The 139,944-nt window shown below is 41.7% G+C and overlaps 2 protein-coding genes across 2 annotated transcripts; both read right to left on the bottom strand.

Annotated features, from left to right (window-relative positions):
• Positions 1–2,409: 2,409 nt before the first annotated feature.
• On the bottom strand, positions 2,410–3,108 carry LOC101680195 (gametocyte-specific factor 1-like). Its single transcript, XM_045079628.1, has one exon. The coding sequence runs from the start codon at positions 3,035–3,037 to the stop codon at positions 2,534–2,536; it is 504 nt and encodes a 167-aa protein (XP_044935563.1). The 5' UTR covers positions 3,038–3,108; the 3' UTR covers positions 2,410–2,533.
• Positions 3,109–22,526: 19,418 nt separating this feature from the next.
• Positions 22,527–99,087, bottom strand: SLC1A3 (solute carrier family 1 member 3). Its single transcript, XM_004738004.3, has 10 exons — positions 98,945–99,087; positions 97,076–97,347; positions 77,718–77,855; positions 40,820–41,024; positions 38,033–38,075; positions 34,446–34,738; positions 31,177–31,410; positions 30,403–30,597; positions 27,011–27,145; positions 22,527–24,740 (listed from the first exon to the last, which is right to left on the bottom strand). Exons 2-10 carry the CDS (start codon positions 97,254–97,256, stop codon positions 24,536–24,538), a joined length of 1,629 nt encoding a protein of 542 aa, XP_004738061.1. The 5' UTR covers positions 97,257–97,347; positions 98,945–99,087; the 3' UTR covers positions 22,527–24,535.
• Between the last annotated feature and the right edge of the window lie 40,857 nt (positions 99,088–139,944).

The raw sequence follows: 139,944 nt of genomic DNA, 5'->3' as shown, positions 1-139,944 counted from the left end.
CTTAGAGGGTATTATGGTAAGTGAAATAGGTCACAGAAAGACAACTACCATATGATTTTACTCATAGGTGAAACTTAAGAAACAAAACAACCAACCAAATGGGAGAAAAGAAACAAACAAAAACCAGACTCTATATAGAAACAAACATGGTTACCAGAGGGGAGGTGGTGGGAGGTGGGGGGCTGGGTGAAAGAGGTGAAGGGGATGAAGATTACACTTATCATGATGGGCACTGAGCAATGTCCAGAAGTGTTGAATCCCTATATGGTACACCTGAAACTAGTCTAATACTCTGTTAACCATACTGGAATTGTAACTAAATAAGTAAATCAATAAATACGTACATACAGAAAGTATATAGAAAAACTTTTAAATTTAGGAGATTTTAGATTTACAGAAAAATTACAAATACAGTACAGACTGTTTCCATCTATCTCCATCCAGTTTCCCTTATTTTTAGCATCTTATATTATTAGTATGGTACATTTTTCACAATTTATCCCAATGAACAAATACTGATACACTGTTTACATACTTTATTTGAATTTGCTTAGTTTTTACCTAATGTCATTTTTCTGTTCCAAGATCCCATCCAATATCTTACAATACATTTAGTTGTCCTGTCCCCTTGGGTTCCTCTTGGCTGTGGTAGTTTCTCAGACTTTCTGTGTTGCTGATGACCTTGACAGTTTTATAAGTACTAGTCAGGACTGGCTCCTAGTCAGTATAATATCTCCTAATTGGGATTTATCTGATGTTTTTCTCATGATTAGAGTGGGGCATGTTTTCCTTTTGCAGTTACGAACCAGCTAATAAAAAAGGAAATAAATTATTAGTATAATAAAAATACTTCTGGAGGTTATTGTGAGGATTAAAAGAGTATATATGTGTGTGTATATAAATATACGAATATTATTCAGGACATTATTTAAAACTTACTATGTATTGCATGGGTATTATCTACTACTAGTACTGCGATTATGAGGTTAAAAGGTTAAAAGCATGCATGTATATAAATAAAGTGCTTAGAAAAAGATGTTATGTAGGACAATATGCTAAAGCCAGAAAGATCTATGTTACAGTCTCAACCCCATCCCTTGCTTGTTGTGTGATCTGGGGCAAATAACCTCTTTGAGCCTCAGTTTTAAATCTGTAAATGGGGATAGTAACACATGCTTAATAGGGTGGTTGTAAATATTTAAAAGAAAAATGTGTAAAAATTAAAATGCAGCTACAATAAATTTTGTGTTCTTCTTAAGTTTAATATTGGAAGATACCCTAAATACAAAGGATTGTGACTAATTTTTTTTCTTGTTTTTTTTTTTTTTAAAAAGATTTGTTTATTTGAGAAAGAAAGTAAGTTGGGGGAAGGGCAGAGGGAGAGCAAGAGGAGTGTGAGAGAGAGACCTCAAGCAGACTCCTTACTGAGCACAGAGCCCTATGCGGGGCTCCATACTCTATACCAGAACCCTGAGGTCATGACCTGGACTGAAATCAAGAGTCAAAGGCTTAACAGACTGAGCCACCCAGGCATCCCCAGCCAACCTGTGACTAATTTGCTTGTAACATAGGTAATGTAAAAATAAAGCAGCCAAATTATTGCCTTTTTTTTTTTTCTTGGAGATACAGTGAGAGACTGAGCACGAGAGCAGAGGGGAAGGGCAGAGGGAGAGAGAAAATCTTAAGGAGGCTCCAAGGTCAGTGCAGAGCCCCACAAGGGGCTCCATCTCACGACCCTGAGATCATGACCTGAGGAGAAATCAAGTCAGGTGCTTAACTGACCGAGCCACCCAGGCGTCCCAACCAAGATATTGCTTTAAGTCAGTTTTATTTATAAACATCTCAGCCTTTCTAATTGTGATTTATCCATCAAATTCTTGTCTGCTGGAGGTGAAATTCTATGCAACACAAAGTTACATAAGACATGGTGCTTGCTGACGATATCACTGGGACAGGAATGAAATGGCCCACGAGCACGGAAGAGAAAGGGGTATTTCTTTTTTGTTTGTTTGTTTTTGTTTTTTTTAAAGAATTTATTTATTTGACACAGAGAGAGAAATCACAAGTAGGCAGAGAGGCAGGCAGAGAAAGAGGGGAAAGCAGGCTCTCTGCTGAGCAGAGAGCCCGATGCGGGACTTGATCCCAGGACCCTGAGATCACGACCTGAGCCGAAGGCAGAGGCTTAACCCACTGAGCCACCCAGGCACCCCGAGAAAGAAGTATTTCTGGTAGTTGGGGCAGCTTTGTCAGAAATACAGGGGGCTAGAATCTTTATCTTTTCTTGATTACCAACATTTGGATGTATGCCGCAGAAAATTTGAAAAAGTATAGACAAGTAGAAGGAAAATATTCAAGCTTAATTCTCTTTTGGCATAGTTTGTTCCAGTGTTTTTAACCCTGAATTTTTTTTTTTTGAAAGTCACAGACAGTTTATCTTTCTATAATTAGATTAGGAGGAAAAACCATGAAGAACCCATTGGTGGCAGGAAGAAGCAAGAGTCTTCTAGGGTCTGGCATTTGATGAGATATTCATTTACTGTGCATTTCCATTGTTTTTCCATGGCAGAACATATGGCAGAGACTTAGGAACACGCATGCCTGAAGCCAGGTTACTCTTATGTTCCACAACTATGTTGCTTGCAGGGCTGTTGTTGCCACAGTAGTTGGCTGTGCCCCAGACAAATGGGGTGCTGGTCTGTTCCCACAGATCTTTATCCCAATCTTCATCGCAAAGAGGGCACTGCCATGTGCTCTCAGCCAGAGTCTCTTGTCCAAGGTTCCTGGTTTGGTTGACAACATCCTGCTCAATACAACTTTTATCATCACAGCTTGAGATATGATGACTGATTTCGGCCTGAGGAACCTGGTGACGAGCATTGAAGGGACAAGTAGCCAATTTGTTTGCGACATCAGGATGATTCTTTCTGCACTTGATAAGATGATAAGGAAACCTGCAGGCCCTGATCTGGTGGTTTTTATCATAGGGGCATTGTAATAGCTTTTCAGGGTCCAGGGAATCGATGTAAGTTTCTTCCATGTTGGAAATGAAGAAGCTGAATCCAAGCACTCGGTCGAGACACGTTCTCTCCACAGCCGCTTTCTCCCCGCATCTGCCAACCTTGAATTTTTTTAAAGAATGGCTGAGATTGTATTATATATACAATTTAGTATCCAGTTTTTTCTACCTACTGTATCATAAAAATACTTTTGTGACATTCAAACTGCTTCTTAATGCATCATTTAAAATGTTGCATAATATTTCTGTGTGCAAATAGGAAACAGGTTTGACTGTTGTGAAAGAGACACAAAATAAGAATGGTTTAAATAAGATGGGAATTCCTGTCTCTGTGCCCAGAAGCTCAGGTTCCTTTATTGGAGTGTTTTGCCATCCCCAGAGGTGGCCCCCATCTGTAGGATCCAAGATGTCTCACCACCACCTTTATGTGAAAATGAGAAAGAAAGGAAAGAATATAGGCAAGATGTAGCCCTAAGCTTTAATGATGCAATCCAGAAAGTATGCCTCTCACTTGTGCTCACATCCCATTGGCCAGACCAGTCATGTGGCTCTCACATGACTCCTTCCTTCAAAGAAGGAAGGGAAATGTGTTTATTCCAGGTGACCGTCTGTCCAGTTAAAACCAGTGTTTCCATTTCTTTCATTTCTCCTTCCTTAGAAAGAGAAGGCAGGTATTGAGGGCCAGCAGGCAGTTTCTGCCACTCTTTGTATGGCTGCATACTGCTTTTAAAATCCACATGCTGTTGTTAGGGACTTTTGATATTTCCATTTTCATTTGCTTTAATAAGTCTTTAACATTTTTTGTGCTTACCGAGTGTCAAGTGTTTTACATATTAATTCATTTAAGCCTCATAATAATCTTATAGACAAACATTATTTTCCTATTTTTTTTAATTTAAAAAAATTTTATTTTTTTATTAACATATAATGTATTATTAGCCACAGGGGTACAGGTCTGTGAATTACCAGGTTTATATACTTCACAGCACTCACCATAGCACATACCCTCCTTTTCCTATTTTATTTTATTTAAAAAATTTTATTCTTTTCCTATTTTAAAGTGTGGAACATGAAGTTAAGGAATTTGCTCAAGGTTATTTTATTGGTAAAGTGGAGTGGCCAGCATTTGAACTTAAAGTCCGTATTCTAGAATCACCACTATAGGCTTCTCATCTTTTTCTTTTTTTCTTTAAAAGATTTTATTTATTTATTTGTCAGAGAGAGCGAGCGAGAGCAAGCACAGGCAGACAGAGTGGCAGGCAGAGTCAGAGGGAGAAGCAGGCTCCCTGCGGAGCAAGGAGCCCGATGTGGGACTCGATCCCAGGACGCGGGGCTCATGACCTGAGCCGAAGGCAGCTGCTTAACCAACTGAGCCACCCAGGCGTCCCGGCTTCTCATCTTTGAACCTCTACTGATGATTTTCTCTAGAAGATTTCTTGAAGTAGAATTACTGAGTCAATGGTTATGGACATTTTTAAGTCTTTTTAAAAAAAAAAATTATTTATTTATTTGACAGAGAGAGATCACAAGTAGACAGAGAGGCAGGCAGAGAGAGAGGAGGAAGCAGGCCCCTGCTGAGCAGAGATCCTGATACCGGACTCGATCCCCGGACCCTGAGACCACAACCTGAGCCGAAGGCAGCGGCTTAACCCACTGAGCCACCCAGGCGCCCCGATTTTTAAGGCTTTTGATATATTTTCCCCAATTACTTTATAAAAAATTTGTACCAACTGGGCATAACCTCCTAGGAAAAGAAGAGCTGTCTCCCCTCACTGGTCCCAAACAAATCTTCCCAACGGGGCACATAAGCCATTGTACCAGTACCTCCCTGGAACTGGTCCTTTTGATCAACTCTTCTCACTTGATTTCCCCCTCGCTTTTGCCTTTGAACACAGTAGTTGTGCTCATATATGGGCCAAGGTTATTTTACAGACAATTGTACCCTCCATGGTGTCCGACCAAGTGTAAAGGATCTCATTGCACCTTTGTTGAGTGAACATAAGGGACACATGCTCTTGTGGAATGTAAGCCCTGTGCTGGGCCATGATAGGTGTTTGAAATACTTCTTAATTGAGTGTACAGGCTCTTCTCATGTTGAAATGAATCTTTTCTTGCTCTTGCTACTTCCATGAATGATCTTATCACAAGCCTTTTCATAGCCGAATTTCACAACACTACAACAGTATGGTTTTCTGTCCTTCTTCCCATCCTCTCCCCATCTTCCTTCCATCTAGCTCCATCCCAATATCCCCTCACAAATGCCCTTTCAAAGGAGAGTTTTTGGAATCTCTATGTCAGTAACAAGAGAAGGTAGCACCGTATGATTAATCCACCACTGTATTCCCCTAGTTCAGAAAAGATCCCCAGTAAATATTTATTGGATGAATGACTATGTCTAATGGCTCCTTCTTAATGATAATATTATGAAACTTTTGATCCAGAAGGAGTTCAGCAACCCAAAACATAGTACAAGGATAAAGTAGGAATTGCTTCAAGAAAAAAACACAGGTAATAATGATAAACATCTTTTGAAACATAGTGATGGGTGATACAAAATGGCGTCTGGTGATGTTAGGAATCTACACACCTTCTACTAGCCTGGCTCCATACCAGGCTTGTATTTGTCAGCGATTCCATTTTGACATTTCTCTCCAATTCCTGTTATCTCCTTTTGAGGGTCCTCTCTATGCTGTAGCCTCCTTTTTCTTTCACTCTTCAGTCACTTAAATACTCTCATCTTTAATTTCCATTGATAACACTCTGAGTGCCCCCATAGCTCTTTCATGATATGTTCCTTTTGGCACCATAACTTGTGTTAAAGTGGTTTCGTAATGCATATTTGTTTCTTTGGTCTGACTTTTAATTTCCTGAGGATAGGAACTACATCTCATTATTAATCTTTGTTTCTCTCATGTTTGGTGCTCATGGAGCAGGCACTCAGCGATAATTTCTTGACTTGAATTCCCCTCTGGTTGCTTATAGGAGTCCATGACAATCCTTCCTCTCCAACTTTTTTCATTTCACACCACCTCTCCCACTCCCCCCCTTCACTATCAACCTATGGTGTCCCGAGCTCAGAGATAACTTAATGAATAAGACTTTCTGCCCTGATGGCCATGTCCTGTATCTGTGCTGTCCAACATGGTAGCCACTAGCCACATGGGACTACTGAATACTCAAAATGTGGCTAATTTAACAGAAGAATTGAATTTTTGATTTCATTTAATTTTAAGTAAAATCAGCTAATTAATTTAAATAGTTGACTTAAATAACTTATTTAAATCAATTTAAATTAAATTAAGTAACCACTACCATACTGGATAGCCCAGTTTTCTAAACATAGAACAAACTCCTCAATCTGAAGTCTGAGAACAGACTTTTGCAAGAATTCTGAAGAAGTGCATTCTCGAGTCCAGAAATGAGGGCTGATGGAAAGCTGTACAATTCATTTCCAGACAGGTCATTGCTCACAGTTGTTCTTAGGTTGTCTTGAGCAAGTCATCATGGAACCAATCCATGGGCTACACGTGCAGACACCACCTGTTGTATATGGAGGGGGCAGCTTCATTGAAATAGCATTCATGTCTATAGGAGAAAATGGGGGAGACATCTAAGTGGCCTGTTATTGAATTGCCCTAAAATCTCTTCAAAGGCATTGAGACACTAAATGGAAAAAAAATTCTTTTTTCCTCCTCTTCATTTCTGTCAAATTTAATTTTTTTGTTTTCTTTTCCTGGAACTCAAGTGGCTGTCAAGCATGTATTGCTGGGAGCCAAATTTGCCATTTTATCTCCGTCAGTTGAAGAACTTTGATTTTTCTTTCTAGGGGTAATGCATTTCCACTTAGAGGACAGCTAAGTGAAAATGCACTCCTGAAACAAGATTTGTTCTGCCGGCTTCTTTCAATTTGTCAAAAGGACAAAAAACTCACCAGCCTCACTCTGTAATAATGCCCTGAAATTACGTAGCATCATCTTCCACCTACTTTTCTTATCTCCATTATCTCAGATGTGTGGCAGGGAAGAAGAAAACTACCACTTTTCAAATTTAATGTTCTGCATATCCATGTTTTGCCAAAGCTAATGGTTTTAAACAAGGTATCTTATCACTGATTAAAATGATCGGTGCCTAAGAATGTAAAAGAAACAAGAGTAGAGTTTCACAAGTCTTTTTCGTAACAGAATCCCATACTTAACTCTTTCATGTGCTAACACCAATTTCTTAGACGCAAGTCCTGAGTTAAAGACATGATTATCCCTCAAAATATAAAGATGAAAGGCATATTCATTAATGAAATTTTTTGAGGTTCCTCTGTGTTCTATCCAGTTAAAGAGGCATTTTTCCCCCAAATCCTCAATTACAGAGAAGACAACTGAGACCACGAATCAGTTAAGGATTTTTGCTTTTTCAGTCCAATTGGGTATGAGCAATGTTGAATATTCAACCTAACTTCTAAGTTTCCTAAATCCCAGCACCATCTTCAAAGCATGGAAGGCATTCCCCTTGAGGCTAGCAATTTGCTCCCAACACAGACCTGATGGCTAGTGCTTATATATTTGATGTTAACAAGGGTAATGTAAAAGCAGAAAGAGATTTTTATTGTCATTACAAGGTGGATCAAGTAGAAAAAGAAGGATAGGTTGACCTCATTCTTGTCCTGTGACCAACATTTTCTTTTCTCTGGGTTCTTCTTCCTTGCCTCACCCTTTATCCCTACCATGGGCAGACTCATGACAGTGCTATTGCTGGGTAGCTCTGGTGCACTTCCCCCAAGAGGGTCTCCTGGAGGTCCTACCATGTTCCAGGCCCTTTTCAGAGCTGATCTCCAATCCTCATGTCAAATCTGAGAGCAGGTGGTGTTTCCATTTCACACAAAAGGAAACTGAAGCTTAGTGAGGTGCAATAAGTTGTCTATGATCCAGTGGATAAAAGGTGACAAAGGCCAGCTCAGAAGTCCTGTCCTTTGATCCTAAAACATTATGCCATCCTGCTTGACTATAGAGAATAAAGGTTTGTTTCATAGATATGGAGCCTGGGCTTTATGGAGCTTCCAAGTAACATTCTGTTAGAGAAGAAGAGCCTTAAGCTGGAAAACCTCTCATGGGAGGAAACCTGGTCTTGGCGTCTACGGCAGGCTGAGTCATGGTCACCCAAGGAAGTCCACATCCAATCCCAGGACCCTATGAACGTGTCACCTGATGTGGTAAAAGGAACTTTGTTAATGATCTTGAGATGATGAAATCATGCCGGATTGTCTGGGTAGACCCAGTATAATCACAGGTGTCCTTCCAAGAGGAAGGCAAGATTAGAGTGAGCAGCAGGTGATATGTCAATGGAAGTAAGAGATTGGAGAGATGCCAGGAAGGAGCACCAGCCAGGGAATGCAGATGGCATCTAGAAACTGAAAAAGGCAAAAACATAAATTGCAGAAGGAATGCAGTCCAGTTAACACCTTGATTTTAGACTTCTCATCTCTAGAACTGTAAGAGAATAAATTTGAATTGTTTTAAGCCATTAAGTTTATAGTAAATTTTTGCAGCAGCAAAAAGAAAGTAATACAGTTTATTAACAAAGAGAAAACAACTACCCAAGGACTGGGTTGTCCGATGGCTGTCCCCATGCATTGGGGCCAATGATTCCTCCCAACCCGTCCTTTTTTTCTACATAACACCCTGGTGAGGGGGGGCCTCTTATATCAAAAGTATCATGAAGTTCTCAATTTTTAAAAAAGTCATTGAATTGTTTTTGTGTTGTACATGTTTATATAAACATATATATATATAAAATTTGCATACAAATATAGACACACCGAATCAACTGCACTGCTGAAAGACCCAGAAGGCAGTACAAAATTAATGGTCTGGTTTCTGTGATTTCATGAAGGAAAATAGGATCTTCTACAAGATCATGTATCTTACAAGACGGAACACAGTGCCAGGCTGGGAGGAGATTATGATGACAGGTAACTGACAAGCAAGGGTGTTAGAGATGGGATATCAAAATTCCAAAAACATTGGGAATGCCTGATTCAGGGAAATTATATTCCATCTAGAGTAAAACCACCTTTCAGCTACACTGGTTCTTGACCAAGGAAAGGTTCTTCTCAAGGGACATTTAGAAATGTGGGAGGGCATTTTTGATTGCCACAGCAATGGGGATGGGAGGGGGGTGGATGGGGAGGGGTGGTGGAGAAGGTCGAGGGTGGGGGGGAAACCAATAGTTAGTGTCAGGAATCCAGGATGCCCGAAGTCCATAGGTCTCAGGGCAGTCTCTGTGGAATTGTCTCACCGAGAATGACTGTAACCCATCGAGGGAGATGCACTGAAAGAGCAAGAGGATAGTTCTCAGACAGGGGCTAACATGGGCCATTTGGAATCCGTCAAGGGGAAGATGATGCCAATGAATTGAGGACTTGTTTAGTCTCAGTTCTGCTGTCACTCTGCCTTCAGACACTGGACTGGACACACCCTGACAGTCACCTGGGCTTTCTGTATTTCTCTCTCCTGTGGCTGTGCTACTCTGCAGTCATGAAGGCTGGACCAGACTCCCGTTACCCACTTGGCCATGATCACTAACCCCATCATGACCACCTGGTGAGGGAGTATCTTCCGCAGGCGGAGACTGCTCTGCCTGGGAGCTCACAAGCAGTTTGGGAGGCTGGAAAACATGAAGCCCTAAAGGAGAAGTGTGGTTGAGACCGAAGCCTCTAGAATCACATCATCTTATTGGAATAACCAACTTCACCTTTGGTTAGTTTTGCGACCTCACGCGAGTTATTTGACCTAGTTTTCTCATCTGTAGAATGAGGGGTAATGATAATAATTATCTTACAGAGTTTTAATAAGGATTTGATGAGACCATCTATATGAAGAGCTCAGCGCGTAGTAAGCGCTCACTAATGAGCTATTATTGTAAGGGTGGCGAAGAGCCAAATTTGACTGAAAGGTTAAGAGTATGTTGCTGGACCCACACTGTTGAATTAAAAATTTTAATTCCAGGGGGTGCCTGGGTGGCTGCTGGCTAAGTGTCTGACTTTTGGTTTCTGCTCAGATCATGACCTCAGGGTCTTGAGATAGGGCCCTGTTGGACTCAGCAGGGAGTCTGCTTAGGGCTTCTTTCTTCCTCTCCCTCTGCTCCTCCCCCCTTTCAAACAAGCAAGCGAGCAAACAAACAAACAAACAAACTTGTTAGTCCCACAGCTTCTGACCTTGGGAAACCTACTTAAATTCACCACACTTCATTTTCCTCATCAGTAAAATGGGGGGATAAAGTTTCCCTTTCAGAGGGCTGACAGGACTCGATTTAACCACCTAAATCTTAGAACAATGCCTGGCACAAGGCAAGCTCTCCATAAAGCTTTGCTATTCTTTTAATGGAGTACAGAGGAAGCAGCAAGCAATGATAGAAAGGAAATAGGAATCTAGATTTTATAGGACAATTGGTGAGTGCCTTATATAAAATGATGAAAGGGGCAAGGGAACCCATTTTTTTTGAATGTTTAATAAGTACTGGGACTTACCACCAAAAGAGTTGTTTTGAGCATTGAATAAAATAAGACACCCCCATGTCCACTGTGGGGGGTTGTGTTCTTATCCCAGTTTTGCAGATGAGGTTGAGACTTTTACCCAGGATCTTGTGATGGGCGAGAGACCGTTGCTTATGTTTGGCTCTAAGTTCCTGTTGTTTCCTCCTGCCTGCTGTGTCCAGCTACAAGAAGGGAAGTGATGCAGGGGTGTGTGTGGGGGGGCGGTGGGGGAGATGTGGAATATGAGGAATTAATTCTGCTACAGTTATTAATTCTGCTACAGGATTGTTACCTGGTTCCCAGGTTAACACTTTTCAGTTCAAGGTACTGCGGTGCTGGCCCCTGGATGACCACCAGATGTCAGTGCTAACAACGACTTTCGTCCCTTCGTTGTGTGTCCGGAGCTAAGTGCCAGATTGGACTTCATTTATCATTTGGGCAAGAAGCACCATCAAATATGACTCTCCAGGAGAAATTTAACCTGATTGTGGAATCCATCCTCAAATACATCCACATGTTGAGAAACTTTAGAGGGCTAGGTCAGAGGAACGTGTTTTAACAGAGCCCAGAACTGAATTTGGAAACTGGGTAATGGTAGAGCGCTTGGATCTTTAACATAGAAGTCCACATCGTCACTTCCTAAGGAAACATTTCCATATGGAAAATAAAAGTTCCTGAAGGGTGGTCAGTTGTAGAAACCAAAAGGCACTTAAAGCCTTGAGTTCATGAAGTAAAAAGGTATTGATTGGTTATTGATCAGCAAAGTCTTAGAAATGTACCTTTAAACTTTTAAATCATGAACTGTAATTTATGCAGGATGCAAGCCTGTATCTGCACATGAGTCAAATAAAACCTTCCTGAAACAACTCTCTTCTATCCTTCCATTATAAAAAAATGCTTGGAACACTGGAAAAATTAAAAATAAATAAATAAATAAATAAATAAGCTAGCTGGTATCCACCAAACTGATGGCCCACAGTTTGAAAAACAGTGACCTAGGAGATTATCCCCCAGTATGTTTCAGATGAAGCCCCGGGTTTGTAATGCTTGACCAGAGTTAATTTCTAGGGTTAGAGTACTCTAAGGGAGAAAGTCACTGCTTTGGATATGGACCTGGACTCCAGCTGCAACTTTGCTTTAAGTTACATATTTGCTGGGGCACCTGGGTGGCTCAGTCGGTTAAGCCGACTTGATTTTAGCTCAGGTCATGATCTCAGGGTTGTGAGCTGAAGTCCCGTGATGGGCTCTGCACTGGGCGTGGAGCCTGCTTAAGATTCTTTCTCTCCCTCTCCTTCTGCCCTTCCCCTCCACCTTTCTCTTTAAAAAAAAAAGTTGTTTATTTTCTGAAAGCTCACCTTTCTCCTATATATAATGGTTGTAATAATTCTGTCTCACAGGACTGTTTGTGAGGTGCCTGGTACATAAGAGATTTTCAAGATGTGCCTTCCCCTTCTATACTTGAAGGGTTTTATATTCCACGTGGGTAGAGAACTTTATGGTTAAACGAAATGAGGGCATTCTGCTGCGGAACGGGGATTCAAGCTAAGAACAGTGATTTACGGATAGAGTAACCCTGAGCTCAGGCATCATTGCATTCAGAGTCAGAGTGAGGGAAACCTCTTGGAGGTTCCAGGAGAGGAAGACGTGTCCACTTTACAGGGATACGTTCCTTGGAATTCCTCTGTCTGAGCCTCTCCTCGTACCGATTACATGGATATTATGACTCGTTTAATGATTTTCCTCGCTAGGAACTGTGCTTGACTGGTAAACAGTAGTTGCCCCAAATATTCCTGAATTACTGCACAATTACGGTGCTAAGGGTCAGACATCCCATCGGGAGAACTCTAGCCATGATCCCCTGGACATACTGAGGGAGGAGCTGGCAAGACGGGATTTTTTTTTTTTTTAAGATTTTATTTATTTATTTGACAGAGAGAAATCACAAGTAGATGGAGAGGCAGGCAGAGAGAGAGGGAAGCAGGCTCCCTGCTGAGCAGAGAGCCCAATGCGGGACCTGAGCCGAAGGCAGCGGCTTAACCCACTGAGCCACCCAGGCGCCCAAGACGGGATTTTTGATATTCAAAGGAACAGATACTCATCACTGGGGTATTGTGATTTTTTTTTTTAATGGAGTTGCTTAAATAGATTTTTTTTTTTAAGTCTGTGAGAGCCTCATAGCTATGTTACCTGAGGAAGGGACCCAGAACCCCTGGCTTAAGAATCCATACTACCACTGGCATTGTTTTCTCGTGATGTATTTCTAGCTCTCCTTCCCCATGAGGTCATAAATTCCTTGACTCTGTTTTATGATAATGCCTATTGTTTGGCGAGTAGCTGTTGTATGTCTGCATGATCCCCTAGCTTGCAGCCTGCACGGCAAGGTAGATGCTGGTATTTCTCCATTTTACAGATGACAGGAATGACGTCCAGAGAGGGGGCCAAACTTTCCCAAGGTCACACAGTGAGGAAATAACAGAGCCAGGATTCGAACTCTGTACGAGGGAGGTGTGGTCCATCTCCACGGCGCTCATGGCACCTCCCTTCTTCACCACCTGGATATGCTTGTACTCAATACATACGTATGTGCGGTCGGTTAGTCGACAGACCCAGGACTTTGTGGTCTGATTCTCTGCAGACAAGCGGGAGCCTGAATTGCCAAGTCCAGGTTGGAAGAGAACATTCCAGGATCCCGAGCCTGGCCTGTGGGGGGCATTGCTTCCACGCATAGAGAAAGACCGCGATTGCATGCAATCAAGGGGGAGCAGAAGATTAAAGAGAAGGAAAGCAGGGATGTGGACAAATCATCTGAGCCTCAGGAACAGAGACCGAGACTCCTGCGGATTCCTGCCTGGATGGGAATGAGCAGAGAACAATGCTTCTGGCTCCAATAATGGACTTCTGTGACAACCCAATCCTGTTCGGCCCAACTGGATTCCAGCTAGAGAGTGTTTTCTCAGACGAGATATTTTGGAGCTAGAAACAACTTCGGAGGTTATTTGCTGCCATCCTGTGGCAGGATCCTTCTCTCTCTCTCTCTCTCTCTCTCTCTCTCTCCAAATAAAGCCAGCCTACACACACTGTGTGAAACAAATGTAGTAGTAACATCAGTATAACAGTAGCCAAAGGTGATGGTGAAGCTCCTTTACCATCGCTAAAGCACGGATGCCAACTAATCAGAAGGGACACAGCAGTGAAGAGCGGTCGGTTCAGTGGTTGGTCTGTCCTGCTGTGCTGATTTTCAGCCCCAGAAATTGCTACAGTGTATCGAGCACATGTATGTGCTGGGCGTCAGCTAAGTATTATTACCTAATTAAATCTCCATAAAACACCCCGATGTGGCGGGTACTTCACCAGAGGAGGAGACCTTAGGTTTAGAGAAGTGAAATTACTATCCCAAGGATACACAGTACATAAGTAGAGGAGCGTGGTTTGAACTGGCGGTTGCTGGAAGCGCTCCCGGGTGGCTCACTGTCTCCTAAGTGCGTAGCTGTGACAAGGCGACAAGGTTGGAGCAAGGCCATGTCTGCTTGGAATCTTGAGAGTTTGAGACAGGTGCGTAGGGGAGTCTTTTCTGTTCTGCTAGGAGTGACTCCTTGATGTCATCCAGCAAAGGCCTCTGAGGGGTTGTATGGTCTTCCCAGTCTCGGATTTCCCTGAGGCAGGAGACACCTAATAAATGGTGACCTTGTTCCTATGTCAGGGTTTTCCTTGATTTGGGGGGGTGGGGGGTGAGAGGAGTTAATTTGAAAAACATTTCCCTCATTTTTACTTCAAGTCTTCTTTCCACTTCAAGAGGGCTCTTGCCTGGGGGAAATGTCTGACTCCACAGGGGCTAGAAGCCATGAGGTGGGCTCCTGGATGGTGTCCGAGTTCTAGAACTTCTCAGCGTTTTTTCCAAGCACCGTACCTTAGTCTTTCCCCCGTGGGGCTTCATGGGGCCTCTAAAATGCAGTGAAGAGGTCCAGGATGACCCTGAAGTGTGACCTGGGGCAAGTCACAACCTCACGAGAGAGACAAATGGTGGAAAGAGAGGGGAAAATGGGAAAAAACCCTAGGCCAGGCATAAAGGCCTAAAGTAGTTGTAACTTCATGAATGAATAAATCTGAGAGAGAGAAATAAAGATTTCTTAAGTACAAGTTAAAAAAAAAATTAGTCTTTCAGGAGACACAGGAAAAATCCATCAAATGATAAAGAACCCCAGTGAGGATTTCCCTGCCCCTTAATTTTTGTAATAATAATAATAATAATAACTACTATCGAATATTTTGATGGGAAAAATTGATGTGATTTTTCTCACTTGATTTTCTAAATAGATTTCTATATAGATGAGGACTCAGCCAAGGGTCCTCATCTGTCTCAAGCAATTAGGGAAATTACTACAGGAAGAAATAGATAGTATTTGGGTTGTGATTTTCAAAATAGAGTCTTATTTCAAAGCAATAGAGTTGACAACAGGCACTGTGAAGAGAGCTTTTCTAAGTTCCCTCATCTCGTTCCTTAGCTTATTGAGATCCAGACCAGTGAAAAAGACCATAGGGTTTTCCTTTGTGAGGCTCATGCAGGAAGAGAAAAACCCTTCTTCCCTCCATAGGGGGCCTGGAAAAGAAGGGAGACCCAAGAGCAGGTGTTCTATAAGCTGAGGAGCACATGGTGGGAGAAAGCTCTGACCCCTCTCCTTCCCTGCTTTGGGCGGCTCTGCCCCCAAAGAGGGTAGAGTTTGCATGGCTGAGAACCCTCCCGTTTTCTGTGTGGTGTGGATATCAGGTTGGGAGCCAGCAGGTCTGACAGGGACCCTGCCTTCATGGGAATGAGTTCTGGAGTTGGGTGCAGAGTGTGGAGAGGAGGGAAGGGAATGGGAAATCCAGAGGACTGTCCTGAAAGAAGCCAAGCATTTAACTAGAAGGCAGCCCAGTTACCTAAAGGAGACTATTTAGATGGGCAAGCGCCAGGATTGTTAATCCCGAAGGGCAAAGAGATACATTCCAAATAAAATAAAGGATCTCTGGCCTCTCAAACCCCCAGTGGCATCCCATCACACCTAGAATAAAACCCACAGTCCTCACAGGGGGTGAGGGGGCTCTCCGTCAAGCCCTCTCTCACCCTCCCTTTTGTCCTGTCCTCCTGGCCTCCAGGTCGTTCCTTCCACACAGTTTGCTCTACACACTGAGGTCATCGGAGGACCCTGGGCTTGATCTTCCACTCCATTCAGGTCTTTCCTAAAAGAAAGCCTCCTCGGGAAGCCTGCCCTGAGCACCCCATTTAAATAGTGCTCTGAGAGCTCTCTGGGCTCTTTCCAGCTTTTTTGTTCTTTATAACAGTGATTGCAACTTCACCCATTGTCTTAGTTGGCCTGGGCTGCCAGAACAAGATGCCACGGACGGAGTGACTTAAACGACAGACATCTTTTTTTATCACGGTTCTGGAGGTCGGACGTGCGATCTCAGGGTGCCCACGTGCTCGGGTCCTGGTGAGGGCTCTCTTCCTGGCTTGCAGATGGTAGCCTTACCCTGGGGCTCCATGGGGCCTTTCCTCGGTGTGTGTGCACGGAGAGAGGACCACTGATCCTGTTGAATTAAGGACCTACTCTCATCACCTCATTTAACCTTAATTACCTCCTAAAAGCCCCCTCTTCAAATACAGTCACATTGGAAGTTAGGGTTTCCACATATGACTTTTGGAGAGTACATGGTCTAATCCGTTACAGTGCGTGTTTATTGGAATTTATTTGTACATCCTTGGGTCTGTATTACCCCTCACTATGTTGGCTCCCTATAAATGTTAAATAAAGGAGAGAACTTCATTTTCTCTGGATAATCTAGTGTAGTGCAAACAAATTTATGACCCCATTATAATAATATCCCAAACCATTTATTGAGCATGTGTATATGTCAGTGACTTTATTTATTTATTAAAGATTTTATTTATTTATTTGAGAGAGAGAGAGAGAGCGCGCAAGCAGGGGGAGGGGCAGGTAGGGGGAGAGAGAGAAGCAGGCTCCCTGCTGAGCAGGGAGCCCCAGGCATGGCTCAATCCCAGGACTCTTGGATCATGACCTGAGCCTAAGATAGTCCCTTAACGGGCTGAGCCACACAGGCTCCCCAATATCAGTGACTTAACCTTTGTTTCTTACCTAATCTTCAATAATCCTTGAAAATAGGAATGATTATTGAACAAAACGAAGCATGGAGAGGTTAAATGAGTTGGCCAAGGTCACATAGCTCATAAGCAAAGCCAGGATTAAGACAGTCTGTCAATGCCAAAGTCCATTTCTTTTTTGGACTCTAGACGAGTGGTTCTCAACCTCTGGTGTACATCAGAGCCACCCCGATGGCTTGTTAAGACAGGCGGCAGGACTCCAGCCTCCGAGTTTCTGATTAGATAGATCTAGGGTGGGAATCTGAGAATTTGCATTTCTAGTAAGCTCTAGTCACTTCTGGTCTGGGGACCACACTTGGAGGATGACTCTGGAGACACAGAATGCTTCAAGTTTTTGCTTCAGACTTCTGAACTATTTACTCTCTCTATGGCCTTTGCTTGAATCAGTCAGGGATGAGTTTCAGGTCCATGCCGTTTCCACACAGTCTGGTCAGGAGCAGCCACGAGGAGCTCAGGGAAAGACCTTTGCCACAGGGTGGCAGCAGCATCCCAGGTACCATGTTTGTCCCGGCCCGGCCGGGGACGGCTCATTCGCAAGCCATCCCCTGGGTTCCCACAGAGTGAGGGCCTGACCGCCTCTCCATTTCCCCTTGGCAGGGAGGCGGTGGATGGAAGGAGGCCTGGCAGAAGGGGAGGTCACTGGCACACAGAGGGGCACTTTTGTTCTCTGGGAGACTCAGGAGGAAGCTGGGTGGTCTCCTCAGAGTGTTGAATTGTGCCCTTCACAAAACCACCATGCAGTGTGGTGCTGCTGGGAGAGCGGGGCCGGACAAAAGCCCATGGAGGAGGCTGGCAGGCCTGCGGGTCCGCCCCGGCGCAGAGGCCCAGACCCTTCTGTGAGGAGGCCTGTGGGTTCCTCCCGGTGCCAGTTTCCAGGGGTGACGGGCCTCCCCACAGCTCCCCTCCCGGACGATGTAGGTCTAGGGCCTCCTGGCCTCTTGGCCTCCCCGGGGGAGTTCCATCCTGCTCCCAGTGGGCCCAGATGGAGCTGGGAAACACTCTCCCCTTCTCCTGCGCCACCCCCCTCCCCCAACCCTCTTCCTCCTTCACTGAGCCAGTTTTGTCCTAACATCTTAAGAATCTAAGTGCCCGAAACCACGCTGGCGGTGTTCTATTATTATCTGTTTAATTCTCATTACATCGTCATGAAGAAGGTATCATTATATTCATTGACAACGAGGAAGCTGAAGTTTAATCTATAATTTGTCAAGCTTAACTGACCACAGAACCCCATTATGACACTTATATTATGCCAATATACAGAAACTTGAGAGCGACATTACTTTGAAGATTGTGGGTTTCATCTAACTCCCCACATGTACAGCCAAGGGCACCAGTCAAGATCAAGGTCCCACAGTTGGTTGAAAGCAAGTGAGAGACTAAAAATTCCTTTCTCTTGTCTAACTCTGCTCTTCTCTCCCCCTGCCCGGTGAACCTGTTCTAAAACCACCATTACCACCAAGTTAATAGATGATGTTCCCGGGTTAACGGAGATGACCCAGGCTCCCTGGTGAAAATGCTGGAGGGTTCCGCTGTAGCAAGTGTGGATTCAGCCCAGCACTGTGTACAAGTCTGCAGGGAACCGCCGCTCTGAAGCGGAAGGCCTTCAGGTTTTAGGGCGCATGAAGCTATTTTTAGTCTAGTTGTGTTAGTTTGCTGACTCGCATGTGGACTTTCTCGAGTTTGTTTTCCACTTCTTTGGCTAATAGCTCACCATCAACTTAAATGACACAATGCTTCCCAGAGGTCCCACAGTGCCAAGGCAGTGGAATTTGGTGACCCTTTTCAGACTGGCGTTGTTGACAGAGCCTGTGAGTGCTAAGTTCTCCCCAGGGCAGACCCATCATCAGTTCCTTTCATGGCTAAGCTGATCCCTGGATGGTCTTTATTTTCTCCTGCCATGTCTGCAGCTCCTGGCTGGCTGCTTTCAGGCCTTTTACGATCCCCTGAACCTACAGAGTTGAAAAAGAAATTCACAAATTGTCATCTGACCCCATCTTCCTGGAGACTCAGTGCTATCTTTAACATGTGCCTATGCGATGACTGGGAAAGAGTTTATGGTTTTTAGGGGCATGTTTTGTCCTTCTGCGGTATCCATGGGGCCCTGCTTTTCATAAGCCTCAGCCTGTGGTTTAAAGAAGGGGCTTTCGTGGGAATGGTGCCTGTCCTTGGAAGCTGGAGTGCCCTGAAGAAGCTTTGAAAAATGCCTCATTCCCAAATTTACAATGACTAGAAAGTGATGGTCTTTGAATAGCTGAGTGTAAAAAAAATATGGGCACTTTCCTAAACACTTTCCTAAAAGGAGCACCCCAAATGAAAAAAATGTGTCCACCATTGGCAAAAAATTTTCAGCCCTGTAATGGATTACAGAAAATATTCTATGTTGGGGCAGGGCGTGGTGGTCAAGAGGAAGGAGTAAGAAAAAGGAAAAAAAAAAAAAAGGAATGAGGAGAAAAAAAAAACAGATGTGAATCTTAAAATATTTTAAGCATAGATATCTGAAATGGTATTTAATATATTTTAATATATTTAAGATGGTTCTGTGAAGTCTTTTTTTTTTTTTTTTTTTAAGAAAGATTGTGGAGTGGGAGATGCAGGGACAGAGGAAGAGAATCCCAGGCAGATTCCGTGCTGATCGAGGAGCCCAATAAGGGGCTCCATCTATGACCCTGAGTTCATGACCTGAGCTGAAATCAAGCGTAGGACATTCAATTGACTGAGCCACCCAGGCGTCCCAAGACTGGTCTGTGAATTCTTAAAGGTGATTGATCAGGTTTTTGAAAGGGAGCCACAAGATTCACAAACTCATAATAAGTGATAATGTCCTCAGAGCAAATAAACAATGGGAAATGAATGTCCCATTTTAAATTTAAAATACCTTTAAAGCAGTATTTTTGTTTGTAGAGAGAACTTCAAAGTTAGGACGATAGGTTTTACTAAAATCACACAAACTTTCTCTACAGCATCACTTCATGGAGGCAAACATCAATTGTCTTGAATTCTTCATTTCGCTTATATGTAGGGTTGTTAGATTAACAAAAATACTGGTTGCCCCAGGCAATATTTCAGGATGAACTTACACTAAAACATCATTATTTAATACTGACACTGAAACACTGTTACTTATCCGAAATTCAAATCTAACTGGATGTCTTGAATTTTATCTGACCACCCTACTTGTATGTGCAGATTCGGTAAAATGTGACTTTCCAGGCTGAAGGTTGAGTTAAGAGTTTTGCGGTTGTGTTGAGGGAAATCCGGTGGGAAAATGTTACCATCCCGCTTCCGAGGCTCTTGTATGTGCCTGGGAAAAATAAGTGTTGAAGAGGCGAATTTAGAACAGGGTAGCAAAAAAAGCGCAGGGAGGGGAGCGCGGCAGGTCACAAGGAGACAAAGGGAGAGCGAGTAACACCCAGCAAGGAAGGGGTTCCTGGGAGAGACTACTGGAGAAGCAGGATGACTAGAGAGAAAAGGGAAATGGGTGCACTGAAAAAATTTTAACAGCTTGATGGCTTTGTCCTATTTATCCTCCTTCTGCTCTGCAGACCTTGGAATTCCTTCTGTCTTATCAAGCGAATTCTTTTCAAGAGGACGTTTAGGCCTTGCCCCCAACCCCCGCCGCCCCTCAAGGAGCTCCGGGCTCCCCCTGCTGGCTGTCCTGGGTATCGCCCCAACCAGCCCCAGCTTCCTTACTCCCAGAGATTCCGCATCTCCCACTTTCCCTCTTAGAAGCTGCCCCTCCGCTTCCTTCGCTCTGGCTGCCTTGCTCTTTTTCCATCGGCTTATTCATTCGGAGCCTGCTTTCGGCGTGACACCTCCCAACTGTTCTGTCCCCCGGGAACAGGCCACACAGAGCAGGTCATTGTTGCCCCAGTTCGGGGACCACCCGGGTGGGAGCAGAGGCTGCGCGCCGCCGCGGAGGCCGGATGATTGACAGCAGCCTCGGTCAAGTGCCCAGCGGCAGCCCGGAAAGAGGGCCCCCTGCCCCCGCCCCGGCCCCTCCCCCGCAGGATGCTCTTCCCTGGGCTCGCATGCAGAGGGAACGGAGCCCTTCCTCTAAGCTCCCTTCAGACCCGCGCAATTAACAGCACTAAAAATCTCTGTTTTCCACATGGTGTGTCTGAATAAAGACGACGAGAAAGGGTTTTATTTGGAGAGTGAAACCATTTCACTTGGGAAAGGGAATCCTGCTGGGGGTGAGACAGTGGTGCTGAAGGGATAAATACGAGAAAGGGAACAACACACAGACTCCCAACTTCTCCAAGTGTAGGATTTAAAAATTTCGTTAGAAATGTATTTACTCATCAGAAACATTTTTAAAACGTTAGCCTGAAAAATGTTCAGTTGTTCCTTCCCCATCATCTTCTGCACCCCACCTACACGCACCTCAAAACAGGTCCTACATTCACACCTTGACAGAGCTGCTCTCTCCCTGAACTCTAAGGGCATCTCCACAGACCTCCCACAGGCAGATGACCGGCTTCCCAGGCTTGCACTGTGGAGGGGTTAGGCGTGGGGGGCAAAATCCAGCTTTGGCCACAGAAGTGAGAAAAAGGCTGTTGCCTGCTGGAAGAAGCACTTTCCGGCAGCGGGCTGATCTTTTGTGGCACTTTCCTGAATGCTTTTATGTCCAGAATGTCCTACAGGTTACAGATATGAGTCCCCTCAAGGTGGCCAGAGCTGGTTCGGTTCCCCCAGGCTGTGAGCAGTCTCCTTCCACTTCTGCAATCAACTATTTGAAGCTCACAGATGCCTTGAAAAAAGTTAGGATGTGCTGGTCAAACCGTGATTTGTAAATTTTTTGGTCGAATGATCCTTCAGACTACCCTGACATTTGTGTTAACTTGCCTCTTTCTGGTTGTTTTCCCTTTGCGTGTTTCTCTGGACAATATTTTTGGAGTCTGAAAAGTAAATGAGTCTAAAGATCATTTTGGTGAGCATTAACTTCATTATGATATGAAATCTTTCTATCCAAGACTATTGCATATCTCTCCATTCACTGAGGTTTCTCACAGTCTTGGCAATAAATTTTTATATTATTTTCAGTTAAAAATAAAATCATTCAGAGAAATAGATGGAAATCAAAATGTCTACCCCGGAAAAAAGCAAATACACAAAACCTTCCCTACAATTTCAAGGGCTACGCAAACTCAACTAAGTCTTCGCATGGATGACCCAAGGGTTTACAGACCCTACTTAAGAGCCTCTCCTCTGTTACCTACAGGAAGAGAGGGTCACAACTTCAGACACAACTTCAATGTGGGCATTCCATATTATCGTCTGCCAATTCTTTATTAAAAAGCTTGAGGGGAAAAAGTGGTAGTCCAAAAGTTGTTCTTTATGAACAGAAGGGTTTCACTAGGACAGGGACTGCTTCTAAAACATCCCTTGAGATCTCACTCCGCTCTTTTCACAAATGGCAGCATTAATCACATAGATACATCTACCTAATTTGAAGGCCAGACAGGAAATTACTTTTTTGGAAGAGCCAATGGTGGCATTACACTTTTCCAATCCCCACATGGAAATGATTTAATTTATCTGAGAAATTTATGTGGACAAGTAAGTGCAGGCCTATACAGCAAAGTGCTTCCTTTACCAACTCTCCTTTCTGGCTCTGGTTCTAGGAGTTGGGCAGGGAGGGCCCTTGTCCTCTCTTATTTTCTTACGACGGGCTCCCTCAGCTGGTCCTTCCATGATGTTACCTAGTATCATCTAGAAAAACTGCATGGTAGCCTTTCCCAGCACTGCCCTGAGCTCACTACAATACGTCTGTGGAAGGAACATGGATTTTTCTTCAGGCAGAAGAATAACAACAACATACAAAATTATAATGTAAAACTAATTTTTTTCTTTATTGAAAATACATCTACAAAGTAATGCTTCTCAGTCCCCACTGGGAACACCCAGATGCGGAGCCTGTGACGGGCTGGCGAGAGGAACATCCTAGAGGGCTTGCTTTCCGTAAGAAATGGTTAGTATGAAAAAAGATCACACTGTGTAACAGAATTAATTTGACATGATTAATGTTTTCCTCTACCGGTGTCACGAGATGACAACCACGGATATTAACTTTTGTAGTGTAGTTCCCAAAAAGAGCCTCGGCATTAAACGTTTTTCTCGACCACCGCCTAATGTTAACTTTTGTACACAGAGAACGCTCACGAGCTATACAAAAAAATCTCTCTAATTGTATGTCGGAGGGTGTCTAGGTTTTCAGTCTGTTAGCATGATTAAGTCCACTCTCTACCATTTTCGGTCAGAAACTCAAACACAGCTGGTATTGTCTGATAGCTCCCACTCCATGTCTTTGAACTCCTTAGGGGCTAAAAAATCAATCTCCTCTAAACCTGGGAGCTGCCTCACCTGCAGCTGATGCCCGTTCTGTTTTTTTCTTAGAACGCATCGGCAGTGTCTTCATGCTGATTCATCTTCTACCATTTCTCTCAGGGACACAAACAAAATAAAACCAAACCTCACTCCAGCTGAAGGTTTTGAATGATTTGATAAGTGGAATTGCAGCACAAAGACATATCTTGTTTCTCTCATTCTAAGAACTTTTGATTACAGTCAAAAACCTTTTCAAATCAGAGACCACCCAGCCAGCTCACAGACCCTCTATTAGAGAGAGAGCTCATTCATTTGACTTCTTTAAAAAATATATGAGAAGTGACCTTCTCTCTTGATAGGCAGACTTCCTTTGGGGATGATTTTGAACTGAAGAGAAAAAGTATTTCAGGTTAAAAAAAAAATGAACCTTTCTGTTTTAAATTATTCCTTAAAGATGATCTAATATCTCGGTGCTTTAAAATCCTCCCTTTAATGTCAACCATGCTCCATTCTTTCCTACCTGGCTCTTTAGTGTTCTGTAGTAAGACCATGGGCAGCCTTGCTAGTTGCTAGTCTTACATTTTACTTTCTAAAAGTCTACAGTCATTTGAGGAGTGGTAGGAGACGTCCTTCCCAGAGCAGTCCCTTCCGTTTGGGAAGAGTAGGAAAGAAGGGACTACTTCCCCTGTTGGGAAGAACTGTGCAGGGTTTCACGGATTAGTCCACTCTTGGAATGGCCTCCAGCCTGGTGCCTTGCATAGCTGACCTTTTGGACACAGGACCTGGTAAACCGTACAGCCAACCCTCCCCTACTTAGAAAGGTTCGTTTCCAGTAAGTGTCCTTCCTGAAAGTCCCATGTTCCATGGAATGATACTTGCTATAGGATGTTCCAAGGGGGAATAGAGAGTAGGCTCTTCCATGACGTCACAGGATGTTTGGGCTAAAAGAGACCATTAAGGCATCCAGGGAACTCACTCATTTTACAGATGAGAACACTGAGGCCTGGAGAAGAGATGTAACTTGTCCATGGCCACATGGAAATTTCACTTTATGTGACTCCTTACAGCTGTGCTAGCTGTGTATTCATACTGCCCTGATAGTAATAAAATCAGGACACAAATCAGAAGAGAAAGGGGGAAAAAAACCCCCTTTCTATTCTCCTATTGATAACTGATTGTAGTTTATCAAGTTGTTTTGATACTAAAACTGAATTGTATTCTGAATGGTTTTTAACGTTTGAAAGTTGATTTAAAAGCATGTTTTAGTCCACTATTTGTTTTACTCTTTAGCTTATAAAAAAATCACATTTACAGTTTTGTGTGCCACATAAACTTGTAAGACCTGATCTGACTCGCAAGATCCTCCCTTGTTTTCCAATCCTATCAGAGTATGCAGGAAAAGGGAGGTAAGGGGCTTCCTGGAGAGAATGAGTTGTAACAGATGGAAACATTTTACAATGGTTTGCAAACACCTGCTGCTCAAGAAAACATTTTTTTGTGTGTTAGTCTACATCTTGGTTTCACTGTCAGTGGGTTTCTCAGTCTCGCTTTCCTGGGCAATCAGCTGATATGGTTTCTTCATTTCATTCTCCTCGATCACGGAATTACCCATTTCCATGTCTCGGTTCTTCAGTTCGTGTCGCGACAAGTGCTCCACAATGCCGGCTCCAAGGGAGTCTCCCAGCACGTTGGTGGTGGTGCGGAGGCGGTCCCTGGGGTAGAAAAAACAGGGCTCCTGTGAACATCACATGATTTCAGCTCATATTTTGAACTGGCTGCTAAATCTTTAGAGGCATCTTTTAAAATTCTGCTTGGTGTAATCCACCAACCGCGACCTTACATAACAGACACAGAATGTTTAAACAGTAGTTACTGAGTTAAAAGGGCACATAGTTAAACACACAGTAGTTACTGAGTTAAAATGACCAATGTTCATTTTACTTTTTTTAAAATTTATTTTTTCAGTGTTCCAAGATTGATTGTTTATGCACCACACCCAGTGTTCCATGCAATACATGCCCCCTCCATAATCCCCACCACCATGTCCTCCCAACCACCTACCCCCTTCCCCTCCAAAACCCTCAATTTGTTTCTCAGAGTCCACAGTCTCTCATGCTTTGTCTCCCCCTCCACTTTACCCCAATTCATTTTTCCTTTCCTTCTCCTGATGTCCTCCATGTTATTCCTTACGCTCCACCAGTAAGTGAAACCATAGGATAATTGACTCTCTCTGCTTGACTTATTTCACTCAGCATAATCTCCTCCAGTCCCGTCCATGTTGATACAAAAGTTGGGTATTCATCCTTTCTGATGGAGGCGTAATACTCCATTGTATATATGGACCACATCTTCCTTATCCATTCGCTGACCAATGTTCAGTTACTATGTATAAATGTAATGTTAGAGTACCAACAGTACTCTAGGGCAAGAACCCTCCCTTACTCCTTCTATTTAAAATTTCTCTTTGCCTCTCTTTCCTACAATTTGCCTTCCTTTTTACCAGTCATTCTCAGAGTGTGATCCAGAGATCCCCAGGGCCCCGGAGGTCAAAACTATTTTCATAATAATGCCAAGATGGTTTTGGCCCTTTTCATTCTGATGAATACCTAGGTGGGGTTTTGCAAAGACCACAACACAGCACAAGAGATACCCCAACAAATTCAATGCAGAAGTAGTCTGCCAACTGTCTTGTATTAAGCCAGACACTAAGAAGATTTCCAAAAATGTAAAATGGTATCACTCTTTTCCCTCAATTTCTGGTTTGTAATGCTATTTTTTTCTCCCTCAAAAATGTTATTCATGTCACGATGTAATGAATTGGTTATTGTAAACTTTAAATGAATTTAACATTTAAAACATTTCTGTTTTCCTAATATGATAAATATTGATAGCTATAACCCACATAGATAAAAGCTTTTTGGGTCCTCGGTAATTTTTAAGTGTAAAGGGGTCCTGAGGATAAAAGCTTTGAGAACCACAGCTTTATCCTCTAACAGTCCTCATGGCAGTTAAGTGCCAACCGTGGGCTCAACCGTGGGCTGAAAGCCAGGCCTCGCGACATGTAATCCTCAGGCATCATGGGGAGGTGGATGGCATTATCCTCTCCATGTTACAGAAGAGGAAACTAGGACGGCTGAGAACCAGCCCAGTGTCGCACAGGGGTGGGACGCAAACACAGATCCAAGTGACTGTGGCACTCATGCTCTCAACTGATTACCCTCCTCCTGCTTATCGTGCCTTGAACACACCCATTAGCTCTTCATAATCCTTCCAGGGAAGGCAACTTACAGTTGACCCCAGCACCTACTGTATCCTTCCAGGCGTTCATTTTGGGCAGACTGTGATAAAATTTTTTTTTGCAAGTGAAAGGGAATTTACGAGAGAAAAGATGTCAGCTAGAAGGGCACGGGGAACATGGAAGAGGGATAGGCCCCCTGAGATTAGGGTCTGAGGGGATGGAGGGTACCTTCCTTGGGACCTTCCACAGAGCCAAAGGTCTATTCTACTTAATGACTCTAGTGCTTTTCCCACTGCATGACCGCCCCCTGCCTGCTGGGTTCCCACGGGAACATCTGCACTGCATCACGCCATTGCAATGGGAAGCACAAGGAGGAGGGACCGAGCCTGCGTGTGAGGCCTGTCCTTGGGCTCTGGCCACCTCCGGGATGTGTTGTGCAATTCAGAAAATGCCTTTGCAGACAGCCAGTTTCCCAATCGCTGACTGGCTTTATGGAGTGAGAACTGTAGTTGCCACATGGGGTCCGGGGTGGGAGGCTGATAAGGGTGTGAGTGCGCTTGGCGGCTGGGACTGGTCTCTAGATAAGGGCAGGGCCCGGGGGGGGGGGGACAAGTTACTCACAGGCCTTGCTGCCCCTCTTGGTGGAGCCCTCTTGGCAGGTGGGCCAAGCTGCCTGGTACCCCAGAATAACGGAGGGGGGGGGCCCTGTGACAGCCAGCCAGAAGGCAGGCCGAGCATACTCACAGGAACCAGTCCACGGCGATGATGAGCGTGATGTCATCGGTGGGCAGACCCACAGACGTCAGCACGATGACCATGGTGACCAGACCTGCCTGAGGAATCCCAGCTGCCCCGATGCTGGCAGCTGTGGCTGTGATGCTGTTAAAAGAAGTTCCCAAACATAAGACATTTGTACGTGTCCCCCCGAACAGAGAGAATGCCCCGCAAACCACGCGCGGTGGCGGTGGCAGCGTCCGAGCTGCTGGGTTAGCAGAAAATATACTTTAGAAAAATTTAAAGGAGATGGTAAAAAAAGATCCACTGAGCTAACAATAATATTAACTAATATTTATCAAGGGCTTATTAGTGCTATCTGATATGCTAAGCATGGCTTACCTCATCTGATCCTCCCCACAACACTTAGGAAGTTGGTCTTAGTATTATACCCATTTTTAAAGGAAGACATTGGTGCTGAGAGACTTTTTCACATATAAAATATGAAAATATTTTATAAGGTCTAAAATACTGTATAGTTACAATCACGATTTGTTTTCTATAATTCCTCTATGCAACTAGAGGACTGTAAAGATACTGAACATGTATGACTAATGTGGTCAGAAAACAAATCCAATTTATTGGGGTGCCTGGGTAGCTCAGTTGTTAAGTGGCTATCTATGGTTCAGGTCATGGTCTCAGGGTCTTGGCATCAAGCCCCGCATTGGACTCCTTGCTCGTGGGGAAGCCTGCATTTCCCTCTCCCACACCCCCTGCTTGTGTTCCCTCTCTCACTGTCTCTTTCTCTCTCTGTCAAATAGATAAATAAAAAAATCATAAAAAATCAAATTTATTAATTCCAAAGCAAAATGATTTATGAATAAAGTTCTGTGCCACTATAAATATTTTTTATGGAGGTAGTATAGACCTGATTTGTAAGGCATACAACCTTGTCTAGAACTCCATTAAATAACTATTTGAGATGGCTGATGTGAGAATGTTTTATAAAGAGTAAAATATTACTTAGATATAAGGTGGAATTAATAAAAGTGAGTCTGTAGAAGAGACTGTTCTGGTTCTCTTATATCTTATATGGTTCCTCTTCTATGGTACTAGAATGTTTGGCTGGTCTATGACTGCCCAGAATAAAGACTACATTTCCCAGCCTCCCTTGGAGCTCAGACTAAGTTTTAAGCCACTGAGATATGGATGAAAGTGATCAAGTTCTTGTGGGCTGTGCCCTCCTCTGTTGCCCACTGGCTAAGATTTGAAGGTGGTGATGAGCCATCTGGACCTTTTGGATAAGGGTAATACCGCAGGGATGATGGAATCAAAGCCTTACACTGCGTCCCTTACACTGTGTAAGACACCTACTAGTCTTGAGGGTTTTGCGGAGTACAGCTCCTCCACAAGAGAAAGTCACTCTTATTGTTACTATAATATTTTACTCTGTCACATGCAACTGAGCCTTTTTAGGAACTCAGGGCTTTTCAACCAGTATGCCAAGGTATGCCCAAGAACGGGTTATGGGGAGCTGAGATATTGCTCTCCCAGCCCCAGTGTAGCTAGACTGTGCTCAGGGGTCCCAGAACCCTCGGGCCAGTCACATCTGGCTGTGACCAGTCTCTTTCTTTCTTTCTTTCTTCTTTCTTTTTTTTTTTTTTTTAATATCCTAACATATCCTACAGCTATTATTTTTCAATAGCTCAAATATATATACAGAGTCTAACATAATTAACTTCTATATGGACATATTATGTACACAAACAAGTTGGGGGCATTGGCAGATTAAAACTAGACTAAAGTGACATGAATACCAAACGCAAGCCATAAATCTGAATTTTACCTTGGTCTAGGGAATAAGTTATAAAAGACATTTTTGGGGCAACTAGGAAAATCTGGATATAGGTTGGATATTCTGGAAGTATTTTAAAGAATCTTACTATTGTGGTTTTGTAAAAAATGATTCTTATTCTCAGGAGATGCATGTTGGACTATGTATATGTAAAATGTAATGAAAGCAGAGAAAGAAAGAAGCAAAATGGTAAAATGCTAACAATTGTTGGATCTAGGTAGATGTTTGTTGTAATATTAATTCAACTTTCCTGTTTGTAAGATAATTTTTATAATACACAAACACACAGACATACATATATGAGATATGAAAAAAAATCTGACTTACTTTGATATCCAAAATAAATTGCTAATAATTAAACACACACACACACACACACAGAAGAAAAGAGTCTGATCTGGCTTGTGAGGCTTAAAGTCTCCCTTACACTTATTTACTGGTCTGTTGTGTATAACTGACTTTCAGTAAGCAAAAAATGGGATTATAATCACATATACACATGTATATTCATGGGCTATCCTCAGAAGACTATAAAAGAAATTAGCAAGCAACAGTGGCTGCCTCATGAGAAGGAAACTAAAAAATTAGGGGAGGGTATAGAAAGTAAAATTACCTTTCACTAGATACCTCAAATATAGTAGTTAAAAAAATAGTCTATAGAAACAAAATTCTCAACCTGTTGTCAATGGGGTCTCTCATCTATTTTATACTGTCTAAAAATTAACCCAAGAGAAAATGTTAAACCAGTTTTTCAGTGTAATTTTTCAGTACTGGCAATAAAAGCTAACATATTTTAATGCCTTTTAAAACTGAAGTATTGGGACGCCTGGGTGGCTCAGTTGGTTAAGCGGCTGCCTTCGGCTCAGGTCATGATCCCAGCGTCCTGGGATCGAGTCCCACATCGGGTTCCCTGCTTGGCGGGGAGCCTGCTTCTCCCTCTGCCTCTGCCTGCCACTCTGTCTGCCTGTGCTTGCTCTCGCTTCTCTCTCTATGACAAATAAATAAATAAAATCTTTAAAAAATAAAAAATAAAAAATAAAACTGAAGTATAATCTTACATTTTTTAGAAGGAATTACCCTTACTATGTATTCTGTAGATTTTAAAGGAAAGTGCTAGCTGTTTTATTGATACATTGATATTGAAATTGATATTGATATATTGATAAATAAATTAATCCAGCGACATGCAGTATGTATGGCATGTTTCCATTAATTACTAAAAAGTGTTTGTGTCTAGGTGTAAGAAAAGGTCTTTATACCCCAAACATTAACAGAAGTGACTTGTAGAAAGATGGGGGTGGTGATGGTGGCAGGGAAGTTACATTTTTTTAACTTCTACATTTCTATATTATTAGAATTTCATTATTAATAAATGTGTACATCTGTATTTTTTTTAAAAAAATGAATAAAATATCTAAATATAAAAAATAAATCTATTGCCACAAACCCCCAAGCTTTTGTTTAGGTTTGATCCCCTTTCCAACCAGGTTCTTCATCCAATCCTTGATCACCGTCTCAGCATTTAAAGTCATTCTTAAGAAAATGTTGTATAGAACCTTCCTCATACCTGATTGTAATGATCTGTCCAAAGTTCAGCTCAAAGTTGTTAACTTGAGCAATGAAAATGGCAGCCAAAGCCTCATAGAGTGCAGTCCCATCCATGTTAATGGTGGCCCCCACTGGGAGCACGAATCTGGTGACACGTTTGTCCACGCCATTGTTCTCTTCTAAGCACTTAAAGGTGATGGGTAGGGTAGCAGAACTGAGCATGGGGAAAAAATAAAAAAAAGGGTGTGTCAGCTGACCGTCCAGATCTGTTAGATCATGACTATGTGTTTGATATTTTGGACCTAGTTCCTTCCTCTCCTAAGTCCTAATTTAAAGGGAACTTAAGTCAGCACTTGTATAAATAGGGGAACAGGGCCAGGAGAGCATGGGTTGCCTCCCTGGGTTATTTGGCAGCTCTCTCGCTCCTGGGTTCATCTGGGAAGACGTGTGATTACTCCCCTCTCCCCACCCCTGTGCTGAGTGACTCTGCCATCTTTTCCTCGGGCACAGGCCAACTGGAAGAGAGAGATGACAGTGGGCAGGAAAGGAAGAGCTGATTTCCATCTGTCTCCCCAAAGGGTATACCGACCATCATTCCCTGCATCCCAACTAGGTGTGATTAGCACCTGCATGAAAATGCCAAATCGAATGTCTGGAAGTTTAAAACCCAGAACCACCGCTCAGCTCTCCCCGCCCCCACCAGCCCCTCAGGACCACTACCAAGATTCTGGATCAAAGTTAAGTCTGAGACAATTTTTCTGACGGAAGTGAGCCATACAATGGACATCCATACCTGGAGGAGGTTCCGAGAGCTGTGATGAGGGCTTGCAGCAACCCTCCGATAAAAACCCAAGGGTTTTTCCGCGTTACCAAGAAGTAGAGGAGGGGCAAGACGATGACGGCGTGAATGAGCAGGCCGACGATGACGGTCACCGTGTACATGGCAAGCTGCCCCCCAATCACTCCCATGTCTTCCATCTCAACAATTTTCCCTGCAATCAGGAAGAGGATGCCCAGAGGGGCGTACCTATGTAGAAGCAACACACGCACGGTTGGAAGTCTGATTTCCAACGAGCTATTCCACAGAAACTACCAAGTGGCAAGAAAATATGACAGAGTTGATGGCCCAAACTTTTGTGCCCAGGATACTATTAGAACTTGCAGAAACTGTGAAGTTCTTTTTTTTTTTTTTCTTTTAAAAATGTAAATGGTGGGGCGCCTGGGTGGCTCAGTGGGTTAAAGTCTCTGCCTTCCGCTCAGGTCATAATCCCAGGGTCCTGGGATCAAATCCCACATCAGGCTCTCTGCTCGGCAGGGAGCCTGCTTCCTCCACTCTCTCTGCCTGCCTCTCTGCCTACTTGTGATCTCTGTCTGTCAAATAAGTAAATAAAATCATATATATATATACACACACACACACACAAATGGTACATAAAAAGGCTTTCCTCTCACTCAGAATTTCTCTAGGTCACATTTTTTTTCCTCCTGAGGCTGTGAAAAAGGGCCAGTACAGAGGTTTTTAAACTCACCTCTTTTTCTAGATCACTCCCCTTTCACTCCACCTGGATCACTTCTGTGGTCCTCAGATGCCACCCAACTGCCCCTGCCTTTTGTTCTCTTTCTAAGTACTCTGAAGAGCCAGAATCCACTGAACCAATATCCAGACTTTTGGGAGCATTTCCCACAGCAGAGCCTGATTTCCAAGTTAAAGCAAGATGCGCACAGTGCCATTTCAGTGTTTTAGATTTGCAGTCATCTCTCTTCATCAAAGTCTGTTATTATTTTCCTCCCACATTATACACCACTTACAATATTACTTAGTATTGGTCTTCAAATTAATTTTTTTAAAGATTTTTTTAAAAAAATTATTTATTTGTCAGAGAGAGAGAGCACAAGCAGGCAGAGTGCCAGGCAAAGGCAGAGGGAGAAGCAGGCTTCCCACTGAGCAAGGAGCCCGACGCGGGACCCCATCCCAGGACTCTGGGATCATGACCTGAGCCAAAGGCAGCCGCTTAACCGACCGAGTCACCCAGGTGTCCCTTCAAATCAACTCTTAAATAAATTTATTCTAAGAATAAATTTTATGGTGCCTGGGTGGCTCAGTCGGTTAAGCATCTGCCTTTGGCTCAGGTCACCATCCCTGAGTCCTGGGATCAGATGGAGCCCGCATCTCAGCAGGGAGTCTGCCTCTCCCCCTGCTCCTTCTCTGTCACTCTCCCTTACTCACTTAAGAAATTAAAAAAAAAAAAAAGAATACATCTTACGTTTTAGTGCAAACGGAAGACTAGTACCATTTGCCACAGATCAAAGGCAATTGTATAATAAATTCAAAGCTACTAAAATTAATAATGCGCATGTACGCACTACCATGATCAGGTTATAGGTGTTCTAATTAAGTAATTATCACCCATAGGCTGCCACTGGCTTTTGAGATCTTCCCCCGACACATTTCAAGAAAGAACAAGTGAGACACAAAATAACTTGTACGTCTAACAACCTTTGCTGCATAAATGTCCCTCTGCCCCTCTTTCGCTCCTTTGTCTGATGTGCGTGGTAAGACGCAACCAAACTCACGGTTACCAAACACAGAGGGGCCAATCACTCCTAAGGAGAAGAGAACTGTGGAGGTCTTATTTCAAGTTGAAAATACAATGCTTCTTTTTAAAACTCCTTTCAAAACCCAGGCCAGGAAATTATAAGAGTACCTGTTTTCAGAAAAGTAATAACTCAATGTTGAATGTGCGGGCGAATGTACAGCTTGAAAAGCTACATGTGAGGTTCATTCAGCAGCCTTGAATGGGTTTCTTTCATAAAAGAGGTGAAAGGTGGAGGCATTTTAATAATATGAAGATAAATGTCCACTTTCAGCTCTGCCAGGATTTCAAAGGAGGGGCTCCACGATTTCAACCAAGGGCTCCTGTGGAGATCACATTCTGATCAGCCTTCGTGCCCAAGTTCATATCCACCTCGTACAAGCTCCTGAGAAATGGATTTCTCTGGGCTTTCATGGCCATAAAGACAAAGGGTATTTTTAATCATGTTGGTGAGTGTTTTTCTTAGAAATGGATGCCTTCCTCCTTCCAGTGCCAAGAAGGAGTCTGGATTAGAAGTAAAGGACAAAGGCAAAGCAACCCCCACATGAGGCCTAAACCAAAGTGCTCTCTCCCAGCTGGCGAGAATTTACTTTCCAAGGTCAATGTTCCTCCGCGGATTTAGTCGTTTCCTTTGTGTTCTACTCTCAACTTTTTCTGAAGAAGTTTTGTTATGAACAGTGGACTGGCATTCTATAACCCTCCCCATGAGTCCCTTGGGCAGGCAGCTGGACTGCCATGACTTTACATTTCTTTCTTAGGGATAAAAACGGAGGAGAGGAGATCTCACTTTTTCTGATGGTCAAGGGTGTTCTATGTTTGCTTTGCCCTCTACTGTGAATGCTCTTCTCTTGGCACTTTGTGTGGCTACTTTTTCCTAGTTATTCAGATCTCAGCGAAAAAAGTCACCTCCTCAGAGGCTAAAATCCAGGATAAATTTTGTGATTCCTCCCCAGACACTTTTTTTCACATCGCATAAAATAAAATCTGGCGTTTTATTTATTTATTTTTTCACAGCATTTGTTACTAAAGCATTTGGTTGATTTGTTTATTTTTCTATATCCCTTAAAAGAATAGAAGTTCTGGGACATCCTTGTCTGTTTTCTTCATTTCTATGGCCAGAGTGTGTGGCATTGTATGCTTGGTATATAGTAGACACTCAATAAATATATATTGAAATATATAACTGAATACCAAATAGATAAAAAATGAAGGAATGAGGAATGGGATCCCACCAGCCAGAAAAGCAGTAGACACCTTTCAAAAACAAGGAAGCAAACTTATTAAGAGGAGTTTGCAGATGGGCTCCAAGGCCACTATAGGCCCCCAAAATTGTTGATTTTCATGTGCTTACCCAAGTGAGATTGTTGCCATCGGCCATCCCGCCTGGTGGCAACTTCCTTGGTACGGAACCCATGCTGATGGCAATAAACATCTGTATATGACATATACAGTAAGTGGAAATACGTACCACATTATCACCGCTACCAATCTCATGATGGCTTCATTAAGAGAATCAAAGAACTCTTTCAGGGCTTGACCCTGCTCTTTCATGTTGCCAATCACAAATCCAAAGCACATGGAGAAGACAACTAGTCCCAGAGCATTGACCCCATTCACAGACCCTGGGACTGGGACCAACTCCTCTCTGATCCTTGTAAGAGTCTCCATGGCCTCTGACACATTGTTTATCACAGCGCCGACGAGCGTTTCATTGGACTGAGCAGGCACTTTAAAGCTTCTCTTCTCATAGCTGGTTTTAAACTTAAAAAAGAAAAGGCACAACAGGGATTAGAGGTGGTTTTTGTTTTCTTCTTTTTACTTGTCTGTTGTCCCAATTTTCTCTAATGATATACATTAACCTCGCATTCAAAAAATACTGTTATAGAAGGTATCTAGCTAGCATTTGTCTAATCTGTGACAAACCTCTACTACTTCTCCAGCACAGATACACACACACTCAAACACAAGACAAATCATAGCAGGAAAGATGTATCTGGCTGAAGAGTCTGAAATATACATGTGCTTTTGCTTTCTTCTGAAACCCTAGTAAAATCGCTAAAAATGGGCTTTTAAAAAGCGGTAAATCTAAATATTCATATAGTCCCTTTATTATCTGTCATGCTATGGGATCATAGACAAATCAACCAGACATCATTTTGGTCTTTTTGACATCTGTGAAACAGAAATAACCACAGTGGTTCTACCTAACGGTGTTGTTGTGATCAAATTAAGCAGAATATATGAGAATGCATTGTAAATTTTAAAGCCAGCTAATGTTGGCTAATGGTGCTCAGTAACAAAGCCCTTTGGGGAATAGACTTAGTGAGGTAGATTTCAGCTAATATTAAAAATCTAAAAATCCCCTATGCACCCCTATGTTTATAGCAGCATTATCTATAAGAGCCAAATTATGGAAGCAACCCAAGTGTCCATCAATAGATGAATGGTTAAAGAAGATGTGAGATACACACACACAGACACAGACACACACACACACACACACACACACATATATGAAGATATACATATACAAATTAACAAAGAAGATAAATATATACATAATGGAATAGTATTCAGCCATAAAAAGAATGAAATCTTGCCATTTGCAATGACATGGAAGGATCTAGAGAGTATAACGCTAAGCAAAATGAGTTGGTCAGAGGCAGACAGATACCCTGTGATTTCACTCATATGTGGAATTTAAGAAACAAAACAAAGAAAAAAAAAGAGAGACAGAGAGACAAACCAAGAAACAAATTCTTAGCTACAGATAACAAATAGATGGTTATCAGAGGAGGGGGTTGGGGGGATAGGAGATGGGGACAATAGGTGATGGGAATTAGAGTACACTTATCATGATGAGCGCTGAATAATGTATAGAACTGTCAAATCAATATATGACACACCCAAAACTAATATAATACTGTATGTTAACTATACTAGAATAAAAGAAGCCTTAGTGAAATTAAAAAAAATTTAAAAATCCCCAAACAATGATCTTCAAGGCATTTCTGATAATATCAATTCTTAAGAATAGATACTTGATTAATAGTTGAGGATGACAACCTAGTTCTCAAGTTTATAAAGGAATTTCTCTTCTTATTCAAATTAGCCTTTTCTCAACAGCTTCTACATAGATGTCCCAGACAGAAGACTCAGTATTTGACTACGACCACATAAAAAAATTAAGCCCACCCATCTATGATTTTAATGAGAGTAGAATGCCTGGTCTTTATGTTGATGGTAGTAAAGAATCAGAGAGTAATTATGAATGGGTGTTGCCTGGATCTACAGTCTAGGGGAAGAACGCTTAGTTGTACATGAAGTGTTGGGCCATTTTGCTACCAAGAGTGAAGGGGAGACTTTTGTGTCCAGTGAGAAACCACTACTCTCAAACAAGGGCATAACCAGCCGTTAATACTATGGACACATCTCTGACCAATCATTGATACTGCTGGTAATCCTAAGTGACAAGGAAATTGGCCCATTTAAGTCTCCTCTTCCAATCAATGTTCAAATCTCTACTTCGCTGGGATGTTTCTGCATTTTATGGATTGTCTAGGGTAGATTTCCAATCCTGATTAGCCTTTCATATGGCTCCGACTCTTTCCCCTTAGACACAGTTTGTAGCCTACAGAAATTGCAACCTCATTTGCATTTTGGTCTAAGACAAATAGATCTGGGAAGATACATTTGCTTCCCTTTGAAAATCCTGGAAATGCGATCCAAAACCAAATATAATAAATCTGCTCAAGTCAGCACTTTTCCCAGTGCTGCTAGAAATCAGCATTTTTGATGTTGCCCAGTGCCAGCTGACTAACTAGAATAGTCAGCCCCATGGTGCTGGGGTGGGCTGGTTAGATTGAAAGGGGGTTATTATTTATGATTATTGCAGGTTTTGAATAAAGTTTGATTTTGACTTCTTAGACTTTCTTTTAAAAGAAAGGATTGTTTGAATTTTGCAGTGTGTGCATGCATTACCTATTAAAAATAGTCAGTAAGAATTTTTAAAAAAAGGGAGGAGAACCAAAGAATGACTTGAATGTGTACAAGTTAGTCCTCCATTGGGCTGGAGTTTTATTTTGTTTGCTTTAGAGATCCTAAGCAGAAGGGTTAGGGAATTACAACTAGGGTGAAGTGACACCATCTGGAGAAATGTTCAGGAACTATTATTCAACCCAGAATGTCTAATTGTATTCCTTTTAGTATTTTGGGTAACAAATTTTTTTATTCAGGTGAAGTTAGAATAAACTTCACCCCCAAACAGTAAAATGTATTTGTATCCATAACACAGAGAGCCAAGCATTTTGTGTATCCGGGCTAAAAGGAGCTGGACTTCACAGAATGTAGGAGCAGAAAGAGGATAGAATTTGGAGTCAATGCGATGGATCTGAATTCTGGATCTACCATTTATAACTTGTGAGATCTTGTGACTATTAAATAATCCTTCTGCATTATCATAGATGAGTTGTCTCATCACTGAAAATGAAGACAATGATAGCCATCCCATTCATGTGAGGACCAAATACAACACAGCAGGCATTTAAGAAATGATGATGCCATTTCTGATATGATTCCTCCTTCAGAATCCATAAGGCCCTTAGTAGACTTTCAAAAGCCAACCCACTGATTTTTTTAATTAAACCAGAAACTTGAATAATCTCCCTAATCTTTAAAGCTGAGTTGTAAATATGTCTTATACTGTTTGTTTGCTTGGTGGGCTTTTGTGTGTGGAATGTTGGGGGGTGGTGGGCAGAGAGAAGAAGGGAGTGTCCTGATTGGCCTTCTTAATAATTAACAGAGACTCAATGAGGTACTTGTATGCAAGACTTAGAGTATCTGGCAACTACTAAGCCTTTAAAACAAAGTAAGACCTCCCCATCCCCTGCAAATTCCTCAGAAAACTCTAGTGCTTTCCAGCTGGTTGGCAAAAAAGTGTTTCTTATTGTAGAGAAGTGGAAAAAGTAAAATAAAATAAACAAGAGGATCCCGCTCTGTGTGGTATGCCAAGAGGAATTTCAAAAGTGAATTAGTGGCTATAGAGTGTTTGTTTACCTGTTTAAAGCAGGCTTCCACCAGATTTGGAGGGAACATATTCCTGCAGAGAAAATAATGGTTATTTGAAAAATTTCTCAAATAATAAGTTTGCTTCTTAAATATTTTTTCATTGTGTCTAAGTTAAAGACTGTATTAAACCAAGCAGCAAATGGATAAGAAGAAAGGTTTTAGTGGATTTTATGACTTGATGTGGGACATATGGTCATCCCTGTGTGGGGCCCACGTAGTTCATATTTTTCAGGGAAGTCTCAAATTCAACTCATCTGTCCTTTCGTCAGACAATGGGATTTTTAAAATTTGGTCATTATATCATCAAATATTTCTCCTGGGAAGAACCAAAGTGAGCATGGAAACACCTTTGGTTACAAACACTCTGGTTAACTGAGTTCTTATTTAATAATACCCATTTTGATACTATGCCATGTGTTCATGGACCAACTGTTCTGAATCAAATGTCATGGTCAGACTGGAATTTTATCTTCCACAAAGTCCACCCAAAGGCCAGCTGGAGGATGGGCTCTTGATTCTGAATTGCTGGAGCTTTTGAGGCTCTTTGGTGACCAATGGGGAGATGGCTCACAAAATTTAAACTTGTGGTCCATGTGGTAAGGTTTGGCACTTTCTCAGAGCAGGTCTGGGTTCATGGTGGAGTTCAAGGGGCCACCATCTAGCTGGGGAGTCCCTAACCAGCTGGATGAACTTGGCCAAGGCACTACACCCATGTAGTTCTCTGCTGATTCATCTGTTGAAGAGGATATTGGAATAAACTATCATTAGGGCCCCAAGGTTTAAGACTGTGGGACAAGGAGGTAGAGGAGGTATTTGGCGTGGGGATAGGGGCATCTGCAACCTTGGAGGCCGGAGAAGTCAGAGCGGGAAAAGTCGGTATCTAAACAGAAACCATTTCTTCCTGTAGTTTCCAGAGGAGGGGGAGTGGGGTAGGCTGGTACTTTTATTTAAAGAATTTTAATTGGAGAACTTGGGACTCTTAAAAGAGGAAGACCGTTCTGCATTACCCCTAGGTGATATTCGCACTCGAAAATTGTTCAAGTCCCTTTCTGCCTCTTTTTCTGCCCGCATTTGGCCATGAGAGCCGTTCATTATTTCCCGTGTATGTAAGGAGTACAATGCTGGGTGTGTGGGGGAGAGTCTGGGCCCGGTGAAGCCTTTACTGGGCCAAAAAAATGTAGACTGGAAAAGAGGAATATGGCAATGAACATAGTGCTGGGTTTCTTGTGGAAATCTGCAAGTGTTTATTGATTGTGTACTCCACTCGAAAGCTTCATTTGCACCAGTTACTTGTGACATTTTTTAACAGGTATTCCATGGAAAAAATGAAAAATGCTTATTTTTAAAGTCAATGAAATTCTGTTTAGCATGGAAATATAAACTGGAATCTTTAACGATCTGGTACTCCTAGTAGTAGAAGATGTATTGTGTGATAGAGAAGATATGATTTACATTGAAACATTTTCAGTAATTAAAATTGATAGAGTTTGTTAAAAAAAAAAAGAAAGAGAGAGACTATGGGAGAAGGAGACATGGCCCAGGAAGTTGCAGAGCCTGACATTCCAGCAGTTGTAGGTTATCAAAGTCATGTTTTAAGGTCATCAACTCTTGTCCCTTTCTTCTTACCGCCTAGACCATCCTGTTTCCATCTCCTTCCTATCTATGCTCAGTGGGTCTATCTATATAAATCTTGATAGAAATGTGAGTTCAGGAGATTTCAGGAAAAATGCTGGAGCCAAGTGACTGGTGGGGATGGGCTACTCATACACCTACCGCTGGGGCAAGGAGAGGCAGAAACACACAGTACTCTGATGAATCAACCAGACTTGTAACGACAAGCTCCCAATTCTTCAAACAAGGAGTAGAAATCCTATAGAAAGAGAATATAATACAATACTCCTAACCTAACCTACCCAATGGTAAATGTCATGGAAAAAATGGTGAAAAGCCTTAAAGCTTCCTATTGCTGGTGGTGCCTCACCATGCCTTGTAGGTTCCCTTAACCCTGCCTGTACTTTTCCAAAGCCCTTTCACTGATCCTTTTGAATATGCAATATGCTTCCTGCCAGGATCTGACCGACACAAAGGCTGGTGTGTAGAGACAGCAATGAGGAAGGTGCCAGGATCAAACTCGGGTTTATTTCATAGTTCTGTGTGAGATGACGCTACCATCAAATCTGTTTCAAGTACTAGATAAGACTCATGGCAATCAGTGTGTAGTTTGTACACAAAACAATGCTAAAGAAGCCATCTTTTACTCTTTCGTTGCTGGTCTGCCAAATCCTTTCTTTGGCAATAGTGTAAAAGGAAGATGTTAGAACAGGTATAACCAGATGATCCTGAAAGGCCTTTCTGGACAGAAATTGTTGTGCCTAATGGATGATTATACCGGTGACAAGTTCTACATTAGAAGAGTCCAATCAACAGGCTACAGTTGAATAAAAACTAGCCTTAAACAGCAAGACAATAAGGTAAGACTTACTCATATTCCAAGGTAAGCTGCACAGCTGAGAAGAGAAGTGAGTGATCAGATCCTGAATCCTAAAAGCAAGGGACTCAAAATCTTTATCCCCTCTTTGCTCTTCTCATCTCTTTCCCATTAGATCAGAAAACAAAAGCTGTAACTTCTGTTAGAAAGAAATGGAGATGTGACCTTCACTTCAAGCCAGCAAGGCTGGTGCAGTTAGACACCTGACCTGCAGTTTGACTCGCTCCCCCAAAAGAGGGGTTGGGCAGTCAGAATATACCCCAAGGGGTGGGCTTGCAAGGACGTACCTGATCAAGTCCAGGAAGGCGTCTGCAGCTGTCACTTGAACAATTTTGCCTTCTCTGTGCATGTTTTCCTTTGTGCCCTTCCCAGGATGGATGATGATGACAATGACTATGCCAATTACCACGGCAATGATGGTTGTAGTCATGTAATAGACTACCGCTCGCATTCCCATCTTCCCTGATGCCTTACTATCTAGGGCCGCCATTCCTGGTGAAGGCAAACAGAAGGAGATTTTCAGGAAGTAAGTCCAAAGAATTTTCCAGAGGAAGGTAGGGGACAGTCATTCCTTCAACACCCCCCCTTACCCTCATTCCAACCCGGCAATGGGATTTTATACAAGTTATGAGAACTTGGCATCAAATTCCATCAGGGCATCATAAAAGGTGAAAGAAAAAAGCCAAAGAATGGCCCGTCATCAGCTGTGGCAGCAAACACCTGATCACCCATTTCCTGCCTCAAGAGTTGATTTCATGTGGCTCTCTAATGATTTAAAGGGGCAATCAAATTCTTTCCTAGGTTATTACTGGTTGGGGAAGCTATGAGTGTAAATAGTGAGTAGTGTGTATGAAGAGCTACTCAAAAAAAATTTCTGGCAGGATAACCTGAGCCTATCTCAAGTCACTGTGGTGACTCACACCAGTAAACTAGCATTAACAATTTTGAAAAGACTTATTATTTTATATACGCACTTGGGAGTCTTTTTTCCATGTTTTTATGCAAAATAGAAGCCGTTATTCTGATCACCTAACAACTTATCATCAATTTGCATTCAAATTAGACATTGGGTTATAAAGCCAAAGTTCTCAAATAGTTTCTCTGGGATTTCATTTCATCTCATCTCATCAAAGTTAAAAAAAAAAAATTCTCTGTTTGGTGGGGTTCTTCTCCTGTTTCTACCTTCTCCCCTGGGCATGGAGTACCTTATCTCATGTTAAACATCTTCGCCCCCTTGTTTTCAGGACATCTTCAAAGTCTACCTCAGGCGAGGTGTTATCCTAGGTAAAAAAGGAGGTGTGACTTTCAAGATTTCCCTTCCTGCTCTAGCAAACGGAACATATCTTAATGTCTCTTGGGATAGTAAAAAACTGGACATGACACAAACCCCTCAAAAGATCAGATGATAATAATATGGGCTGTTCTGTTTCATTAGCTATTTCTTCACTTTTCTTCTTTCTTTCCCCTCCTAATCTCATAAAACACTAAAATCCAATTATAGTATAATCCAATCATAACATGGTTTTCTTTACTAATTAAAATTTTATTTTCTTTACTACTTAAGAATTGCCTTTTTATAAATGTATTAAAAGGTTATACTGTACTCCAATGACCAGTATCAGATTCTACCAGTGATTTAATTTTTAGGTAGTAACTTTGTTCATACCAACATATTTAGAGTAAGGTAAAGTATTGAAAAAAAGAGTATCCATGATTGGGCTGGGTTTGCCCCCAAAATGTGATATAATGGTAAGTCCCATGAGAACTGACACCAGGGCTTTCAATTTATAATTTCATTTGTATTTGAATAACATCATTCATAATTTTCAAAATAAGCACTTACTTAGTACCTGATATGTTATTTTTAACAACAACCCATAATGCAGATTAAAAAACACTTAAATGACTAAGGTCTTAGTCAATACCAAGTAAAATGGAGTGGGAACTTGAACTTTGTTCTTATGACACTAATTATCATATACTTTCTGCCACTCAGGAGACCAACTGGAGCTCTCACAAACAAGGCGGCCAACTTTGGCTTTAATGCATGAACTTAGCTTCTCCTACCCTTGCCCTGGGTTTCAAGAAACCCAGGGCTAACTATCCAATACTGGGATGGTGCCATTTATTTGCCAACCTTAAAAATGGGCTGATCTGTTTTCAGTCAAATGTCCCATGCTCAATGTTTCATCCTCAAGTCTGAATCATATCTCAAATATCTTGGCTTTCTGTGCTTGCACTAATTTCTCTCAGAAGGGGCTCACTCTCTTTCCCATTATTGCCTGAGCTTGTCACCACTGAAGCCTGAAATTCTTCAGCAGCAAGTGGTGTGGGCACAATAGGCCGGATATCTCTGCTAGGGGGTACCAGGCAGCAGTATTTTCTTCCTCCAAGATGCTTTCTTTCCCTCTTGCCTTCTATTCTGTGGTGCTGTTCCGTTCTCACGCCAACTCTTCTCTGACGTTCCTACCCACTACTCCCGACCTATAGCTATTCAGAGAGAACGCTAAGTGGTCAAGGCAGAGTACTGGAAACCAAAGTGGCAAACAAAAGAGGAGGCTTAAATCTCCATCCTTCCCACCATGGGGCTAGGGATGGGGGGAGCTCTCCCAGGGTCCACAGCTACAAGGCTATAAACTTGAAGAAAAAAAGAATTCTTATTTATAGGATTTTTAAAATTTAACAAATGAAAACCAGTACGAAAGTATTTTCTCCATACTTTTAAAATTCTGAAATAGCTGAAGACAACCACCAAGGCATGTTTTTAGCAGTGAGTCTAGAAGGAGAACTGATCGCCAAAGGAGAGGCTCACCAAACTCTATATGTTGACCCTTTTCCTTTGCAAGAGAATAAAGCAACAGCTGCTATTATTTCAGCCAAGGAAGGAGGAGTGTGTGGGGGTAGAGCAGAGGATCTTCATGAACCAGTTCCCCATGTAGGTCCTTTTCTGAGAGGGGGCCCGGAGTCCCCCACAGGTTGCTTGTCTACCTCCGCTCCTGGTTCTCCATCCCCCCCCCAACTCTGAAACTCTGACCACTCCCCTTTTCTCTGACACAGGCTCTTAAAACTAAAGGGACCACCATGAACAAGGTCACACACTATTGTGAGGGCAAGGGCAGGATGGATGAAGACAATCTGCCAGACACAGGGCCTGAAAGAGAATGGTCCTGATACTGGTAATACCAGGAAAAGATTAGGATGAGCTCTAGAAGACAAAATGTCACGTGAGCAGTGTCTCTCTTCCTCTCCCTTACTCAAACTCAGTGATCATCTCTGTTCCTTAATCTCATGAAATTTGAGACAAAGCTCTATACCAGAAACTACACACAAACATCAGAGTGTCTGGGGGCAAGGGTAAAATACTGAATCACTTTGTGGAAAAGGGAACTTAGGGCAGGAAGTGCCCTAAATGTTTGGGAAGGGAAAATTTTAATTGAGCCTTGTTACTTCAAAATACATGGAAGAAAAGGACACCGGGGCAAGGGAGGCAGGAGGTCACTTGGGTGTGTAGGTACTAATGGGAGTGTGTTACAATAACTATGTGTTTGTCTAAACATACATTTGAGAAACACATTCCAGAACAAGTAGTAAAGATAATAATCTCGGCTGGTCTCTTTTTCATCATTTGAAATGGGTTTAGCTAAACCAGATTCATTCAAGACATCTTGACATCTTTATTATGAAAACAATCTGCCATCAGAATTAAGACTCTCTTGAAACCCAAGGAATACTATATTGCACAGTTGCCACAAGTACCATGACTGGTTTTCCAATTATAACGATGTGCTTGTTGTGCTTACATATTTTACATATTTGGAGTTAACTTTTGTGCCAGTTCCCTAATTCACTCACAAAATCCCACCCCCAACCAATGTCATATATTCATCTAATTTCATCACAACTGTAGGCTGTAGGTGTCACTGATATCATTTCAAAGGTGAACATACAGAAGATCACAGAAGTTAAGTAATTTGTCCAGTGTTGCACAGCTAGCAAATGGCAGTGGCAGAGTTTGAACCTGCCCTCTCAAGGAATCACTCTTTCCCCTATACCTCGCTTTTAATGGACAAGCTGGAGGAGAATTCCATTGGCGGTAGCTAACTGGAAAAACTCTAGCACATTATTCAACATTCCCTACCTTCAGAGGCAGTGTATTACGCTGGTCACCAGAAGGACTAGCTAGAGAACTCATCGATTAGTACAAATTTCTCATCATTTCTAGAAAAACAGCCAAGAGCATGTTCTAATGGAGCATGGAGGATCATTGATACTTGCTGGCTGTGAGTACATGAATCATATTCTCCTTTCTAAAAACCAACCCTTCAAGAAGAACCAGTCATCAAAAAAGCAATCCATCCGTCATTTCTGCAAACCCATGAGTTAAGCATCTAAGAGGGATTAAATAGACATTTTTTGAATGTAAAAGATTTAAGACTTAGCTTCAGAAAGCTGGGTATTTTAGGCAGCAGTCACTTTGAAGAGAGAGGAAGGAAGACAAGAGAGTTTCTTAATGCAAATAGGTAAATACACATTTACTTCTTTATTTATAGAAACAGTCTTTTGGTCATCAGTTTGGCATTAAGAAATATGGACCACATTCATGTTTATTGCAGGGGTGGAGTAGGGAGGGAGGGTCTCGTCAATATATATGTGGAACTCTGTAAGTCTGTATTGTCAACTAGATTTCTTTTGGTATAATATTTGATATAAGAATTTGGTAAATCGTTGGATAGATGAAATATGCATCAGCCAATATAAAAGGATAACATATAAATAATGTCAAGTTCTCAAGTTTCTACTATTTGCATGGATTTTACTCTCCCCTCTGCTAAAAATCTATGTCTTATCCATTCATGTGGCTTACTCTACTTCCCCCAACAATTCCTGTCTCTGATTTTGAAAATCGAAATTTAAGGAAGAAGCCTTCTGGGATAAATTGTCTTTCTACTCATTCTTGTGGCGTTTCATTGTTCTTCCAGGGACTAGATCAGGCCCAGAAAGAAGAGAAAAGGGGGGGATGGTAACTCCTGACTCAAGAATACTGTCTGTTTCAGGTTTTGTTTTATTTTAGAGGCCCTCCTTCTCCTCAACAGGCTACTCAGATACTCATGTAATGAAAGCCACCTGTTCTCCATCCTAGAATTTCAAGATGGCCCAACTGACAACAAGGAAGTCAAGGATGGGCTCCACCATGCGCCATATTCATTTGACTACAAGGTGATTTTTTTTTTTTTTTTAAGGAAAGTTAACTTCTAAAAATACAACATACTTCCTATTTACAGATTGAGAAATGAGCTCTTGTATCCTAAAACAACTGCCCACTGCCGGAGCTCGGGCACACGGGACCCCTCAGAGAGGAGAGTGAGCAAGAGGGTCCAAAAGCTCAGAGGAGAGGGAAAGAGGGGAGAGGCAGAGGGAAAGAGCATAAAATATCATTTTAAATCTGTCTTAACTATATTATGCTCTTCTTCACTAAAACAGTTTCTTCTGGCCCCTTTATAGACTCCATTGTAAAAAGTCAAATTCCAAGATTTTCTGGGTTCTGGACCAGAAGAATCTTTAAGAGGTCAGAAATGATAGCTATGGATTGTATCACAGTTCTGAGGCACAATTAATACGCAGGATATAGCCTCAGAACTTAATCTAATCCTCAAACTAAGGCCAACCTCAGGCATTTTTTCTTGCTTTCAGTCATTTTTTTTTTTTTTAAAGTTAGAGTTCATTAATGAAGAGCTTAGGCTCTGAGATAAGAATACCTGGATTCTGCTTCTGGCTCTGGGACCTTCTGACCTCTGTCAGCTCTGTCAGCCTCTGTCTCCTCATCTGCAGTATGGGAACACTGACTGCTCTCTCACTGGCTTTTCACGGGCATTAAAGGGACTACTTTCAGTGAGAAAGCACTTAGCATAGTGCTTGGCACATAGTAAGGATTCAACAAATGTTAGCTGTTATTATTAACTAAGCAGAAAAATAACAAACAAGGTATTTACTAAGTAGTATTTGCCTTCTCTAAGCCTCCTTTCGTCTACACAAGAAGCTAATAATATTTATACTGCAAGCTTAGGGGAAACTTACATAAAGCCTCTAGACAAAGCAGATTCTTTTTTTTTTTTTTTTAAGATTTTATTTATTTATTTGACACACAGACAGAGAAATCACAAGCAGTCAGAGAGGCAGGCAGAGAGAGAGGGGGAAGCAGGCTCTCTGATGAGCAGAGAGCCCGATGCGGGGCTTGATCCCAGGACGCCGGGATCATGACCTGAGCTAAAGGCAGAGGCCTTAACCCACTGAGCCACCCAGGCGCCCCGACAAAGCAGATTCTTGATAAATGCTAGTTATGATCATTCTGTCTCTCTCTATGAGAATTTTAGTGCCCAAAGAGCCGAACCATTAGTTTTACTCACGGATGCAGCCTCAGTGGTTAGAACTGCGCTGGCGCAGGAAGGTCCCCCATCAACGTGTGTTGAATAGTCATTCTTATCACCGTTGTTGTTATGCCGGGGAGAGGACACACACACACACTTTTTTTTTTCTTTTTTCTTTTTTTAACATTTAGGTTAGGTTACTGTGAATTACAAGTACTCAAGTTGCTTTTATTCTTTCAAATACTCTGAAACTCGGATTCGTCAGTTTTAGTTGTTCTTCCCCCAGTTTATCCAAAATAGGTTCATTCTATCTTGGAGAATGAGAGACAGCTCTGGTGGGTCAGAGTGACTGGGCATCACCTGGAGCTTCATTTCCAGAGCTGGGGGTTGGGGGAGGGGAGACGAGTACACACTGGGGAGGGGGGAGGGGGAGGAGGTGTCACTCACAGCAAGGTTTCCCCCGGGATGGTCAGGAAGGCAGAAGGCTGGCACACCTTTACCCCTCACCACCAGGAGCACCCTCCGTCTTTCCCTTCCTTCTCTCTCTCCCACTTCTGTATTATTTTCCCTCGTTTTCTACCTCGAAGAGGAGCCCATAGAAGTAACTGCTGAAGTCCTCTCTGTCCCTACGTTAACAGAACACTGAGTGAAGAAGTGAAAAAATAAACACACAGAAGGCAATGGAAGAGACGGATGGGGTCTAACACGTGCTTACGATGCAAGTCATGAAATCTGTTCAGTGAGTTACGACTAGTATTGTTTTCCATTAATGGAAGAGTGCAGAATAGAAAATACCAAAGGGTATCTATCGCCTATGGTAAAGGTAAGTATTAGTTCGTGAAACTTTTTTCAGTTGTGTGTATGTATTGTGTGTGGCTGGGTCACAGTGTAAAATACATTTGTGTCCCCTGCCTTTTTTTTTTTTTCCCTTTTTTTGGAGGGGACACCCAGCTATGAATACATTTATATTTTATTTGTAGGTTCTGGTAAAAAAAGAAAGTAGTTTGCAAACACCAGTAGATACCCACATTCAGTTAACAGTAGAGGCTTTAAAAAGAAACCATGAGCTGTGGTCTCTTCTTCCTGTGATTCTTGCTTCCTACAACTTGGGCTGCCCACAGCACCCAAGAATTTATTTCACCTGGCTAGTGGAGACCAAGGAAATAAGCGTGCTGATGTCTAATATCTGGTCAGTTGAGCTGAACAGAAATTCTGTAGACATTGTAACAAGGGGGAAAGTTTGAGAATAGATTAACCTTATGCAGTTTTGAGCAAAGAGGCATTTACTTTAATCGGTAATTCTTAGTGAAGAAGAGTTAAACCATCTCCATAAGCAGCTGAGAACAATTTTGTGGAATTCACGGTCAATTAAATCACAAGTACCTTCACAGGGGTTTTCCCCCTGGCCAAAATTTCCCAACCATATAGCTGTGTATAATGTCACAAAACTTGATATTTCATTCGCCTATAATATTACCTAGTTTTATGAGGTTATACTGCATGAGAATGACAAGGAAGCTTCTCTGCAAATTTATTGCTTGTGATAGCATATAATTTGTCGGGCAAATTGATTTTTTAATTTGACCCTTAAAACTGTCAACAAAAGTCTTTCTTTGAGTTCCCACTGTTCACTAGTAAAATGAAGTGTGGAAAGGCAAAAGGGAAACACTCTGTTTTGAAAGATTGTTAAATAGAAGAAAATCCCAGGGGAGATGACAATATTATTAGTGGCATAAAAATTCACATAAATCACCCTTTATCCTCAGCAGACAATCCTTTTTCTCTCGCTATTATTGTCCTCTGAAAAATGAACTTTCATACCAGGAAGCAGTGATGGGAAACTGAGGTCCAACTTTAACTGCTGCTACCTTCAATATCAAAGAGCACCAGTGGCTTCCTTGACATTTGGCAAGGAGAATGATTCTCCTGGGTTACCAGCTTGATGAGGTCCTCTGAGTGGTCAAGTTTGCTTTTCTCTACACTAGTCTTAACCATCGAACAGACTCTCATTACTGCCTAGTAGAGCCCTGCCAGGGAACCCACCATGGGGACTCCCTCTCTCTCTCAGCAAGGTCTCAAGAAAACCTCGGAAGAGCCAGCTCTGAGATCCACTTCTCACAGGCACACAGCTGCCGGCACAAGACCCACTGAGAGGTGATTTAGATACCCATTCACCCTTCACATTAGCCCATCCTTCGCTCACGGTATTGGAATGTGCTGCACAATATGCTTTTCTGAAGAGCAACCAGGGAGTAATTCATCTTCTTTATGTGTGCTAAGCAGAGCAAGAGGGAGAGGCGAGCTGGACCCATGATGAGCTGGGGAGTAGTGATTAGTAACAGCTGACAGCCTCAGACCAAGACCCTTTCTTTGGTTACCTCATTGTAACAGTCGAGCACAAAGGAATGACTGTCCTCTGGCCAAGATTTAGAAACCCAGGACTGCAGAAAATAGCGGCTAAAAGAAAAAGCATGGGTTGGGCCATAGAGACAAGGGGCTGATCAGACCAACTCTTGATTAACCTGTGAAGCCTGGCTTTGAGAAGAGACCTCCGTCATGTGCAAAGATGTGGCAACAACCGGCCATCAACCGGCCATCAACCAGCCCCCACCAGGACCACTGATGTGACTGGGGAAAGTAGGTGACTTCACTTACAGCAGAAAGAGTGTGTGGAGAGCAGCAAATTGCTTTCGTTTAATGAGAGGAAGTTCTTTGAGGGCCAGAGCTCCAGCCCCCACCCCCTTTCCCCAAAGAATCATGATTTACAACCAACCACTGTTTGAATGGTTTGCGGTTTCCAAAGCAGCCCTCTTCACTTTGGGTTGAATTACTTGCTGTGGAAAAGGCCTGTACGTTCTGGGTCCCACACGACTTTCTTAGGAAGATGATGGTCAAGACAGCACGTTTCCTGGCTGGCAGAATGCTGAGCAGGACTGAATTCCACAACAGGGCCAGACTTGTCCAAAGTTAATCAAAAGGCATCTCAAGCTGACTGCAGAACATGTCAGACTCAAGGGGTTCCCTTTCTTCCCAAGGAAGGCCTGTCCCTCACAGGAGAAAAGGAACTGAAAGCCTCAGAGAAACTGAAAGCAACACATGGACATTAAAAGCCAATTCGACCTGGCCCTGATTCCCAGAAGAGCGGCTGAGACAGGAGTGTGTCTGCATGCCCTAAAATGAGGCTGGGAAGCAGCAGAGATTCCTGGGGCCAAAGGAGCCATGCCCACCGTTCCAACCCAACATCCACCCCATTCTTTGCCATCAAAAGATTCTGGAACCATAAGCCAATATGAGAACCTGGAAAGGGACTGAGGTTAAGTCTGTGGCTTGAAACTGAAATTAACATATTTTCAAAAGATATATTTCATTAAAAAAAAAAAAAAAAGAAAGAAAGAAATGATTGAGAAAAAATGCATTCCCTTCGGCTATTCTCTAAATTAAATCCAGGACATAGGATCTCAGATACAATACACAAGAAGAATTTTTTAAAAAATTTGACTCCACGTTCTGGCCAGTTAAGAGAGCGTGCCAATGAAGTCTCTGGGGACAGAGCTGGGGTTGAGAGAATGACAGAAGGAGGGAGACGAGGGAAAGACAAGGGAGGCAGACTACCCAGCACAGAAGCATGGAACGGAGAAAAAGTTCAGTGGGTGCTTTTATCTCAGTCAGCATATTTCTTGGGCTGTGGCCAACACACCCCTTTTCAGTTCTGATTAATTTTCTCAGCATTTAAAACTTCATCAGTTGTTCTTATCTAATCTATAAAGGAATAGTCGCACCCAGGGAGTGGGAGATTATGGTCCCAGCTACCTGACCCAAACAATAAAGCAGTATCACTCCGCCGAGTGAAAAAGACTGTGGCAAATTCTAGACTTGGTTGGCTTTCCTTACCCCTGCCTGAAGTGTAGTAAGAGAACATTCTCTCCTTGAAACAGGAAAAGCTGCATTTTTGCCCCCTGCGCCAAGGGCGACAATGGAACCAAGTTATTCCCAACACAGTCCATCAGGAGTGATGCAAGATGGTTCCAGTTTTCCCCTCCCCCCGCCCAGCCTAGGGAGCTGCCTCTGCCTATTCTACCTCAGTTTTGTTAACACCTATATATGGAGTTTCTATGCACTTCTCGGTTTCATATTTTGATGCTTTTTTCAAAGCGTATTTAGAAATTCCTGTAAATTCTCCAAAGAAAACAATGGGAAGCCCCTTCTATCCAACTCCACTTCTCCTGAATAGACTTCAGAGATCCAGGAAGGTGGCAGAGACAGGAAGTGGAAATGGTGTTCGGCTGAATGGAGACTGATGTTGCTTGGATTGAATTGTGAAAAAAAATTCTTAATAAAAATTCTTTCACTTGAAAAATGGGGATAGGGTGGATAACAATGCAATCACCGGGACATGGAAAAAACACTACTGGAGGCGTCTTGAGTAAAATCTGGTAACATTAGATGGCAAAAACACAAGACAAAAAATCCCCCAAAGATAAAAGAGAGAGAAAAAGAGAGAGAGGGGAGTGAACTGTGGACATTGTTGTTAAAAAGATATGAGATAAAAGATTTATAAATGAGGAAATGAAAGTGGGGTGCAAAATTGAATTTAAATGCATGATCTTAAAAAAAAAAAAAAAAGATTTGTTTGATAGAGAGAGAGCACAAGCAGGGGGACCGAGAAAGGGAGAAGCAGGCTCCTCACTGAGCCGGGAGCACAACGCAGGGCTTGATTCCAGGACTTCGGATCATGACCTGAGCCAAAGGTAGATGTTCAACCGACTGAGTCACCCGGGCACCCCTCAAATGAATGATTTCAAATGAATGGTTCGAACAGCCACCACAGCCCCTTTGCAAATCACGGGAAGAGGGAGTAAGGTAGCAAAGGTATATTAAGGGTAACTAGCTTCTTTTAAAAGTGGCTATAGTCCAGCTTCTACAATTAAAACGGTTTCACTGATTCATGCATTCACTCAGCTTTTATGAAGGAACTTCTCAACGGTCTCGCCAAAGACATGATTGATGGGGCCGCCCTCATGTATTTAGTATAATAAGTAAGATTTCAAAATATGCTTTTTTGAAACAGCCCTGAACAAATACAATGCATGAAATTATCCAGCAGAGTGATTTGAAATGGAATTGGAGAAAAACAGGGAAATCTGTGGGTCCGTACTGGAAGGAAATAGTTGTAATACTCTAGGGTTTGCTTGGTTTGAGTCCTGGCTCTCTCACTTACTAGCTTGTGACAAGTCAAGATACGTCGCTGCTCAGTGTCTCAGTAAATGGAGGATAATAACAGTTTACTTCGTGGGGTTGTTCTGAGGATTAAATGTGAGGCCTTAGTATAATATTTGGTACAGATAAGTTAGCCCCTCTATGATGATATGTTTGTTTTTGTTTTATAAAAATACTTTTAACTCTGAAGGGGTCCTTGGAACACATTTATAAAATGTGAGAACTCAGTTCCTAAATTCAGACTCCACCCTGCTAGGCACAGGCCAAGGGCTTTATCTCATTAAATCCTCCCAGACAACCTGCGAGGTTGGGATAACAATGGTCAATCCCCATTGACAGATTAGGAAACAGGGAGGTTAAATCACTTGCTCAGGATCACACGGAGCATTGATGATGAGTGGCTGCCGTCAAAGCACTGGGCAGCCTGTGCTAGAATTAGTCTGACATCTTACTGAACTGGGGGGAGGGGTTCTAACATTCAGGCTTTACTCAGAAGTTGATATACTACTGGAGATCTTAAACCAAAGAAAGAAAGAAAGAACACTCAACCATGGATAATTACACACTTCAAAAGCCTTGGGTAATTCCTAGAGCTCCCATGTCTCTTGGTGAAGCTGCAGCATTTCTCTCCACCCCCACCCCCCTTCCTTTAGAGTATCTGTTATTAAACTTTTTCTGAGGCTAACCACAGTGGCGCCCACCATCTCCTTGGCCAGCTCTTCATTGTTGGGTAGCTTTGAATTTTAAAACAGAAAGAAGCTCAGAAAGAAGCAAAATCTGGTTCCTTATAACCTTTTTCTCCCGAGATAAAATTTTCCTTCTGGAAGAACACAAAGTGAGTCTGGTTCACATTGACCAGAGGGACCTTGGACTTCTTTTCTCCAGACTGAAGACTCAACATTTCTCCAATGGATCCTCATGTATCATGACTTCCAGATGTTCACCAACCTGTAATCCCTCCCACTGCCCACCAGTCAGTGCCCTCATGCTCCGCTACAAACCTTGTTTGCCCAGCTTTCTTGCCTGCTAAGACTTATCCCATTCTTCTAGGCAACGTAGTATACCCAGGATTCCCTAGCCGAGCCTTGAGTTTTCCTGTCTCTACATCTTGGCTTTTAAGGCTTCCTCTGCCCTCATCCTTCTTTCCTGTGGAAATCCTACCCTTGGTCCAGCCCCTGAATTCCCACAGCCCTTTTTTTTGTGCTTCCTGACTTCTTACTCTGCTTTGTTTTATAGTCATGTGTGTACCTGTCTCGCTTTCCTTTACTTTTGCAACTCCTTGAGGCTATAGATTGGCAACGTCTCTTCATATCTTATTTTCCACATCAGTTAGCATGTTGCCTGCCCCAAACAGGAGCCCAATAAATGTGTCTTGGATTGGTTTTGACACCCTCTTAGCAGCTACTTTGTTTTGTCAAAGTCACTCTTGAATGTGCTCAGAATGAACAAATCACTCCCAATGTAGTGTGACCAGTGCAGAGTACGGTGAACTATTAATAATTATAACTGACTAGATTCATTCTTTTTTAGCCACCACATCCCACTGCTGGTTCATATTAAGCTTTCAGTCACATGAACTGGTGCCAAGCTCAGTCTTTCCCCATCCTGTAATTGCACAAATGCCTTCTGAATCTAAAAGCAGAAATATACATTTATTCCCCGCTCAACTTCATTTGGTTGGTTTCCATCCAGCACTGCAGCCAATTGAAGTGATTTTGAATCGCAATCTTAGGCAGAAGCTATTCTTTTGGGGCTTATGTCATCTGAAAACCCAGTGTAGGTGCCTCGCAGGTCTTCAAATTTTTGATAAAAATATGAACAGGACAGAGCTTTTAAAAAAGTGTAACACAAGAGCCTCACTAGGTGTTTTTCCGGCTTGATATGGGGCCTTAAACACTCTAGGTATAATCATTCAGCTAATTTAAAATCAACCCTGCTATTTTATTAGGTCTTATTTTATTGTCAAACCTATCACAGAAGACTCAAAACTTTTGAGAATGACCAAAACCAATAGTAACAGGAATGTGACAGCTAAATGTTATTATAGGAAGGGAGTATTTTCACAATATAAAGATTCCTTGTAGTACCTGAGACAAGCTGTTTTGTGGGAATACAGTAAGCCTCGCTTTGTAACTTTAGCAAACAACTCTCTTTTCCTAAAAGAATCAGTGGTATCAATCTAGAAAGGTATAAACCGATAAGTATCTTTTTCTACTAAGTGGGAATGTAGTATCATTTGAGTAAAGATAGAAACACATCAAGAATTAATATAAATGTAGGTCATTCATATGAGAAAGAAATAACAACAATTATCTTAAGCTTCAGGAAAGTTTATTGGATAGTCACTGGAAAGAAATTCTGAATATGCTCTACTGGTCATCAAAAAGTTCCTTACTGGATGTATGCCTTTAATTCCTCTTTGTTTTTACTCCTTCCATGATAACACATCAACTTGTGATTTTCCAGGTTATAGTCCTTCAGTTATAAATATACACGAAGACCCATATAGATGATTATATGCCCAGTGGCTATCAGAGTACGGATTGAACAGATACTGGTTGAATGAATGATGACTGACATAGCCTGCAAATTCAGCAGGTCAGACTAAGCAAATGTTGTCAGCCCACAGATCAATGAGTTATTTACATAACATCTACTCCAACACAAGCTCATCGCTGCAACCAGTGATGGGATGCAGATGGCCAAACAGTGGTTCCTACTCCCACGGAGATCTCTTGTGGAGCAGACAAGTCATAGCTTCACCAAATAAATGTTCAATCACACATGATGGAAGAAGTTAAGTGCACAGGAATGGGAAAATTGTGGAAAATATTTGGTTCACATGGAGAGAAGACATTACCACAAGCAGTAACATTAAGGCAACAACAGACGCACTTCAGCATTATAAATTGACCCAGTATGATCTAGAAGCCACACTACATTCGGGGCTGCGTGGCACTACAGGGAGGGAGCCTGGATAACAAACGGATGTGAGTTTGAACACATCCATGAGTTTCAGCTCCTTGCCAGCAAGGTAACCTTGGGGACGTTTCCTTATGTGTATAATGGAGATGGTAATACCACGATTTTGCAGAAGGGATAACAAGTATGTGTGTTCAATGGCTGGCATGTCTTTTATACTCAATAACTGCTAGCCATTATTATGGTGGGCAAAATTAAAAAAAAAGTCACTGACCAATCAAAGAATAAACAAATCTGCAATCCAGATGATCATTTTATCACTTCAAGATGAGAGTAAACATGATTTGAATGACAATGCCAATGGCCTCATAGATTTGCTGCTTCAGATGTAAACCACAAATTATTTAGCTAATTACTGACTAGTTACCACGTGCCAGGCTCTGTCCTAGGCTAAGTAAACCATGTAGCATTGCCTCTAATTTGCACACATCTTAGTGCTCTGGAAACTTGATTGTAGAGAACACAACCTCACAGGGAGTCTGCGAACCACCTTGGAAACCAAGTCTATTATCAAAAAGCCAAAATTAAATCGCCGAAACCGGGGCCAAGTCATGGCTGAGAACCTCCAGGTTTGGAGAGTGAGGCCAAGAAACCAAGATTTGTCCATGTGATGTACAAAATGACACCACGGACTAGTGGTGAGGCTAAAGCGGAACGAAAGCTTCACCAGATCTCCTCTTAATGCAACACAGCTTAAAAGCTTCGCTATAGCACCCCGACATGAAACTAAGTTTCTAACAAGTCACATTTTCCCAATCTTGGAAGGTTGGGAACTTCTTGCCAAGTGGGTTTTTCATTCTAACGTAGAAAATGCACTGACTTCAGTTGCTTACTCAGGTTCATGCACAAGCAGTCTCCTCGTTCAGAAACGCGCAAAAGCCTCAGTGGGCATGATGTAGGAAGCAGCAAGCCCGCGGAAGGGAGGTGAGGTTACATGCGACGGGAGCGCTAAGTGGCTACCACTCGGTGACAAAGGCGAGGCGGGGTCGATGAGGATGCCTCGGATGGCCCGGGCCAACCCCGAGGAAACGATCCTTTCTGGACAGCCGCTACATGCACAAGCAAGGAAGGGCCTTGACCTTGACCCTCACCGGCAAGGAAGCCGGAGGGGCCTCCGGAGCCGACGTTCATGGCGCGGAAGCGGAATCCGAGCGGCGGTATTCGCCAACGTCGGCCGCGCGCCTTCCGTCCCCGCCTTCCGTCCCCGCGAAGCACGCTCACAGCCACCGCCTCGGCTGAGCTCTGCTCGCGGTCCCCCGAGGGGCACGGACAGCCAGTACTTCGATTACCATCGCCACTACTATTTCCGCTCCTTAAATGAGCCCCGAAGGCCAGAGCAGAGCCCCCCGCAGCAGCTCGTCCGTCCCAGCACCGCGCGTAGAAACTAGTCCGGTCGCCCCGAAGCTTGTGCCTCTAAGAACCAAACGGGGATCCGCACAAATAGAGCCCGACGGAGCCTCCTCTTCTTCAGAGGCTCTGCACTCCTCAGTGGGCTCCTCTTCAAGAGGTAAACATTACAACCTCGCGGAGGGGATCCAGGCTCTCGTGGCCGCGTGGGACGGCTCGGTGGCTTCCTTCCTCGGCACCTACCGCGGCCCACGGAGGGAACCGTGGATCATTCGGTCCTGAACGAATGATCAGCCTCAACCGCGCAAGAGCCGCTGTGCACGACGCAGACCCCAGACGCCATCAGGACCCGCGAGGGAATGAAGCGTGAGAACAGACGGCAGATGCCGTCAGGACTACTTTGTGTTTGCGCGCTACGAGGCTTGACCTTGACTGCGGGAATGAAGGACACGGGACAGGGGCAGTCTGTGCCTGTTCCCACCCACCCCGCCCAAGGTATATGGGAGCCCGCCGCACAGGTGCATGCTTCCTGGATACTCCAATGAGTAGAAACGTAAAGTATTTCAAGAAGGGAGATAAACTCTGCAAAGACGTGAGGCACACAGGATAAACCGCCCCCGGGGGAATCAGTCCCCAAGATACAGACACGTGTCCTCTTCCACCCCTGGGGTTTTGAAGCCTGAGGACATTTCTGCGGGCTCCTCCGACCCACTGTGGTTTTCCTGTATGCACAGTTTTCTGCATGCTCCCTAGCGGTCCCTGCAGGGGCATCCGAACCCCCTCAGAAGTGGAGGCTGACCTTGAAGCAGGCTGGTAAGAAAATAACATTTTCCTTTCCTTTGGCTTGTCTGAGATAAATTTATTGAACGCTTATTGTATGCCCGGCCCGGAACTACAAATGGAAATACAACCTCGTGCTTGTTCTCAGGGCTCACAGGGCAGGCGGGGGTTGGGGGGGCGAGGGTCTGGGTGGGGGGAGAAGGTGGAGCCTTCGACAGGGGAGGAGGGTGCTGAAAGAAGGGATGGGTGTGTGGCAGAAGAAGAGAGGGGCCCTGGGGAAGGGGATTTGAGGAGTGGTAAGAACCCATCAGCCAGACTTCTGGCAACACTTAACTTTGCTGTCAGGGAGAACTTGAAAAGCACATTTAGAGAGATGGAGCAACTTAGTGCCAAATCAGATCTGCCCGTGCACGTTTCCCAGATTGGACTCTGAGAGCCAAGGATTGAGTGGTGATGCTGTCAGAACCAATAAACGGGTTAGGAGAACTGGTGAGGGGTAAACGTGAAGTCAGAGGTTAGGTATTTATGTGAACACTGGAACACATCGAAGGCCTCCAGGCTGTTGAAATTCTAATTATGAGACATGAAATAACCCGAATTTTGGACAACTAGTACCCCTTGCAATGCTGCCAAACACCTAGCATCTGTTCAAATCTATTAGGAACCATTTCCTCAGGGAGGGAACGTGAAAGAATTGTAAGCAGCTGCCAAGACGTGTTGCCTGCTGAGGTTGCCACGTTCATGCCTTAAATTTATGTGTGACCTTATTCATTAATACCACTGACCACGGACATGGCGCAAAACGGACAACGCATTTGCTCCAAAGCACATGTGAGGTCAATGCTTCCAAGAGGTCATAAAACAATTTAAGAAGCACCTCTTAGAAAATGCACTAAAAAGCAAACTAGCACACCAGTCTGACTCATCATTTGGCTTAGGAAGCTGACCCTATGCTCTGCGGCGGACCCGTTGCAATTTTCAGGACCCTCACCCTGTCCATTTTGAAGCCTGCAATTTACAGTAGCTGCGTCAGTTTCTCTAATTCAACTTTTAGCAGGTTTAAATATTTTGTTGGCAGGTTCCTAAGAATTGTTTTTGGTGACATTTTCTTCTATCGTGCATTTCCTCATGGAGCCACTATGGGAGGTGAATAATCAAGCCATGTGACACAGCAGTGTTAGTAACACTCAGCTATATTGGGTTACTTTCCTTTTACTGATCATTTTAGGCACAGTTCTGCTCCCTGGGTAACTCTGGGAATTCTCCAGAGGCGTGCAGCAGCCGTGAATCTAGCTCTTTGTGTTTGTAACTGTACACCTGTTATTGAGGCCGAGGACGAAAAGAAAACACCAAACACACATTGTTCTATTTTTAAGCCGTTGTACTCAGTTCCAGGGGCGGGAAAGGTGCCCTTTCTCCCCCTGAAAGTTACCAAGAGCCAGTATTCTGTTGTAGTGAAACTTAATTTCCCAACTTTGAAGACAGATGATCTTAAGTACCGAGGGAGAGAATGTGTGTGTGTGTGTGTGTGTATGTGTGTGTGTAAGCATGTGGGTGCATACCAGTAGGAGCTGGTGGTGCCAAAATACATCTTTCCTCACCTCCGGAAATGCCTATCAGGGAAGCGAACGAGCTGGCAACCAGAAAGCTCTCATGTTATGCTCACTGTTTTAACCTGGACACACGCTCATGTCCTGGGGCAGAAATGCTTGCATTTCATGCCTTTAGCAGGATTCCGCTAAATGAGAACTGAAAGACTGAATCAGTGAATCTTTCCAGGAATAGCGTGGCGAAGCACTGTGCCTGTTTCAAAAGCAAACAAGCAAGAAAAAAGCCAACCGCATAAATTGGCAGTAGGGCACAATATTTCTCTGTCAAGAGCCCAAATGTTGGCTCTTCTGTTCCGACACTGCTCAAGAAAGCCGTGTAGTAAGTTTCTGGAACAACGATGTCACCTTGGAATTCTGACCTTTCGTCCCTCCTGTGTGCACATCTCCAAAAAAATGTTATGTAGTGTATAACCCTGTTTTACATGAAAACAGAGGCTTCCCTGAGACCTTCCAAAATAACTGAAAACACTCTGGGATCTCACAAAATGATTGTTGCTGTCACGTGGGGTTGGAGTACCAAACAAAATGATGCCTTGCTTTCATCAAACTGACAGTTGGGCGGAGGAAGTGGGGAATGACAATGCGGCCACCTGGTTGACACTGCAAGAGTAGGAAAGGGTTCCTGGAGGAAGTGACATTCCAGGAAGGACCTGAGGGTAAGGGGTGGGGGAAATGTGAAGAGGCTGGAGAAGACTCAAGGCAGGTGCAGGCCTTGCAAAATGGGATGGAGATGGTAAGCAGGAGTCATACAAGACATGCCCACAAGTCTGACCTTTATCCCCAAAGCAATGCAAGGTGTAAGCGCAGAGTTGAGTTTTAGTTAGACTCTATAGTCTTCATGTGAAAAAGGAGACAGGGGAAGTAAGCAGGGAAATTGTTAGAAATTAGGATCAAGACTGTTTGACCAGGTTGGGGCCGGAGGTATTGGTCAGAAGTCAGAGTTAAGGAAGTAGAATCAACAGGATGGGGTTGGGAAGGAGCCAGAGGAGGAGACTCAGCTTCTGGCTTAGCTTCTGGTGTCTACATTTCATTTTGATAAAACAGCAACACCCCTTTTTAATAGTTTCGCTACTCTTTCTAAATTGAAAATTGCTTAAGTCCCCCTCCATGTTTATATTCTTTCGCCAGGGATACATTTATTCTATAGGAGCTCACTATCTTCATAATAATGAACCAGCTCTTCAAAATCTTAGTAACTTGGGATGCTTGGGTGGCTCAGTCAGTTGAACATCTGACTCTTGATTTCCGCTTAGGTCATGACTTTGGGGTTGTGGGATCAAGCCCTGAGTTGGGCTCCATGTGGGGCACGGAACCTGCTTGGGAGTCTCTCTCTCCCTCTCCCTTTGCCCCCCACCCCCATGCTCACTCTCTCTTTCTCTCTCACAAAAAAACAAAAACCAAAAAAAACCACTAGTAACTTGGAAGGGACCAGTGGGCCCTTTTATAGCCAGAAGGAGAGCTTAGAATTATGAAGTCTTTCCTGGGCCTTTAAGCTTATTTTGCATACAGTTCTAGTTATGCTTATATCTGGTGACTCATTCTGTAGCTCTTGTCCATTTTGAGAGGAATGAAGAATCGCATCCCCAAAGGCTAGTCCTGGCTAACTTGATACTCTCCAGCCAATTGAGTTTTATCAGCTCCTAAAAGCTGTAGTTACTAAGGCCCTTCAAGGCCTTTTTCTCCTACAGACTTTGAGTGCTGCTATCTGTGAATCTCTGGACCTGAAACCATGGTCAGAGGGAAGGCGAAAGATGTCACACAACACTAGAGAGATATCGGCAAAATTCACATCGTGGAAAGCTAATTTTACATGATAAGCAATCTAGTCTCTTCAACAAACAAACTGCCAAAGAAAAGGTTGGGGGGTGGAGAGAGAGAGAGAGAGAGAGAGAGAGAGAGAGGACCTATAGATTAAGAGATTAAAAAATACAAAACAAATCCAACCTAAGATGTAGCTTGGTTCAAATGAACAAACTACAAAAAGAGAGGGAGAAAAGAAGTGGGGATATTTGAAAACCAACTGGATGATATTATTAAGAGATTACTGTTAATTTTTAAACAAACAATAATGGGCATTATGGCCATGTTTAGGGAAAAGAATTCTGTTTTTAGACATAAATGGCTTCAACAGAAACCAGACTTGTTCTCACAAGTCCTGATCCTGTATCAAGGAGAGAAGGCTTTCACTCTCAACCCAGAGCTCGAGGTCAAGGTAGAAAGAGCGAACAAGTTCACCTCACATTTAATCATATTTCCCCACCTGCCTCTACCCTAAGCGTTGCGTTGCCCCAGAAAAAACAGAAAGGTACACTGATACTCCCAGACTCAAATTCATGTTTGCCCAGCAGTGTATTCCTGAAAAGAAACTGAAAGCGAAATCAATGATTCTAAATATTTGAGTTAAATTTTAAATGCACTAAAGCAATCCATGGTGAAGCATTTTCCAATTCATTAGTTCCAGAAAATGCCCAGTTATTCTTAATTGGGAAGGCACATCTTTCTCAAGGGTTGGGATGGGGGAGATATGAGTATCAGGGTATCAGAAAAATCTTTATGGTCCTTTTAAACTACACAAGTTTACATGGCTCCTTCCACTCTCCACATACCAAAAAAGGCCAAAAACCAAAAAACACCCCCCTCCCCAAAACCAAACACAGAGACGATATTAGCTACTATTAGTTACTAAAAAGAGTGTTTTTTAATCCCTCAAGCATGTTGGGACTGGAAAAGTTTTGAGAACTTTTGATCTGGGACATTCCTTTAGGCTATCTTCTCAAGGTGAACTATACCTTTAACTATACTGCTGATCTTTCAACAGTCAGAAAATGTTTTAGAACAGATCTGTTGGAATGAAGTTCCTGAAAGAGATAGGAGTATATCTTTCTTTTTAACAAATAACAAGCTACATTAAGGCCAGAGCCTTGCTCTTTATGCCACTTTTCAATCTTGATCTTATGAACTAACAGAAGAGATAGGATTGTTTTTTTTTTCCTTTGTGTATCCCTCAAATAGGAATTTAAGCCAGTTGTCCATTTTTCCATGATAGAGATAAAATACAGAGTATCCTTTACCCACGAGTGAATCAGATAAACTCATTCAGTCAGGATTGACTTGGTGACTTTTATAATTAAACATACATAAAGACTATAATAACTGAACTGTACAATTAGGGCTGTTCATTATACATGGCATAAAAGTGTATACTTATGGTGTTTCTTTTGAATGGTTTTTTTGTTTTCATATTTTTTTCTTCTACTGAAATCTTAGTAACCTTTGAACCACAGGTCATTTATGCAGTTGGAGTCATGAGAGATCAAATCCTGCACTTCTGACATTGAGTCTTTCGAAGATGTACGGGGTTGAAAGGAGCAAGAGAGAGAATCACCATCTGTAAAGACCAGTAACATTCTGGGCCTGCTCATGCTTCAAGAAGTTCTCTTCAAGCCCCTCTCTGGACGAGGCTGCCATTCTCGAATGTGGATTTCAACTATCTGTACGTGTAGGAGGCTGGTATCCGTAGCTCCGTGTCACAAGAAGGACAAAGGGTTTAGCCTACAAAAATACCGTGATTGTGAACAAAGCCCATAGAAACCATGAATACCTTACAAGGGTAACCAAAGGTTGTAAAAGCCAATCTCTCAGACTGCCCTGGGTGGGGGGGAGAGGAGGGAGAGACAGTATGAAATATGGTTCAGAGTACATTTGGAGAGTGTTCGAAGATCTGATTAATTATGGGGACACAAATGGTAGATTCTGTAGGCTCAAATTAATTTAAGAACTGTGTTCTAAATTATATTAGAAAACATCTTATTGACACAAACCTCAAATCCCTTGAAAAGTTTCTAAGTTAAATTTTTGAAACTTACGTTTGTTGCTCAGAGTGTCATAGTCTTACATGTAGATAAAAAAATTAAACATGCAGATCTCTTAAATTTTCATCTCCACATGGAGACAGTGCAAAAATTTTTAAGAGCTTAATAATGGGAAGGTATTTAGAAGAATAAAGTACTATTTCTCGCACATCTGTGTTTAGTCCTTGAAATAAAAAGGATAAATACAAACCAAATGGTAAGTCAGAAGTTGAATAATGCCTAATTAAAAGAAAATTCTAGGGGTGCCTGGGTGGCTCAGTGGGTTAAAGCCTCTGCCTTTGGCTCAGGTCACGATCCCAGGGTCCTGGGATGGAGCAGCCCTGCATCAGGCTCTCTGCGTGGCAGGGAACCTGCTTCCCTTCCTCTCTCTCTGCCTGCCTCTCTGCCTGCTTGTGATTTCTGTCTGTCAAATGGATAAATAAAATCTTAAAAAAAAAAAAAAGAAAATTCTAAGTGATCACACAGAAATGCAGAATAGTTTACATTAATCCTAATTCTATAATGCTATAGAAAATAATAGTGATTCAGATAACAGTACTCTAAACACTCTCTACAAACCCATAGTTCTCAGAGCCCAGTTTAGCCTCCTCCATGTAGGGGTTGGGATAAATTAAAAACAAGAAAGAAAAAAAGCCATGAAATTACTGATAAATTGTGATAAAAAAGAAATTCCTCTCTTTTAAAACATAGTAGTGGCTGTCACTGCTGCCTTTTCTCAAAAACTGATCTCATTTGTAAAAATAAAATGAAATGGATGATTGGAGTCTGGATATTTGTTAAGAAAATAGCCTCTTAGTCAAAATTTGACCACCATCTGCCTCTTCTGGTGCTGACAAAAATCTCCTTCCGTGAAAGAATCTTTGATTTAATCTTAACTTTTATATGTACTCTTTTGTGCTAAGTAGACCAATGAGTAGATTGGCAGGAATAATGTACCAAGGTAAAATTGATTAATTTTGCTCTAATATATTTGATCTCTGTTCCTCTCTCTCACTCTTTTCTGTGCGAAGTTGGGAGTTGTGAATGCCAAAGAAAATGTTTACTTAACAAAGATACATTTGAATTTGAGTGTATTGTGATTGAATGTCGAAAATGAAAACATTTATTTGGAAGGATCGAGTATGCTTTGCTCCAGAAAAATTCACGGCAGCCAATTTTGCCTTTTGTACATTAAAAATAATTACATTATTTCATTCAAGTCCTCTTAATAAGTTGTATTATGACTGGCATGTGGCTGAAAATAGAAATTGGTTAACAGTGAGTGTTTGTTGAGTACTCACAGGACTCCTAAAATATTTTAAGAGGAAAATGATCAAATTAGATTCTTACTTGAAACGACCAAGGAAGAGCTACCCATTTCCAACAGGGTAACTGAAGACAACGAATGCAAATTAAAGCTTAGCCATGCAGAATCGTGAAGCTTTCTTTGCATCTCCTTTGTGAGTCTGATGTAGGCACAGTCTAATCTATGACAACTATTACAAATATGTATTCTATAACGTGGTGTCATGTGGGATGTATATTTCATTAGAATAGATGCACTTTGGGCTTTGGACAGAGATGATTTCAATGAGAAACATCCCATGGGATCAATTCTATCCCTAACACTTATATCCCAATAGCACAATAAACGTGGGGTCTCTGCTTCCCCCATAGACACTATTTGTACTGCACAGAGGAAGGAATTATTTGTACCTGCAAAGTTTCAAGGAGTCTTTCTTTTCTTCCTCAAAAATTCCTTTTAGAGCATTCTTTGTGAATAATATAATTTTTGATTTCTCGTAATAAGAAATAAGGAAATACGAAGTTTTCAAAGACTTAGGAACCATGCAGTGGTATTTTCTCCTTAAACAGATATGATGCCACCAATTGTTTTCCTTCTAACATCCAACTCCCCTGTCCCAGTAGGGAGGTTAAATGGTCTTTGTCAATGCGGGCAAACTGCTACACAGCCTGACTTGGGGACACCTCCTGAGAAGCCTGGGTGCCCAGCTTAATCAGAGAGGAGACACGCGGTCTGCCTTCAGGCAGCTTGCGTTTGGACAGGACACTCTGGCCCTGAGCCACCAACAGCAAATCACTGGGCTGGAGAATAAAGTCGACACATACCAGAGTGTGGTTCTGTCCGACCACGGGGCAGACATTACTGAACAATGTCTAACATTTGTTTGTTTGTTTATTTATTGAGGATTTTAATCTTATGCCCCTTTTGTGGATTTCAACACAGGAAGGATAATCTGAAACAGCAAAATAAACAGAGGAAACCAACTGCTAGTGAAAAAAAAAAAATCCAGTCCTTGTTATCAAGGATAGTTCATGTAATACTCTGTGTTCTTTATAATTCCTGAGTTCCTTGGTCAGAACAAAATCCATCCTGTGTCTGGCAGCATCCCTAAGGCTGTCTTCCTTGATAGTAACTTCGAAAGACCTAACCAGCTTTAGTTTTCCCTTAATAATAAAGATTTTTTTTTAAAGACATGTTCAGTGGTTTCAATTCAGCTTATACCGAAGAGTCTTTGGAGGTTTTCTTTAATGAACACAAAGGAATGACTTATAATTAGTCTGTATGTTACATCTACATATACTGCTGGTGGGGATATAAAATAGCGCAACTACTTTGGGAAATAGTCTGGTAGCTCTTCAAAAGATTAAGCCAAGTTACCATATGATTCAGCAATTCTGCTTCAAGGCATATACCCAAAAGAAATAAAAACACATGCCCATAAATGTTCATGCAAAATTATTCATTATAGCAAAAAAAAAAAAAAGTGAACAACCCAAATGTCCACCAACTGATAAGTGGACACATACCAGTGGTACGTCCACATAATGAAATATCATGTGGCCATAAAACAAAATGAAATACTAAGACGTGTGACAGCATGGATGAACCCTGAAAACATGCCAAGTGAGAGAAGCCCATCACAAAGGACCATATCCTATAAAATTCCAGGCATATGAAATGTCTTGAATAGACAGATCTATAGAGAAAGAAAATATATTGGTGTTTCCTGGGGCTGGGGAAATGGGGTAATTAGGGAGTGTGTGCATTGCGGTGATGGATGCCCAACTCTGAATGTACTAAAAGCCATTGAATTATGCACGTAATTTGGGTAGATTGCATGCATGTGAATTATATCTCAATTAAGTGCCTTTTTAAAGGGTGTCTCAGTTGGTAGAGCCTGCAACTCTTGATCTTGGAGTCATGAGTTCAAGCCCCACGTTGGGTATAAAATTTACTTAAAAACAAAAACAAAAACAAACCAGTAAATCCAAACAAACCATATTTATGGGGCACCTGGCTGGCTCAGTCAGTAAAGCACACAACTGTTCATCTTGGGACTATGAGTTTGAGCCTGGGAGTACAAACTACTTAAAAGTAAAATCTTAAAAAAAAAAAAAAAGTGCTATCTTGAACTAGGGAAACCTAAATCTATCAATACCAGTGAATAATTTTATAGGCTTCATAGAAATAAAAGAACCTCCCCCTCTATGGTAAAACGGCTCCTATCATTTTATCTATCTATCCATCCGTTCATCCATCCATGAATTGCTACACCCAATGTGGGGCTCAAGCTCATGACCCCAAGATCAAGAGTCTTACACTCCTCCAACTGAGCCAGCCAGGTGCCCTGGCTTCTATAATTCTCAGCAATAAGGGGAGATTAGCAGAGGATGGCAAAGTGCTGCAGAAAGAGTTTCTAGCAGTTTAAAGTCTGATACATGCTGTTATGTAACACTCTTTCACATAAGGGAAACATGCTTATGTGATGTATGCAGCACTTTTCAAGCACTTGACCTCACTTGGTAGTTGTTAAGTTACTGTTCAGATGTTTATTTAATAGGAAATTATACAAAGACTTTCAAGCTATGTTCCCATTGAACATCTGTGCTCTGTTAAGCTAAACCCAAATGTTTTCTACTAAAAGCAAGTGACACTGAGTGCTCAATTCAGAGGGAAAAGCAATGAATAAAGTCAATGGATTGAATTCTCTCAATTTAAAAATTTTCCACCGCAAACTTTTCTTTTCCTTCCTTTCTTCCTCTCTCCCTCCCTCCCTTCCTTCCTTCCTTTCTTTCTTTTTTTTTTTTTTTAAAAAAGAGAGTCATCCAGGGTTGGGTAGGGTCAGAGGGAGAGGGAGAGAGAATCTTAGGCAGGCTCCATGCCCAGCATGGAGTCCCAGGGGTTCTATCTCATGACCCTGAAATCATGACCCAAGACAAAATCAAGAGTTGGACGCATAACTAAGGAACCCAGGTGCCCCCACCATAAATTTTTCTTAAGGCTTTCTTGACTTCTGCTGATCTGAATGGTAGCAGATAAAAGGGTTTGAAAACTATGTAATACTATACCTAAATGGTATTAGAGAACTTAAAATTGCCAATCATGCTTAGGTTAACAGCTTATACATGGAAATATGTTTATAGCTTTGCCCTTATACTGCATGAGAGCCATATTGTCTTATAGCAAATGTGCTCCTATATCATACAGAATTTAATATATAAACATTTTTTAATGGACCCATAAAAGTGTTATGAATTTTCATTTTGTTATTTCTAAATATGATTAAAAACTACTACACTGCCTGGCTCTAAAACTGTGTTTGGGATCCTTGTCAAAAAGGGATGCTTGCAGACATGTCATTAAGCCTACGTCCCAAGATAAGACTCCCAAACTCAATTCTAAAATTAAAGAAGACATGACAAGATTCCAGTAGAGAAGCACTAATGTTTCCATTTTTTCTTAAATACTTAGTGTATAGGTTAGGTGTCCTGACATTAAGGATTTTTTTTTTCTTCTATGTATCCCTATATTATAATTTGGGAAACATTTGTGACCTACTTTTTGGTAGACAGCCTTAAAATAATGAAACTTCACCTCTTAGCACAAACACCCTTGAGAACATTGCATTTCTATTATAGCTTAACTAGAAATAATCTAGTACAGAAACAAATTCTAGAAAAGTTGTACATTAAAAGAGTTATCAACAGATGAGGCACTGACAGACTTTGAGTTAGAAGGACCTTGGGAAACCAGAACAAACATACAAAGCTCTGTGTGCACATTCACACACTCATATTATGCTGTAATGAAAACTGTGCCCCCAAATTTCATAACGCAAACATCTACGAGATCATCCCCTACTAAAGACATTCATGCTCTGTTTGCAGAAGAGTTTTGGTAGTTAATGTAGAGCACTGGTAGAAAGATTGTACCCAAATGGAAAGAAAGTAAAATGCTTGCTTGGCAAAATCTTCTTCACTGACAGCTCTTAGGGTATGCATGTATGTGTGGGGCAGGTGGCATAGGTCATTAAAGAAACATAAAATATGTTAAAATCATCTTAAAATATTATACCCATCTTATGTGTCCTCTGCTTTTAGAAGTGTAATGAAATACCTGGGATTTGCTTCAAAATAATCCAGTAGTGGGACCGAGTGTAGGTCAGGGAGGCGGCCCAGGGATACTACAGATGAAACAAGACTATGTGTGTATACGTACAGATATTTTTGCTGGAAAGTACTGATAAGTTCTGGTAATGTGGATGTTGTTTAGCAGGCTGGATCTAGGAGACTTATAGTCATCTTGATCTTATGGAATACTTTCTAAAACATTAGCCAACAGCTCCTTCCGACTTGTTGCTTGTCTCCAGAATCAAAGAACTCAGACACCGGCCACCTTTCCTCCAACACCCTGTGAAAGGAAACCCCCTTAGTAATTCAGGGGAATTTTCTTTCCTCTGAAGAAAACTCGGGTAGAAACCCAAGCAATTGTTGAAAATAAATAAATACACAGATGGCAAAACATCTTTCCCCACAGGAGGAAGTTTAGGAAGCGGACATTTGAAAACAGTGTTACACTGGTATTGTAGAAATTGATGGGTTCCTAAAGCAAGTGATCATGGGTCATGCACTGGCTTGCAGCCTGGGGATCTGACATAATGAGGCAAACATCGTCTTCATGAGGACACTAAAAAGAAGTTTAAAACCTAAAAACCTAGATTCTACCCAGATTCAAAACTGGCTTGATTATTCCAGCAGATCAATCCTCCAGCAGAAAGTAATACCACCCCAAAACTTTCTTTCTGCTTATCATGAGATGCTCTCTAAACACAGAACAGAGGGATGATGGGGGTACTTAGCATACCCGCAGTCATATAATCCATGACACTGTCACAGAAAGCCTTGTCTGGCTATAGAAACTCTCTCTCTCTATCTCTGTGTGTGTATATGCACGTATATGTCTTTCTGTTGGTATACACTCTGGCATCTTTTTTCTTGGCTTTCTGGGACACAGGCAAGTCTTCTGTTTGTTTGTTTGTTTTAAAATTTTATTTCTTTATTGGCGGGGGGGAGCAGAGGAAGAGGGATAAGCAGACTCCATGCCCAGTGCAGAGCCCCACACAGGGCTTGATTTCCCAACCCCGAAATCATGACCTGAGCCAAAATCAAGAGTCTGACGCTTAACCAGCAGAGTCACTCAGGCATCCCCAGACAAGTGTTTTTTTTAACAGACACAGGTTCCCAAACATTTTTAGGATAACTGGTTCTCCTAGGAGAAGTCCATTCAAATCAAAATCAATAGACTGGGTGTCTCTGTGTGTTTGGGAGTACTTTCATGTTTTGCTCTATGTATTTCTATATTGTTTTGCTCATGCAAATGATAAACATTCATTTTACATAAATGATTTTTAACTAAAATCATGTGGGGAAAATAATGCTGTCTTTGGGAGCATGCATTAGTAGGGGCAAGGGAAAAGCCAGAGAATGCTTTCTGGAAGAGGGAGTATCTGAACTCATAAGGACCTGACCTAAGTGATCATAGCCCCAAAGAATGATTCTAGAAAAACTGTGAAGTGGTGGTTCTTAACCCTGGTGCATCATAAAATCACCTGGAGAGCTATAGCGACACATCAACTCCCATGCCCTATTTCAGATCAATTAACTAAAGAATATGGGGGTTGGGGGTTGGGGGAGGGGAGGCGATGTCTGGGCCCCATATGGTGTAATTATCCTGAATGGGACAGTACAGACTCTCAGAACATGGCCTCCAGAAGTGAGTGGTGCATAAGGTTGTAGAAGCTCACTGTAGAAGCAGCCCCAGCCCCCAAGCCCCACTCAGGGGCCTTCCAGTCCTTGAGCATAATCTCCAGTAAGAATTCATCAGGTAACTTATTCTCCCGGAAGCCATGATGGCACCAACAGAACAAAACCATCTATTCCCAGCACCCTCCACAGACCTATAGTTCCACAGTGCTTTGAAGGAAATTATCAAATTGGTAATATGAGGGGGGAAACATTTAATTTTCTTAAAAAGTGATTTAATTTTACAGGAAGCTTTTAAAATTTCTTTTTAATTTTTTTGAGGAAGCTTTCAAGAAATTTCCTACAAAGCAGAACTGATGGAAAGCACAGGCTAATTTGAAGCTTCTGCAATTTACAGATAAGAGTTCCCGACTCATGCCCAAGCCTTCTGGAAAGTTGCATCTGACAGAGAGTCTTGAGCCTGTGGCCTCTGGTCTTTCAACTCAAGAACTGTTCCATTTTAACCATAAACATGTTTCCAGAAACATTCAGTTCTGAGGGGTTAGGAGTGGGCTGAACTCCTTTGGGCCAGTGGTTTATTGCTGCTGCTACACCAGCTTGCCCAAACCCAGCCAGTGTGAGCAGAGGGTTGGGTCCAGGAAGGTGTCCTACCCCATCATGTGACATCTGGAGCCCTGGGTTCAGTTTTGGGAATGGGGGGTACAAGGGGTGGCAATTAGGGTCGTGAAGGGCCCGGAAGACCAGGGACACTTAGCTTATGTTTAGGTGTCCTTTGGATCATTGGAAAAACTGTCATTCTCCACTGCTCCATATGGCACAAATAGGAACACTGGGAGGAACTTATAGGAGACAGACTTCTCGACAGTTCCGACCGTCTGAGAGTGTTGAATGTTCAGGGGGCAGCTGACAGCCACCTTCCAGGGGTGTGTGTGTAGAGAGTTCCCGCTGTGAGTGCCAGGCTGCACCCCATCACCTCTGTGTGACTTCCAGCTAGGAGAGCCTCAAGTCTCCTGGCTCCCCATCCTGAAAGCGACAGTTTCTATGATTGAAACCCTGTCAGGAGGCTCTTCTCTCAGAATTCACATCCAAAAGGCCACATTTCCAAGGCGGGGGAGGGGAGGTGATTTTTGCTGGGAAACTCTCAGGGCCCATCCCTGGCTCTTACTGCATTGAATGGGGAGAGTCAGGTGTGAGGAAAATGAGGAGGAACACCACAGCACATGCTCCGTCTCCTGCTGACAGAGCTGTTTCCTGCTAGGGAGCAGGAATTTCCTGAACGCTGGAGAATCCGGAAGAGGATGGTCACATTGCTCCTTGTGTCCTTTGTTTCCCACTGGGCTCACCCTACCTGGGTCACCACTACCCTGTCATAGCGCAGTCCCAGGCCTATCTCCCAACCAGACTTGGAACTCCTTGAGGTGGGGCCTTGTCTTCCTCACTGTGGTATCCTCAGGTCCTAGAAAAGTAGCTGGTATGTGAAACGTCTCTACAAATGTTTACCGAATGAAGTTGTCTGTAATAGAAAGGTAGACTTTTTCTGCGATAGCTAGACTTACATGATTCTGTCTACATCTCGACAAAACCCCAAATCCACTAAAAATTTTTAAAATGAAATTTAAAAAATAATTATCCAAATTTCTTTCAACATGATGCAAAAAAATAAAAAAAAAAAAAAGCCAGGTGATCTCTACCCCGCAGACAGTCTTCCCATTTTATCCCAGCCCCTCCTTCTCTAGATGGACATTCCTTGCCTCCCTTCCCATGTTTTTGAGCAGCTCTAGAGAGAAAATAAGGCAGGGCTTGTTTCCAGGCCACCACCAAGTTCGGATGCACGTTGAGACAGAGACTCAGTTTGTCTCGAGTTTTGGTTTGCGGGGAAGGCTCTGCTCACAGTGTGTGGAACCCGGGGTCCTATGGATTCCGGGGTGACACACACTGGGCCTGAGTTTCTCAGGAAAGACTGTGGAGTTGTATAACCAATGAAAATATTTAGAATTCTGTAGCTGGGATAAGTCAATCACATCCCACGCTGGAGGGCAGAAACCAATCCCCTCCAGTGGCGAGGAAGGAATTCTCTCTGGCTCCCATGTTATTACTTGATTAACTTCACGGTTTCTTAAATTTACCTTTAATGGGAAAGTGATTGCGGCGAGGAGACATGTACAGTCTGGAGGCTTTGTGCCATGCTTCTGAATGGAAACTGTGTCCTCTTGCTCTAGAACTTGCATTTACACAAAGCGGACCACCAGGACGGCTCTTTCTGATGTTACTGTGACGGCCAAAAGCTCCCGCTAACTGAGCACATGCTATGTGCCAGTCATAAATCCTCACACCATAGGATGTACCCATGACAAAGGTGCTGTTATCCCTCCATTTTACAGAGAATGAAAGGGAGGCCCAAAGCATCTCCTCCCCACCTAAGACAGACACTTTTGTTCCTTCTATAAAATGTATGCGTGGGGAGAAGTGGAGAAATCTACAGTCTCTTTTCTCATAAGTAAACACCTGGAGTATTTCAAATAGGCCTTAGCTATACCCCAGGGCCATGACAATCAATAGTTTAAAATATTACATTTTTCTTACGTGATTTTGGCTTTCATTTTTGAAGCCCTTCACAAACCCTTCACATGTCCAAGTAATCGGTTAGGAATTGTCTAGCTCATTTTTTGCCCCCTCATGTTCAAAGAAATGATAAACCTTTAGATTATTCTTATTGTAACTGCTATTCTTCCGAAGCCAGAGGGATATACTTTGAGGTACAACACTTACTATTCTTTTATTTTAAAGGCAAAAGGGCCCTTGTCGGTGATGGCAGCTTGTTGGCCTTAACGATCATTAAGTTTGTTCTATGTTTCACCAACTACATTGGTCAATAGGTTGGGGAGGACGCTGCCTAAGGAATAAGTGACACGCCACAGAGCCTGTCACACGGAGGAGGAAGTACAGGCAGGCAGGTAATATTCTGTTTTTTCTGGACTTAAAAATACTTGTTTGATTTTGGATATAAATAGAGTTATTAGTTTTCCAAGGACAAAAGGGCTCCAAAGTTCTTTTGCCCTTGGGAATGTTTAGGCAGAAGCTGGACAATGACTTGGAGGAGATACTACAAGGCTGGTTGGATCGCATAGTGTTTCCAAAGTGGAGTAAATACAGTGGTATTCATTTATTCTGGTGGGACAGAAACCCCTCTTTAATGAACAGTAAATCCATAGTAAGAAAGTCATTCTTTTCAATTCTCTTTCAGTTCCTGTGTTATAGGAGTGACTAGTCTTATTGTGGTACTAAATGCATTTCACACCTCATCAACACCATCCCCTCTCCCCACCAGGCACCTTTTTAAACAATGAGAGCACAGGTGTCAGGTTCTCAAAACCTTTGGCAGGCAATAGTAGCAATCCAGAATTTTATTACATTGTAATTTATAATCTCCCTCACAAGACAAGTAACAGGAAATTTCTGTAATGATTTAAAGCACTGGAAGAAAAGTATGTTGATTTCAAGAACATTATAAGGAAATGAGAATAGGGGCATTAGCCATATAACTTTGGGATGGAGATGCCATGACTCAGAGTGTCAGATCTGGGATCATGTTCCTAAAATCAAATGTCTTTCTTGTTGCTCTGGTTGCCCTCCCTTGTACCCCACTCCCAGAATTGAACCCAGTACTCCAGATGTCACATGATGGGGTAGGGACACCACCTGGACCCAATACTCTGCTCACACTGGCTGGGTCTGGGCCAACTGTTGTATCAACTGCAACAAACCAGTAGCTCAGAGGAGTTCAGCCTGTGGTCACCTAACAGATGTCCCCTAACAGAGGGCCAGCCTTACTCCCTCATGGCTGGAATTCAGATTTGCTTAAAATATCGTGTGATTTCTGGGCAGCTCTCCCCATCAAACCAACACACTTCCTCTTGGGGATTGTATCTTTGTGTTCATGTCTCTCTTGTGCCTAGCTTAGTGTCTGACATTGTAAGAGCTCAGAAAATAGCTGTTAATGAATGAATGAATGAATGTTGAAAGATAACCTCTGTCCATCTTATAACCTCAAGTCCAGAGCGCCCTGCCATGGGCCACAGACACTGGTCGCACTCTACTGCTGTTGGCCTTCCCCCACCCGTCCTCTTTTACTTTCATTATACCCAACTCCACAGAGATCATTGGCCAGGTGATGCTGCCCACTTCCCGAAGGCCAGAGACACAGGCTGAGGTAAGAAATTGAGGAGGAATGCACATTTAGATGAGGCAAGAAGACAGTACTAGGTTTTCTAAAAAGATGAAGGAGGAGGTGGTAGTTATGTCTACACGGCACAACCTGAAATGGAGTTTAATTATTATCTAGTAAATTCAATCAGGATAAGCCAGCCAAACCAACTCATATTTCTGGCATGAAATACCTAGTTTGGCTGCCTGTGCTGACCAAATCAATAGAAATCGGCGCCAAACCTCTATTTTATTGAGTGGTGTGTTGGCACCGACTTACTCTTCTTGTTTAAAAACACAGGTACTTGAGTACAAATCCAGCCATCGGCTTGCTCCCAGCTTCTCTGGCAGCTCTGGAATGTTAACACACACTGGGGATATTTGGAAAGACTGGAATTTCAAATTTGGAAGGAGGAGAACATGGCTTATTGGAGCTTTAAAGCTCCAATTCACAAATGTGGATGTTTCAAGTACGAAAATCTAACTGAGATTTCTGAGTTTAAATAGGACTTTAATATGATTAAATATGCAGAATCTTTCAAAACAAAATACCTAATCCAATCAATGCAATAAGGGCTTTGTGCATTTCAACTTCTGTCTGCAGAAACTCTGGGACTTTTGACCTGAAAGCATTGAGTCTGTCAAATATTTTCCTCCTGGGCAATATTTCTAGGGGAGCATGAGCCCTGAGTTCTGATTCTGCTGTTCCTGCCAAGTGTGGGAAAGATCGGCACAGCTCTGACACAACATGGTTATACCCAGAAGATAGGGAGGAGACATTTCCTAATCACTATTTGCTTAGGTGGCAATAAAAACCTAATTCAGAACCCCTTAAGTGTTTAGTAACATGTCGAGTGGAGCTTTGCATGGAACCGTCAACAGTTGAAGAGGGCCATAAGGGAAACCCAGTGATCTATGGGTGCATCCAGTTAGCAGGCACCCGTTACAATGAATGGCACTGACATTCAAGCCCGAGTGCCTATACTGGTAGCCCAAGAGTTGGTTTGGGCCAACTCTTTGTTAATGAGCTTTGTTTGGCTTGCAATGTTTTGTTCTGTTAATTGTATCAAGGTTAGAAAATCTGGAGGTTCTTAACAATTTTTAGGCTTCTGGACTCTCTTGAAAAGTCAGCAGATTTGGGCCGCGTTGACACGTGGCAAAAATGTTGTCTCTTGTCTATACTATTCTGTGGCTGGACCACTTTCCACTTATCATCATGCTTGTGCCTGTTACTTCTCCTGTCAAAGCAAACTATTTCTCTGTATCAATGCCTCTATCACAGTAAGAACACAAAAAGTAGCCTTAAAGGGCAGCTTCATAGTTAATCATCCCCTGCTTGGCCATGGGAAGCATTTGAGTTTGCTTTTCCATTCTAAAATAACAGTTCTGACTTGGTTCCCTCCCTAGGCAACACATTCTCCGACACTTTCTCCACATTCTCTAGCATCTCCTAGCATACATGGGGGTCCTCCAGGGGTGCAGGCAATTTTCAGAAGTTCTCCCCCCTCGTTCCCATTGGGTCATATCCTTCAACCTCTTTTTGGTTTGGAATCACTGTATTTAAAACCCTGAAGGGAAGTCTTATTGATTCAATTGTTCATTGCAATTGATCACAAGTATTCAAAATACAATGCAGCTTGGAAATTACTGCTTTGAGGTTAACATGTTAAAAAGATCTTTGGCAAACTAAATTATGTCCCTTGCCTTAACACAGTCCCAGAAAAGGGCTGAGAATCTTTTCATGGTCCCAAGTGGCAGCTTCCCCAACTTGCAATTAGGTCACATTTTAAAAGTTCATTTAATATTGGTTGCTTGCAGTTTATAATTTCTTTCAGTATTATAAATGTTGTTAGTTTTTCCATGGTTTACCCAGAAATTTCTTTTTCACCATGCAAAGGGATTGCATCATAGTGGGGTTTTTTCCTGACAAATTATTCAATGAAAGCTTATATTCCTTCAATAAAGTTGGTATACTAAGTATTAGGAAACATCAGGAAAATCCACTTTGAGGTAACTGTCAAGTAAGATTGCTACTAAGGGGAAGTAGTATTTTCTCTAATTGTACCAAATGAGGGCTTTCCTCTTAGAGTGACACAGTGGGTTTTTAGCACAATTACCAGAAAGCAGAAACCTCTGAACCCTGCCCCACCCTCGAAGAGACAGTAAAAAAGAATTCAGAACCCCTCAAGTTTGTGTCCAGGAAGATCACAGTGACTCAAGTCAGATGCCAGCCAGGAGGGATGGGGAAGAGGGACAGCCTGATCCACTAAATAAAATGGTGCATGTGAGTACATTCTGTCCTCTCAGTGCTGTTGCAAGAACTTGCTTCCCAGAAAAATGTCACTATGTGGATAATGAAATGAGAATGTGAGCTCACATTAACATCAATCTAGCCTCTGTGATAAAAGCTGGGGCTGCTATGGTTATCCCTGGTCAGCAATGGGCCAGGGCACTTTGGTAACAGCACCCCCCATCATCTTGCCTCCATGATTGTTTTATGGGCACTTCCTCCATGGGAGACTCGTGGACAGGCAATCACTTGTTTAAAGACCTGAACAAGTGGAAGCCAGTAGAGATCCACAAGGCATTGGGGGAAAGGTTGACATAGCTCCTGTCCAAGGAAGGCCAGCCCTCCCAGGCATGTAGTAGTCAGAATCTTGCTCCATGACTTTTTAGTTGTGCTGTGAAGTTCTTACTACACAGAGATCTTAAAAAGAGATTATAAATATCCTTGAGAACTCCCTGGGAGGGGAAGGGAAAAGATGCTCAGAGCCAGCTCATATAGAGGGGGAGTAACATGGCCAAGGAGGGACAGTGAGCCAAGGGTAGAAAATAGACCAGGGTCAGTAGTACCTGAGTTTTGGGCTTTAGCTACAAACCCAGAAACCATCCTGCTGGGACAGTGTCTATAGACATTCTTTCTTCATGTCAGAGATGTGCTGTGGGGAAAGAGAAGAGTGGGCAGGAAGGAATGTATAGTAACTTTTTTTTGCAACTTCTTGGCTCCGTTGGCATTCACTAGTCACAAGACACAAATGACTCTTGAAGCATTTCCCATGCAGGAGTCAATTGCTAACTTCCTGCCACAGAAAATAGCTCCTACCCCACAGATCTTCCACTCGTTGAAAATCCAAGTGTCAATGGACAAAATATCTAGATGGAGAAATCTCCCTCCCCCTCCCTGTTCTCCCACCAGCGTAAAAGGTAACGGGGGTGGGGGACAACCAGAGAAGGAAATGATATCATGCGGGTTCACCAGGAAAAGATAAAAGTGTTGGTGGCAGCAGAGTTGGTGAGTGTGGTGTGGGCATTACCTCTTGATGAGGCTTCCAAGAAGGCTCCCGCTCAAGTCCTGGTGGCTCTGAGAACAAGCATTCTTGCATCAATAGCTAATAGGCTGTCCAACCAGATGTTATCTGGGTGGGATAAGAGGGTGAGAAAACAGACCTGTTGTACGCTGTTGTCAACTAGATCGCTGTGGTCAGAGAAGGCTGGCTGTGTCGTGTTTAGCAGGGTGCCTCTTTTGTAGCGAGGCAGACCAGATTATGTGGTTGTTTAAATCTGTTTCCTCTTGTGATTGGTAAAATACGAGAGTTATAATCATTCATGCATTACTAAGGCCTCTTTTCCATCATTCTGAAGGGACTTTTTTTTTTTTTTCTAGAACAGAGCATGCATCCAGCAGAAACCTAAAGCATTTGCTTTTCTAAGCGATCTTTTGCAATAAGCACACTTAAAAAAGAACCACACTGCACATGGTACCTGTGACAAGACTGGAGATGATAAGCGGTAACACCAGCATCTGTAACATTCGCATCAGAAGTTCCCCAGGAAAAGAGAAGTACTTGACTTCCCGGTAGCTCATTTTGTAGGGTCGGAGGGTAAATCCAAGGATGGTACCTGAAGTAGGGGGAAAACGGAGAAAAATTGAGTTTTTTTTAAAAACTGAAGTTTAGTCATATTCCTAGGGAGATGAGGAACAATCTGGGGAAAAGACGGACGATTTGGCTGGTGGTCACTCCTGTCTGACGGGAGTATATGTATTTAAGCAACAAATATTTGTGCTGCTTTAAGAGCAAGGGGTATGCCTGTCTCTTGGGTTGTAGTCTAGAAGGGTCTGGCTGAAACCAGGGCTGTCAGCAGGACTTGGAGAAAAAATGTTACTGGCTTCAGCAAATGAAAAATTTCTTTGTCTAACTTGAATGCAGCAGAATCCACTTTGACATGGCTCAGGACAGAGTTACAAAGATAGGGCATAACTAGGAGACAAATCATGTATCCACGAACTAAGCAATATAGAAAAAAACCCCTCATAATGAATTTCCTTTGTAACAACAGATGTTAGGACTGCTAGTATAATCACTTATAAAGGGTGGTGTAATTTAATTTCTTTTCCAAGTAAAGAAATTCCTCTTGTTCACATTGTTAATCCATTTTCATCATCTCCCTGTCTGCACACCATGCTTTCTGTCTACATGGTCTTGGTATTACCTTGGCAACTGTATTGTACAGACTCGTTAGTTGCTGGCAAAAGAAGACTCCAAAATGAGCAGAGGCATTTTTTTTCCAAAAAATTTCCCTGAAAACTTTAGGGGGAGTAAGAGAAGGAGAATGCAACTTTCCCCTTAATTTTCCTTCTGCTCCTGGAACTTTAAAATATATTTAAAAAATAACTTTATCTGTAAATTAAATGATGCGCCATAACTTTTGAACTGTTCGGAAATCAACAAATACATTGAGGAAATTTACTCTCTTCCCCACCTTTCCCTATTGCCAAAGAAAATGTATTTATTCCAATACTGTAAATATTTTAAAAAACTCCTGTCCTGTCATTACTAAAACATGTGAGTTATAGAGAAATACTGATTTATCTAGAAGTTAGAGTCTGGGGAAGGGGGAGAGAATACTGAGCAGACATGTTTTTCCCAGGGAAGCAAGCAGTTCTTTAAAGGAAACTGAATCACCCTAACTTCTTATGAAATGGGCTTCTTCTTTAAGGAAATGCACAAAGTTCATTTCAGTTGTCACAGCAATTCCAGTTTCATTTCTTGGGCGTCAGCAACCATGAAGTATCTATCCATTCTTTGATTATGTGCTGTGATGATATTCCAAGTAAGAGTCTGAATCTATGTGATTAGGAAATCTGGCTGATCCGGTTTTCAGGGCATTTAGGAAAAATATTTATCGTGTTTTCCTAATGCAACAATAATATGTTCAAGAGAGAAAAGGTGATCTGGGAAACACAGAAAAGAGAGGCAAAAGCCTGCCCCTATTGGTTCTACCACTTAAACAGCAAATAGTTAATGCTCACTGAGCTCTTGCCATACGCCAAGTATTGTCAATGCGCTACTTGTGTTGGTATAATTAACCATCACAAAACTCCCCAGGGGTGGGAACTATCTTACCACCATTGCACTGATGGAGAAACTGAATCACTGTGAACTTCGAACTTGCCAGATTCCAATAGCTATTCGATACCAAAGTCAAAAAGTGACTCAAGTGACAGAGCTTGGATTTAAACCCAGGCATTTGGACTCAAAGCTCACATTCTTGACCACCTCACAGACTTCCAACCTCTCCAGTAGAGCCAAACAACCACTGTTAGTGCTTCTGTGAGTTTTTTCCTAGAATGTTCTCAGACAGAGCTAAATGTATGGAAATCACACAGAATATACTTTTCCATATACAGTCGCCATAAGCATTGCTTTTAGCCTCCTGGTATCAGATCCAATGATTGTACCAAATTTATTCAATACTTCCTTTGCTGTTGAATAGTTAGGTTGGTTAGCATTTTTTCATTTTTATGAAGAACACCATGATGAATGTATGAAGGCTGTTTTATAACTAGGAACATTTCTTTAGTGCAGTTTAGAGAAAGGAAACCAGCATATTAAAGACTATGATGACCTTGATCAATGTTATCAAATTGTTTTCCCAGTGGGTTGGCTCCTCAGTTTAATGCTTTGTTAGTAAATGAAAAGGCTTTAGTATTATCTACCTCTAGGAGCTTAGAGATTTATCATAAAAAACTGTTAGACAAAATTTGCAAATTTGATGAGTAAATAGTACGCATCTTTTATTTCTTCTCAATTTACTTAACATCTAATGAGGTCAACAATTTCTCATAATTGTATATTCTCCAAGCATTTACTAAATCTTAATAGTTGAAGACTTTACGTGTGTGTGTGTGTGTGTGTGTGCACGTGCCTGTGTATTTGGTTATAAATTCTTTGCATAATAAAGATAATTACTCTTTGTTTATATGTAAGATATTTGCTCTACTTTTCTAATTTGCTGGCCATATATTACTCTAAAATATCTAGGTGTTTTGCATTTTTATTAAATAGGATTTGCACACCTTTTATATTAGGTGATTTCTTCAAGAGTTATAAACTTTAATTTCCTCCTCCTCCCAATTTAGATGAATCTTTTAATTCATTTTTCCTTCTTTGATTGTTTGCTAGCTTTGTTTTAAAATACTGAAACTTTAGTCTTCCTTGAACTTGGTTTGGGGTAAGACATTTAATTCTAATCTTCAGTGTGCATTATTCCACACAGTACTATCAACAGCACATAGGTATTACAAAAGGTGCTGGTAGTATCTAGTTCTTTCCCGCCTGTTCAAACAAAGACCAAGTCACACTGAAATAGCTGCTTCATCTTATAATAAGTAGTTAAACAAATATTTACGAACCTTATTTTATTTCCAATTAAATGTAATTTCATTGGAATTGACTGTTTTCTGATCTTTATTTAGATGCACTTACACACTTGTCATTCAATGATGATGATGTAAAATGTGCACAATAAATACAAAAAACTCATTTTGGTCATCTGGAATTTGACCATATCAAGATACTAGGAATTTTAGATATTTTCCAAATAACAATTTAAGACCAGGCCTGGATTTACAAGTTCATTTCTAAGTTGGCTATTTGTTATTAGAAATGTACTTACTCAAATACAACACTGTTTCCAAGGATGCGTAGGATCCTGACTAGTCCAGAAGTTGTTTATTAATTAAATTATTTAAGTTATCATTTAGAAAACGAAAATGGTAGAATAGCTGCTCACCGAATGATACAGGTTTTAGGAGCAAGGGACAAGCCAATGTTGATGAAGGAAGGGGATTAAATTTCTAAATACTAGGTGCATTAGATCCCATTTCCCAAAGTCAAACCTTGTATTCTGCTCTCTACACCCATATCCAGACTCCCTCCCTGGGAGCTCTGTGTACGATCTCTCCTCTCCCCCCCATTCAATCCCACATTCATCCAGTGCCGCCAATTTTCATCTAGGTGCTAGGAGGGAAAGCAGGCCCACTCAGTGAATGGGTCCTGGGCAGTGGTGAATGATGTCTCTCAACTCCAGTCCACCAGGCAGATGTCTAACCGAGCAGCAGGAAAACAGCCAGGGTGGGGGGCAAAGTCTCAAGAGGCGATGATATTTTTCTTCTGTTTTTCCAGTCAACAATCTTCTTGTTTGGAAGTGTAGTCCTGGCATCACCTACTCTAGAATGTCTCAGTTTCTTTACATTCTCCAGTATGGAACCCCTGTTTTCTTAAAGCTCTTCTTTATAGTAGGGACAGCAGATAGGAGTCCCCATTTCTTTCTTCATAAGGGATAGTTTTAGGTCAAAAGCTTTGAAGAGAAGAGTTATTTAGAGTGACAACACATTGCAAATACTCCTTGAATCAGTTTTGCCCCTGACTAAGCTTTGCTCTGTTTACTATCTCTGGGTTTACTGAGTGAGCCATTTCTACTCCTAAGAAAGAGGAGATTATATTGGGAAGGGGAATATTTATTGAGCCCTTAATGGGCTCCATGGTGGCCTGATTCTCATTTGACTTTATGAGGTAGCTATTATCATGTCTATTCTTAAAAAATGAATATACCGATTGATGCTCAGAAGCCCGTTAACCTGCTCAAGGCTAACAGAATTAGTAAGGGCTTGACTTGGGAATTTTAAAGAAAAGCCAGAGCACTTTCTACTATACTCTAATGCCTCTTGAACACAGACATATCCTTGGAGCCTGGGCCTGAGGACAATCTGCTCCTGGGCCAGCATTTCCAACCCCTGAACTCTGTAAGCCCTTTAGTAATGATTTTAGATCTGCTAGAGATGTCCCAGAGACACCCAGCACATGCTGAAACCCATCACAGGTCCTTTTACTTGTTGAGGATCTCACAATTCGGCTATCATAGCACTAAGTCACTGTTGAAAATGGTTCCACTGAATCCCTTTTGATGGAATGATTGAACTCAATTTGCATAAAGTTTATTAATTAAAATAGCTTGCCACTTCAGCCCACTTCGCACATCGTAATCCTTGGAAACCATCAGTAACAAAGCCAGAAAGGACATTAAGTGAAAACATGCTTCAGGTTCCCATGTTTAAGGACAATCGCTAGCTGTCATCAACTACACGCAGGATACCCAGCCCTCACAAAAACACTACCTCACAGAATCACTGAGGCTAGGACGAGTATTACCCACGCCTCACAGACAAAGAACTGGAGTCACTGAGAGGGTCAACTGCCAACCTCACCACTGGAACAGGGTGGGGCCTCGGTCCAGCTGCCTCCCCCTTGCCAGGTGAATGGCTGAGGTGGGCTTCACGCCCAGGCTGTCCAGCTCCAGAGCCCGGACTCTCACCCGCTATGCTGTACTCCTCACCTCTCAACAGCCATGGTACTAACTTAAAGTGCCTAAGTTTAGGACACACTATCGTGCCTCCCTTTTTGTTCCATTTCGAATTAGTTTAATAACAGGGCCTGAGGTGAGCAAAGGTTTTGTTGGTGTTACTTAATGAAGTCAACATCCAGCTTTTTTCACTTCATTTGTTGAGTGAATAAACAAAAGACATTTTTGTTTTCTGGCTTTTGCTCTACCAGACATGAGAGGTGAAGCCCTGGTGGTAAGGTCAGCCGGCCGTCAGCGTCCTATCAAGAGGAGCAACCGCTTTGAAGGCGAAGACTGGTTTTGCGGGGGGGGGGGGGGGGGGTAAGCAGTTCAGGTTCCTGATGACACAGCCCAGCGACGAAACAAGTCTTCCAGAAACATCCTCACATCCTGGTGCTCAGACTTCTCAAAGCCCTCTACTCTCTGCCCTTCCCACGAACTAGAGGTCCCAGGGTGGGGGTGGCCTTCCTCACTGTGGTGAAGCTGCTCTCACGGCCTCTGCAGAGCAGAGGCCTCTGCACGTCCTTGAAGTGCATTGATTGAGGTTCCCAGAGCTAATAAAAACCTTGATGGCCCGAACTTTAATGCAAAAGAACAGATCCTTTAGTATTGATTACTCTGCAAAAGTGACGAGAAAAATCAGAATAGCCTCCCCACGGGCTTAGTTAGAGCTGAAGTCAACTTTGCAGTTTGCATCTTGTGGCATTATGTAACACACAGATGTCACGATTCCACGCGGACTGCTCATTCTCAGTCAACAGTCTTCTCTCATTCCTGTTTTGGTATTTTATCATATTTTTGGAATCTAGGAAATATCATAACTGCAACATTGAGGGTGATCAAAATGAACCGTGCTGGTTGACTGCGATAAACAAAGATGCATTTTTGTTTAAAGATGTTCTCCTAATACAAAAAAAAAACCTCAAGAAGGGAGTCCTTCAGGGGTTCGATGTTTTCCCTAGAGAGTCTGCACAATAAACACTTCTTTGGAAGATTAAATATCACTTCGCTTTTCTAAACTAAGACACCAAGTATACACTAGAGCCTCAGAAAGAACATACCACTGCAGGCTTCCTTTTGAAAGCCAGACACACAACAGCAAGTCAAAAGCTAAAGACGTCTTTAAAGAATTTGGCCCATATTTAATCTGATAAAATGAATGAAAATATGAAGAAGCCAGAAAATATGTAAGAGCAGAAAAAATGAGACATAATTTGAAATAAAATTTGGACCAATTCAACTTTTAACTTTTGATAAATGTTGGAGTTCAAAATAGTGAAATTTTACTCAAGTTCCCCTACTGTATTTCCAAACTGTCACGAACAGATTGGCAAGAAATCGAAACAATTCCTTCTAGAATTACTGCTCACCATACAAAATTCTCCAGAAGAAGACTAGTTGCCCCCAAAAAACTCAGATCCAAAGGGAATCTAAAAGTAACAGTGGCACTGATCTTGAGAGGAAGACTTCGCATTTTGGGGCCGCCCTATGAAAACTACGAAATGTCCACCTGGGGTGAGCCAACTCGCGCTTCTAACATTGATCTGCAAACCAGTCAGCGGGCATTCAGGCTCCTACCCAGAATAAGCTCGGCCTGCTGATCTTTAGCCACAAAGGGTACCATGCTGTCTACTCATATGCAAGATGGCTCAAGAAAAACAATGATTTCAACATTTCTGTTGATAGTGCACACTGGTTTCATGCGACAAAATATTACTATTTCCCAGGTAGGATCTTTTCATTATGTAGCAACAATAACAACAACAACAAAAGCACAGGACTGAATCCTCCACCTTGCCAGGTTCTATTGGTTAGAAGCAAGTCACAGGTCCCACCCACGCGCAACAGGTGGGCTGCCCTGGGCGGTTGGGGGCTGTCCAACAGGTAGAGGTCTTTCAGTCTCTTTGTCAAGCTGCTTCTGGTGTGGTGTAGACACATGTATAGAGAAGATGCTCTGTGGTTGTCTGGCGAATGAATGATCTTGGGATTGTAGTCCTAACACTGCCTTTAACTCTTCATGTGATCTTTCCGAGGCTTCATTTCTGCACCCCCCCGCCCCAATTTATAAAGGAAGATGCTCCAAGATTCAAACATCATACTCCTTCTTGTCCCGGCCTATTACATAGCCTTCCAACTCGTCTCCCTGCTTCCACTGCCGTCCTAGAGCAAATACCCCCACCCCCACCCCCATACAAAACCCAAGTATTTCAAAACCCAAGTCAGAGCATTGTTTCTCTCTGTCCGCTCATGGCTCCCTACATCACATGGGGTAAAAGCCCAAAGCCATGTGATGGCTGCACCCAGCCTGCTTCCCCAGCTTTACCATATTCAGAACTCTCTCCCTCCCCGCCCTGTTTCAACCTTTGCCTCCTCATGGTTGCTCCCCATCAGACACGATCCTGCTTTATGAGCCTGGTACTGGCTCTGCTAGCTGCTGGGGACACTCTTTGAAGAAGTTCCCAGGTTTACTTCAGACGTCGTTCCAGTGTCCTCTTACTGCCACTCACCCTGAACTTTCTTCTCGCTCTGGTGACTTTGTTTGAGGAGGTCTTATCACCTTCCAAAACAGAATATAATTTTCTAATTTTGTGTGCTTGCTTTCTCTTGTCTCAGCCTCCTCAAAGGTAAGTTCCAAGAGATCCAGGTTTTTCTTTCCTGAGGTATTTGTTTTTGTTCACCGACATATTTTAAGCCCCTGAAAAAGTGTCTGACACATAGTAGGTGCTCAGTATACTGCTGATGAGCAGACAGCGTGGCTCCGTTCTCTTTCAGATGCCGGAGCCTACAGTGCTGGCCCCATCCAACACCAGCCCCCCCACCCCGCTCCTGCCTCGCAGCTGCGCGCATTTACCTTTACGGAATGGAGGAGTTTGGAGGAATCCTGTAGCTCCTGCTTCACAGTAAATCCTGTTCCCCACCGTGTTCTGTGAGCCCAGTAGCCCACCCGCAGGAACCCCCCTTTCTCCAATCCGTGATTTCTTTCTCATGATTTGTGAAACTGGGTCTCAATCCAGTTTTTATGAGAACCACGATTTCTCTATTGCATAGGTTTTTAGATTGACAAAGGAGGACTGAAAGCTCCTGATTCCTGCTTCTCCCACAAGTCTTGTTTTTGTTTTTGTTTTTGTTTTAAATATGAAGGAGAGCAGCTGTGAGGCTATAGAAAGATCATGGACTGAGATTTCAGAGATGAGGCTCTGGGTCTGACGCCGCCAGCAAATGATGCTGGTAGGTACCTGCCTTTAAGGACTGAATCGTCATATCAAACCTGCAGGATTTAATACCACCCTCTCACAGAGGAGGAGGCTGAACTCTTGAAAGAGGAAGCCGCTTGGTCTAGACGACAGGGCCAGTGCCTGATGTTGGCAGAATGGGGTTGCAAACCGAGGTCTGTCCATTTCCACAGCCCACCTCTTCAAATCACGTCATCTCCTTGGAGCTCTTTTGTGGTTTTTTGGGGGTCCACAAAATGGGAAGCATAGATCAGAATAGGCAGTATCTAAAATCCTCTTGAACTTTAATATTCTTGGTGAAAGGTTTTGAGTTTAAAAGAACCATATATATACATCTATCTATCTATATACAATATAAAATAAATCTTAGCTGTTTTATTATGAATCTTGTTTCTTCTCATGAATTCTAAGGTCCTTGATAAGGCATAGAAAGGCATTGTTTAATACGTCAAAAAGTGCTTTGTCAACTTGGCCGTCACAGTTAGCATGGCAGGTAGGCAATAATGATTCGAGGAATCAAATAGAAGTTTCTATTTTAGATCTTGGCTAGCTTGTAGTCCAAGCTGGAGCAGTCATGAGTCTGTCTCATGCAAGCTCTTTGAAGCCGGTGACATAAAATTCCTTTACTTTATTTTTACAAGAAGCGCAAGGGCGTAATGGTGAATTTACCTGCCCAAGGGGTCTGCTGCTCCTGGTCTTTGATTTCACCCCAAACTTCCAGGCATTTCCTGGAGAGAAGCTACTCTGTGGGAGGCAACCTTTCAACCCTCCCCCACTCCCCTGTTCCCACATCCTTCAGCGATTTGGGCCGGGCTTGGCTCATTCTTTTGTGCTTTGGTATTTCCTGTTGGTGGAGGTGGGAAATACCTGCTCCAGCCTTGTTCTACCAGTGGTGCCCAGAGGAACCAGCCCTGGGTCACTGATGCAGACGCGTCCACATGGCAAGCAACTCGGAGAAGACAACGCTGTCAGAAGAGCCCCAGGAGTTCTGAAAGCCTGCGGCTTTCTCCCTAAAATGGCACTAACACAGGCTATGTGAAATGGCATTTAAATTTGCAGATAATCTTGCAGTTCTTTTTAATGTCCAATCCATTGTCATTTAAAAATTATTCTACTAAGATCATTAGCATCTGTTGCATTCCTTTCTGGTAAAAAATAAAATGGTGTTATGAGTGAGTAGAAACTGTAAGGGTGGTTACAATTCTGGGGATGTATCCCACAGATATACTTTACCTGGGGAAAATAACTTTTGTACAGGATTACTCATTGTACCATTTAACAAATATATCTAAGGTTGGAAACAATCTAAGTGCTTGTCAATTGGGAATTGCTTAAAGAGATGATGGTACACCCATCTAACACACCCCCAAGAGAGAGAGATGAGGCTCTTTATGTGCAAATAAGGCACCATGTCCAAGGTGTATTGTATAGTTAAAAAAGGAAGGTGTAGGGGCGCCTGGGTGGCTCAGTGGGTTAAGCCTCTGCCTTTGGCTCAGGTCATGATCTCAGGGTCCTGACACTGAGCCCTGCATCTGGGCTCTCTGCTCAGCAGGGAGCCTGCTTCCCCCTCTCTCTCTGCCTGGTTTTCTGCCTGCTTGTGAACTCTCCATCCAAAAAAAAAAAAGATCTTTAAAAAAGCAAGATGTAAAGCAGGCTATATATATTATGCCAGCATTTGTATACAAAAGGCAAAAAAGGGACAGATACGTACTCATTTTTATACTCATAAAATAATTCTAAAGGCACACGAGAAACTGATAACAAGGTTTTTATATCCTTTTGAACTTTTTATTTTGGGCAATGTAAATATATTTCATAAATAAAATGACAAAATAAATAAGCAAAAAAATTGGCTTGCTTAAAAAAAAAAAATCTGACTGAATTCAGGCTGTTTGCTTGGCTCCATCTGAGGACCATGTGACTCTTGATCTCCGGGTCATGAGTCTGAGCCCCACGTTGGGTGTAGAGATTAGTTAAATAAATGAAAAGGAAACTTGACCAAAAAGAAATTTGACTGAATTCCAATCTACATTATTTCAGCTAGATGGTTGGATCTTTCTAAAAAAGTCCCTTTGGGTCTGGGTCAGTTTCTCCTCAACCTCGCTTTGATTTGCTTTAACAATGAGTTTACTTAATTTGGGCCATGGAGAGGAAAGTCACTAGCTGTGCTCGGATTTCTAGTGAGTGGATCACTTTCTGACCAAACAGTTCTCCTTTTTCTGGAGACAAGGAAGCAAATCTGAAAAAACTTTGCACTCAATCATCATAGGATTACGTCGGCTTCCACGCATTAGCCCTTGCAGTAACAATGCACCAAAGCTGCAAATGCACCTTGTAAACCACTAGGCAAAGGTAACATGCTCTTTCATCATCCATCCTACTGTGCAAAGCACTGCAATGGCAAAACTGACAAAAGCCCTGGGAAGTCTATGGAATCTCAGCTTTTTTTTTTTTTTTTTAAAGATTTTATTTACTTATTTGTCAGAAAGAGAGAAAGTGAGAGAAAGAGGCTGTACAAGCAGGGGGAGTGGCAGGCAGAAGCAGACCCCCGCGGAGCAGGAAACCGGATGTGGGACTCCATCCCAGGACCCTAGGATCATGACCTGAGTTGAAGGCGGATCCTTAACTGACTGAGCCACCCAAGTGGCCCCGGAATCTCAGCTTTTTTTATATGGCTATTTCATTTGCCTTAAAAAAAAGCAAATCCAAGAGGACAAAAAGAAAGAAAGAAAGAAGACAGCTGTGGTTATAGGCAGTCTGTTAAAAGACTCACAAGTTCCTTCTCCATCCGTCTTTCACCAATCACATTCAACAACAAGTTGAAGGCAGCGGCAAGCACATGGATCCCTGGGGTTTGGCCTTACTTGCTTTAAAGATGAAATTTCCAGGGATGCATTTGTCTCAAAGGACGAGAAGGGCAGCGATTGTCCGTCTCTCATTAGGGACAAATGAGCTTCATCTTACAAGATCCTGAATGGAAAGTCTCTCACTAATAGCCCATTGTTTTCTCTCTGGGAAGCAGAAGCGGGCTGTGGCCTGGAATCATTGTTGGAGAACTGGAGAAGTCTCTTTGGGGTACAAGAAGAATGGAGGTGCCCTTTCTGGAGACGGGGGACTCAGTCTTGAAATTCAAAACTTAAGGGTGCCTGTTAACTTGCTGCTCCTCCATTTACTTTTGAATCTTTGATAGGATAGAATCTTTGATAGTGAAAAAGGAGTACTTTCCCACTCTTGTCTTAATTCATCCAGGGAATATCTTCCTTTATCTGGTTTTGGGGGTTTTATTCTCCTCTTTTTGGCTTCAAAACCACTTGAGGACCTCTCTCGACTGGGCATAGTGATGGGTATATTCTTGGGTTAGGGAGTAAGCACTGGGCAACTTTGTTAGCACGGAAGCTGGACCCAAACTCTTCATTTTTATACTGGGCGAACACAATGTCTAAACTTCTGTGCCCTCGGTGTTGTGTTTCCTCATCTCACAGCAATGAGCCATCTCTCACCTGCCAGACCAAACAGCTGAAGAATGGTAGCACCCAGTGTTCCATAAATAGCAAGTGTTCCAATGCCTGGAATGCACGGCTAGGAGAGGATGGGGTTTCAATTTCAGTTACCTTTTCCAGGAAGCATAGGCTCTTTCCTGCCTATGTTGGCTCTATAGCAAAAACAGAGGCTCGCAGCTTTTCTCCTCTGATTTATGAGGGATGGGCAGAAGACTGCCGGGGAAAGGTGCCTTCGGCAGGGGCATGCCTCATCTGTGGGCTCCCACGCTGGTTACCCCACCCAGAGTGCAGGAACACGACGGTCCTCAAGAATTTAACGGGAGAGAAGGTGGATGCTTGTGCATGGGACAGACTGACTAGACGAGTCAGAAGATCAAGGTTTAGGATAAAGTTCCCTGCAATCGTACAGCGTCAAGGAGTGGAAAGAAAACATGGGTGTGTTGGACTCCATCCGTTCTGCTTTAGAGGAAGGCAAATCAGACTTTAAATGATAGAATTTTGGAGTTGGAAGCAGACATTAGTTGAAACGCGAGTTGCTGAAGAGGAAGTCTGTGGCCCGCAGGTTTGTCCGGAATCATAAAGTGAGTTGATGGCAGAGATGGGTCGATAATCAGGACCTTCAGACTCTCGGTGCTTTCTCGCGGGCATTCCGGACAACAGCGGCCACTGCTCAGGAGGACTGACTGGCCCTGGACTTGCTCTGCTAGACAGTGCACGGGGCAAACTCTTTGTAAACTGGAGCACCTCAATGATGCAAGGTTTTATTACTGCAGGTAAGTGTTCCAAACACACCTACTTATTGGATAAACTACTTAAAAGAGAAACAAACTTGAAGTTCCCTGTTTGGTTTGCTCCTCATCTGAACGAACAGGAAGAAAACAGCAAAGTAAAATCCAGAGATAATCTTTGAGTGACATCAAGTCCTCTACCCCTGTACCAATTCTCTTAGGAACGAGCAGCACTCCTCCCAGATTTCCAGAACCTCTCGACTAGCCTGTCCGGACTCTGACAGGGGTGGCAGGTAATGGGCCATAGACCCCAAAACACTGGAGAAAAGGGAGAAACCAGGGAGGTGGGGAACTATCAGATTGGTCCCAAGTGGTAGGAACAAAAATTGTGTACTTTAAAAAAAAAAAATTTATTGAAAACATTTTCTCAGCAGCTCTCCTAGCCAGAGGGAAGGGTCTACTGTCCCACACGCCCTCCATTGAGCAGCCAGTATTGTGATGAGCGCTGTCCCTGGGGGATTACTTTCTGCTTGGCTCAGGAGGCCAGGTGGGTGAGGGACAGATAATGACAGTATCACTTACTACAGCCTTTCATCTCAGCCTTTCAAAGCCCTTTACAACCACTAAATCTCTTCCTACAAGTCTTCTTGGCCCTCTTCTCTAGCCAAGGAAATAGAAGCCACTTCTTCTAGACCTCAACCAGGGGGCCATCTTCTCCCCTTGCTGGCCTGTCTTCCCCACCCTGTTGGCTCTCAGGTCTCTAGCAGACTGCAACGTCAAATCAGTGTGTATGTTCACCTGGTGTCCCAGCGAAGACGCAAGCAAAAAATGAGGGGTCTATAGTTTCTATGGATATTCCACCTGCCCAGCCCTCAAGGAAATTATTAAAGGTTACATGGTTGTAAGTGGTGGGACTGGAATATAAATCTTGGCAGAGAGGTGTTACAGTTATTCTATTTTACATGGAAGGAGGCTCAGTTCCACAACTGAGGACATAAACCTAAACTGTCAGACTCCAGATGCCACAGCTCTGATCCACTCCCTGACACCGTCCTGGACGACACCCCCACGACAGGAGGCAGCTCCCTGAAACGCTATTCGAGAATGAAATTGAGGGCCAGGATCCACGTGGGCCGTGAGCACATGTCAGGTATTTATTATTGCTGTCCCTGACCATTTTTTTTCCTGTATTTCTCCTCCCTGGAGGAGAAAACAACGCAGAAGAAAATCACTAGTCCCTACACTCTACCTTGGTGTCCCTTCTCCAGAGCAGGGCATGGTGGATCCATGGCTTCTCAGTTCATGAGGCCTAACCCCTTCCCTCCCAGCCCTCTGGCCCCAGGAGCTGAGCTCTACAGCACCAGCGGACGGCCTACCCCAGAAGCACCCGCTCTCTCTTCTCATTTCCGGGGAGTGTTGAAGAAACCACAAATCCCAGCCTGGAAATCTTTCACCATTCTTTGGACTGTTCAACTGTGTGGAGATGCCTGTCTCTTGGTAAGCAGAGAGGCTACCCACATGGGGGCCACATGGGGCCCGCACCCTTAACTCTGGCCATCGGCCCCTTTGGTCCCATTTCGCATCATTTCAGGGTGGCCTGGCCGCTGATGGCTAACCACATCACTAAAGCTGTCTGACTGAACTAACTGACTCGGCTAGATAATGTGTATGTGCGCAAGGCACACAGTACCATTATGGCATTTCTGGGAGATTCACAGAGAAGCGCCCTGGAGTTAACAGGGTTCTGAGAAGAGTCTCACTTACAGAGTAGCTTAAGCAGGAGCACAACCTGCTTCACGATCATCATTCGTTTAAAGCTCAAAGACAGAACCTACTAGAAGACAGACCCTGGTTCAGTCTCCATATCAAAATACCTCCAAAATTTCCCTGCAGAGCGAGCCTGTTGAACTCTACCTCTGCTGGGGCATTCGCATCTTAAAATCAACACGTCACCCTTCCCATTCTTGCCACGGTCTTCTTCCTGTATTCTACCCCCACTGGTAGCACTGGCACCCGCAGTCACCAAGTCAGAAACGGGAGCAGCGGCCTGCTGTCCCGCTCTTTCGCTAATGCTCAGGAGCAGGCCGCCACTGAACGCAGGGCTGCCTCGGGCACTGCGGTCCCAATGTCACCCCTCCTTTCCCTCACTCTTGTCCTTGGGTCAGAACACACCCTTAGCTAACTGATGTCATAGGAAGGGACATGACCCGAGGGCAGGGACCAGCTCTGGGAAGAGTGGATAAGAGTCTAAACGGAGGACCACAATTGGTCGATTTGAGTCCCAGTCAATATGCATCAGTAGCAGGAGAAGTTTCTGAGCCGCTTCCTTATCTGGGACAGGAGAATAAGAATACCTCCCTCCCGGGCTTGTTCTGAGAATTAAACTGAGCTCCTGTGTGAACAATACTTACAACAGTGCTTGGCACACGGTGTAAGGGTCTGCGATGCCTATAATAGGTGTAATGGTAGATGAGGAGACCGAGGCTCAGAGCAGCTCAACACCTGCTCTAGGATCATACAGCTATTAAATCGTACAGCTGGCATATCTTTCATCAAAAGCCACACCCACACTCTTTCCCACCACAGGATACATCTAGGACCCACGTGTTTCTTTCTTTCTTTCTTTCTTTTTTTTTTTTTTTTAAGATTTTATTCATTTATTTGAAATAGAGAGTGAGAGAGAGTGCATGAGTTGGGGGGCAGGTGGAGAGGAGAGAGAGAAGCAGGCACCCTGCTGAGCAACCATCTCAGGACCCTGGGACCAGGACCCGAGCCAAAGGCATACGCTTAACTGGTTGAGCCACCCAGGTGCCCACCCCCCGACATGGGTGTTAATAAGAAAGCAGAACCTCTAAAGCAACAACACAAAAACAATATATTACATGGAACAATATGGATAATATGATCTCACTTAAAAAATGTTTAGAGATTTAAAAATTTAAATTTTTAAATTTAAATTTTAAAACTCCCTGTTACTACCTCTGAACCTTGTCCATTCCTTTGTCATCTCATTTTATCCATCTCTCCTACTAAAAGACCTAAGGGCAGAGACTCCCCAAGGCATAGCATAGGCCAGATACCCAATATTCAGTATTTGTTAAATTGCTGAATAGCCCTGAAACTTTAAACAAAACCACACATTTATTTAGCAGACAAAAGATAAGAGTATACAATACACAAATGTGGCAAAAGCATTCAAATCATACAAGCACTTATTTAGAGGAAAGTAATATTCCTTCTATTCCATTACCAAACACCCAGCTCCCACATCTCAGAGGCAGCCACATGGCCGGTTTCTTGTATATCCTTCAGCGATATCACTGACGTCACTGAATTCTAGTGCAACTGACATTCATTGCTGAAGAGTATTAGGGAATGGTGGGAAATGCTTTATACACATTGAGTCAGTATGTTTTCTTTTCTGAAAAATCACCAATTTTTCTCCAACCCATATAAAGGACAACCCAAACGAAAAAGGTGTGTGTGTGTGTGTGTGTGTGTGTGTGTGAGAGAGAGAGAGAGAGAGAGACAAACCACAGAGAAAGGTGCTAGTTTCTGTGTTCGGGAATTCCCTCAAGTAAAACCACCCTCCAAGTCTATGCGATGCTGTTTAATTTCCTTCCCCTTGCAGCTGGTCTTATGACCCATTTCTGCAAAAATTTTTAGCCTGAGATTTCATTTTTTACTGTGCTATTCGTTCCCTGGACATGGAAAGATGGGCATTCTGTGTGACTTGAGCACAACAAAGGACTTTCCCTTTTTTTTAGTGAGGTGTCTGAAGCCACTCTCATCCCACTTACCACAGTATGAAATGAGAAAGTGCTTCCTGGAGAGAGAAAGATAGTAACCACTCTCGTCAGTGTGGTTTTTGTCAGACAGATGTCTGCAACAGCCCTAGGAGACACTTTATCTAATGCTTTAATAATGAACCCTCTTAAAGGGACTTAGCACTTGGCAATGCCTTCTCTTAGGTTGCTAATTTGTGCCCTGTTACGTTGCTCTGTAAGAGCATGGCACATTCAGACTTTGACATCACTTAGAAATGACATTAGACAGTAGGTCTTTTTTTTTTTTTTTTTTAAATTAAAAATGATTCAAACCTAAGAATTTGGTTCTTCTCATCTCCTCTTTGGGGAAAATAACTTTTCTTCTTCCTTGCTAGCATCTACCCAGTTTTTTTCCTATTGCTGCAGCAAACAGATTACAGAGTTGAAGTCCAGACATGTTCTTTTTATTCTTTTAGGGCTGATGTAGACATGGTACCCAGGGACAAGCTAAATGGTGCCTTTGTTTCCACTGGGCCCTCAATGGAAGACACACCAAGAGATAACCCAAGGAGTCTTCCTTCTTTCCTTAGTCTGTTTGCTACTAAGTTGTCTATTTGCCTTTCCAAGTCTTTGGTGTAGACTCAGTGGTCTCTCTGACTGTCAATGAGCTCTTTTTATGTGCTTCTTTGTTTGTGCCTTCTTGTTACTTCTACCTCTTCAGTTTCCATTAGTAAAGCCAACCATGAGGACATCCTGCCAAGTTATCTACCCTGGCCCAGCCAACTCATTGCGGTTCTCACAAATGTTAGGTCCTCACTGGGCTAGGAAAGGATCCCAGAACTAGTAGAGAAAATGGACTATTAAATCCTGGCATTATCTTCCTACTATTAGAGATTTGTCTTTGTAATCGCTTAGGAAATTGCTTCTCCACCAGTCTGCCTCCCATGTGCGGGTTTTATTACTTTCCCTTCCTCTATTCTTTAACTGAAACATTCCTGTTCTAGAAATCGAACTCTTGTGTTTAGAACGCCGTTTTGAACAAGTGTTTCTGCATCTTTTCCGAACATACTTCAGTATTGCTGAGCTCTGTTATTAAGGGTGTAGGATTGCAGGATAAATGAGTATTTTTGTTCAATGAACGAGAGGGATGCGGCTTAATCATGTATAGGAGAATTATAAGTTTTCTGCGGATTTAACTGGGTAAATCATATAATATAGTAAATGACAATGGTATGGGAATGCATCTAGCATTGTTTGCTAATTGCCCTCTACGAAGACTTCGCAATGTTTCTCTTCCGGCATCTCTCACAAAACACCAACTAGTTCACAGAACAGGAAGGCAGGATGGCTGGCCTGGATAGCCTGAGCCTGACTTTCAGCTCTAGCATTTACTATCTGCATGACTATGGGCAAGTTGCTTGATCTCTCCAGGCTCATTATTCTCATCTATAAAACAAAGACCATACTAATCATACCCACCTGCTCACTCACAGACTTGTTTGAGGATTAAGTAAGCTAATACAGGCAAAACACCTAGAAAGTGGTTGGAATAATATATAAACATTTGCTATTATTATTTGGCAGCTACTGTTTGGCTTGATGACTATCATTCAACCATTTAACATTTATCATTCAACCATTAACCATTTAACTTCCAAGACAATGACACCGGGCTGAAATACTTTCCCCAGGAATGTGCTTAAATCTGGGAATCTGGGGCACCTGGATGGCTCAGTCGGTTAAACATCTGCCTTTGGCTTAGGTCATGATCCCAGGGTCCTGGGATAGGGCCTTGAGTCTGCGCTTTCTGCTCAGTGGGGAGCCTGCTTCTCCCTCTGCTCCTCTCCCCGCTTGTGCTCTCTCTCTCTCAAATAAATATATAAAATCTTAAAATAAAACAATACAAAACAAAACCCACAACAAACCTGGGAACCTACTAAAGCAAGCCATTGCTTCCCTGAGTCAATCAGGACCTTTTCTCTTTGAACATCTCCAAAATTAGTTGAACGGTCATTAATCCCCAACAATTACTAAAAGGAGCCAAAGAAGCTGAAATGGAATATATCTAAAGTCTTGTGACAAACTATTCCTCTGTTGTCTTCCTGTTTGTCCAATTTAAGAATCCTAATTTTGGGGATAAAGTTCTACTTATTTTTACATGCTACAAAACTTTCTTAGTTTTTATTGTCATTACCTCTTTATATTTGATGGAGATCTTGGCAAACTCCAAGGTAGAGATTAAAACTGTACACAATCCCCCTTTCTCCTTTTGGGCCACATAGTAGAAATTTATGTTAGATAGTTTTTACAAAAATGGCATTGGTTTATGTATTTACCAGCCTAGGGATTTCTATATTGGTTCAGTCAAAGAGTCCAAGTAAGTTGTTTCTTTAGTTCTATCTTAGGATCGATGCCACCATAAGCAATAAGTGATAATTTCAGATATCAATAAGTCAAACAGAACAATGTTTTATTAGTACAGACTGCTGTCAACAATGCTACATTTGTGAGAGGCTGAAAAGTTTCAGAAAAGGGATGGCTATTTATGGCAAGATACGAATGAAAACGATCTGAGTCAAGATTTTTCTCAATTTACTCTTTCCAGTCACTGGATGGGGGAGTGCAAACACGGAAGGGACTCAGCCTCTACCTCTAGGCACAATACTCAGCTTCAAGTTAGCACCAGTTAGAAGAGAATTACTCTTAGGAACCCGTACCTCATTTTGGGTGTACTAATTGTATAAATTAGTTTGAAACTAATTTTAAACTAATGAAACTAATGTGAAACTAAACTAAACTAAACTAATGTGAAAGTGACATCATAGAATGATTACATTGTGGCCAAATCTAGCATGCCTGCTTGTTTTGTTATTTAACTGCTCAGGCCTAATGATTAAATTATCACTCTTTCATCCTTACACGAAATGGGAAAACATTTGTTTCCCTTCTCCACACAATCGATTGATTTGCATAATGCCTAATGATGCTTCTTTCAGATTCCCATGTGTTTACCATACATTGCTCTAAACATGCCAACAGACTGTCATTTAATGGGAGGAAAAAAAAAAGTCTTCCAGTTCAGACGCAAGCCTAGACTATTATTTTGAATACCTACAATCAGTCCATCTGATAATATGCTCAGGTAGCCAGATGCCCCAGAGAAACGAGATCCTTTTCTTTTTTTTTTTTCTTGGTTATCAAATAACTTACCCACAATGACTGCAGTGACAGTGAGCAGCACAAAAGCATTCCGAAATAGGTAACTTTTAACATCCTCCTTTGTGATGTTCTGCACTTTCCTTTTGGCCAAGAGTGTGCGCTTACGAACCCCTCGCTGGAAGCTCTCCATTCTGCCTCCCAGCCTGGGCTCTTCTCCATTGCTTTTAGTCATATTTTACTTCTCTAGGAGAGACTCTTCTTTACACTTCAGTGTTTCGGAATCACGCCCGGAAAGTCAGACCTCTTTGGTGTTAAGAACACAACTAGAACCAGAAGAGAAGAGACAAGAGTTACAGCCTGCAGGGTGAGAAATCAGTGCGGCCCCACACAGGGCAAGCTGATGGTACACTGCATCATCTAAGAGGAATCAAAGGCTAGAGAGAGCCACAATGCCAGGTTGCAGGGCTGGGATATGCATATTTCACTGGACCACGTGTGAGAAATATGTGTAAGTTCAGAATATACAAGCAATTAAACAAACAAACAAAAAGAAGATAGGAGAATTGTGTGTTCTATTAAAAAAAAAAAAATCAGCCCTTCCCATTCCAAGGAGGCTATAAAAGGGTTCATCAGATCCCTGAGTGTGACTGAGCGGTCCCCATTCCTCTTCTCCCCCCAAACTAGTCAAGTGCTTTTTGCACAATGTTCACCCTCAATAAATGTCTAATTGAATTGAATGCACAGGAAGCACTCAATAATTACTTGATGGCTTGTGTCCTGTACATGGTGAAGGCATAACCAGGTCAATAAAATGAATGAAAATATTGATATTTCACCGTCAGAGCTTTCTGTTATATATAATAAAGTAATGCTTTTCCTCATTAAGGAAAAAACAGAATATATGCACAGGCCTTCAGAAATATATTTGACAATTTTACAGGGTCATTTTTAAATTGTTTTTCCCTGAAATAAGCAAAGATCACGGAGCCCGTCTATGCATGATCTGAAATCGTCATTCATTTTCTTTTTTATTACAAGCAGAAAGTAGTATCTGTCTTTGTGGCAATCATATCTGCAGTTTCCTGAGGAAACCATCAGCGACTTCTGGGTATTTCAAAATTTAGGATTTCTACAACAGAGGAGATGAATCCAATTTTCATGCCAAACATTACAGCATGTGGTTTCTAGTTTCTTTAAAGTGCTCCTAGGTTATTCAAATATATCTAAGTCCATCTCTCCTGGGTGGAAATCAGTTGTTTTGAAGAAATCAAAGGGTTCCTCCTGTTTCCTAAGATTTGTGATCCATAATCTTTCCCGTGATCAATCCGAGTAAAAATCAGTGGTGCCTGTGGACGTGTGTCTAAGTCAACGCCAGCAGCCAGCGTGTGGGGCTGTGGGGGAGGTCACTGGGAAGCTCTAGCAGACTCCTCCGAAGCCTTTGGCAAATCCAAGTGTGGAAAAAAAGACTCGCCTGAACAGTTCTGACATTTTAACAAAATTGCAGGTTGGGGGTCACTGATCATACAACCCGCAGCTTGCTTGAGATTTCACAGCAGATTAGAAGTTTAGGGAGAAGGGAAGGAGGGGTGGCCAGATTTTTTTTTTTTTCCTCTTTTCACTCATCTCTGGTTCCCTTTCCAGTCATTTTTGAAGCAGACCAGCTCAGCCTTGATTTTTTCTTTTTTTCCTAGCTCCGGAACCACACTCTACCCCCAATCCGGCCCGAATGACTCAACCTCAAATTCGGAGGGGACACGGCACAGACATCACGCGCTCCTTACATTAAAGGACCAACGTGGACTTTATCTACCAAAATGGCTAGTTGCTGACTCTCGCTACTCCGCCTGCGAAAGGAAATGCACCGGCGGGGAAGGGCAGCGAGGAGCGAAGCCCGGCAGGAACGCGGGGCGTCAGACTTACCTTTCCTGGTTTTGTAGCGCGGAAGGGACCGCGGGCGGCAGTGACCCGGAGGATCCTGCAGCGGGTCCGGCGGAGCAGCGAGCGCCGGGAGCAGGGCAGACACGCGCTCTGGGGCTGCGAGTTACTATCAGCGCAACTTAAGAAAAGGGGAGGAGTCTGCGCCCGGGAGAGGGGGAGTGGGGAGAAATGAAAACACCGCCGCGAAGGAGGGGAGCAAAGCCGAGGCTTCTGGAATATTGATTAATTTTGGCTCACCAGAGGCATGCTTGCTGGCTTTGTTTTGCTTCTTAGACCACTTCACGCTTTGTCAGTTCACTTTCATTAGGAATGCAAAACCGGGAAGCATGGCAAAATAAAGCTCATACACGCTCAGAAAGCTGGAAGTCTTGATTAGAACGTTCCAAAGGAGACTTTGCTAAGACCACATGTAATTATCCCACATTAGTGCAGGTTTCCTCCCCTGAAGGAAGCATGGGAGTGTGTGCTCTTTTGCCTGGTTGTACAGCTAGTATAAAGAGCCCTTCTTTTTAGAATTGGGAGAAATAAATGACGTTTCTTGGGAAGACCCAGAGCTTGACAAGCATGGAGAGAGAGAAATGCTTCCTACAACTCTGCAAACTTGCCTAAAGTTACTCAAAACACAAGATGAGGCATGTCCCTATGTTAGCAGTTTAAACTCTTCTTATAACAAATCTAATTTAGCTCCAGCTGCCTGAATTACAAAGTCTAGAAAGGTAAGAAACGCACAGAGACCAGGATCTTTGCTGAGCTATAAAGTAAAAAGCATTTTAAGACCAGGAGCCTAAATGCACACTGGAAGTTTTGTGATTTCAAAAGATAAGTTGCTTTACAGATAGATGCTTCAGTATTAAAGGATGCTCAGTGTCTCCTCCCCAAAAAGCACCCCTCCCCATTGGTTCTAGGAATTGAAAATTCTCATTGCACTTTTAGCCCACTTCTTAAAAAGGAAAATAGGTAGTGGAAATAGATTTTTTAAAATGAAAAAAAAAAAAAAAAGTTTTTTAAACCCTGACTCAGCTCCAAAACTTAGAACTTGTTTAGCATGAAGCACAAAGTTTGAAACAAAAACCCATACCAAAAATTACAGCCAGAGTTCTGTATTCCTCATCATTAAATCTCGTATTCTCCATGCAAAATCTGCTTAGTTCTTGTGTCTGTCATCCGACAGGAAGGTGTGTTTTTTCCCCTCATTAGCAAACCCAGGGAGAGTCTAATGATAATGTCTCCTGTCAGCTTCATCCCTTGTGTGTATGCCCTTCCGAACTGGTTGGGAAGCACTGGCCAATCGCGTAAATGATTTAAAATTACAAATGAGCATCATTTGTTTAACAAATCATAATGACTTTTAAACTTGGCATAATTTTAAGGGTTTATTGAAAATATATAGTCTGGACAGTCCCAGCCCTCAGGGATCTTCCACTTCCTATGATCTCCTAGGTCACTTAGCATCTGGGCCACATTGTTTAACACTTAATTACACCCTGTCTTCTGCTAATCCTGTCTTTTTAAAACCATTTTAAGCTTTGGCTTCTCAACTGAATTATAAGTTCTTTGAGGGCGAGAACCAGTCCTATGCCTCATATGTAGGAAACATTAAATAGCTCTTATAAATGGATGACATAGTGTAACAGTATGAAACAAAATGCTTTTCAACCCTCTGTGTTAAAACAAAATTATTGGAAAAAAAAAAACAAAATTATTGGTTTTTATGGTGTGCTTCTGGCCTAGGTGCATGGAGCAGATGTCGTTTCTTAACACCATGAATACATTCAAAAGCACTTATTTACTGCCCTAAGTCCTATCTGAGCTATGGGTTTAAGACTAATTTGTCCATATTTCTTGTGGAAGTGACACGTATTTTAAGAGAGCTTAAGAGAGAAATCTTTAAATGATTTTAAATGGAGCTCCAAGCCAAGTGGCATTTCCGTTTTTAAATTCTGTTTTTTTTTTTTTCATAGACAAGAAAAAGGACTAGAAAAAACACACTTTGGTTTGCGTAGAGATGAGAAGGCCCTACTGCCCTTTCTTTTTTCCTTTTTTCTAATCCCTAAGGCTTGGTTAAAAACCATTTCATTATTTTAGTTTGCGCAGACATTATTGGAGTCTGGTGTCCCCTTGAGAAGGGAAGTAATTCACCACTGAAAGTTTTGTTGGCTGTAATAAAAATCGAATGACTAAATGAGATGCAAAGAGTTCATCTGAATTACAAGGTTTTAGTCTGGGGGGAACTATTGGGAATTACTTCTTTTAAGCACCACTTTCTCTTTAGGAAAGCTGTTAACTGTAATGCCCTTGGGGCAGCCTAGGTTTACTCAACACACATTTCTACTTACCTTTTCCCTTACTTCATAAATAAGACCCTTAAGTGTCAAAACATTTTTTCCTTTATAGAAATATGAAATAAGTGAAAGATCAAGAAATTATGAACAAGTCTCTATAGGCCAGATTTCATTTAAAGCTACTCTGGGTAGGAGTCACCGAGCCAGGGAATCATATTAATTCTGGTGTTCCAGAGTGGAAAAAAAAATCTCATGGGACAAAACACTGCTTCTTTTGAAAAATCTTCCAAGAATCTTCTGTGAACATTCTATGCCATACGTACATTCTTTTTTATTTTTTTGAGGAAAAAAATGTCACTGTAACAACCACCAAGTCTAACGTATTTTAAATGGACTGTTTCCATTCATTGGTCTGAAGTATGAAGGTTCATGATTAACGAGTAAGTGCTGTTAACATAGTACAGAACAATCAAATTTCAGCACTCAAGATAAGGGCATTCTGGAATGAGAAGAAGAAAATGGATTAGAAAATATTTCTAACCTTTACCAAATGTTTTCTACTTTTATTTTTAATTACATGTTTCACGAGAGAGTTTGTCATTCTTTATTCAAATAGCTTATGTTTTAGGATCTCCTATAATTGGGAATTATAGAATGTGAAGACATGAGCGGGAACTGATTTAACCTGGGCAGAAATGCTAGAGCTGTAGTTAGAGTAGAAGTAGAACTTGTGATAGGTGGTCTTTCATTTTATCTTGAATTTTTTCTTTCTAAGACTTGAAGGTAAAAAGCAAAACAACAACAACAAAAAAATCCGTGGTGAATTCTGGTTAGTGGGAATTTTTAACTCGATTGGACTTAATTTAAACCTAGACGAAGCCTGAAAAATCCAGCTCTAGGAATGGATTATAATTAACCTTTTCCATAATCATTCATTCACTCATTCATTCAACAAACCTTGAGAAATTGTTGTGCTGCAAATGCAGTCCCTTTCCTCAAGGAGCCCACGAACACACAACTGTAACTATTATGCAGTGGGCAAGGGGAGAACCCCAAGGGAGTTATGGGAACTGTGTGTAAGGGCCTGTTTACCAGGACTCTGATGGAGCTGTGCCTGGCTTCACATTGACAGAGGATCCGAAACACCAAATTAAAGAACTTGAACTCTACTCCCCGGTAAGACAGAGGCACAAGATTTAAGTGCAGGAGTGATTTTAAATTTGGGGTTGATGCAAATCCTTGAAGTGAAGAAGACTTGAGTTAGGAAGTTGAGGGGAAGAGAAGCATTTACCAATTTGGGAGAGTTCACACCCACGTTAAAAATATAGACCATCTCACAATATTGAGGCTCTTCAAGGGATAGACTGGCATTGAGTGAGACCTCTTGCATTAGACGAGGTGTGTACTCCCCACACTCCTGGCCTGCCCACTTTAGTTTTAGTTTCCTTTTATATACTCTCGTGTTTTGACCTTTGGAAGTGGTTTGAGCAATGGCAGAAGGCTAGAGAATCCCAACGTAAGGGGGAAGAAGAAAAAGGGGAGTCCTCTAAGAGATTCATTCCTCGTGAGAAATCATACCAACCATTTGATCACAGGTTAGCTAAGAATTGGATATAATGGTGGTTTAAAGAAATGGAATACATTTTCTTCATACTAAAACTAAAGATGATCCACGTTTTAGTGATGATTTCACAATTGCTGTTGCTATTAATGGTGACATATTGTGAAATGGCTTTTTTCCCAGTTTCTCCCAGTTGCCAAACTTCTGAAGGACCAGAATCTCGTTTTAGTTGAGAAAAATCATGTAAGTTAATTGGAATTACAGCTTTCGGCTGAGGGCTAGCAATAATAGCGAACGTTTATATAGTGCTTCTTAGTTATATATAAGGACTTCTACGTGTGTTATCTAATTAAATCTTTGTGACAGTGCTTTAAGGTACATTCTATTATTACTAGTCCTGTATATCCAGATGTTGATATGGAGTTTCCTAGGGATTAAGCAGTATGCCCAGGATTACAGTCAGTGAGTGACAAGAGTTCACAACAATTCCGAGAACTTCAGTCTCTTGGGGTGCCCAGCTAGCTTAGTTGGTAGAACATGCAACTCTTGACCTTGCGGTTGTGAGTTTGAGCCCATGTTGGGTGTGAAGCCTACTTTAAAAAAATAAATAAAATATTTTTAAAAAGAAAAAAAAAGAACTTTAGTTTCTCACTTTTTTTTTTTTTTTTCCCAAAAGAAGTCCCTGGTAGCTTGTATGAGAGATAGATAGAAAAGAAAGTAAAAGACATTAAAAGGAAGGCCTACCACCTGTTATTTCTTCTGGAAAGTTAATCTAAAAACCTCCTCCTCCTCCACGTCCTCTTCATGTTCCTTCTCATCCTCCAATCCCTGACAGGGATTGATTGTACCTCTGATCTGCTCCCAGGGCTCCCTGGGCTTACCTCTCTAGAGTGATTACCATTCTGTTCTGCAACTTTCCCTTTCTAGACTGTGGGCTCTTTGAGAGCAGAGTCTATGTATACCGCATACTCAGTAATCAGCACAGAAGGTCTTCAGTGAAGAGTTGCTGCATGAAGGAATGGACAACATGGCCACACATTTAAGAGATTACATTGATCCTTCTATAATCCTAAGACTTGGAGAAAGGACATTAATAAACATCAAACTTTAAAAATGGGAGGGGGGAGCCAATCAATTTCTTTTTCAGTCCTGACAATATGAAATAGACCCAAGCGGGGCTGCTCTAACTAGATGGGTGGGAGGTGGATGTCATGGTCTATTTCAGTGTTTCCCTTTTTCTTCCTCAGGTAGGCCCTGAGGCACCTCATCGATCCAAGGATTCCATCCATCGTCCTTGAAAACAAGGATGAATGATGAAGTCAGGTTGGCCTCTGCTGTCGCTCCTTGGGGCTAGGTCCAGGTTTAGATCTTGGGTCCCCCGCTCTTGCTCCCATGTGTTTTCAGTCAATAAACCACATGTTTTTCCCTTCCCAGTTTTGAATGTCATCTGCAGGATGAGGTTGGCCTACATTATTTTTCTCAAGTTGCTTCCCCTATTAACATTCTATGATTCTAGATCGTGTCATGCCAATAATGGGCTTGGCTTATCCACTTCTGCCTATTCAGTTAAAGACACAAATTTTTATATGCTTTCAATGATTAATGGCTTCTCATTAGATTTCTCTGCCACAAATTAAACACAAACACATAAACAGTCCCCCAAGGAAACTCATTGAAGGGCATGGATTTTATGAAGCGCAGCGATGACATGAATCTTTTATAACTGTTTGCTGGTATAGAATCATAATTACAGCAATCAAGAGAGATACACATCTTTTGTAGGGAAAAAAAAGTAATTATAATTTAAAAGCACACAGCTTAAAGTTGCCATCACAAAAACGACTATTATAGCAACTATTTCGCATTTGGACATTTTTTTGGCAGGAGGTCTGGGCATTGTTTATTGTGAGTCAGAAACAGGCACTGAGAAAATATGCAAATTTTTTAAGCAAGAGAAAATGCAGCTTTGAGTTGAGAAAACAGGGTGAATGGTGGAAACTGTCTGGGCCTTGAACACAAATCAACCTTAGCTGCTGAAATCATTTTTGGTCATTGGATGCTGTTATAGCAATCTGGGGTAAGGTCAGAGTAAAGTTGTTTTATGCTTTAAAACATACATTCAAGATTAGTGCTGTGTGCCTGGGTCAACGTCTATCTTCTGCTAATGTCGTGTCAATGAATTGATTCTGAGTAGAAAGACCAGGGAAGAAAGCCACCAGAATGCTCATGGATCCTGTGTTCCACGGCCGGGCAGGGGAACTGTTGTCACCTGGTGAGGGGTCCACCTGTGGGTCGCAGAAGAGGCAAAGGCAAGTCTCCTTCTTCCCCCAGCTGCTTCCCCACACAAGATCACACATGCTGAAGTGAAATGAACTGAGGGTGTTCATGTCAAACTGAGTTTGTTCTTGTCATCAGGTCTCAGTTGTGGAAAGGTGTTTCTATTAGAACTGCATTAGGTCTGGTCAATTCTTTAAAAAAAACCCTGAAAAACAAAAAACCAAACCAAAACAAAAAACCCTTAATATCAATAGGTGAAATGAAGGGAGATAATATGACATTGGAGAAAAATACACTAAAACTGGGGTGGGAGTGTGTGAACCTTGGCAAATATCTGAAAGGTCAGATAAGGGCTGGGTTTCAATTTTTTTAACCCTTTTTTTTGGAATAAAATCTCAGTGACGAAACCAACAGCAGTGGGGCACATCAAGGATAAGCCACTAGGTTTGTCCTTCCTCTGGCTTCCCCTTTGCCTTTCCCTTTCATTGTCTCCACTGCCAGTATCTGGACCCCGAGTGGGTTCCCAGGGTCAGATAGGAAAACAACCGAATCAGGTAACTCAAAGTACTCAAATTCTAAGAAAAACACTCTCATAAGCTGGCATAACCTCTGAGGAAAAGACAAAATGCATAAAGTAAACTCTAAGAACCCAAGTTTTAGTGATGCCTCAATTAATAAATCTTACAGAGGCTGACTCATTCTAGTAAATTCCATGATAGGTAAGATGTGTGGGCATACGTGTTTCAGGTCTCAGGCTTAGGTCTAGGGAGTTGGGTGGTGATGAGACAGACTGCACTGAGGGACTGGTCATATTTTTTATGGCCTTGTGACCTAGCTAAGCCCTGAGACAGATGTGAGAAATGAAGCACAGCAAAACCAATGGTTTGCCCCATATCAACCAAATGAATATCAGAGCCAAGACCAGAACCCAGTGTTCACTGGGTTCTAATTATTTTCAGAGAAACATGTTGTCCTATAATCCCAATTACATTCAGTGAAAGCTTTGTGTGATTTGATTCATTCATGAGGCCACTGTTTTAAAATCGAATATTGTAAGTCTGTGTTTTCCAATATGGTAGCCACCAGCGACATATAGCTGTTGAGGACTTGAATGCAGCTGGAGCAAATTGAGATGTGCTATGAGGATAAACGATACACTGAGTTTTGAAAACTTGATCCAAAAAATAGTAAAGTATCTCATTAATAATTATATTGATTATACACTATAATGATAATATTTTAGGTATTCAGCTAAATAAATTATATTAAACATTAAAATCAATTTATCTGTTTTTTTCTTCTTAATGTGACTACTACGAAATTTTAAATTACATATGTGACTCACATTCTATGTCTATTAGGCAGCATTGTTGTAAAATGGTTATTCTTTTTTTTTTTAAGATTTTATTTATTTATTTGGCAGACATAGATCACAAGTAGGCAGAGAGGCAGGTAGAGAGAGATTGAGAGAGAGAGGGAAGCAGGCTCCCTGCCGAGCAGAGAGCCTGATGCGGGGCTCAATCCTAGGACCTCAGGATAACCTGGTTATTCTTTATAGAGGAGTTCTTGTTCTTTGTAGAGGAGTCCTTGGAATTGGCAGAGCCGGCAGAATCTCTTTGCTAGCCCATTCTCTCCCAGTTTATTTAAATAGATTGGTGTAAGGTGAGAATATTTGGTCTCTGCTAGTGGTAATACTACTACTAATAAAAACAGCTACCATTAGTTGAGTCTTTTCTATGTGCCATGCACTGTGCCAGATGCTTTACATTTGCTTTATTTACTTGTCACAACAACCCTAGTGTTGCTGTTTTATTATTCCCACATTACCAATGAAGAAATTGAGGTTCAGAGAGAATTAGCAACCAACCAAGGTCACAAGCTAGTTAAGTGGTTGGACTGGGATTCCACCCCAGGCCACTCACGTTCAAAGCTCAGGCACTTGAAGGCCACACAACTCCTTTTTGCAGGAACTAACACTCCCAATGAAAATAATGCCCTCAGAATTCTACAAATTCCCACCAGGTTTAAAGGCACTGGAGGGAAGGTGAAACACACAGAGAGGGCCAAAATGGTTGCAGTCCTCAAGGATATTACAATACAGGAGGGGAAAACAAATGCGTGATGAAATACATGACAAAATAAAACCTGATGAGAGATTTAAAATGAAATTCTTTAGACAGAAGGGGGATTAATTCCAGTTGTGGGGAAAAAGGGTTTCATGGAAGAGACAGCATTTCAGAAGAGACTGTGAAGACGAGGAAGTTTCTCCCACAGGTAGGAATAGTTCGGGAGAGTCATTCCAGGTGGAGGAATGGGCAGGAACAAAGACGCACAGTGGTGTGAGGGGACCAACAACGACTCCAAATGGGCTCTTAATACATGGTTAAAGGACAAAGAAAAGACCAAAAGATAGGGATTACCATGTTTTGGAGAAGCAGAAAGGTGGGTTGAAAGTAGAGACAACTTGCATACTGGGTGTTCTTGACGGATGCAGTCGGAGCATTTCTTGGGTTGAAAAGGAGACTTAGGTGTGACTTTTGCAAAATCAAAGATAGTTCTGTACTAATACACTTTATAGAATGCTAAGTCCTTTTTTTCTAGAATCTGGCATAACAAGCAATACCAATACGACCAATAAAATCGGTCCCTAAGACCTTCCAAGAACTACCCAATCTTCATGGGCCAAAAAGAATATAACCATATGTAACGAAGACACCATGTGAGTGATCCCCTGGTGGCCAACATTCTTCCGTATTCCAGGATCTCCATCAGCAGAAACAGAATGCCTTCTAATCCCCCGCTCTCTCCACAGTCCGCATCTGGTCAAAATCTTGGTTTTCTATTCCATTAGAGGAAGATGTGTCTTGGTGGCAGTGGATTCACCAGGGAATAACCATTGCTACCATTTACGTGGCAGACAGAAAAGATTAGAAAAAAGCAGCTTTCACCAGATGTAGAAGAGAATGAATAATTTTATCAGGTAATCCTTTGGAGTCCCTTTTTAGATGTCTGCTATGTTTTTCAAATGTAATATTTAAGAGAGCATTCACTCCTCATGCCCTTGACAGGGTGGCTGGGTTTTCCCCTTCCTCTAGGGCTGCGTATACTTGCATCTTTCCTCCATTAAATCCACCAGGACTCAGAATTTTTACTGTTGGTTCTGTGTTCAAATTATTCTAGAACATTGGAGCTACCAGGTGAAGCCTGTTGTTCTGGAGTAGTTTAGTGACTAAAATGTGGTCCTAATCTAATTCCAGCCTCATGATTAAAATATGTGGGGATGGGATTAGGGGAAGGAGGCATGTAGAGGGGTAAATTTACCCCGGGATAACAACTGTTTGCACTTTTTACTTCAGGTTCCTCACCCTAGCCCAGCACTAGCAAATCCCACTCCTGGGACTAGCCCTACTCCATGAGGCATTTATTGTCAATCCTGGCGCTACCCTTCTGGCATTCCTTTTTACCCACCAGGAGCGTCTGGTTTTCCCAACTTCTTATCATAGAGAATTCATTGCTTCCTTGCCTGCCTTTTAGAACTGTTTTATTGGGTCTTCCTGATGAGAACGCAATCTTTGAGATATTGGGCTTTATGGAAGAAGGTCCTTCCTATAGGCTTGTCTTGAGCTGCTGAGAGCTGTCTAGAGATTTAAAAATGCACATTGACTGCATGATGTGATTTGTGTGATTAGGGTGAGAAAGAGGAAAAGAACAAAAAGAGTGGACAAGGGCACAGATAATTTTCAAGAGGATAGAGACAGGCTACGCCAAAGCTGAGATTTTGTTTCTCATTATAAAGGCAGCGTGGACCAGAGGAAGGCTCCTTTGCGATCTTTCTCTTGAGGTTGACTTAACATTTTCAGATTTCTCAGCTCCACCAGCATGGGCCCTACAGATTTTCCTCTTATTCTAGTGTCGCGCTCTCCCGGTCCGCAGAGATGACGCAATACACACACAGGTCGATGCACAAGCTCTTGTTTATTCCCTGGTGGATCTTTCTCCTCCCCCTGCGGGGAAGTTCCCTTGCCTTATATAGGGCATAACAGCCTATCACAGAGGTGTTCACATGAACAGGAGGTATCTGGGGCTCCTAGGCAGTGGTGGCATGCGGTGTTCATGTGATGAGCACGAGGTCACGTGTGGCCAGGGCGGATGTTTTTTAGGCTGTCTGTACTGCTCCGGCGCCATCTTGGGGTCGTGACCGGCGCCATCTTGGGGGCGTGACTCCGACATTCTAGTGCCCCTTCAGTCTTCTATTTAGCTTGATCTTTTTGACACATTTAAATAAATTTTTTTCTCCTTGAAATGTTTAAAGACTTGGGTCTTCAAAATAGCTTCTCTTCACAAAAGAGTAAAATATACAGAGTTCTTAGGGTTGCTTCTCTATACTGCCTCACGCTCTCATCCTTCACTCCCATTCAGAAGCGTGTTCACTCTCCATGCAACAGACATTAATTGAGTCCCTACTTGGTGCCCAGCAATATAAAGTTGTAAAAAAGAGGAGAGGAGTTTTGACCTCATGAGCTTACGTTCTGGTTGGGAGGAGACAGACCCTGTGCAAATAAATGCTCATTGCTTATGGAAAGGGCTTTGGACCTCACGCTCAGTGGGACAGGAAGCCATTGTATGGCGTAGCTCCATGAAGCGTAGTCTAATGGCCTTTAAAAAGGCTGAATCTGGCTGCTGCATGAAGAGTGGTAGCAGTGTGGAGACTAGTTAAAAAGCTATTGGAATAGCCCAATGAGAGATGATTGTGGCTTAGATTAAGGTCACTGACCAGAGAGGTGGTAAGATGCATTTTTGACAGAAGAACTGTCAGGATTTAATGACAAATTGGACAAAGGGTATGAAAGAAAGAGAGTAGTGAAGGATGGAACTAAGGTTTTAGGCTTGAGGAAGCAGGTAATTAGAGTTTAACTAAAATGGGGTGGAGAGCCCAAGATTCAGGGCAGGTGTAAGTGACTGAAGAGTCCTGTTTTGGATCCTCTCAGATCTCCAAATGGAGCTGTCCAGGTGGCAGTGGCATCTAAGAGAGAGAGAAAGTTGGAACTCCACATTTCAAACTTGTCACACACATGGAATTAAGAGCTTCAGCTCTGTATAAATGTGCCAAGGGAGTGCGTGAGAGCACATGAAGACAGAGAAGTTTCATAACTGAAATGGAATGGAATAACTAGAAATTGAATAGTTGAGGTTATTTTGTTTAGCATTTTATGTGCTAGTACACCAAACACTATTACAAAGGCTAGAATTATATCTAATGGAATCTCTATTATTCTGCCTCATATTTTTAGCCAAAATTTTATAAGCATTTATTGCTTCAAAAAGGATGACACCGAGGTTTTTGTCCTGAGAAGCTGGAAGACTGTAGTTGTAATTTACTGATTTGGGGAAGTTCTGAAATAGATTTGTGTGGGGTGTGGTCAGGGCAAGTAATCAAAACTTGAGATAATCAAATGGAGATGTTGAATAGGCTGTTAGATATAAAAGAAGGAATTCAGGGGAAAGATCTGGTTTGAGATTAAATTTGGTATTATCAACATCTAGCTATGCTATAAAGCTATTGTACATTTCAACAGTAAAGGAATGGATGTCAGCTCCAAGGGTATGACTGTAACTAGAGAAAAAATAATCAAGGACTGGCCCTGAGGGCTCTCCAATGTCTAGAGATAGAAAATAAATGGAGGAATTGGAAGAGAGACAGCAAGGTAAGAGAGGAAAAAACAGAAGTGTTGTCAAATATACTAAATATTACATATATATTAAATATACTAAACATCACACATACTTACAGGATCACATAGTCACAAATTCTTTTAAAATATAACACAAGTAGGGATGCCTAGGTGGCTCAGTCATTAGCATCAGCCTTTGGCTCAGGTCATGATCCCAGCATCCTGGAATTGAGTCCTGAATGGGGCTCCCTGCTCAGCAGGGAGCCTGCTTCTCTCTCTGCCTGCTCTGCCTGCCGCTCCCCCCTGGGTTGTGCTCTCTCTCTGACAAATAGATAAAACCTTAAAAAAAAAAAAAACCCAACAACTTAACACGGGTGTATCAGGGCACTTAAATGGCTCGGTCTGTAAGTGTGTGACTCTTGATTTTAGCCCAGGTCATGATCTCAGGGTGGCGAGATAGAGCCCTGTGTCCAGCCTCTGTGCTGGGCATAGAGTCTGCTTGAGATTATGTCCTCTTCTCCCCCCTGCCCCTGCCCCCAAAACAACAACAACAACAACAACAACAACAACAAACCAACTTAACACAAGTATAGAATCCAAATAATTTGTCCTCCAAATAATTTCAAGGTTGCTTTCCCAAAGGAATATTTTGGAATTATGTTTGCCGCTATACATTTCCAGCTAATCACTGTTGCACGTTGACCAGAAATTTTGGACAGGTAGGATATGGAAACGGCAGACATCACAGCGTGGCTTCTCAACCCTTGACTGCCATTCCAAGGTACTCTTTAGAGTCTTTCCCTCATGAATTTATAAGGTAGAGTGTAGGGTGATCACATAACTCAATTCCCAGGGGCTGAGTTTCTTTATCTAATATTCAAGTCAAGCTGGAGTCTTTCAGTGACCACAGGGGAGCTAGACCACTTGACCAAGACTTTGCATTTCTTTATCTTTTGCAGTTATGTCAAGGTCTTTCGCTGGAATTCTGAACCTAGGGTTTGAAGAGCCTTCTAAAGGGTCTTCTGGGGATAGAACAAGGGATTAAGAACTTGGATGGGGAAAAAAAAATTACATCTTTATTTTCATTAACTTTGAATTGAAATTCAGCAGTTTCTTCAATTATGAATGTGGGCCAAAAAATCCAATTGTACCCTGTACCCTATTTGATACCAATAGTAATCACAGATAATATCACATTGCCCTACAATATCAATGATTTCAGATATCTTAAAATGTTATCTATGCTTCTCACGATTTCAAAATTGTAAGACACTATGTCTTTTTTATTGTTGATAAAGAAGCACAAATACATATAATTGTATTTCAATGTAATTGGTTCCCTTTGTAATCTTTTGCATTTTATTTAGGTTCTTATACTCTTTAGGTTCTTATACTCTTTACTTTATTTTGAGGAGGGACATTATTAGACTCCAAAGGGGACAATGGCACAGAAAGGTGGAGGACCTCTGATGTCTCTGAACCTGTGTCTTAGCATTCTTTCCATACACCTCTCACTTCTTAGCACCACATGACTTAAGAGAAAGAGTAATCATCTTCTACTGGATGCCTTGGGGATTTTGTCAGTGACATTATTTTTTTCATAACATCTTGTCTCCTCTGAGGTTTTAAATTTTAGATAGTACAGTCTGCTATTGTTACTTTTTTTGTCATGCCTTCCAGTTTCTGAGTATTTCTTGGAAAGACCTCCCCCACTCCAAAGTTTTATAAAAGTACTATACTTCACTCTCCAATGTTTTCTAACATTTTTATATGGTTTTTGTTTTGCTTTTTTTATCTAGCACTTTAATCAATTGGAATTTGTTTTTATGTCTGGTATGATGTGTGAAATGGAATAAAAGAAACCTCATATAAAGTTGGGAGGCCCAGAAAGGGAGCTCTCATACTCTATCACTTGCTATCAGTTGCAGACCCCAACAAGAAGAGGCCTACTTTCCTTCCTACTCCAGCAGGAGTCAAAAAAAAAAAAAAATCCCCCAGCAATAAGCTCAACCAATAAGAAAATACCACGGAATCTCCACACTCTTCTCCAAAGAGGCTGCACCAACTTGCATTCCCACCAACAGTGGAAGAGGGTTCCCCTTTCTCCACATCCCCTCCAACACTTGTTGTTTCCTGTCTTGCTAATTTTGGCCATTCTAACTGGTGTAAGGTGATATCTCAATGTGGTTTTAATTTGAATCTCCCTGAGGGCTAGTGATGATGAACATTTTTTCATGTGTCTGATAGCCATTTGTATGTCTTCATTGGAGAAGTGTCTGTTCATATCTTCTGCCCATTTTTTGATATGATTGTCTGTTTTGTGTGTGTTGAGTTTGAGGAGTTCTTTATAGATCCTGGATATCAACCTTTTGTCTGTACTGTCATTTGCAAATATCTTCTCCCATTCCATGGGTTGCCTGGTTTTCTTGACTGTTTCTTTTGCTGTGCAGAAGCTTTTGATTTTGATGAAGTCCCAAAAGTTTATTTTGGCTTTTGTTTCCTTTGCCTTTGGAGACATATCTTGAAAGAAGTTGCTGTGGCTGATATCGAAGAGATTACTGCCTATGTTCTCCTCTAGGATTCTGATGGATTCCTGTCTCACATTGAGGTCTTTTATCCATTTTGAGTTTATCTTTGTGTACGATGTAAGAGAATGGTCGAGTTTCATTCTTCTACATATAGCTGTCCAGTTTTCCCAACACCATTTTTTGAGGAGACTGTCTTTTTCCCACTGTATATTTTTTCCCGTTTTGTCGAAGATTATTTGCCCATACAGTTGGGGGTCCATATCTGGGTTCTCTACTCTGTTCCACTGGTCTATGTGTCTGTTTTTATGGCAGTACCATGCTGTCTTGGTGATCACAGTGGGAATGCAAGTTGGTGCAGCCTCTTTGGAGAATAGTGTGGAGACTCCTCAAGAAATTAAAAATAGAACTTCCCTATGACCCTGCCATTGCACTACTGGGTATTTACCCCAAAGATACAGATGTAGTGAAAAGAAGGGCCATCTGTACCCCAATGTTTATAGCAGCAATGGCCACGGTCGCCAAACTGTGGAAAGAACCAAGATGTCCTTCAGCGGATGAATGGATAAGGAAGATGTGGTCCATATACACTATGGAGTATTGTGCCTCCATCAGAAAAGACGAATACCCAACTTTTGTAGCAACATGGACGGGACTGGAAGAGATTATGCTGAGTGAAATAAGTCAAGCAGAGAGAGTCAATTATCATATGGTTTCACTTATTTGTGGAGCATAACAAATAGCATGGAGGACAAGGGGAGTTAGAAAGGAGAAATTGGAGTTGGGGGAAATTGGAAGGGGAGGTGAACCATGAGCGACTATGGACTCTGAAAAACAATTTGAGGGTTTTGAAGGGGTGTGGGGTGGGAGGTTGGGGTACCAGGTGGTAGGTATTATAGAGGGCACGGATTGCATGGAGCACTGGGTGTGGTGAAAAAATAATGAATACTGTTAGGCTGAAAATAAATAAAAAATAAATTAAAGTTCAAAAAAAAAAAAAAAGAAAGAAAAGAAAAGACCACAGTTCGGCCAATGAGAAACTGTCACCACCCTAGATTTGGCTTTCTTCTAATGGGCTTCCATTCAACACATCCCCTCCCTGTCTTTGCCTTTTCTCTGTAAAGTAACTTTCTTCTGGACTTGCCTGTGGTTTGCCATTGCTTATAGGTCTTGGGTTGTAATTCCTCTGCTCTTCCCAAATAAATCCATTTTGCTGGTAAAATAACTGTCTATTTTACCTTTAAGGTCAATAGATATAAGGACCTAACTTTTTAATCTGTTTTCCTAAAATGGTAGCCAAATATTCCAAAACCATTTACTGAAGAGTCAATCTTTTCTTCATGTACCATTTTTAGAAGGTTTTCTGAGTTAGCAATTGATACAAAATAAACTCTAAATATTAAGAATGTACAGTTGGATACATTTTGACATATGTATTCACCCATGAAACCATTACCACAACCAAGATAGTGAACTACCCCTTATGTCTTCATATCTTCAATTTTACTTAATCTTTTGAATAGTCAACACATTCATATGGTTGAAAATATAAAGACATAAAACTTTTTATTTTAAAAAGTTTCATTACTCATACCCAGTCTTGATTGTTCATTTCCCTCTCTAGAGGCATTCAATGTCATTAGTTTCCTTTGTATCCTTATAGAGATGTTTATTTGTACACATATTTATTTTTTAAATTTAATTTATTTTTTGAGTAAACCCTACCCCTATCCCCACCCTACCGCCAACATGGGGCTTGAACTCACCACCCTGAGATCAAGACTGACATGTTCTGATGACTGAGCCACCCCAACAGCCCCACATACTTATTATTATATAGCAATTATATCTCAGTAAAGTTGCTGAAAGCATGGTAAATGAGGAAAAGATCGACTACGCCAAAATAGAAATATTTGTGCACATATAAACAAATGCATGTACTATACACACACAAAATAGTATATAATACACATTGCTTCCTCCCTTCCTATTTTTCTCTTACTATATATTTTGGGCATCATTCCATACCTACATTTAAAAAAATTCTTCATTCTCCTTTACTTCTTAGAATTCTATTGTATGTATATACTCAACAAATATTTATTGAAAACATATGTGAAGCACTTTTCTAAACTCTGATATATTAATAAACAAAACAAATTCTTGCCCTCACAGAGGTTATATTATAATGAGATCTATCATAATTTATATAACCAGTTCCCCATTAGTGGATAATTAGATGGTTTTCGATCTTTTGCTCCCATAAACAGTGTTGCAGTGAATACCTTGCATATGTCATTTTACACATATGCAATATATTGGAAGAATACAATTCTAGAAGAGGAATTTCTTGGTAAAAGTGTATATACATTTGTAACTTATATGATCAAATTATTATTGGTAAGAGGTAGTTCTTACCTCCTACCAATATTGTATTGATAGTGCTTGTTCTCCATGCATTGTTCTATGCAGATTTTTAATTTTGCCAAGTTAATGGGTAAAACAATGATAAGTCATTGTAGAATTATTATATTTTTCTTTTAATTAATGATACTGGGCATTTTTTCATATATTTAAGAATCATTAGATTTGTTAGTCTTTTCTTGTTGATTTATAAAAGGCATGTGTTAGGAAATTTTGGCTTTTCTTCTGTGACTTAAATTTCTAATATTTTGACTAGTTTGTCACTTATCTCTTGATTATGGTTATTATGGATTTTGTTATACATAAATTCTGGTTTTTATAAAATTGTAATGACCAGTCTTTCTTTTTGTGGCTTACAGGAGGTTTTTATGGTACTTAGAAAATTTTTCCCCACTGCAGGATTATAGAAGACTAATGATTTCTTCTTGTATTTTTATTATTTCATTCTTTGAATTTAAATATTTAATCTACCTAATATTATCTTCCATAAAGGATCCAGCTTAATTTTTTTTCCATATGGCTATCCCAACACAACTTATTAAATGATCTTTTTCTTCATTGATTTAAAATGTCATCTTTATAACTACTAAATTTCCACACATATTTCTTGCCTTTCTGGTCTGATCCATTGATCTATCTGCATAGTCAATATGCCAACACCACAGGGTTTTTTTTGTTTTTTGTTTTTTAAATTTTTTATTTTTTATAAACATATATTTTTATCCCCAGGGGTACAGGTCTGTGAATCACCAGGTTTACACACTTCACAGCACTCACCAAAGCACATACCCTCCCAATGTCCATAATCCCACCCCCTTTTCCCAACTCCTCTCCCCCCAGCAACCCTCAGTTTGTTTTGTGAGATTGAGAGTCACTTATGGTTTGTCTCCCTCCCAATTCCATCTCCAACACCACAGTTTTAATTATGGTAGCTTTATAATATAAAACCCTTTTCATTTTTACTATGTTTGTTTTTCATAATTGTCTCAGTTATTTTTGCTTCTTTCCAAGCACACTTTAAAATTAACTTAAATATTCTAATATCTAGTTATTTTGTTGGGATTTCCCAGGAGTTATTATGTAGCATTACCGTTCACTATCCACGTTTTGAACAAATTGAGGAAAGAGATAAAGAGTTGGGCAGATGAGAAATAAAGAGACCAAGGCTGAGTTGGATAGCTAAGTATACTTCCAAATACACTTGTGAGCTGAACCTCAGAGCTAGGCAGATAGCTTGCGTCAGAGGTAACCTTTTGAGGTGGGAGCCATCCAGGCAAGATTTTGGAACCAATGACCCTTTATAGTCTGCTCACTTCCTAAAAAAAAGGGAAAAAAGGAAGGAATGAATCAAAAAGGTCAATTTTATTATTCCCAAATTTGTCAGAGGACAAGAAGGAGTCATTAAGGGGTTAGAAAGAGGCCTTAAAAGTTACCCCCACCCCCATAGGAAAGGAAACTGAAGATTTCCCTTCTAATAATTTGATGCTGGTAGGAGTAAATTATTATCCCCCTTTTTAAGATGAGAGAGATGTTAAGAAGTGATACAGACACCTTCATCTTCTAGCTTGGCTGATGACATAGGCAAAGCCTCTCTTGCCTTTGACAGATCCCCTACATTATTTATTTTGGAATATTCTCTAACTCCTACATAAACATGAGAGAAATGATAAAGATAAATTTCTCCATTGATTTATTTTTTTTCCCTTCATTGAAATGATTTAAAAATGATCTTTAATATCATCTCACAGACAAATAATCCTCAATTCAAACTTCAACAGCTTCCTGCTGCCATTTTACACCAAGCTCAGTTTTCTCCAGTGGGACTTGTTCTAGGTCAGCATCATCTACCTTTCTTGGCACCCAGTTTGGCTCTGTCTGACTCTCTTACCTCTAATTAAGTAACCCCAAAGTGATGCCAACCTGCGCACCTAGTTCCCTTTACATGGGCTGTTTTCCAGATCTTGACAGTGTCTATGGGATTATTGGTATAGATCCTAAAACTGGGGGAGGAAGACCCAGCAACTTTTCTGATTTGCTAAACTTGAAGTTAGAATGATCTAGGGCTAATTATTTACCCTATACTGTTCTACTACCCCATGAGATCTGGCTGTGATAAAATGGACCCGTCTCTCGGAGGAACCTATCTCTTCAAGGACACGGAGGTCCTCCTAATCCACATGTTCCTCTATGGTAGATTCCCCTTAGCCCTCCAGCTCGTGCGCTCCACCCTGGCACACACGACTCTGGAATTCCAGGTCAGGGGCTTTATTCCCAAACATATGCTCTGAAACAAAATAATACTTACTTTTGTATTGCTATCTTAATACGGCAGGTGCCCCCAGGAAGAGAAAGAATAATCGTTAAGTGTAGGTTATTACTGGAATCAGAAGAGAAGAGTGAATTTATTTTTGAATGTGCTGATGAAAAGGAATTCAGCTTTATTGCATAACCTCCTAAAGAACTAATGCAAGTCATGATTACAACAGGCTTTTATGGTCTTTGTGTGTGTGTGTGATTTTCTTTCCATGTCTTTCTTTCCTTCTTTTTAGTTTTAAAAATCATTCTCTATCTTTGTGCTACCAAGTTCAAACACACTCCACTTAAGAGCTTGTTAATGTTGATCAGAGCATCTGTGTTGTCTTTTGGGCGGTCCATGGAACTTAATTAGAAAGAAAGTTGGCTCTAATTTCGTCTTTTAGTACCCCCACTTGAAAAAATAAAGACTGGCTGTTTGAAGATCCTTTAAAAAATTATTCTGCAGTTTCCTCTTGATTTGTGTTCATTGCTCAAAGTCTTCCCAGGGGAGGGCTGGAGGCAACTCTAGGACAGTTCAGGCATTCTGTTCTATTCCTTTTCTACGGAAGAGCTCCAGATAACAGCCCCGAGGAAGGGGACACATTCAGGCCTCACAGCAGGATGTCAGTACTTTCTAATAACCTCTCCCACAGCCTGAAGCTCCCAGCACTATTCACTTTGTACTAGTACCCTTAACCCAGCACAAAGGAAGACTTTGAAAGTCCCTGGACCCCAGATCCCTGCTGAGAGCCTACGATGCAGGATACTGCACAGCAGTCTTCAAAAAGCCCCCTAATTTTATTTCCATCTCTGATTTCTGGGCCAGAGTCTTCAGCTCGAACGAGGGGGAGAACAGCTGTGTAAATAAATACAGAGGACTGCCATAAGCTGAACGCTGCCCCAGCTGCCTGTTATACTCTTACAGGCTCTCCCCTGACTGCGTAGGATGGGTAAAGGCATGGACCCAAAGTGCCTCGATATATGGTATTCTTCAGCGAGGAAATTCCCTGGTGTTAAGCATCTGGGAGAGTGTTCTGTATGAAAAAGGGATATGCTGGGCTGCCCGGTAACCAGAAACAGTTAACTGAATCCTATTATTGTAGTTAGGAACTTTTCAAAAAGCCCGTTTTCCTAAAACCAATCCATCATTCATCCAGCAAACATTTGTTGAGTACCTATTATACGCAAAGCATGTTGCTAAGTGCTTATGGGGACACTTGGAAAACCTCAGTGGGGTCTGTCTGTGCCCTTAACCCTGTGGATCGGAGCCAAGGGATAAGTAGTGATTAAAAGTGTCGTTTCTGAAGTCAGCCAACTGAGGCTTGAGTTCTAACTCCATCACCTACTCACCAGGTGGCCTTGGGCAACTGGTAAACCCTTTCTGAGCTTTAATTTCCTTATCTCTAATATTATTTCCCACATATTATCATTGTGAGGATTAAATGATGTAACGCACTGTGCCTACCCCACAATAAACCTTCAATCTAAAGATTAGCTATCCTATAGATAGGGCGTAGATTAAACTGATGTTAGAACAACAACAACAAACACAACAAACACAAGGAACACAACCGCAAATATTCAACAGCATAGCAAAATAGAGGCTTATTTCTCTATTTAGAGCCTGGAGGTCTGGGGCTGCAGGGCTATCTCTGTCATTTTCAACATGTGACTTCATCTCTGAGGCCAAGACATGGCTCCTGCTCTTACCACATCCCTGCCAGCAAGAGGAAGAGGGGGCCTGAGGAGTGCATGCATATTCCTTTTGAAGGTATAACCCAGACGTGGCACATGCTGTTTCTTGTTACATTCCATTTGCCAGTACTTAGTCATGGGATTGGGTCAAGCTGCATTAGAAGGCTGGGAGCAATAGTGTTTAGCTAGCCTTGTGTTCAGTTATAACTCCTCACTGCGGTTGTGTGAGACGGGGGGCTGCAAACCATTCTAGATACCGCTGTCATGGTTAGATGGCCATAGGACTAGTGACAATCCCTGCTGTAGGAGCCTGGGAAGATCATAGGAGGTAGACTCTGGACATACGGGTTAGGGGAAAAAAACCCCAAAAACCAAAAACCAAAACCAAAACAAAACAAAAAAACAAATCCAGTGAAGGGATAGAGAGCTCAGTGACATCAAAGAGGGGGTTTGGTGGGAGTATATTGAGAAGTCTAGATTATCTGGAGTGTAGTGTGCAGTAACAGAACTGTGTGGGGAGCCAAGCCAGAGCAAAGGATAGATAGCAGCAGCTCACGAAGGGCCTGAGACATTTGTACTGTATTTTTCCAGCAGTGAAGAGATAGTAGAGATTTCACTATGGAGAAAAACAGGGGATGCACTTTAAGAACAGATGGGGCAGCAGTGACTAGGGAGGAGGTGAATGAGGAACTGGAAAAGTCATGTTAGTAAACCAGGGATAAGATTTCGAGGGCCTACCCTGGGCCCTGGTGGTGATGAGATTGCAAAGACAGAGCCAGCTAGGAGGCATTTTTGGAAATAGAATCAACAGGATAGGAGACCTGACTGAGTATGGGTGTGAAGAAAATGGGTCAGGACTGCCCCCCAGATTTTTAGCCTTGGTTTTCGTCGGGACAGTGATGCCATTCAGAAGGGCAGGGAAGCCAGGAAGAGCGAAGAGAAGAGCTAGAGTAAGGTAAGGTTTTCGTGAGCAAGTGAAAGGGTTTCATGGTACCCTTATAATTAAATTTTATTTATTTTTTGATAATTGTTTAATATCTGCTTATTCCTTCACTAGTCCGTAAACTCACCTATAGCTGGAAAACAAACCTTCTCAACCTCTGTGGCATGAGACAAGCAAGAAAGGTCTTTTGTTGTTATTATCTTTCGCGGTTCTAAGGGTTGACTAGACTCAGCTGGGTGGTTATCGCCGAGTCTCTCATACAGTTGTAGGCAGACAAGGACGGGAGTTGGAATCATCTCAAAAACCCCGGTGTCTGGTGGTTGATAGCGGCTATCAGTCTCAGCTGGGGCTGTCGGCCAGATCATCTATATGAGATTCTCCCTGTGGCCTGGGTTTCCTCACAGCACGGGGACTGGGCTCTGAGAACACGGGTCCCAGAGCAAGCCATGGAGGAGCTGTATGGCTGTTTTTCACTGCCTTTTTCGGGGGGCATTTTGACAGCATTAGAAGTGACTTACTAAGGCCACTCATATTCTAGGGCTGGATGGGAGAAATGTGAACAATTTGGGGGCATGTTTTAAGCTCCCACAGTCTGTGAGGACACGGCCCGGAGCCTGCCGGTTTTTAAACCATTATATTATCAATGCTTAGGAAAAAGTAGTATTTGGTGTGGTCCGTGAAAATTTGTTGAACAGCTGAATGAAGAGAAGGATCCATGTGTTTCAGTGCCACAGATTGTGCACGATGAAGACTAGGGAATGCTGGCTCTTAGTGTTCGTTATCAGCGGGCCGGCCGAATGGCCACCATGTCTACACGGGGGACTCGATTTTCAGCAGCAGCCACTAACACCACTGGGGGAGCCAGAACGGTACGGCACAAGTGCCTCTGAAAGGTGGTTAAAAGATAAACTGAGGCATATTAAAAATGTTAAGGGTAGATTTGAGCAAAAATCTGCTCGAATGGGCAGCAGCCCATCTAGCAGACAGAAAGGAGCTCTGAGGAGCTGTACAAAACCAAAGCCTTTTAGAGGCAGAAGGGAGCAGGAACAAAGAAGTTGTATGAAGCCAGAAAGTGGGTTGGTTATTACAAAGCGACTTTCCTGTCCGGAGCGGCAGGGTTCTGTCAGGCGGATTACCCAACTAGCCCTCATCAGGTGATTTCTGACTGACGGAGTTAAGATTCCATTTGTCGGAGAGCACAAACTAGAAATCTCCATTCGAAGGCATGGGGCTTAGCCTAAGCTTCTCAGTCTGGTTTCTTTCTTTTTAAATTTATTTGACACAGAGAGAGAGATCACAAGTAGACAGAAGCAGGCACAGAGAGAGAGAGGGGAGGAAGCAGGCTCCCTGCGGAGCAGAAAGCCCAACGTAGGGCTCGATCCCAGGACCCTGGGATCATGACCGGAGCCGAAGGCAGAGGCTTAAACCCACTGAGCCACCCAGGCGCCCCCTCAGTCTGGTTTCTAAGTCAGACCCGGTTTCACCCCAAACCCAGTCTGGATCCCAAGTTGGACCCAGCTTGACCTGGACCAGTTTCTAAGTCGGACCCAGTCTGACTCTGGCCGGTGTCCCACCTCCGGATGCAGGGAGGAAGCAAGAGCTCCCACAGGTATGTCTGTTTGGTCGCTCGGTGGCTCCCGGGGACCCTTGGGGTCTACTCTGTTACCTCTTCTGATACTAAAACTGTTGAAAGATAAACCGAGGCATATTAAACATTTTAAGAGTTTGAACAAAAACTGATTTAAATCGGGCAGCCTCCCTTCCAGGAGATAGAAAAGAGTTTTGGGGAGCAGTATAAAATGAAAGACTTTTAGAGGCACAAAGAAGCAGGAAAAAAGAAGTTACATGAAGCCAGAAAGCAGGCTGGTTATTGCAAAGTTACTTTAAGGAGCAACAGGATTCTGTCAGGCGGATGACCTAACGAGGGCTCATCAGGTGATTCCTGACCGACTGAGTTAGACTGCATTTCTAGGAGAACCCAAACTGTAATAAGTGAAGTCTCAGTTGGGTGACCTGAGGTTTAGCACAGGTTATTTCATTTTGGGCCTCTTGTCTTGTTTTTTTTTTTTTTAAAACCTTAACCAAATGCCTGCATTTATTGACGTAGTTTTTTTTTTTTTCCTGATGCATAACAAATAATCACAAATTTGTTATGCATTAAAAATGATCACAAACAACACTCATTTATTAGCTCATATTTCTGTAAGTGAGAAGCCTTGAGTTCTCTGCTTAGGGTCTTCTTAAACTCAAATCAAGGTGTTGGTCAGACTTCATTCTCATCTAAAGCTTAGGATCCTCCTCTAAACTCATGAGGTTGTAGAAAAATCTAGTTCCTTGTGGTTGTCGTACCAAGGTCTCTGTTTCCTTGCTGTCAGCCAAGGGTCACTCTCAGGGATACAAGACTATCTGCATTCCTTGCCCTATGACCCTTCCCACATCTTCAAAGCCAGCAATGGAGAATTTCTCTCCCATTGAATCCCTCTTTTATGTTTCAAATCTCTGACATTCTGTCTCTGATCTCCAGACCCAGATTTAAAGGGCTGGTGTAATTAGGTCAGGCTCACCTGGATAATCTCACTATTTTAAGGTCAGCTGATTTGGGGACTTAATTACATCTGAAATCAGTATTCAAATAACTAGGAGTTTGCAGTATTAGTATCTGAAAAACTGGGAGGTATGTGTACACCAGGGGCCAGGAATATTGAAGGCTATTTTAGAAGTCTGTTACCACAGTGGGAAATTCCCCAAACATAGGAAGGTGTATGGATGTTCCAATATTAGAAATAAAAAAAACTTCACTTGATCTTAGCCAAAAGGCCGAGAAGCGATAGAAATAAAAAAAAACTTTACAAATGTCTACCATGGACAAATGAAGACATAGGAAAACTAAAACGTAAGTCTCTGAGATTGAAAGTTATGAATCCTACCAAGGAATTACACATATGAACAAAGGAGTGAGGAGCCATGCTGGAAGCCAGGCTAAGTTGGATGCAGAAAATGGCACTAGAGGCCCTTGATGTTCTTAATGAATTTCTTAAGCAATTAGTTGCAGCAATGAGTGAAAAAAGATGAAGCTGGAGAAATTGAATGCAGGTGTTCACATAGTATGAAGCTCGGTGAGGCAAACAGCATCAGTCATGGAAATAGAGGATCATGGTAAGAGGACTATTTTAGGAAAATAAGTTGGAGGTCTGAATTCTCCTTCTGTATAAGAGTTTTGCTCAATAACCCAGCAATTGCACTAATTTATCCAAAGGGTACAAAATAGTGATTTGAAGGGGCACCTGCACCGCAATGTTTATACAGCAATGTCCATAATAGCCAAACTGTGGAAAGAGCCCTGATGTCCTTTGAGAGATGAATGGATAAGGAAGATGTGTTATATATAGATATAAATAAAAGATGCATAGATATATAAATATATATAGATAAACATCTATATATAGATACATAGATATAGACATATATAGATACCTATAGATATATATACATATCTGTAGATATCTATAGATATAAACACAATGGAATATTATTATGGCATCAAAAAGAATAAAATTTTCCCATTTGCAGCAACGTGGATGGAACTAGAGGGTCTTATGCTAAGGAAAATAAGTCAATCAGAGAAAGACAAATACCATATAATTTCACTCATATGTTGAGTTTAAGAGACAAAAGAGATGATCATAGGGGAAGGGAAAGAAAAAATAAAATAAGATAAAAACAGAGAAGGAGGGAAACCACAAGAGACTCTTAACTCTAGGAAACAAACTGAGGGTTGCTGGAGGCAAGTAGGTGGGGGAATGGAGTAACTGTGATGGGCATTAAGGAGGGCACTTGATGCGAGGAGCACTGGTGTTAGATGCAACTGATGAACCACTCAGTTCTACATCTGAAACTAATAATACACTATATGTTAACTAAATTGAATTTAAATTTAAAAAGTACAAGTAATTCAACTAGAAAAAAAAAGAGGTGAAGGTTTTTGTAGGGGATAATGTTCTACCCCTGGCACTGTAGCATCTGTGGTTCTATGATGTGGCCACAGGGTCCTACTGAGTGGGAAAGAAAGGAAATAATGCTAGTACAGATAAAGAATAGGTATTGGAAGTCATGATGAGGACAAAGATTAAGGTTGTTGGGATTTAATAGAATAAGAAAGTTTAAGGGTAAGATAGGGAGGTATAAAGTTGGTTTTATGCAACTTCCCATAAAATTTTAAAAATTTATGGCAATATATGTCTTTTCCCTGAACCTTTCTTTGATTTATTATTGTGATAGATTTCACTTCTCTGTATAGTATAATATTCACAGTACTTTTTCTGTTTGTGTACTTATTTTATTAAAAATTTTTTTTCTATTAACATATAATGTATTATTAGCCCCAGAGGTACAGGTCTGTGAATCTTCAGGCTTACACTTTTCACAGCAATCACCAGAGCACATACCCTCCCCAATGTCCATAACCTAACTACCCTCTCCCAGCAACCTTCAGTTTGTTTTGTGAGATTAAGAGTCTCTTATGGTTTGTCTTCCTCCTGATCCCATCTTGTTTCATTTTTTCCTTCCCTAGCCCCAAACCCCCTACTTTGCCTCTCAAATTCCTCATATCAGGGAGATCATATGATAATTTTCTTTCTCTGATTGACCTATTTCGCTAAGCATAATACCCTCTAGTTCCATCCATGTCATTGCAAATGGCAAGATTTCATTTCTTTTGATGGCTGCATAGTATTCCACTATATATATATATATGCCACATCTTCTTTATCCATTCATTGGTTGATGGGCATCTAGGTTCTTTCCATAGCTTGGCTATTGTGGACATTGCTGCTATATACATTCCGGTGCATATTCCCTTTTGGGTTACTACATTTGTAACTTTAGGGTAAATGCCCAGTAGTGTGATTTGCTGGGTCATAGGGTAGCCCTATTTGCAACTTTTTGAGGAACCTCCATGCTGTTTTCCAGAGCGGCTGCACCAGCTTGCATTTCCACCAAAGTGCAGGAGGGTTCCCCTTTCTCCGCATCCTCACCAGCATCTGTCATTTTCTGACTTGTTGGTTTTAGCCATTCTGAGTGGTGTGAGGTGATATCTCATTGTGGTTTTGATTTGTTTTTCCCTGGTATTGAGTGATGTGGAGCGCTTTTTTATGTCTGTTGGCCAACTGGATGTCTTCTTTGCAAAAATGTCTGTTCAAGTCCTCTGCCCATTTCTTGATTAGATTATTTGTTCTTTGTGTTTTGAGTTTGATCAGTTCTTTATAGATTTTGGATGCTAGTCCTTTATTTGATATGTCATTTGCAAATCTCTTCTCCCATTCTGTCAGTTGTCTTTTGGTTTTGTTAACTGTTTCTTTGATTTATTATTGTGATAGATTTCACTTCTCTGTATAGTATTATTTTAAAATTTCCTATGCTGTGCAAAAGCTTTTGATCTTGAAGTCCCAATAGTTCATTTTTGCCCTCGCTTCCCTTGCCTTCTGCAATGTTTCTAGGAAGAAGTTGCTGCCACTGAGGCTGAAGAGGTTGCTGCCTGTGTTCTTCTCAAGGATTTTGATGGATTCCTTTCTCACATTGAAGTCTTTCATCCATTTTGAGTCTATTTTTGTGTGTTATAAAGAAATGGTCCAGTTTCATTTTTATGCATATGGTTGTCTAATTTTCCCAACACCATTTGTTGAAGAGACTGTCTTCTTTCCATTGGACATTCTTTCCTGCTTTGTCAAAGATTAGTTGACCATAGAGTTGAGGGTCTATTTCTGGGCTCTCTATTCTGTTCCATTGATCTATGTGTTTGTTTTTGTGCCAGTACCATATTATCTTGGTGATGACAGTTTGAAACAGAGCTTGAAGTCTGGAATTGTGATGCCACCAGCTTTGGCTTTCTTCTTCAACATTCCTCTGTCCATTCGAGATATTTTCTGGTTCTATATAAATTTTAGGATTATTTATTCCATTTCTTTGAAAAAAATGGATGGTATTTTGATAGGGATTGCATTAAACATGTAGATTGCTTTAGGTAGCATAGACATTTTCATAGTATTTGTTCTTCTAATCCATGAGCATGGGACATTTTTTCCATTTCTTTGTGTCTTCCTCAATTTCTTTCATGAGTACTTTATAGTTTTCTGAGTATAGATTCTTAGCCTGTTTAGTTAGGTTTATTGCTAGATATCTTATGGTTTTGGTGCAATTGTTAGTTGGATTGACTCCTTAATTTCTCTTTCTTCTTCCTGTTGTTGGTGTATAGAAATGCAACTTATTTCTGTGCATTGATTTTATATCCTGACACTTTGCTGAATTCCTATATGAGTTCCAGCAATTTTGGAGTGGAGTCTTTACTTTTCCACAAAAAGTATCATATCATCTGCAAAGAGTGATAGTTTAACTTCTTCTTTGTTGATTTGGATGCCTTTAATTTCTTTTTGTTGTCTGATTGCTGAGGCTAGGACTTCTAGTACTATGTTGAATAGCAGTAGTGATAATGGACATCCCTGCTGTGTTCCTGACCTTAGTGGAAAAGCTCTCAGTTTTTCTCCATTGAGAATGATATTTGCTGGGGTTTTTCAAAGATGGCTTTGATGATATTGAGATATGTGCACTCTATCCCTAAAATGTGAAGAGTTTTGATCAAGAAAGGATGCTGTACTTTGTCAAATGTTTTTTCAGCATCTATTGAGAGTATCATATGGTTCTTGTCCTTTCTTTTATTAATGTATTATATCACATTGATTGATTTGTGTATGTTGAACCAACCTTGCAGCCCTGGAATAAATCCCACTTGGTCGTGGTGGATAATCCTTTTAATGTACTATTGGATATTTTGACTAGTATTTTGGTGAGAGTTTTTGCATCTCTGGTCATCAAGGATATTGGTTTGTAATTCTCTTTTTTGATGAGGTCTTTGTCTGATTTGGGGATCAAGGGAAGCCATCTGACCCTGAGCTCTTGTTTGTTGGGATATTTTTGATGACTGCTTCAATCTCCTTACTGGATATGGATCTGTTCAGGTTTTCTATTTCTTCCTGGTTCAGTTTTGGTAGTTTATGTATCTCTAGGAATGGATACATTTTTTCCAGATTGCACATTTGCTGGCATATAGTTGCTCATAATATGTTCTTATAATTGTTTGTATTTTGTTGGTGTTGGTTGTTATCTCCCCTCTTTCATTCATGATTTTATTTATTTGGGTCCTTCCTTTCTTTTTGATAAGTCTGGCCAGGGGTTTAGCGATCTTATTAATTCTTTCAAAGAACCAGGTCCTAGTTGCATTGATTTGTTCTAATGTTTTTTTGGTTTCTATTTAATTGATTTCTTCTCTGATCTGTATTATTTCCTCTTCTGCTGAGTTTAGGCTTTCTTTGCCTTTCTCCAGCTCCTTTAGGTATAGGGTTGGATTGTGTATTTGAGACCTTTCTTGTTTCTTGAGAAAGGCTTTATTGCTATATATTTTCCTCTCAGTACTGCCTTTTCTGTGTCCCATAGATTTTGAATAGTTGTGTTTTCATTATCATTTGTTTCCATGAATTTTTTCAATTCTTCTTTAATTTCCTGGTTGACCCATTCATTCTTCAGTAGGATGCTCTTTAGCCTCCATGTATTTTGATTCTTTCCAACTTTCCTCTTGTGATTGAGTTCTAGCTTCAGAGCATTGTGGTCTGACAATATGGAATAGGGAATGACCCCAATATTTTGGTACCAGTTGAGACCTGATTTGTGACCCGGGATGTGATATATTCTGGAGAATGTTCCATGTGCACTAGAGAAGAATGTGTATTCTGTTGCTTTAGGATGGAATGTTCTGAATATATCTGTGATGTCCATCTGGTACAGTGTGTCATTTAAGGCCTTTATTTCCTTATTGATCTTTTGCTTGGATGATCTGCCCATTTCAGAGGGGGGGTGTTAAAGTCCCCTACTATTATTGTATTATTGTCGATGTGTTTCTTTGATTTTGTTATTAATTGGTTTGTATAGTATGCTGTTCCCATGTTAGGGGCACTGATATTTAAAATTGTTAGATCTTGTTGGACAGACCCTTTGAGTATGATATAGTGTCCTTCATCTCTTATTATAGTCTTTGGTTTAAAATGTAATTTATCTAATATAAGGATTGCCATCCCAGCTTTCTTTTGATGTCCATTAGCATGGTAAATTGTTTTCCACCCCCTTACTTTAAATCTGGAAATGTCTTTGGGTCTAAAATGAGTTTCTTGTAGACAGCATATTGATGGGTTTTGTTCTTTTATCCATTCTGATACCCTGTGTCTTTTGATTGGTGCATTTAGCCCATTCACACTCAGGGTAACTATTGAAAGATATAACTTTAGTGCCATTGTATTGCTTGTAAGGTGACTGTTACTGTATATTGTCTCTGTTCCTTTCTGCCTACTACTTTTAGGTTCTCTCTTTGCTTAGAGGACCCCTTTTAATATTTCCTGTAGGGCTGGTTTAGTGTTTGCAGATTCTTTTAGTTTTTGTTTGTCCCGGAAGCTTTTTATCTCTCCTATTTTCAAAGATAGCCTAACTGGATATAGTATTCTTGGCTGCATGTTTTTCTCATTTAGTTCTCTGACTATATCATGCCAGTTCTTTCTGGCCTGCCAGGTCTCTGTGAATAAGTCTGCTGCCAATCTAATACTTTTACCATTTTATGTTACAGACTTCTTGTTCCAGTCTGCTTTTAGGATTTTCTCTTTGTCACCAAGACTTGTAAGTTTTATTATTAGATGACGGGGTGTGGATCTATTTTTATTGATTTCGAGGGGGATTCTTTCTGCCTTCTGGATTTTGATGCTTGTTCCCTTTGCCATTAGGGAAATTCTCTACAATAATTCTCTCCAATATACCTTCTGCCCCCCTTTCTCTTTCTTCTTCTTCTGGAACCCCAACTATTCTAATATTGTTTCATATTATGGTATCACTTATCTCTTGAATTCTCCCCTTGTGGTCCAGTAGTTGTTTGTCTCTCTTTTGCTCAGCTTCTTTATTCTCCATCATTTGGTCTTCTATATCACTAATTCTCTCTTCTGCCTTACTTATCCTAGCAGTAAAAGCCTCCATTTAAAAAAAAAATTTATTTGTTTGACAGAGAGCTAGAGAGAGAGCACAAGTAAGCAGAGCCGCAGGGAGAAGGGGAGAGAGAGAAGCAGACTCTCTGCTGAGCAGGGAGCCGGATGTGGGCCTCGATCCCAGGAACCTGGAATCATGACCTGAGCTGAAGGCAGCTGCTTAACCAACTGAGCCACCCGGGTGCCCCAGAGCCTCCATTTTTGGTTGCACCTCATTAATAGCTTTTTTTGCTTTCAGCTTGGCTTAATTTTAGTTCTTTTATTTCTCCAGAAAGGACTTTTATTTCTCCAGACAGGGTTTCTCTAATATCTTCCTGCCTTTTTCAAACCCATCTAGCACGTTGAGAACCACCATTCTGAACTCTAGATCTGACATATTTCCAATGTCCATATTGATTAGGTCCCTAGCTTTTGATACTGCCTCTTGTTTTTTGTTTGTTTGTTTTGTTTTGTTTTTTATGGTGAGTTTTTCTGCTTTGTCATTTTATCCAGATAAGAATATATGAATGAGAGAAGAATAAATGAAACAAGATGGGATTGGGAGGGAGACAAACCATAAGTGACTCTTAATCTCACAAAACAAACTGAGGGTTGCTGGGGGGAGGGGGGTTGGGAGAAGGGGGGTGGGGTTATGGACATTGGGCAGGGTCCCCACAGCACTTTGGTGAGTGCTGTGAAGTGTGTAAACCTGGCGATTCACAGACCTGTACCCCTGGGGATAAAAATCTATGTTTATAAAAAATAAACAAATTAAAAAAAAAGAATATATGAATGAGAGAATAAAATATGAAAAGGGTGGCAAAGACCCCAGAAAAATGTATGCTAACCAAATCAGAAAAGGCCCCAAATTGGGGGGAGGAGAAAGGGGTAAAAAGAAGATTTAAAATTTTTTTTAAAGATTTAAAAAATATATATATATATAATAATATAAAATATATATAAAGCTATATATATATATTAGACTGGCGAATGGAGCAGAGCCACCCACTTGATTTTTGGTGTACTTTGGTGTCTTAGAGGAAACTATCTCCCAAATTTTAAAAGAAAGAAAAACTTATATATATATACAAAAATAAGGGTAAACACAAGGGATGGAATATGACTATAAACATGAAAATTAAAAAAAAATTCTAAAAAAGTAATTGATCTATTGGTTGGAAAAAGAAAAAAGAAGAAGAATGTGGAGAGAATTTGTTCAGGCCAGAAACTAGAACAAAACCTGGTGCTAGATTTAGGGTATATTTTGATCTATTAGAAGAAATTGTATCCCAAAATATTTTAGAAGAAAAAAAATCTATATGTATATAAAAAATAAAGTTAGATATGATGGAGGATAACATATGACTATAATAATAAAGTTTTAAAAGATTTTTTAAAAAGAATTTATTGTTAAGATAAACTAGTTAAAAAACATAAAAAGAAGAAAGAGGAAAAGTTTTTAAAAATTAGAATAAGAAAAAAATAAAATTAAGAAAATTTAGTTAACTTTGTAAGACTAAAGAATCATGGGGAGAAAGCCATGAATTCCATGCTTTGCTTTTCCCTCCTCTGGAATTGTGCTGTTTTCCTTGATTAGTGAGCTTGGTCTTGGTTGGATGTTCTTGCTGATCTTCTTGGGGAGGAGGCTGTTGTAGTGATTCTCAAATGTCTTTGCCTGAGGCAGGATTGGGCTGCCCTTGCCAGGGGATGGGCTAAGTAATCTGCTTGGGTTCACTCAGGAGCTTTGTTTCCTTGAATGCTTTCCATAGAGCTCTGGAGGATGGGAATGAAAATGGTGGCCTCACAGTCTCTGGCCTGGAGGAGCCGGGAGCTCCAGGCCCCACTCCTCAGTGTGCCCTTGGAGAAAAGCGCTCAGTCACTCCCATCTCCCTGGTCTCCAGCCATGCTCTGATCTCACCCTGCCTGTGACCAAGTGTTTCTGTCTCTAGCACACAGCCCCATTTGGAGTCTCCAAACCCAGCAGATTCCTGCCTCCAGAGAAGGAAGGTTGGTCTCCCCAGATCTGCCACTTTTGAGGTCCCTGCTCAAAGAGCAGTGGCCTGAATGTGCCACAGATCACAGTTTAAGGTAACCCCAAGCTGAGATATCACTCCTCAGCTCCATCTCTGTAGCTGGCTTCCCTGCTCTGATACCTGTGAGCTCTGCTACACTCAGACACCCCCGGTCTTTCTGTGACCCCACGGGACCTGAGACCACTGTCCCCGTGAGGGCTCCATCTCTGTTTAGCCTCTGGAGCAATGCCCTTCAGTGGAGCAGACTTTAAATTTTAGATTTTGTGCTTTGTTGCTCCACTGCTTGCTGGGAGCTGGCCCCTTTCTCTGCAGTCTATCTTCCTGTTGCTTTGGATTCACTTCTCTGCACATCCTAACTTTCAGAAAGTGGTCTATTTTCTGTTTCTAGAATTGCTGCTTTTCTTCTCTTCAGTTTTCTGTTGGGTTTGTAGGTGTTTGGAATGGTTTGATAACTCTAGCTGAACTCCTGTGACCTGATGTCATCTCTATCTGCTACTCCTCCACCATCTCAACCTGTGTCACTTGTGTATTTATTTTAAAGGTCAATTAACATTTAAAGACATTAGCAAATGAAAAATAAATGTCTTTTATATTTATCAGTATATTTACCACTTACGGCATTACTCATTATTTTGTATAGGTATAAGTTCCCATCTGACATTATTGTCCTTCAGCCTGAAGCACTTTTATTTATTTATTTTTATTATTTTTTTAAGATTTTATTTTTATTTATTTGACACAGAGAGAGGGAGATCACAGGTAGGCAGAGAGAAAGGCAGAGAGAGAGGGAGAAGAAGGCTCCCTGCTGAGCAGAGAGCCTGATGTGGGGCTCGATCCCAGGACCCTGAGATCATGATCTGAGCCAAAGGCAGAGGCTTTAACCCACTGAGCCACCCAGGCACCCCCAGCCTGAAGCACTTTTAAACACTTCTTGAAATGTATCTCTTCTGGTAAGGAACTCTCTTAGCGTTTGTTGTTGTTTCTCTGAAGATAGATATATTCATTTCAACTTCATTTTTGAAGGTTTTTTTTTTTTTTTTTTTTTTTTTTTTTTTGGTTAGTTGCCCTCACCCCCTGGCCCACTTTAAACCTTTGAAGATGTTGGTCCATTGTGTTCTGGCTTGCTTTGTTCACGATGAGACATAAGTGCTAATTTTTATTTTCTTGTGTTTAATGGACATTTTCTCTTCTTTTGCTGCTTTTATAATCTTCCTTCATCATTGGCTTTTAGCAATTCTGTTATGATGTGCCTTGGCATGGTTTTCTTATTGTTTATTCTGTTGGGAATTGTTGGGTTTCTTGGAGTTTCATCAAAATTTGAAACATCTTGATCATTATTTCTTTAAATAGTGCTTCTATACTCTCTCCAGGGCTCCAATTACACATATATTAGACCACTTGATATTGTTCCATATATCATTGATGCTCCAATAATTTTTTCAAGCCCCTTTTAATTTGTGCTTTATATTGGTAGTTTCTATTACTCTTTTAAAAATGTTTACTGGCCTTTTCTTCTGTAGTGTTCACCAGCTATTAATCTCATTCAGTAAATTTTTCATTTTGGATATTGCAGTTTTGTATTTTTAATCTCTAGAAGTTCCATTTGGTTCTTATATATTCTGTTTCTCTAATCATTGTGTTTATGCTTTTCTCTAGATCCTTGAGCATATTTGTAATATTTTAAACAGTTGTTTTAAATCCATCATCCACTAATTCCATAATCATCCACTAATTCCATAATTTCTTTCATTTTGGGGGGGGGGAGTGTTTTTCTATGATTAACTTTTCTCCTGATTATGGGTCATAGTTCCTTGTTTCTCTGAATATTTAGTGTTTTTTGATTCAATGCTGGACAGTGCATTTAAGTTTGTGGATCTCTTTATCTTCCTTAAACAGAAGAGTGGATGGATTTGTTCTGTCATGTAATTAATTTACTTGTGGATCAGCTTCATCATTTTGAGGATTGTTTTTAAGCTTTTGTTAGGGCAAATACAGAATATCATTGCTCTAGGATTAGTCTGGCCCTAACTCTATGGCCTGCCTTTTATGGGATCTTCAGTGGGAAAAAAAAAATCTTGGGTATTCAGTGAAGTTTCTATTTTTCTTTGATTGGTCTAATGCAGTATTGCCCTAAAAGAATGCACAAGGTTAGTAGTACCTGGTGCATGTGCATAGTTGGTATTTAGTCAAATACTCAAAGAGGTCTGTGTGCAGAGTTCTAAAGCTATATCTCCACATAATTCTGTCTTCACTGGCCTGCAAATTTCAGTCACCTCATCTTACGTAAACTTCACTGAAGATCTCTTTCACTAAGTGAGACCACTGTGCTCTGCTTGTTTTCCACTTCCATGACCTGGAGTCTGGTAAATGCCTTCAGGGAAAAATATCATAGAGGTCATCATCAGAATAATTTCATTTCTTTCCCTTCTCATGGGGGTTACAGTTATCTGATGCTGGTTGTCCACTGTCTAAAAACAGTTGTTTCACACATATTTCCCAGAGAAGAAAACAGGAAAGGGACTCTTGTGTTTACCTCTGACCTTCCTGGCCTCTTCCATAAAACCTCTTGTGCAATATGTGAAATTCTGAGTACTGGCATTGAATGAGTTCTTGGAGTTAAGAGATCTGAGGTGGGTGCTGGGTTCTTACTCTCTGGTTAAAAATGCAGCATAGGGCGCCTGGGTGGCTCAGTGGGTTAAGCCGCTGCCTTCGGCTCAGGTCATGATCTCGGGGTCCTGGGATTGAGGCCTGCATTGGGCTCTCTGCTCAGCAGGGAGCCTGCTTCCCTCTCTCTCTCTGCCTGCCTCTCTGTCTACTTGTGATCTCTCTCTGTCAAATAAATAAATAAAATCTTAAAAAAAAAAAAGAAGAAGACACTTGTTTAAAATAAATAAATAAATAAATAAAAATGCAGCATAGAACAAGAGACTCCAGCATTTTTCATTCAGAGTGCTTCTGGGGAAATTATGAGCTGGATAACGTAGGTGTTTGGGTGGTTGGTAACATGAGGCAAGCAGCAACTATCTCCCTCCTCTTGGTCTTTCCTGAATTGGGAAGACTATCACTGATAAAGGCAGGCCCTGAGCTAGAGCTTGGGGAGTGAGCTTGGAGCTGATGGGAGCAGGGTGTAGGCAGCAAGGGGGCTCAACCTCTCTGAATTTCCCCCTTGCTCTTTTAAAGGGATCTCCCTTCTTTTTTCTCTCCTCTCTCTCTTGCCCCTCCATCAAATTCTGATTATGTATTGCCATTTCCCTGAGAGCAATAGTTAAAACAAAAACAAAAACTTTTATTGTGTCTTAAAATAAGTGAAGAAGACAAATAAGAGAAATATTTATTCTTTGTAGAACACGTGAAAAATACTGAGCATCCTTAGAAAACTCCCTTAGATGGTGTTTCCTTTTAATAAAATAGATGGAATAATATAATGCATGAAGTTGTACATCTGATCTTTAAAACCTGTCATTCTAATCATTTTTCTAAAATTTCTAGCTCTGCTTTTGCTTGTTGTGTTAGCTTGGGTGAGTTACTTACCCTTTGGGAACCTCAGTTTCCTCATTTGTAGAATGGATATGACAGTTGTACTTCCTTCAGAGACTGCTGGCAGAACTAAATATGATAGTATATGTCAAATGCTTAGCTAGTACCTGATTTATGCAAAGCACTCATTAACTGTTAATACTTTTTCATGACATGCATGAATTCATTATATTATCAAGGCATGCCTTTTCAGGGAGTTTGTATTATGTCATTGTATAACAGTATCATGACTTATTTAACTGTTGCCCTATTTGGGGCATTTATTTTGGGTAAAACTTTGCCTTTTCAATAATTTTGTGATGAAAGTCCCTTGAATATGAAACTGTCTACATTTCATGTGAAGGTAAATCCCTGGAAGTGGAAGGAATAGTTGGGGGAAAGGAACCAGAACATCAGTGCTGGTAGAGTTTCCTTCATTTGTCTCAGCTCAGACTCCTCAATAAAGTCTCTGAGAAAGGATAGCAACTTAAGGATGGCTTCTAGAGGAGCCTGGGCTGAAGGAGAAAGGAAGGTCCTTTGGAAGATTTCTGTCTTCCTCTTTTTTGTTTCAAATTCTCAGATGGTTGGGACTTACTGAACTGCAAACACCTGTAGTCTATATCCAGCTCACTGGCCAAGTATGTGACTTTGGGCAAGTCACTCAGTTTTCCTGGGCTGCTTCTTAGGTAAAATGGAGAAAGTGGACTTCACTTCTAAAGTTCCTTTAAGGGGCACCTGGGTGGCTCAACCGTTAAGCGTCTTCTTTGGCTCAGGTCATGATGCCGGGGTCCTGGGATCGAGCCCTGCATCAAGCCCTGCATTGGGCTCCCTGCTTGGTGGAAAGCTTGCTTCTCCCTCTCTCACTCCCCCTGCTCATATTCCCTCTCTCACTGTGTCTCTCTCTGTTAAATAAATAAAATCTAAAAAAAGAAAAAAAAATGCTAGTATCCTCAAATCTAGACTATGACAACCTCATATCCAATATTAATTTACCCCACTTCCTATTTCAAGTGGAGAATTTAGTTTGTGCAATCTTCATTCATTTTTCTTTTTTTCAGGAAGCGTTTTACCCAACACCTACCATTCATCCATCACAGAGGTGAATTACATGGTCTCCAGTCCTTGAGAAACTCCCACTCTAGTAGGGAACTAGGACAAGGAAAAAATTATAGTGACACACTGTGATAACATCTTTAACTGGGGCCATTACCGAATCGCATGGAAGGACAAAAGCTGTTTCTAATCCCTTTTATGTATGAACATGATTCTGAGTATTAATGAAAGCTTTCCTGATATGAGACAATTCTACGTCTTAAAACATCTCCATAAGGCAAATATTGTTGAGAAACTCCAAGATGAGAGAAAGGAAGTTGACTATAGAGATGAGCAAGACATTGTGTTTATCTCCTAAATAGTGATGAGAAAAAGCAGCTATGGAAGTAATCAGTATGGAAAGTAAGTGTGGAAGTAATAAAAATTAGCTATGAATGGAACGATTTTATTCCTGAGAGATCTGGGGTAAGTGTTCTTTCTGGTTTAGTGGAAAGAATGTGGGCTTTGGGGTTGGAGTGGCCAGGTAGCTCCAGGGTCTAGGACAAGTTGCCTGATAGCAGTGAGCATCAGTAGAGAGACCTAGGAACACTTACCTGGAGATAAGGCATGTAGTTCTGGGGCATATATCAGACACTGAAGAAGATGGTCCTTTCTTCCTGCCTCCAATTACTAATCTTTTAGAGTCTCTGTTTACACATCCTAAAGGTGTGAGTAGTATTTTTCCCCGAAGGAGTATAGATGAAGTAATGAGTACAGGGGCATTTGGCACATGCCCAATAATCACTGTGGTTCTGGAAGAAGGATATGAGCTGGAATCTGGAGGAACAGACTTCTCCAATAGACTTTTTAAGGAAGACTTTGGCATTCACGAGGGAGTTGTGCTCACTGGCAGAAGGCAGTGTCCAGGAGCAGTTGTTGGAACAGGGCCTGATGCTGCACGGTGGTGGCGAAAGCACTGACAGAAAGGAAAATGGAACAAAGGGGAAGGGGAACGGGGCCAGCTGACTAAATCTCAGTCCCACTTGGCCCAGGTGCCAGTAGGGAAGGGGCACTCAGGCAGCGTGGTGTCTCGGGGTGGGTGACTCCTCATGAAGTGCTGGTCACCTAGCCCTGTGGAGCATGTGACAAATGGTGCTTGTCACTCCTCCGCCTCTGTCCCTCTTTGTTATATTCCAAAGGAAAAGCTGTGATGAAAAGGTTAAAAAAAATAGGGCAAGGGAAAGATAAGCCAAGCAGGGGTTGCCAGGACAATAGTGAACAGACAGCTGGATTGAGTGTGGCTTACAGGGAGGGAGAAATGCCCTGAGAAGTGCTGTGCTTTGTTCAGAATTCAGATGTAATGTGCAAGGTCCAATGGAACCCTCCCCATGAACTTCCATCCTGCCACTCTCCAAAGTCCACCCAGACAGAGGGGGAGGGAGATAGAGAGGGGGGAGATTTATTTTGGTATAGGATGATTTGAAAGCACAGAAGAGAGAGAAAGCGAGCTCAGAGGGAGATAAAATGCAGGATATCCTAGGGCATCTTCCCAAGGCACCAGGACAGGAGAGCACATCTACAAACAAAGCCATGCACCAACCATTACCTCCCCATGTGGGGAATGCCCACTCTATGTGTGCAGTTGAAAAGGCAGCTTTTTTGATCAGAAGAGCATTTGGTTGACTTGAAGCCTTCGGGATGTATTATCTTAGAATGTGTTTCCTATGCACACTCTTCGTGATGGCAGATTTCTCTCCCAGTAAGCTCCCTCCAGGAAGTGCCTGGGTAGATCACTGCTTAAGTCATGTAGTATCTCATGCAAGCAGAGCTACAGCATAGCTGGTGGTTAAAAACATGGGCTGTGGTGCCACACTTTCTGGTTCTACCACTTGGACAAGAACTTAACCTTCCTGGGATTCAGTTTTTGCATTTGTAAAAGGGGATAATAGTAGTATCAGCTATTAATAGGATAGGATGGGCTTCTGCATGTGAGACATTGAGGACTTGCCTGGCGCATGTAAGAACAGGGAAGTGTTGGCTATTGTTATTATTAAGAATCTAGTTCTTAAAAGATATTTAATAAATGTGAACTGCTGTCAGAAAAATCATCATAACTAATACTTCCTGAACCCCCATGTGTCCATGATGCTCTATGCTTCTTTATGGTCCTCAACTGAACACGTTTTCTGCCTGGTAACTTAGTTTCTGGGGTGGAGATGCTGATTTGGATATACACAAAGAATTGAAGAATAAGATGGGAATAAGGCACAAAAATAATACATCAAAAAACAAAGATGTGAGCATAAAAAACCAGCCCAAATTTGTGTTTACTCTATTAACAAAGTAATCTCATTTCTTACTGTAGGGATTTAAAATTGGTTGTTGATAGGTCAATTTGCAGCTGTTAAATAGTCATTTGCCTACATGGAAAGAGGTCTCTACTGGGCTATCACAGAGATCATTCTTATCCTGGTGAATTGTTTTTCTTAAGAATAATTTATTATTATAATAAATGATAAATAAAAATATTAGTGTTAATGTCATAATAACCTAATATTATAGCAGTATTTTATTTCTATAGTAAACTATTGAGAGATACACCAGCTATTATGTTATAAAGTCATCTCAAGGATCCTGTGATCCCAAATATTTATTATTATCCCCGTTTGACAGATGAGAAAGTGGAGACTTAGGTTGAAATTGCCCAAGTCCACATAATTAATGAAGGGTAGAGCTGGTATTTAAACCTAGAACTACTTGAGTCCAAACTTATATAAATGACAAAGAATCCAAAACTAATAATTTAGAAAATCAGAAAGATCTCAAAAGGCATAGAGCTAACAAGACTAGATAAAATGGTGATAGATGGGAATTTCTGAATGTACTTTATAAAACCAGCTGTTTGAGTTTAAAATGGAGAAACTATCACCTAATAACAGTTTGTGTGAAGTGCATGTGCGTTTGTTTGTTCGTTCATTCTTTCTTTCTTCCTCCCTCCCTCCCTTGCTCCTTTCCTTCCTTCCGTCCATCCGTCTGTCCTTTCTATTCTTTCTATCCTTTCTCTTTCTTCCCTTCCTTCCTCTTCCTTCCTTTCTATTTTTAGATTTAAACTTAACATGAACCAACAAACATATAACACGGCTGCCCATATAAGCCAACTGCTGTGTGGTTGCGGCCATAAATGTACCATCTACAGAAACACAACCATAACAGGAAGGAACTGGCAAATAGAACACTAAGAGAGCATTCATGTCAGTGAAGGATCTGGAAAATACTAACAATTTATTAATTGTTTCTAAGAATTTCAACAACAAGGAATTACTGAAGGAATCATAGTGGTGTTTTGTTTTGTTTTGTTTTGTTTTCTAGAAAGTTGTAGTAATTATAATAATAACACTTAATTCTGATAAAAGAGTTTCCTTAACCCAGGCATATTTATATGTATTAATTCTTTTATATCTTACAACAACTTCATGAGTAGATTTGTTATTGATTTTGTTTTATGGATGAGGAAAGTTTTTTCATGCATCATAGAAAACTAATGGAGTAGCTTTCCACCGTGTGCTTCCCTCTCCCTGCCCAGCTTCATGCTTTTAGTCTCTGCCATGGTCACACATAATATGCAAGAGCAGTGAACAGAGTTTTTGCTTTAACATGTGGTTAATCTGAAAGAGAAC

Source organism: Mustela putorius, unplaced genomic scaffold (assembly GCF_011764305.1).
Source record: "Mustela putorius furo isolate JIRA1106 unplaced genomic scaffold, ASM1176430v1.1 tig00000407_pilon_pilon_pilon, whole genome shotgun sequence".
NCBI classification, from domain to species: Eukaryota; Metazoa; Chordata; class Mammalia; order Carnivora; family Mustelidae; genus Mustela; species Mustela putorius.
The sequence above is the reverse complement of the archived record's forward strand: the minus strand, read 5'-3'. Positions and strand labels throughout refer to the sequence as shown.

Excerpts from the sequence above, each read along its gene's own strand:
- LOC101680195 (XM_045079628.1), bottom strand. The coding sequence starts at position 3,037 with ATGGAAGAAACTTACATCGATTCCCTGGACCCTGAAAAGCTATTACAA.
- SLC1A3 (XM_004738004.3), bottom strand. The coding sequence starts at position 97,256 with ATGACTAAAAGCAATGGAGAAGAGCCCAGGCTGGGAGGCAGAATGGAG. Across the intron at positions 34,739-38,032 it reads TGGAAGCCTGCTTTAAACAG|TTTAAAACCAGCTATGAGAA; the intron begins GTAAACAAACAC and ends TTCTTTTTTAAG. Across the intron at positions 31,411-34,445 it reads TTGGTAGCGGTGATAATGTG|GTACGCCCCTCTGGGCATCC; the intron begins GTACGTATTTCC and ends GCTTCTACATAG.